Genomic DNA, 144,179 nt, shown 5'->3' on the forward strand with positions numbered 1-144,179 from the left:
ATTTTTTTCTTATTTAGATAACACTTTTTTCTCTCAATTCCCCTCTCCCCACTACACTAAGGGGATTTTCAACCTAATAAGAAACCCAACTAAAAACTTATACCTTGTCAAGTGGCCTTACTTAAGAAAGCCAAACACATATTGCTTATTAGGAATATCTTGGGACAACACTTCTCTTGTCTAAAAACACCCTCAACATAAGGAAAGCAATAGACAGATCCCCCGTATAGGAATACCAAACCTAACCTTAAGGCTTGGCATCTTATCCATGCATAATGATAAGAAGTCCCTACCCCTCACCTCAACAAGAAAGCAACAATTAGCATAGAAACAAGGAGATAGAGACACCTAGTACAAAGGGAGTAGTCATTGTAGGTTCCAAAGCTCCTTCAATTCAACCCAAGGGTTCCTACACACATATCTCAACAACATGACATATATCTTAACAACATCACATATCTCAATAGCAACACAAAAATTAGCAACACTTGGACTCAAGGAAATGATTGAAATGGCCATTTTGGCCTAACAACATAAAACATGTCACTACAAACATAGTATCATAGTGCTAAGATTTACCTCTCTGAGTCCCTAGGAACTAATGCTATGTTTGACCACTAGGCCAAAGGAAAAAATCCTTGTAGGTCCCTAATAAGATAACACAACACATACTACAGATAGCAATAAGGATCACTAACAATATATTCCTCATGCCCAATTCTAAAGTTGACCATACCAACTAGTCTCAAAGAGGATGGACCCCAATGGACCCTACACTAAACCTACACCATAAGGTCCTCCTATTGGACTTCTCTAGATGCAATACCTTAGACGCATTAAGGGAGTCACACACAAAAGAGTCTTACATGACCAAACATTTGGGCATGGACAATTGGATTTTTAGTCAAAATCCCTTAGACAGACACTCAACTTGGAATATTTCTTAGAAATGCAAGCCTCGACTTGCACATTAATATCCAGACTTTCCCTTTCAATTGAAAAATGTATCAAGGTTCCATAGTATCCTTTTCTCTAAGTTTATATCTTCTATGCCCAATAAGGTCAAGCCTAGGGAAATCGTGTTTAGCAATCTATATTCATCAATATTTTTAGGCTTATAATCTATAATATTGTGGCGTGGTATCACAATTGGGTCCACCCCTCTCTATACAAATGTGTTACAATTTTCTAGGCAAGGTTGGACTCCTATCTCCTATGCAATGATGCTTTGTTTTCCACTTTGACACTTTTATCACATGAATTCGGCAATTGAACTATCCTAGGTGTAACTAGTGGCTTTGGTAATTCACAATTAATGAATCTTACCACTTTTGTACTATCTACAACTTTGACCTCTTTCACAAAGACCTTATGTCTCTACATATACCTAGGACATACCTTCTTTTTAATGGTCAAAGTCATCCCTTGGTTATCCCCTACATTATCTCCCAAGGAGACTAGTTGAAGGCATGATATGTGCTAGAGCCTATATCTGTAGACAATCTCCTTGAAATTTGACTCTCTAGATTGTCAAAAGAAAAAATGCCATTAATTTTAATACCATGCATCCCATGTGCTTTCACCAAAGTTTCTTTTGAATTACCCATTGTAGGAACATGGTGTACACTATTATAAAGTGCATCCAATTGGGAAACATGTTGTCTTTTTACACGTGTACTCAAGCCATTTTTATGCCTACAAGGACATGAAGGTTTTGCAACCTCAGCATGTTGCCCACTAGAATTGTAATCCTTGCCATATTTCATAGGGTCAATTGACTCATAAAATGGATCTACATTATACAATCACTCTTCCTAGTAGCATGTCATTAAGACAATCATTGAAAGAAGCTATATAAGTCAATATCAATATAATCATGCCTCCTAAGAGCTAGCTAAGGGCTTCCCAAGCACTTAATCAATAGGTAAAATCATTTGGAATTGATCCAAAAATAGAGCTCACTCCATGCCTCACATTTAGACACCAAGCCCACTTGCCCCTACTATACCCATGAGTGATTGGGAAAAAATAGAGGAAATTGATCATGCATTTTTTGTGGTGATTATAGTTACCATGTCTGAAAATCCCTCAAAGAAGGAGCTTTCCTTGAACACAATGGTGAACACATCACCATGTCACGCATGCACAAGTCACCTCCTAGCAAGTAGATGATGCAACTAACCATAAGAGTTACTTACAATTTAAGGATAGATACCCATCGCCACTGTCTTTCATGTAAGTCAAAACATACATTCATTGTACTCCTCCTTTCTTAAATCCCCAATCTATGTAACATGTCACATAATGGATGAGTCATGCACAAACAAGTTTTTAAAAACCAAGAGCAAATATGCACAAGCATACTTATCTTTTTTCATGCATGCAACCTAACCCTTTGTGCAGTAACGATAAGCAAAGCAAAGGCATCAAGACAATAGACCTCGTCCTATCAATAGTTTATCATAAGCACACAAATTTCCTAATGATCCACAAGAATAACCAAAAAATAGAACTTCATGAAATTTTATTTTTAGAGGCACAAAGGTATGTCACACTTTAGAATCGCATAGAGCCTCATATTTAGACATAGAAGAATGTGGCCTTGAGACCACCTTCTTAGTTTAGATGTCTTTTTAGATGAAATATGGAGATGTTTCATGTGTATATTTAATTTTTCCTTTCTCTACATCCCATTCTCATGCTTTTATAAAACACATGCATCATGTACTTTGAACCACCACAATGGGCTGCACACTGAGGCCAACCTCATGCTATCACAACCGTTCGAACATCATGTTCAACAATAAGAACTAACAAGAAATAGTAAAGAAAATGCAATGAAATATGATCCTTAAACATTATACGTACATGCCCAAATTTTTCCTTATTTTTTATTTTCTTGAGTAATTATTTATGACTATTTAGGCATTTTTATCATTTTTCATGTATTTTTGGCTCAAAAATGACCATATTCATTGATTTTCCTTAAGCATGCATGAAATCAACAAGGAATTATCTTAAAATAACATATAAGAATAGAATATTCAAGTACTTTCATGAACCATTCATGGAAACTATCATTTACTTATGAGACTGCATAAGAACAAAGGGAAGACACAATTGGCACCTCCAAGGATGATGACATGCACCACTTCAACTCCAATCCACTTCTACTTGCCAATATTGGTCCATTGTCTCATCCCTCACACACTCTCTATACACTTTTGATGAAATGTGTAATACACACAAGAATAGCCCCCATGCAGGAGAAGACTATGGAGGAGAGAGACAAAGATAGGAGAGAGAAAAATTGATTTTCAAATATTAGCATTATATTGAACAAGAATTACTTCAATCCCCTCCCTTGATGTAGAGCTTAGAATATGCAAGTGCATCTTGAAGATTCTCATGATGATCATCATCATAAGGCCATCAGGATGGCACCATTTTCTTCATGTCCATGTTGTACCCTCTTCCTCATGATTTGCTTCATTTTTTGTGTCTCTTCATTCATTTGACTCTCCATTTTTCCTTATTTCATTTCATTCACTAAATAACACAATTTTTTTTCCCTTTTTGAGCTCCTCCACCTTCCTTTTCCAAGGCCATTTTGGCAAATCAAATGCACACAAATGTGGTGATTTTTGTCATGCTACAAATATCTTGACTACTTGCAAACCTAGTTCGAGCCTCATCTTTCCTTTTTGCTTTTAAATCTTCACAAATGATGCCATTTGGGTGCTTGAAAATGCAATGCCACCTTGAGACTTTTTGAGTACTTTGGGTTTTTTAATGTTGTGGTTGTTGTAAAAGTGTCTGAAAAATGTGGAAATGCCTTCCTTAAATCCAACTCTCACTATTAATGAGTGATACTTGCCTTCCTCAAACACGTCCCACTCCTTGAGATATGAAAAATCAAAAGAAAAGAGAGGAAAACAAAAAATAAGAGCAAAAGTTCCAAAAGTTAGTTAGATACATGCACAACTACTACACTTAGGGGTCCTAAAATTAGAGACACATGGCCTTGTCAATCCGCTCTACCTCTGACCCCCTACTCCACTTTCCACACATCACAATTTTATGAACATCAATAGTGGGACACCCCTAAGCTCACCTAGTAGACCTCTCATCTTGAATTATATAAGTAAAACCACCCCTTCCATCAATTGGGTCCTCAAAGTGTGGGACATACCTAAGATGCTTCAACTTTCCTACTATTGGACCCATCTTCTAATTGCATGTATACAAATCACCCATCACTAGCACAATTAGGTTAGGCACTACCATTAGGGAGACAACATGAGGTTTCCTTTTCAGGTATACCTCAAGGACACACCCATCCATCCCATCAACATCCATCTTGCTTCTTTCAATGGCTCCACACTACATCCTTACATCTTCATCAATGTCCCAAATACTACCATATTTGGTATACTATAACATGCTTCCTCAGAGTGACATGCCTCAAGATGGACACTCATCTAGAGATGGGGTAATGTTAACTCCAAACAAAGAACGTCATAAAAGGACAATAAAATTTTCAAAGTCAAAGGGATGCTCAAAGTAGTCAAAGTATGGTCATAAAAGTGAGCAAAAATCATTCAATGGACCTTGAGACAAGAATGACGTTGGTTGAAGCTCAATGTCCACCGAAAGTCATGACATCAAATTTTTTGGAAGATGTGTAAAATCTCATGCATCAAGAATCCACAAGTAAACATTTCTTTTAAAGGCCTAGATTTTCTTACATCGTAACATAATGTATGTTTGTAAAAAATTGAGAGTAGGCCTCACTCTAGAGCAAATACAAACATCTCCCAAAGTCACAATTACGTAGTTTCTAATTTCTACTCATATATGCAAAAATCATATAAATATATGGGGGCAAGCCCATCTGCCATGTCAAAGCTAGAAAATTATGAACATGTAAAAGAGAGGTGACTAGACTTGTGAGAGGTGAAGGATAGAGGCTACAAACGCTATGCATAAAATGAATAGAATATTTCGTTTTTGTGTATGCAAAATTTTGACTCTCACTTCCATCACCTATTTCTTACTTCCATGATAGCCAAAGCTTGTGTATGTAGGTATGTGTGTGTGTGTCACAACAAAGCATAAGCCATACATCCAAATAATAATAATTTTAAAGTGGATGTAAACTTTGCAAAGTATCAAAATTTTAACCAAGAAAGACATTTTTTCGATTACATTACCTCATGTCCTTTTCCAATTACATCACCTCACAATTAGAAATGACAACCATATACAAGAGCAAGAGTCAAGAGTCATTAGCTTCCAATATTGATTCACCATAGCTATTGAAAGAATAGAATATATGATCAAATATAGAGAGGGTATGCATGTTACTTGCATCCATTCAAAAGGAGAAGATCTGAACCTTGCAACTAATACATATTGCAGATATTAGAAGCACAACCTAGTTGTCATTCTTGCCACTATCTTGAATTAAATACCTTGTTCTAGTAGTTGAGGTGATATATTTTGTTTGACACAATCATTGTACCTTAACTGCATCATAAGTGGCTTAGCAAAGGTTATCCTCAAAGGTTGCTGAGAAAGGTTTATCCGAATCATATGGCATACATACTACATTGCCTGTGGTAATTCAAAGCAGGTGGTGATGGCACATTGGAGAGACACATGGAAGATGATATTGAGGTGGTAAAGCAAGAGAGAGCAAAATTCTTGGAAGCAAACGAGGGTGGATGCATGGAGCAGCAAAAGCCCAAGAAATGATGCTAGAAACGAGGTTCGTAGGGAGCATGGGATAGTCGTAGGGGTGGTAATAGCTAACAAGAACTATAGGCATCAAGGGTGGAAAGCTCTTGAGAGTATGTGGAGATGTGTAAGGAAAAGGATTTTGAGGAGGGATAGGACTATGGCAAAGAAAAATAAGGTGGAGTTGATGACTTTGGTGGGGGAAGGGGATGGGGAAGAGATAGTGAGGGAGCTTACCCACATATTGGTTGTAGCCCATCAATAAGCACTAACAACATGATCGTGCCTATTATTGGCACTTACTAGTCACACTTCCAAACATTAATAGCCATCTTATTAAGCTCATTACATTTTAAGTACTTAGTATTTTGGCACCTAGTTTTAGTCTCAATATGCTTGAGGTAATTTACTAAAGCATGAGTAACAACTAAGTAGGTGGACTCTTTGTCTAAGGTGTAATAGCCTATTGTTTACTCATAACCAACCAACTCACAATTATTATTACCAATGTGTTGCAGGGATTAGTTCCCATTGGAGTATTTTGGGAAAAGTTGTTATTGGGTTGTCTTGCAACTAGTTGCCATTCATTGGCTAGTACTTGTGTGTGGATTCATTTTTACATAGTCCAAAATGAGCATTGCAACACTAACCAACATATGGAAATAGCATCCTCTATGTGTGCATGCGTGCGTGCATGCATGCATGCATGTGCGTGTGTGTGTGTGTGTGTGTGTGTGTGTGTGTGTGTGTGTGTGTGTGTGTGTGTGTGTGTGTGTGTGTGTGTGTGTGTGTGTGTGTGTGTGTGTGTGTGTGTGTGTGTGTGTGTGTGTGTGTGTGTGTGTGTGTGTGTGTGTGTGTGTGTGTGTGTGTGTGTGTGTGTGTGTGTGTGTGTGTGTGTGTGTGTGTGTGTGTGAAGGCACAAAAGGGTGAAGCAGTGTTTTGCTTCTTGTCTCTTCTACTTCTCCTCCTCATCATTCTCATGCCATGTGGTATGGGAACCTTTCATTGTTGTTCCTACTTGAGAGAGAGAAAGTGAGAGACGAGAAGAAAAAGCTTCTTCTCCTCTATTTTTCCTCTTCTTTCTTAATGGCATTGGAGAGGAGTAGATTGGATTGTGGAATGGCAACTTGAGAGCTTGAGAGGGCCCCATTCACATCATGAGGCCATCAAGCTTCCTTTCAATAGCAAGTCTATAATAAGAAAGGTGACTTTTGTGAGTCTACTACAAACTTACAATCATTCGTGCTCTCTTTCATTCTTGGAGACTAAGTCGAGAGGCATAGATGATTAGGAGTTAGAGTACAAGCCAGCTATGTGAGATGTAGCACAAAGCCATTGAGAGAACGGGACTATTCAAAGAAGAAGAATATGTCAAAGTCACATCCATGAGCCATAAGCCTAGAGATATGGATCTTCCAATCTTACATATGTCAAAGCATAACGAAGTCACATAGCTTTTTATCAAGAAAAAGTGTATAATGGTTTAGTATTGTATCATAGTAATACAAGGGAGAATGTTACTAATGTTTTTACTGAAGTTTTAGGGAAAGAGGTCTTCTTGAAATGTGGAACAACTCTTTGTGTGATGCAACTTCCATAAAGGAAAGGTGTTTGAGGAGCAAAGAAGACTCATATGCAAGCTCAAACCATATATTCACTTAGGTTGTGAACAATACTTCTAGTTGAGCAAAGTCATAATTGATCGTACAATGGTAACATGTGTGAAAATTCATGCCTAAATTCACATATTTCACTTATGGATGCCCTTTTCATGGTACAAAACACATATTGTTAGTTCCTTAAAAAGTAAGTATCCTTCATGGAGTATATTTCTTGTTGTGGTCTATGTCAACAACAATTTTACAAAGTTAATATATCTCAATTTGACTAACATTTGGGACCCATAAAGATTTTCACCTCTTTATTTAGTACAACTTATCATTGGGATCTTCCAAACCTAATTTGTAGATTGTTTTATAGTCTCCAAAATGGCTAATTAACAAATTGCAATACTATGGATTGCACCAACCTACCTTGGGAACAAGATAAATGAAGCTACGATCCAACCTACCTTGGGAAGTGAATGGATAAAGCTACACCATTATCTTGTCATGGCATGTGAAGAATATTTTTTCATCTTTAGAATGTAGCATCTACCTACCAAAGCAATCATCGGGATTCAATCAACCTTCTGAGAGACATTAACTATCATAAATAATCGAATTGATTCCTAGACATATGCATTTACAAGATTCACTCAACATGTTGAGAGACATCAATTATTGTAAATAATTGATGGGTCCAAGACATATGCAATTCCATGACCATAGTGTATAACTAAAGCATTGAGAGTATAGGATGGTGTTGACTGTAGCAACACCCTTGTCATTGTTTGGGTTATCATGTGAAAGTTCATTGAAATTCCTAGCATTAGTTTTAGGTTTGGGGATTGGCCCATCATTTGCACTTGCTAGTCCTAGCTACCTTTCTCTATTGAATAAAGAGCACTATTACTTCCTCTATATTATGATTATCATGTTAGTTGTGAATGCGTCTCAATTTGTCTTCACAAAATTTTTTGATGATATAAGCTCATTTGAAATTATTATTAATATTATTGATGAAATAAATATAGTACAATAAACAGTAATTTGATTCAAAAGTATGGGTGTTATACAATTATAATTTAGGATATTTATAAGTAGTCACATTTTATGGTCTTTTTTTTGTAATTATATGTAAATTGTTATGTAATTACACATGAATTGTTTTATTGTTCCTTGCTATGTTTATATGTATCAATAACATAACCTAGATCAAGCCAATCTTATCTTCATTACTCATTAAAAATTCTATTTATCATGCATATATTGTTTGTCGCTTCAATACTATTTCTTTTTTCAAGAGAGTAGGACCATATTCATTAGGTGGTGATGGGCTTGTTTTCCATAAACAAAACCAACTAACATGTCAAGCTCTCATTCCATAAATTTTCTTTTCAAATGTTCTATTTTCCAAGCTTAAGCAAAAAAGTGGCATATAGTTAAAGTTTATTTTGACATCAATTATTTCTTCTTATTAACACTATTTATCAAACTAATATAATACATCAAAAAAATTTAGTTCGAACGTATGAGTGGTTTTAGATTATAATTTAGGATTGTCTATAATGAGTCACATGTGTATGGTCTTTTTCATTTTCAAATAACAAATTAAATGGGCATTTTCCACATTAAGATCCTTCAAAGAAAATATTGTGGATACTTACCAAAAATATTATTTACGTTCTACATGTAAATTGTTTTCTATTGGCACATACCATTGTTGGTTTTGTATACACATATTATACATTTTACTATTTGTTATATTTGCACAAATCAATAGTATAAAACTAGATTGAGCCAAGCCTACCTTGATTAAGTTTAGAAGAATTCTATTTATACCATGCATATGTGTATTGCTTATTTAAATACCATTTCTACTTACATAAGAGTAGGACTATATTCCTCTTATGATAGAGTTGTTTTTAAATCAACAAAACAAGCTAATACATCAAGCTCTCATCCCATAAATTTCATTTTCAAATGTTCTACTTCCCAAGCTTAAGCACAAGACAATATATAATTAAAATGTATTTGACTATCACCTTACTTTTGTTTACAACTGATACAATCAGACATGGAAAGAGAAAGTTTGTATTAAATATGATAATAAATAATTAAAACGTATTTGACTATCACCTTACTTTTGTTTACAAGTGATACAATTAGACACGGAAAGAGAAAGTTTGTATTAAATAATACCAAGTGTATTAAATAATACCAAGTAGATGCAAAATTAGGCCATTGTTAAGGCTTTGTGGAGTTTTTCAACTCCTCTAAGCCGGATGCCCGAGTTTTACAAGAAGTTTTCCAATACCAAAAGACTTTTAATACAATCTCACACCAAGAAATTGCCTATCTTCCCCAATAAAAGAAGCTAGATTCCTAGCCTCCCATAGTGAGAGGGAAGTGAATAACCTAAAGGAGTGGAAGAAGAGTGATTTGATATTTTACAAGTGATATACAATTATGATATTTATCAAGTGTCACAACTTACATCAAATCTCTATGTTCAAAGACACAGGAGTCATACGCTCCAAATTTGAGTTTGTTCTCTTTCATATCTCTTGGTTGATTACATTAGAAAAATGTGATAATGTCAATGTCTGAAGATACACTAGAACAACATCTCAGCATGTAATTGCAAGTTTTTGAGGAAGTATGACGCCACTTCAAACATCAAGCAGATCAACACTTCATCAAGAGATAATTGTCTACTAACCTAGGCTAGCTAGACAAACCAAATTTGCTTGCCAGCTATTGTAAATGATCATTAATATGTAAATGAAAATTCCTATGCATCCATCATAAGAGCTATCATGTTACTTATCAAACAATCGACATTTTTATGTACTATCCAATGGTGGACATCCTATCCTTATGCAATACAAGGTCATAGTTTGAAGAATAGAAAAATCTTCTTTTCATCCTAAAATTGGTGCAAAGCATATGAAGAATTCAGGCATGGAGCACCTACTTAGTCTTGAGTATAAGGTGTGCTAGTGAATTCTTTTTATATATATAGGTCTTTTTTGAATTTTTGTGTATCCCCTTTTTCATGGAATGTTTCTTCTTTGTAACATGTAGATTATTTTATGCCTTTTGAAGTAACATCGTGCTTGTCCACCTTATGTTCTAACTTCTCTACTCTTTATTCTCTTGTTCTTTGCAAATTTTCTTACACATGGACCAATTCAATATCTTTTCACTATACACGTTATCTTTTATCAAACAAAGATAAGGTGTAGCAATTAAAAGGGATGCTGAAAAAAACTCAATTTTGATGGTATCTTTTATGAGGTAGCTATTTTTCCTGTTTTTAGCCATTTTTCCCATCAAAACAAGGAAAAAAGTTTTGCATATACCACATGACATGTCTTGTTAAAGATTATGCTTGTTATTTTACACAAACATTATGTATAATGTACTTAGATTTCAATATAGTTTGAGACAATCCATATAGATGAAAGGTACTTCAATAAGCTTAGCTTTCCACATGAAATGTTGGGTGTCCCATTAAATTTAGGCCATGTTTATGGTGATATAGGGGTCTTCCTGTGGTGCATTTGGGAACTGTGTTTTTCCAAAACCATCAATTTTTATCCTTCACAACATGGATGTGAAGGGTTATTTATAAGGAAAGTTTCCAAGATTTTCATAGAATGAAAGTTATGTTTTAACAATTTCATAATTTGTTTGACCTTTCCATTTCATATGTTAAAAGCATTTTCACAAACATTTTCATTTTACTTTACCTTCCTTAATGATTATTCTATTTGAATCAACTCATAATTTTATTTTCACAAGGTCCTTTTCTTTTTCATGAAATTAATTTTCATGAGGATGTGCCTAAGGAGTTAATCAAGAACAACATAGTACTTTAAGCTAGCTAATCTAAACTACATATGGATTCTTGTAGGACTTTACACCACTATTCTCCTTATGCTTTGCACCAGTGTTCTCCTAGCACCTCATGCTAATGTTGTCTCGATGTTTTGCACTAAAGTTCAAAGCACTGGATACATAACCTTTTAGGAGGCTAACATGAAATACATCATGAACTTTCAAGTGTTTAGAAAGTTGTGCAAGCATTGAGTCCTAAACACTTGAGAATTTTGTATGGCCCATAATATCTTGGACTTAGCTTATTGAATTGCCCCAAGGATAAAGAACTCTTCTTAAGATAAATACAGATAAAAACCATGTTCCCTTCCTTGAAGATCTGTTCTTGTCTTCCTAGATCAACATACACTTTCTGCTGATCCTTGTGTGTTGTTAAGCCTGCAAAAAATACTAGGTTTCCAAAAATTTGGTAAGCCAACAAGACCAATAGGAGAAAATGTGCAAAATACATGTTTAGATACTCTAGTAAAACTAGTGAGACGCATCATAGACGGGGGGGGGGGGGGGGGGGGGGGGGGGGGGGGGGGGGGCGCTAAGAGTGCTACACATGGCACATAAAAGGATACTCTAGTCAAACTAGTAAAACACATCATCGAGGAACATGGAAGCACTTTACTTCGCCCAATTATTTGGTCGTTTTCGATATTAGCAAGCTAATTGCAATGGCTTAAACTTGTATATACCTTGCTCATAAAATTGCACAAACACAATTTTATTAGATGATATGTACTAATATGCCAATCCGTCAAGACTAGTTCAAACCTCCATGTAGCTTTATGGTGCAAACCTAGACGAAATCCACCCTATTAAGAGGATAAGGCTAATTGATACCACCTATCAAATCCAATACATCACAAATTTCAAGATTTGCCAAGCAGTAAGTTGTCCTATCTCCTATTCCAACTAATGAAGGAAGAAATGTCCAATATTATCTATGCTTTGTAGCATTGGCACCTTACAAGCACATTCATCCTCTCATCAAGACCTTACTAGAATCATTGAAGGACCTTGCTGCCCATGAATCCCTGACATACTTTTACAAAACATGTTTGTGAAAATTCAATCATACTCAAAGCGACAAATTTTAAAGAGAGGAGTTTATCATGTCCAATGGCATGCAAACTTTTCTCTTTTTGTGATGGTTTTTTGAGATTAAATCGTATGGCATGTATCTACTTGAACACCAACATGCAACATAACCCACCTACTTTTACTTTAGCCAAATATCCCAAGCAATCTTGAAGTTATAGTATAGAATTTGACCTTGATAAATTTGTACAAATAGGTTGCTTTCGCAAAAACATTTTGGATTTGGCAAAATTCACAAGTCTCATCTATCCAATAGGCCTAACGCAAACAAAAGCTCACGTGTCCCACATCATCACCAAGCAACTAAGAAATAATGCTCAAAATGTTTGGGCTACAAAGTGTGAGCCATCTGCCACATTACCCCATATGAGATTTATTATGGTGTCAAAAGTATTCAAATACACTAGTAACGGATGTGTAACAAGAGCATAGAATGGAACACTCCAAGGGCATCATGTCCTTTTAGTATTTGTTTAAAATCATACTAAGATCAATAAAATGACATTTTGCCAATCATTTTGTTTTCCCCACCTACATTTGTGGCATCTCAAGTGGAACAGAAAGATTTCAATTTTGTTTATCATCAAAGGGATGATCTCAATGCAAAATAAGCCCCATAAAAAGGCATTCCCATTAAGCCAATTACGTGTGTACCGGCGGAGACTTGTGACATATCCAGATGAAACCCCGTATCGATCATACATACTACAAAGTTCCATTACACCAGACCACAAGCTGTCATCCCAATTGTTATCGGTTTTTTTCTCCTTGGAATGAAATAATATTGCATTGGAGGGAAACATAAACGGAGCAAACCAGTCAGTCTATGCACTAGTAGCTTTAAAACAAGTTCACATGTCAAGCATTATTATAAAGAGCCACCATTTCTATTTTCGCAAGCTTGGTAAGCTCTTTTTTCAATTAATGTGGCAAGTAATCTACCATTAGCTGTCTACTGTGTAGAGTTTATCAACCATATCAAGGAGTTCGACTCAAGTGATGAAAAACCTTGAATGATGAACAAAGTTGACCTAAGAGTTGAGGATTGTGAGAAAGGATTGGAAGAGAAATCTGCAGGCTTTGTTAGTGTGGCTTTATAAACAACAGGACGCACATGATTTTGCTTGTATCAATGACCACTGTATTGATGCCTCAAGGTCAGCAAACATCCTTTTAAAATGTGTCTCGAAGCTGCAGTTTGCTTGATTGTCCAATGACCATCATGTGTCTACCACAGCCTGTATGGTTTACTGCTTGCAAATCCGATAATTTTTTATGAATTAGTAGACTGTTCATTGTCCCTATGTAGTATACGTCAGGGTGACACCAATCCTTAGATACTCTCTCCTTAGATACTCTCTGTGGTAGTGTTCTCTGCTGGCTGATTTCTCACAGAAACCCTGCATCTAGCTTGAGCACCTTTGAGAGCTAGATTTGCTTTTTCCACGTATCCTTTGTGATTTCAATTTTCGGGTTCGGTCAATGTGTAAGTATCATCTAACAGGTATAAGGTTAAAAAGCAGTGACACTGAAGGTGGTCTGATTTCCAGCACCCATAAATGTCCAGAATGCCCATAAGAAAGATCCTCCTAAACGTATAGCATGAGAGCCAAAACTATGAAGCAGCTGTTGCTTCAGATTATGTAGTATGGTTGTTGGACCTCTCCACTTGCTAAGATGATTGATTTTGTAACTCACAACAATATGCCATAGTATGAGAAATTGTTGCAAAGTTGAGATTTCAGCCTCAGACATTTAGTGCCACAACAGAGAGTTTTCGTGAAAGATCCAAGGTTATAAGTTCATGCTTACAGACACTACAGAAAACCACCATAACAAGGTATGCATCCCCAGAAAAATATATTTATAACTTATGTCAAAATTCTGTTAGTCTATAACAATTGCTAAAGCATTGAGCTACAGTAGTATGGTAGAGGTCTAAGCTTATCTGCTAACCTATAGCAGTGGAAAAAATAAAAACTTTAATTCTCTTGCAAGTTCCCAAGTCCATGGATGCACATCCCTCACACAAGTTATTCAACAATACAAACTGCATTTCTTTGGACTACAATAATGAATGGACGATCCACATTGGACTAAAATCCAACAAAGATCAATGCTTGGAAAAATATATATACGGTACTCATTTTACAAGTGGAAACTCCACCTTTCGCCACAACTACATGAACTTAGGATGATGGTCCATGTGCATCTGCAACCACTGTAGCAGTTACATTACTTGCTTCTTGCATCTCCTTTCGACAAGCCTCCCACAATTGATTTTCAATCCCTAACCTCCTGAGCTCAAGCAATCCTCGATCCACTGTTGTCAAAGCAGAGAAATAAGAAACAGGAGCAGCTTACAACAGCTTTTTGGCCTAAAAAAGTTACCAATCTGCAAATGTGACGTGTGGTTGAATCTATCTCTTTGTTGTTGTTTACAGCATGCTTTAAGCCAAAACCAGATCTAATCTTTCCTTATGAAAAAATATATTTTTTCGAAGTTCACTTCTCAACTAAAACCAGAAAGCTTTTTAATGCTGTTAGACACATCTGGCTGAAACTTGAAACCAAAAGTTTGCAAGTTAGAGCTTTGAGATAAGTGCAAATTTTCTCAAGGCCCTTTATTCTGTAGTCCAAAATCTGTTTATCTAATATCCACACAATTCACTGACATCTTTAGAAAGTATTCCGATTGAGGATGTGCTGTAGGATGATTTACATTAGCAGAAAGTCTTGGTCTATATTCTTGGTTGGAAGAGTGGTGCTGCCTAGCAACAAATACCACTTAAAATCTAGTTCTAACTTCTGCTTCATCTTACTCTCAGAAAACAAGGATTGCATCACTATATTACATACATTTCTGCTAGTTATGACATTACACTTCTAGCTTCTACTGATTTTGGACATCAAATCATGGCAACATGCACTGTTTGGAATACAAAGATGGTTTCAAAATTTCCGTAGTAACATTTCAAAATTTCACTAGTTTGATGTGTAGTGACATGTACTGATGATTCATGACAGGTTACAGAACAATGATTCAGGAATAGAGCTTGCTAACCATCAACAACATCCTGGAAGGTAGGGCTCTGACTGCTTCGACTGATCCAGTGATGTAACCGCTCATCTGCAATGTCTTCCTCAACCCCACTATTTTTTGCTCGCCGCCAGAAGTAAACAAGCCAGGCCTGAAATTTTAAAAGACAGACAATTTTCCCATAAAGACCACAGCAGTGCATATAGACAAATTTGACTCGAGGTTTGCAGGCCATAGTGCTAAGAGTTTACCTGTTTAAACTGTACATCTTCAACCTCTTCTCGACTGAGTTCTGTGGAGAGATCCATACACAAGGTCAAATATACGCACAGAATCACATTCTTTTTTTGAACATTGCAAAAGTGTTGTTCATAAATCAGACTGACATACCAAAAGAGTCTAGAAGTCTGGAAGTGTCCATGCCTTTCAGCGATGCAGAATCTGAGACACACCACAAGCACATGCACTCTATTTACAACTCTCCTTATAGAGGAGGAAGTTATATTTAACTTCTGCAGTATTCTAGATATCCAATGCTCAGCTGGCATATTTTTATTCCTACAATTGATACACACGTGCATTTCGCAATATTAAGTATCACTTCCCTGAGGGGACATCAGCCTGACAGTTTTGGCTTACAGTATTCTGCAGTCAAGAAACTGCCACCCACATTTAAAGACAAACTACTTCTAGACTAAGTGAGATACTTTCAAAACAATATTTATAATCATCAAAAGCAAAAACTTCTGCTATTGCAGTAGGGTGAGAACAAGAAGAAACATCTTAAATCATGGGATCCAAAAAAATATGTAATATTCAAATGCCACCTGCATACACATGACCAACTCGCACAGGACCTGGTCGTTTCTGCTGAACCATGGCAACCATGATGGCATCTTCAACCTTCAAAGGAGACACCGATAATTAGTACAATCTAAAAGTTGTATTCAAAATTGATAGCGGAAAATTTTACTACAATAGAAACCAAACAAGAACAACGCATGCATCATAGGCCTTCTGACCTTCAAGGATGCTAACTCACGGAGACCTTTTTCCACAGAGAGCATGCTTTCAATATTTCCTTCAGCAGTAATGTCTGTCAAATCTCTGATCGACTTTATCCTTCTCTCTGACTTAGCTCCAAGAGTACCTGCAGATCAAGTAGCTGTTCTTAAAAGGAGTTATACAAAAAAGCAAATAAACTACAATCAGATCTTTTTTGGCTGAGGTTTTGATTTTACTGCTTTGATAGATCTTGATTTACAGAATTAGTGATGCCAGAAAAGTTTTAGATTTCTTCAACTAACAGCATGGTGTTCTTTTTAGCTGTTATGGAGCTCTTCCTGAGGATCTTATGCATGCATACGAAGATCAAGAATTGAATCATCCCTTGGATTTAAATTACTCAAGGAAAACTTATATTGGCACATGAATCATTTTGTCTTGAAGATAGCAAGATGCGCAAACTTGCTTGCTCCTGGACCCACTCTTGCTTGTTCCTGGAATCAGGATTTTATTGTATTCCTTCTCAAATTCAAGAAGGCATATGACCATGTGGATTGGGAGTTCTTGGAGGGCATGATGCTGAGGATGGGATTCTGGAAACAAGGAGTCACAGGAGAAGCAGTTCTTTATTCCTCAACACATCAGATCGCGATCCATGGGGCCAGTGGAGAAAGATTCAACATCCAAAGATCCGTGAGACAAGGTTGTCCATTAGCCCCCTTCTTATTCTTATTTGTAATAGAAGCCATGACCTCCTCCTTGAGAGAAGGAAGTTCATGGGTATCATAGGTATCAAGTTATCCATCCTTGAGTTCAAGAAGCTTCTTAATGTGGAGTTTTCTAACACCATAGCAATTTATCTAGACAAGAATAAAAATTACTGTAGCAGCCAGGGAGATAGTGTACAGAGCAGCACGTGCCTTAATCTAGTTGGCACAAGTCATATGGATTCAGGGTATGGGACACTAGTCAATCAAAATGAAGACCGCACAAGGATTTAACTTGGCTTCCCCATGGGATCATAATTGCTTGGAGTTTCAAAAATTGCAAAACAGAAACACGTTTTGGAGTTGCGAAACAGAGTTTTGGCCCGAGGCCGAAATGGCGAAATGGATTTTACATCTATTTCTAGGAATATTTTAATATAAGACATGTATAAATGGGTAATACCATTTATAAGTTGAACATTACACCAAACCACTTAAATTCCTTAACAATATAGAATATACATGTAGCTTTAGAAGAGATTTAACAAGTATACATGATTCTACCAAAGATTTAATATAGTAAGATTGTAAAATCATAATCCATGAGTTTAAATAACTTTCAAGATCAAGATTTAGAAGTTAGAACTTAGAACCTAATATAAAAGACTGGAGTATGTGCAATAACATGGATTGGTTTGTGAAACCAATTCCATCTCCTGTTCCACACTACACGAATGTCTTGCACCCTATGGCATTTATGAAAGCTAACCCACATATTGATACAAATTATGAATCACAATAGATTATAGATATGATTAAAAAAGAGAATACACTTACTTATCTTGAGAGAAGAAGATGCTTCTATCTAGTGTCTCCACAATCTTATCCATATACTCGTATAAGAGACCTAGAGTGCTACCCTCCATGCAATGATCCTCAATACTCTGTAAATGGGAGTTAGATATTTCATCAATGCAACTGCATCTTGGTAATAAGCCTCATCCATGACATTTCTGATAAATGTGAAAGCCATCGGTTGATACCTCTCATCCCATGCAGCCCACTCCATAGAGAATACCATGCTCACATGAGGCCCTAATGGACTCTAACAAGTCTCTCCACAACAATAAACATGTAAACAAAATGAGTGGCCAATGGCTTCAAAAGATCCAAATCATTGTTTGCCCTAAATATAATGTGCACTTTAGGCCTCCTTGTGACAAAGTTTACCATGCTTCGACCTCTCTTGAAGAGGTCATGTATCCATCCAACCTTTTCCAAATCCTAGATGACTAGATCCAAAAAATGTGACACGCATGGAGTCTAGATGATCTTAGAGAACTCTCTCTCTAACAGAGTACCCATAGCCACAAAGTTACTACCATTGTCAGTGATAACATGCACTACATTTTCTACATCAATCTCCAAGATGGCAGCCTTGATATGCCTATAGATGTAATCACCTGTAATCATTGTCCTTGTTGCCGATGCTTCTAAGGCACACAAGAACATTGTTCCTTTGCAAGAGGACACCAAGATGCTATACACATTCCTCCTCCTCACATATCTCCATCCATTGCATAAGATAGTGTAGCCATATTTTTGCCAAGTCGTCTTCAAATGCTGCATCTCTAGCTCTATAGTTTGTCTCTCTCCAATAAGCTCATGTACACAAAGCCTAGTTGGGACCCTCCCAATTACATCCAATCTGACTAATGGCCTTGATGGTCCTTTTCCACCTCTTTATGCGTGCAACATGAAAATGGATGGTGCATTGTATAAATAATCTCATAACCTCACAAGTAGCCTCTGTCTTTGCTTGCCTTTGAAGGGCTGCTGTAATATTTGCCCTTTCCAATGATCCCCTTGCTGCCCCACTCTACGTGCACTTGTTGATGAGATACTACCACCCTGCGCACCCCTAGGATGTGGCAAAGGGATCCGTGAAGCAACTAGACCCTCAACACATGCACCTATACTTGCCTGAGCCGCCTTTGTATCTACATCCATAGAGATGTTGGCACTAATAGAAGCACTGCCATCTATGCATACTCTACCCCTCTTCGGGGCACAGCCACCTATGGTTGACGGTGGAACCATAAAACATGCACTTTGTCATGGAGTATCATCCTCATTTGCCACACTGACCACAAGGCGTTGGTGCCTCCAATGCTCTAAACTAGCAAACACATCATCAGGCACATCAAGGCAATTATCAATACCCTTATCACTAATAGGAGCAAAATGATCCTTCCCTCGTGTAACACTCCCCTTGTGTATGACATGGCAATAGTTGCATTCCCAGTGCTTCGAGCCACCGCTAGCTCCATAGTTGCTGATGATGCACGTGTGGCTTCAAAATGTATCCTTCACCATGGTTGTTCCTTGCTGGAAATAGAGGAAACCAGCAGCAAAGCTAGGGAAACCAGCTTGAACCAGTGTGGACAGCAAAGGACGAAGAGAGGAGAGGGATCGCTTGCTAGAAACACTAAAAAACAGCTCCAAAACTGAGGGAGAAGTGCTACAAATAGTGTGGAAAGGAAAGGAAAAGTATTGAGCAGCTAAGCAATGAGGGATATAGGGTTTCAAGGCTATAGACAACAGTAGATGTGAAAGGGGAGAAGCAAGCAGCACGTAGGGAAAGTGATCAGCTGAGAAAGATGGTGGAGAGAAGCAAGGCAAAATGAGCAGCCCGTCACGAAACTAGGGAGTTTACCCTACTTGTTTGAAATGGCTGTCCCGAAACGCGTTTTGGACCAAAACGTTTCGGGGCCGAATTGTTTCTATTTCAAGCAACCCAAAACAGCATTTCAAGCAACTATGCATGGGAGGACAATGGGATATCTTGGATGCCATGTGGGGATTGACATTACCTCAGAGCAACAGTTGGCACCTCTTCTTCTAAGCATTAGACAAAAGCTCCTTTACTAGAGCTAGGTGAGGCTTTCATCAGCAAGGAGAGTCATGGTTGCCAATCAAATTCGTCGTGCATCCATGCGGTACAATACTTCCTATTCAGCATTCTCCAGGTCATGCATTGGCGAGGTGAAGCACATCATCAAGAAATTTATTCAGCATCCTCCAGGTCATGCATTGGCAAGGTGAAGCACATCATCAAGAAATTTATTCAGCCAAGAGGAGATGGCAACCTTACTAGAGCGAAGGTGGCCTAGAATTTCATCATACAACTCAACTGTAGAGGAGGCTCGGGGATCATAGAACCAGATAGCCAGAGCAAAGCCTTATTGGCTAAGCTCAATTGTCAAGGGGTGTTCTTCCAAGCAAGAAGCCTTGGGATAAACTTTTGATAGGAAGACTTCAATCTATCACACCCACAATGGCAGCCCAACATTGAATGGATTTTTCAGAAAATTAGGACCAGAAACTTAAGAAGGAGCTTTGAGGTCATATTTGCAACTAGTATTATCAAATCACGGAGATCTATTTCATTTAGCACATCAGCTGCCACCGACCTAGCTATCCTAGGGAAGGTACTCTATACCAATCATTGCATCAATGGGAGACTAGTTCACATTTCGAGAGCTAGCCCAAGACATTCAAAGGAAAAGAATACAAGGACTTAGGGGAGCTAGAGCTATGATCAAGCATGTGACAAAGGAGTACCTTCTATTGGTGGATGGATAGAGACACTCCTCAAATATGTGTTGGTCTTTCTTCAAAGGACACATCATTCTAGCAATCATTGTGACTAGCAGAGACGAGGCATTCACTTTTATGGTTGAGGACAATGGCCGTCTAAGCAATAGGACTTGAACTAGAAAGACTTTACAAGATGCTCTAGACAAAGGATCAAAGTAGTGGCACTCTACGAGAGGAAGTGGTAAATTGACCTACACCCAACCACCTATCTATTAGATGGATGGAGATATTGGGCTTATCAAAGGTCTCTCTAGACATTACAATGAGATCCGTGAGAGAGGGTGTGGACAAATCCATCTCTTGATAGGCCATGTGACCTAACCTTCATCAACTACACTATTAGTGAAACCAACTTTCCTTCTCAAATGGGATAGTAGATGACCTGATTTAACACTTATTATAACAAGTAAATAATTCAAAAATCTGAAAAATAATCTTTACCACTATAATCTTGGACAATCAACACCCGATTGACCCCAAAACTGGCAACCCTTGTGGTATTTCTTTAACTTGAATTCCTATGAATCTATTGTACACTAAGATGTAGATTGATCTCTCTATAAATTTCGAATACTTTGGGTTGTCACCAATGACCAGTAGAATCATGATCCAATTTTCCCCTTGATTCTAACATAATTCATCCAAAAATTGAATCAAGATCATTTGCATGTGAGTCATTGATGACCAACAAATCAATGCAAATAAAGGCACCGAAACGTGCTCAACATGGAATGCAACTCAATTTTTATAATATCAAGAAAAAAAAAAGGAAGAGGCTTGTCGGGTGATTTGAGGAGGTGGGAGGTTGAGGTGGTTACACCCTCTCTCTTCCTTTATCTTCTTCTCTCACACTTCATTTCTCCCTCTTCCATTTTGGCACAACTCTCATCTTTCTTGTTCTTGCTCTTTTCTCTTGTGCTTCATTGTAAAATCTAATGGAGAGTAAGGAAGAGGAAGAGGGTGAGGATGGTTTGAATCTATCAATCTCTTGTGTGCCTCTTTCTTGTGTGTTTTGAGGTTATGGTTTCTTGGTGAAGAAGAAGGTTTCTTACAGGTTTTGGTGGCCAACAAGCATACTTGCAGCCTCTCTTGTCCGGTTCATGGTTCTCTTTGTGCCGTGGCAGTATGCTCTTCAGTCATGAAGTGACAGGTGCGCAATGGAGATGGGATGGTCAACAATCGTAATGGTTGAGAGAGAGAGAGAGAGAGAGAGAGAGAGAGAGAGAGCAACAGTAGAGAGTAGAGAGTGTGAGATGCATGATGTGTGGGTACAATAAGTTGTACATCTTTTAGGTTTTTGTGATAGATACATATAAAGTACGAGTGCTCACACCCGAACATGTATAAAAGGCATGGTATCTTTTTATTCCCAACAACTTCCCACCTAATGGCAACATGCCTTAAGGTTGAAGAAAAGAATCAGCTAAGTCTAAGTATGTACAAAGCTGAAATACATATACTATTTAACTCCCATTGTCTATCAACAATGAGCAAACTGCTCTGTTGGAAGACCCTTCATGAAAAGATCTACAAGGTTATCATCTGTATATACCTTGACAAGCTTAATGATCTTGTTGTCAAGTACATACCTGATAAAGTGATACTTCACATGTATAAGCTTTATCTTTGCGTGAAATACGAGGTTCCGTGCTAGCATGATAGCACTCTGACTATCACAATGGAGGACAAGGGTCTCGGTAATGCCAAGCTCTCCTACCATACGTAAAAGCCATAAAGCCTCCTTGCATGCCCCAATGGCAACCACATACTCTGCCTCTGTAGTAGACAATGCAGCACACTTTGTAGCCTAGAGATTCAAAAAATGGCTCCCCTTGTGAAGGTGAATACATACCCTCAAGTAGACTTTCTGTAATTAGCATGACCAATATAGTTTGTATCCATAAAGCCAACAACAAATACCTTCTGCTTTCCAAAGCAGATAAACAAGTTTTTTTTTCCCTTAAGATATCTCTTGATACCTTTCACTCCTTCCCAATGCTTTTACCAGGATGTACCATGTACCTACTAACCACACCCACCGCAAATGCTATGTCAAAACATGTAGCAACCATAGTATACATCAAGCTACCCACAGCTGAAGCATACGAAATCTTGGCCATTTCATCCTTTTCATCATTAGATGTAGGGCTGTCCTCTGCACTCAGATTCACATATGGAGGCAATGGTATGCCAATTGCTTTCCCCCCCTCCATATTAAAACACTACCAAATCTTGAATACATACTCTTGCTGTGAAAATAAAGAAGACCTTTTGATCTATTCCCGAGTATACGCATGCCAAGAATGTGATTTGCATTGCCAAGATCCTTCATATCAAAACTGTAGTGTAGGTTTTGCTTCAATGTGTCCAAAGCATAAACATCCCTACCACCAATCAACATGTCATCCACATGAAAAACCAACATAATAAGACTGTCATCTGTTGCCTTCTTGGTATACAAGCAGTGATTCACTCGACTCCTTTTGAATCCTTGAGATTGTATGAATATATCAAACTTATGATAATATTCATGCGCTGCTTATTTCAGCCCATACAAGCTTTTATTGAGTTTACATACCATCTTTTCCTGCTTGGCCACAAAACCTTCTGGCTATTGCATATATCCTCATGCAGATCACCATGTAAGAGAGCAATCTTTACATCCATCTGTATGAGTTTCATATTCTTACATGCAACCTAGTCCAATATGGTTTGCAAAGTAGTCATCTTGACTACAAGAGAAAATATCTCGTCAAAATCAATTCCATGTTCTTGCTTATACCCTTTTGCAACAAGTCGTGCTTTGTACTTTCGTGAGGAACCAAAAGTGATCTTCATCTTGTCAACCCATTTGCATGATAGGACTTTCTACCCCTTGGGCAAATGCACCAAATCCCAAGTACCATTTCTCTTTAGAGATTCCATCTCTGACAACATAGCTTTATGCCATTTCTTGTTGTCCTCTCTGTTCATTGCTTCCTTGAAGCATGACGGTTCACCAAAATCTGCCAACATGACATAATCAACAACATAATTTGCACTAGGAACAAGCCTATCTGGCTATTTGGTATTTCTAGTCAACGTACAAACCCAATGATCAGTGTTTATTGGCTGATCAGCCTGTAAACCTGCATTAACAGCTTGCTATCCAAATGATTCCACATGTTGTCCTGCCTATTCTAGTTGTTCTAATGGCACCTTTTCTTGCGGAAACTGTGGTATATCATGGGCAACTTCTTGCTAGTCAATTTCAGCATCATTCCCTACATTTATAGGGTCATTTACAACAGGTATTCGTTGTTGTATAGTGAGCACTCTTTGTTGTCCTACGGTATCTCTTCTCGAAACACAACCCTTCTGACTTTCTCAATCTTTTCAAGTTGTTTATGCATGAGATCGTCTCGAAAGATAAAGTTATTGCTACATACAATTTTCCTTTTCTCAGGATCCCATAATCTATATCCCATATTTCACCCTCGTTACAATATCCTAGGAAAATGCATTTACAAGACTTTGGCTTCAATCTGATGTGTTTTTCTTTGTGTATATGCACAAAAGCCTCGCAACCAAACACTCTCAAGTGTGCATACAAAGATGGCTTACCCGACCACACTTCTTGAGGGACTCTCCCCCCCCAAAGACCTATTTGGTGACCAATTTATCAAGTGTAGGATTGTCATAACAGCCTTTGCCCAAAATTCATGAAGTAATGCGACATAAGACAGCATAGTACGGACCTTCTCCTAACTAGTCCACTGTCTTATTCATATGCTCTACAACCCGTTTCCAGGCGGATTATAAGAGACGATGAGCTCCTTTTTTATCCCTTTGCTATCACAAAAGGCCTAAAAGATTCTTGATACATATTCCCCACCATTGTTAGAGTGAAGACACTTTAATATCTTGTTGGTCATATTTTCAACAAGTGCCAATAATTTCTTAACTTATTTAATGCCTCGTCTTTACAATGGATCAAATAAACCCATACTTTGTGTGTGGTATCATCAACAGATGTGATAAAATATTTCTTTCCTCCTAAAGACAACTTGAACATCTCACATACATCTGAATGTACCAACTCTAAGGGTGAAGATTTTAATGAGAGAGACTTTTTATGTGATATTTGAGCATGTTTACCAAATATGCAATCTTCACAATGAACAAAATCAATATACCTCAAACACGACAAATAACCCAAACAAGAAAGCACTTTCATTCCATTTTGACTTATGTGCCCCAACAAGGTATGCCACAAAGATACACTTGGATGCTCGATTATGGCGACAACATGATCACGCACACTACGTAAATGTAATGGATACATAGTGTCACTCTTAGAGCCTTTAGCAACAATCCTAGATCCCTTATATATCCTCCATTTGCCATCCCCAAAAGTGCTACCAAGGGTGAAATAGCAAATACTAACATTGTGTGCCGGAAAAATACATCTATTGATAGCCTGCAATGTCACATGCATAACCATCCCCCAAGTGGATAACACCATGTTTACCACCACTATAGTCGGAAAACCACTCTCAGTGTGGTGTCACATGAAATGAAACACTTGAATCAAGAATCCAAGTATGCATGTCATCATCACGATCTACAAACAATGACTATGCACTAAAAGCAAAAGTAAAGAGTACACATTGCCTAAGGGCAAGAAAGCTATTGGTTGTAAGTGGGTTTACAAAATCAAGCATAATACAAATGGTTCTGTTAGTAGGTATAAGGCTAGGCTGGTTGCAAAAGGCTATGCTCAAACATATGGCATAGATTATAAAGAGACATTCAATCCAATTGCTAGGATAGCAACTGTTAGATGCGTGATTGCTTTGGCCGCATCCAAAGATTGAAATTTGCAACAAATGGATGTCAAGAATACATTCTTACATGGTGAATTGCAAAAATAGGTGTATATAGAGCAGCTTCTGATGCAACCATCTCCTTATCCATTGTTGCATCCCAATGAGCATGACCAACAATATCCTCAAAGCAAGTAAACTCAACATCCTCAACCATAATTGCTTAACATCCTCAACCACCTTTACTATATAAGCATAATGGTGAGCTGTGTAACCTTCAAAACTGAATCTTTTAACAAGGTATCTGACCTTGCTAGACCTATGTACCATTGGATCACTTAGTGGAGCCTTTAGATTACTATGTGCTCTCTGTATACCTAGTGTCTTGATTTAAGGAATACCAAGCTCATCATCAAAACTATTTGAACCACCAGAATCTCCATCAATCCCAAATGACTAGTAGATACATCATTATCATCCAACACTTTCTTCTTTCCTTTGTCTTTAACTACAACACTCTTAGATGCATGTGAAGATGTAGGGCTACTCCTCAGTCTCCCAGACCAAGGGCTAATTATAGATGTACTACCAGATGATGTTTCCGGTCCACTAAGGCTCTGTGATTCTTGATTTTCTTTCTACACATAACTATCATCATCATCATCATCATCATCTAATGCATCACTACTAGATACATACTAACTGCTCATCTCATCAAAAATAACATTCCTGCTCACTCTGAACTCACTTGTGACAAGATTATAACAACGATCCTCTTTCTACTCTAAAGAGTATCCAATAAAAATACATTTTTCAGCCTTTGAGTCAAGATTCTTTCATATCTCATTTGGCACATGAATATATGTAATAGCCAAATACTCTCAAGTATGACACATCACGCTTATTGCCTATAAAACATTCTTCAAGGGTCATCCCATGAACTATAGCTATGGGAGTTCTGCTCATAAAATAAACAGCAATATAAACAACTTCAAACAAGTATTTTGGCATATTCTTTTCAACCATCACTGCCCGTACAACTTTTGCAATATGCCTATTTTCCCTTTCTGCAACCCCATTTTGTGATGGGCTATACCTGTAAGTAAACTCTCTTTATTCCATGAGACCTCGAAAAGTCACTAAACTCATTAGAGAAGTACTCTCCCCCTCCATCTGATCTCAAGCACTTAACTTTCAAGTCTATTTCTGTTTCAACAACAGCCTTGAAATTTTTGAAGTGCTCAAATACATCACTCTTTTCCTTCATGAAATATATCCATAACTTTCTCCAACAATCATCAATAAACGTCACAAAACTCTCTCAACAATGTGAAGAATATCATCTCGAGGTATGACCACAATGACCAAGACTCACATCTATACAAAAAGACTTTCGTAGGCAAAGCAATTAAATAGCTTTGCCCTCCTCAATGGTCGCAAGTGGCTCCTAGTCCATACATGCCCTGAACTTCAACACCATACACTTTCATATGTTATTGCACATCATAAAGTTACTATGTGACAGCAGTGGCTTGGATTCAAAATGCTGACTTGCTTTCAGCCCACTCGCTCTAACACAGTGGATTATGTACTAGGTTCCATTGAGACAATGCAACTAATTAGATCCTTCACCATCGCCCCTTGCCCGATCAAAGCAGATCATACCTACATGTCTCTCACCATATCTGCCTCTCCATGCCCACAAGTATCAACTATCGTCTCCACCTAGCCCACCACTCTCTATTTTACGCACGAGCTAGCTAGCACATACAGACATCATGTCTATGATAGGCTCACACAGTTTAAGCATACTGCCTCCCTAAGCACACTCGCCTCTCAACTTACCTCCATCATACACTCAACTACTCTCCAAAACTTCTCACATTCCACACATACTAGCAGACTAACAAAAGCTGAGACCATTCCCTAAAACACACAGCATGATGATGAGTGCAGTGAGCGATATATACACCTTGAAATCTAGAGACTGAGACGGAGACCCAAAGGCAAATGAGGACCGACCCTTGCTCTGTCGTAAGCAAAGCACATATGAGGAGGCACAGTATTGGGATCTATACCATTTATTTATGAGCTGAGACGTAGCCACAACATGGCATAGACTGCAAGAACTATACTGCCCCATACCCATCAATGACCCAAAGACATATAATCCCTACGCAAAGGGACTATATGATATACCAAAACCTCACCCCACCACATCCACCTTCACACATAATATGGTGAGGAGAGCAATAGTATGTCTGCAACATGGACAATTGATGGATACAGAGATATACAAGGTCAATACTTCATTTATACAGTGGACATTTTGGCTCCTCTCCTATCTTTTATGTTCAATAGAGTTCTAGTGGAAGGCTTCCCGAATGATTGGACCATACATACATCCCTATCCATAAGTCTAGCAATTCCCTAGATCCAAATAATTACAGTACTATCATGGTGGGCCACACATTGGCTAAGATATATGGAGCAATGATAGAGGCGGAGCTCAGAGCATAAACAAAGAAAGGGAGAATGAGAGCTCAGTAGCACACAACACAGAAGAATATGATGAGCTAGTGAAAGAGATCCAAAGCTAGTGCAAGAGGATGAATGAGGAAAGAAAAGCTACGCTCGCTAAGCTAGAAGCAAAAAAGGAGGCTTTTGCAACCTTTCGACTAGGAAAAACAAGGCAAATGATGATATACACCAAAGAGATGACAGCTCTAAAGGAGGCCTTGAAGGCAAGACAGGGAGAAGAAAATCTGAAAGATCTATACGAAGAGAAAAGGGAAAGTTGTATGGCTTTAGAGCAATCATGTGCCTTAAACTCCAAGAAAAATAAATGTCTAGAGTTAGAAAATAAGGAGTTGAAGAGACAGAGAGAGGAGTTGAAACATGAAGTGCATGTTAACCTTGAGGGGCATGATTGAGGAAGAAGAGACTCTATTGCTACTCTCTAGATTTTCGCAAAGCCTTTGATACAATTCCACAAGATAGACTACTACACAAGCTACAGACATTGGGGATCCCATGGAACATGATTTGGGGCATCTATCACTGTATGGGAGGGTGGTAGGCCAAATGAGATACTTAGGAGGACTTTCAGACATGGTCTCTAGCATCATTGGAGTGAAACAATGATGTCCCCTAGCCCATACACTATTTGGACTTTACATCGATGAGATAGAAGACCACATCGCATGAGGAGAAGGTGCTCGGATAGAGATAGGAAGTATATCGATCTCTATGATGCTTTATGCTCACAATATTATTCTAGTCTTTCAGACATGTGAGGATCTACAACACATCTCCATGCCCTTCATGACTTTTGCACATAGCGTGGATTGACGGTTAATCATGGGAAAACCAAGTTTCTGATCTTCCACACATCAGCACTAGTGACGAGATAAGTTTTCACACCTTGAGCAGGATAGGGGGGTTCTCAACTCATATGTCTACTTATGGGTCACATTCACTACATCTCCCAAGTGATTCACCATGGCACAAGCCTCTAGACAACTAGCTCATGCAGAACATGAGACTTCATGATATGCACAGGTTGAGTAGTGCCTCTCATGATGCGAGATTGACATGGACAACCTCTTCCCCTTTTAGTATGACCCTGACTCCCCCTTCATACACCTCTTCCACATTGAGAGAAATTTGGTCATGCGACCAACTGCACATACAATATGCATGGATTTTACCTTGGCAGTCCCTTTCACGAAGATGTACTACTACACAGACCACTTCATGAGAACTACAGCCAATGATTGCATTGAGAGACCTAGACACCCAGATGTATGCATGGCACATGAGACGCGAGTAGCCATTGGCTAGCTCAAGGTATCCTCTCATCAGCACATGACAGAGCTAAGGAATCGGTCAATATGCTACCCCCGTTCTATTTCATTAGGGATGTATAACATACTACACTTACCAATCTTGACTAGGTGGAACTAGATATCTTATGATAAATTCAGCTACACGACTAGACATGTCCTACTTGATCCTCCTATCGTATTCCTACATGAGCATTATTCCGTCTTGTGCATCAACTTAGCTTCTTTTCACAATATATCACTGATCATCTTTCAATGTCACACTTTGATGTCTAGTGATGATCAACACTATACATGGTTTTGCCTCATAGGCTGATTTTGGCCTCAAAAGATGTTACTATCTCCCTCTCTCCCTCCATCTCTCTTTGGGAGGAACAACAAGCAGGTGTGGCAAGTATTCTAGGAGCCCCAAGCCCATACATTGATTACTTCTCCACATTCATGGCATACATATGCCACTTCACTATATCATGTATCCAAAAAGCTCCCTTTGCCTCCACCATCAAAGAAAAGACCCACATCATCCATCTTCTTCAATACAAAGAGGGTTCGTGACACCATTGGCAAACTTCAAAACAGCCGAGGCCACGACCATGATAAATAAGTAGCAAAGCCCCTATCAAATACCAAAGATATACTCATGCCCCTTCTAGCCCACCTGTTCAACACAATCCTATATAAAGACTTCCTTGCCTGTTGGTCAAGTAATACTATAGTGTCAATCCCAAAAGCTGGAGACCCCATGGTTCCTATAAACTACCGAACAATCATGGTTGGCCACATACTAGCCAATCTTTCCGAATCTATACTGGAACATCAACTAAGCAAATGGATAAAGAAGCACCAATATCAAGTAGATGGATAAATAACACCTGAGAAAGGATACCCAATAGTCATGGTTGGGCACATCCTAGCCCAGCTTTCTAGATCTATATTAGAGCATGAGTTGAGAAAAAGAGCAAAGAACCACCGATATCAAGCAGGTGGGCAAGCAAGGCTCGGGAGAGGATACTCCACACTTGATCATATCCTCACACTCTGAGCTATCATTGAGCAGATTAGGGCACTAAGAGGGTGGATATGCCGCTACTTTGTGGATTTCTATAAGGCCTTTGACACGTATCCCATGCCAAGCTCATGCAAAGACTACGAGAGCTGGAGGTTCTTACTAAGATGAGATGGGGGGTACTTCTCACAAGGGGGTAAATTTTTATTGCTTTGCTTAGCATTTGATTAAAAATTAATCAAAAGTGCTAATGTGACTTATACATTGTGGAACCTAGGATCTCAAGATATCAATTGGTACCAAAGGCAAAAGTTGTAATAAGTTATACCTAGCAAGTACTAGGCGGTATCCAGTGTCAGATTTTGGTCTAGACCAGTTTATTGGCCACTAATGTCGGTAGTGACATAGAGACTAGGCATTAATTAATTAATTAATACCGCTCTAAAGGCTAATAATTGCTCACACATTCTTAGACCACAAATTGGCCTAGCCAATTTAATTATTGGCTGATGAAATTATTTTTTTAAGCATTAGAATACTTACTAAGTAAATTTTCAGAATTAATATTCTGAAAATTAATTTAATAAGCTGAAGAATGTTGAAAAATGGGATTAGAAAGCTGCCACTTAGTAAAACTTGGACATGCAAGTGGAAAAAATGTTTTTAGGGACTCATGCAAGTCTATTCTAGCCATTGTGGAAGAGGAGGTTGTTAGAGAGTAAGGAGAGACTGCTAATGTGACTTACAACCACAAGGATCGGTCCTGTAGCATGTGTCACCAATTTGGAGCCCTTCAGGAGCAAGTGAGAGCAACCCAAGATTCTTTTGGTACAAATGACAGCATATAAGAGAGGGCAACAGTCTTTCTAGTGGCCCTAAGCTGTAAATGACAGCTTCCCTGGTTGTTTAAGCAAGGTAACAATAGCTTTTCAATACTTCTCATGATGAAACTCTAAAATTTGTCTCTTTATAGCATTCTCTCTCATCCCCCAGCCATCTCTCAAGTTATCTCAGCATTTTCCACTGGCTTGAGCCATCAAAGAAAGGGATTTCGATCAATCTCTAATGTAAACCCTAATTTACAGCAAAAATTAGGGTTTTCACAACCGCCTCGAGACACGAGCTCAAAATTAAGGGCCTAGGACTTCAATTCCAATAGCTAAAATTGAGGAATTTTAGGGAGATTCAAGAGGCCAAACAATCAATATTAGATTTGGGGCTAAATTGGTCTTTCAAGGAGCAAGATGAAGGCCAATTCTCAAGCAGACGAAGAGGAAAATTAGTTTGGGGGCTTGCTAGTTAGTTTTGACAACAAGCTACACTTGGATTAGTGTAGGAGGTCAAAGAATGTACTCCATCCATTTGCAAAAAAAGTTAAAGAAATACCGCAAGGGGTGCCAATCTTGGAACCAACAAGCTGTCCAATGTCTAAGATTGTATGGTAAAGTGTGCATTTCAATTTTGTGAATTTGTTAATTGCTGTAAGTAAGTGCTTAATTAGGTTATTCACCACCCTACTAAAGAAGGAAGGCTGGATTCATGGTTCCATTGCCGAGATACCATCAATTTCCTAGAATGGGTGGGCCCGAGGTACTTGATTGAAGGTCAAAAGTTCTACTCTAGTACTGAAAATGTATTCAGTTGAGCATTACAGCAAGAATGTCTTCAAATAGTGAGATGGGATCAAGCAAGGATGATGCCGCTCAATCTGAATATTCACAAGCTGTTGGGGAAATGCAATGCCTGATCTTGGACAAGGTACAGACCATGGGCACCAAGCTGAGAATGAGGGAATTGAACAAGAGGTGGGTCCTTCTATGTCTCTTGAAGCTGATGACCAGCAAGAGAAAGAGAAATTTCATGAGCAATGTAAAGTTTAGCTAAGGACCAGCTAAAATGTTGATGCAATCGGCAAATGATGCTTACTTCATATGCTTTTTGGAGCCCTTAGAGGAGGGCAACAAAGCAAGAAGAGGAAATCATCTTCGAGAGCTTTAGGAAAGCAAGATGCACCAAAGGAAGAGCCAATACAGCAACATGATGTTCTAAATGTGGGTAGTGAGCATAAGCAAATGATGCTTGTGGGCCAATTGATGCATATGCAAGGCCGACTTGAAAGTGCCAATCCAATGCTTTTTGGACAGCAAGGCATGCATGCAATTATGGGGCAACTTGGTTACTTTGATGGTGACACTAGTTTCCATGCTATGGTGGGTCACGAACCGCATACCAGGATGTATAACACAACTCCTTATGGTATGTAGCAACCAATGTGTGGTGTACAAGGCCAAATGTATCCCGGTATGGCTAGTAATATGCATAACCCCATGTATAACAATGTTGGCATGATATTGGGACACAAAATGGCAAGTTTGGAGATGCATATATACATCTCACTGTGTTTGAAACTCATGGTATTAATGTTGGTCATGCAAATGCTTCGTATAGTGTTGGTTATGAGGAAAAATGCAAATACTAATGAATGCAATGTATGGGAAAATGAATCTTGGTATAGGTGGTAGTATGCAAATTCCTATGCACAGTCACATTGCAATGGTCCAAAGTACACAAACAAGAATGTTTCCTTATATATTTGGTAGTGCTAGCATGTCAAGTATAGATGAGTGGCTAGTCAACCGGATACAATGTTGCATATTAGTTAAGTTGGAATTGCAACAATGTGAAAGTAAAAACCATTGCAATGCTTAAGGGGGAAGAAAGGCCTACAAACTAGTGGAGGTTTGAGGCAAGTAAAGATAGAGGCAAAGTTTCCATATGCTTCTTGGTGAAGCTTTAGCATTGTTTCACCAATAGATGCAAAGTGGCTGGAAGAGGACTTGGCAGACTATCCTCAATTGTTGCAACTTTATCGAGATGCCTTTCACATAGAGCCGACTTTAGTTCACTCTCAGTCAATAGATTCAGCAGAGCACGGGTCTGAAGCATTGCCTGATGCTCAAGGGGAAGGTAGCACCTCCACTCCGCCAGTTATAAACAACTTTCGTATATAGTGGATCTGGGATGTATTCAACATGTATCCAAGGTACAGTCCTCACAATATGTTTGCCATGATGTCATTACTCAGTGTACTAGTCACCGTGAGATATATCCAAATGAGTATGAGTTTCACGGTTCACCGGGGCACTGAAACTATACTTTTGTATCAATTCATGATAAGTTCGGCATGAGTTTTTGCCTCAGTTTTGAGACAAGAATTCAAATCAATGTTTTATCAGTTTGAAAACCGCTTATGGTCACTTTTGGGATCAATTTTTTTGCATCAATTGCTGATCAATTTTTGCAATTGGTTTGTGATCAATTTGAGGTCACATTTGCAGCAGTTTATGATCAGTTCTCAGATCAGAAAATGATCAGTTTATGATCAGATTATGCTCAGTTTTCAATGGTTTACAACTGGTTCCATGAATAGCAACATGTAAGTAAATGCCATTGAGAGTTTCATCATGGTTTATGCTGAAAAGTTATTTTACTATGGTTTTGAAGTCAAAACAATTGAGAAACATGAGTTATAAATGTATCCAATGGGTTTCTAGCAACAATTTGGGACTATATTTCAATTTTACATTATGAATATGCTGGCTGGAAATTTTGAGCGGGTTTGGGGCATATGGCATGGCTGAACAATAGTGGCCAAATTTGTGATTGTGATGCCTTATGGAAATTCCAGTGCAATATGCTTTTGCTCTGGCACAATGTAGTCCAATCGAGGACGATTGCAAAGATTTCAAGGGGGTGGTCTATCACAAGGATGTGAAATTTTATTGTTGTGGTTAGCATTTGATTAAAAGTTAATCAAATGTGCTAATGTGACTTGCACATGTGAGATGAAAGTCAATTATTACACAATGTGGGACCTAGGACACCAAGATATCAACTGGTGCCAAAGGTAAAAGTTGTAATAAGTTATGCCTGGCAAATACTAGGTGATACTCGATGTTAGATTTTGGTCTCAACCAATTTATTGGCCACTAATGTCAATTGTGACATTAAAGACTAGGCATTAATTAATTAATTAATGCCGGTCTAAAGGCTAATAACTACTCGCATATTCTTAGAAGACAAATTGGCCTCGCCAATTAAATTATTGGCTAATGAAATTGATTTTTTAAGCACTAAAATAATTATTGAATACATTTTCAAAATTAATATTCTAAAAATTAATTTAATAAGTTAGATAATGTTAAAGAATGGGATTAAAAAGTTGCCACTTAGCAAAACTTGCCAAGGCAACTGAAAAAAACGTTTTTAGGGGCTGGTGGAAGTCTATTCTAGCCATTGTGGGAGAGAATGAGACTATTAGAGAGCAAGGAGAGGCTACTAATGTGATTTGTAGCCACCAGGGATCAATCCTAAACCATGTGACAGCAGTTTGGAGCCCTCTAGGAGCAGGCAACAACAATCCAAGGTCCTCCTACTGCAGATGACAGCATACAAGAGGGAGCAATAGTCTTTCTAATGGTCCTAAGCTGTAAATAACAGCTTCCATGGCTGTTTGAGTAGGATAACAGTAGCTTTTCAGCGTTTCTCACGATGAAACTCTAAAATTTGTCTCTCTACAGCATTCTCTCTCATCCCCCAGCCATCTCTCAAGTTATCTCAGCATTTTCCACCAGCTTGAGCCATCAAAGAAAGAGATTTCAATCAATCTCTGCTGTAAACCCTAATTTACAGCAAAAATTAGGATTTTCACAACTGCCTTGAGATGCGTGTTCAAAATTAAGAGCCTATGACTTCAATTCCAACAGCTAAAATTGAGAAATTTTAGGAAGATTCAAAAGGCCAACCAGCCAATATTAGATTTGGGGCTAAATTCGTCTTTCAATGAGCAAGGTGAAGGCCAATTCCCAAGCAAACCAAGGGAAAATTTAGTTTGGAGGCTTGCTAGTTAGTTTTGACAGCAAAAAGCACTTGGATCAGCAGACGAGGTCAAAGAATCTCAGTTGTACTCCATCCATTTGCAAAAAAGGTTAAAGAAATACTGCAAGGGACGCCAGTCTTGGGGCCCTTTGTCTTGGGACCAACAAGCTGTCCAATGTCTAAGATTGTATGGTAAAGTTTGTATTTCAATTTTGTGAATTTGTTAATTGCTGTAATTAAGTGCTTAATTAGGTTATTTACCACCCTACCAAAGAAGAAAGGCCGGTTTCAATACTAGCACTATATGAGGACAAGTACAAGCACCAAGAGTGTTGTCCCATCCAAGTATCTCTTGTTGTCATAAATAACCAATAAGCCTTCAAACCAATTTGCCCCTTAGTTTGCTTGGGGATTGGCCTTCATCTTGCTCCTTGAAAGGTAAATTAAGCCCCAAATCTAATATGGGATGGCTAGCCTCCTGAATCTCTCCGAAATTCTTTAATTTCACAACTAGAATTCAAGTCCTAGGCCTTCAATTCCAAGCATGTATCTCCATGTAACTATCACAACCCTAATTTCTACTGTAAGTTAAAGTTTAGAGGAGAGATTTTCCAATATCTCTATGTTTGATGACTCAAATGGCTAAATTTTGTTGAGATAACTTGAGAGGAAGTTGTGGCATAAGAGAGAATATAATAGAGAGAAATTTCAGAGTTTCATTGCAAGAAAAACTGAAAATATGCTATTGTCTTACTCAAACAATCATGGAAGTTGTTATTCACAACTTAGGACCACCAAAACGGCTGTTGTTTCCTCCTTTATTTTCTTACCTACGCCAAGATGACCTTGAGCTACTGTGACCTCTGCCTAGAGGGCTCCACACTACTGTCATCTGCACTAAGTTTCACATATGGAGGCAACGGTATACCAATGGCTTCCCCCCCCTCCATATTGAAATGTTGCAAAGTCTTAGTAATAAACTCCTGCTGTGTCAAATAGACAAGACCTTGCAATCTGTCCCTGAGTATACGCATGCCAAGAATATGATTGGCCTCACCAAGATCCTTCATATCAAAGCTACTATGTAGGCTTAATTTCAAGGAGTCCAAAGCATGAAGATCCCTGCATGGGCCCTCCAATCAGCATGTCATCCACATACAAAACCAAGAGAATAAGGCTGTCATCTATTGTCTTCTTGATGTATAAGCAGTGATCAACTTGAGATCTATGGAATCCCTAAGATTGCATAAATGTATCAAATTTATGATACCATTCTCATGGTGCTTGTTTCAGCCCTTTAAGTTTACATATCATGTACTCTTTCCCCTTGGCAACAAAACCCTCAAGCTGCTGCATATAGATCTCCTCATGCAAATCACCATGTAAGAAAGTTGTCTTTACATCTATTTGTATGAATTTTATATCTTCAAATGCAACCAAGCCCAAAATGATTCGCAAAGTATTCATTTTAACTACAAGAGAAAAAATTTCATCAAAATCAATTCCATATTCTTGCTTGTACCCTTCAGCAACCAGTCGTGCCTTGTACCTTAGCAAAGAGCAAAAAGTGACTTTCATTTTGTAAACCTATTTGCATGGTAGCACTTTTTGCCCTTTAGGCAAATGCATCAAATCCCAAGTGTTATTTTTCATGAGTGATTCCATCTCTGACAACATAGCCTTATACCATTTCTTGCTGCTTGTTTTGTCCATTGTTTCCTTGAAGCATAACGGCTCACCACAATCTGTCAACATGACATAATCAGCCATATAATTGACACCAAGAACAAATCTATCTGGATGTCTTTGCATTTTGGTCGACCTACGGACCCAATGATCAAGATTTGTTGGTTGTTTAACCTACAAATCTACATTAACAGCTTGTTGTTCTGCAGGTTCAACATGTTGTATAGCTGGTTTTGGTTGTTCCAAGGGCATCTGTTCTTGCTGCATTTATGATACATCATGGGCAATATCTTGCTGATCATTTTCAGTATTATTCCCTGCATTTTCAAGGGCGTTTAAAGCAAGTATTTGCTGCTGTCCAGTGGGCATTCTTTGTTGTCCTAATGGTACATCCTCTCAGAATACAACCCTTCTTACCTCCTCTATCTTTTTGAGCAGTTTGTGCATGCAATCTTCTTGGAAAATAACATCATTGCTACGTACTACTTTCCTTTTCTCGGGATCCCATAATCAATACCCCACTTCATCCTTGTCACCATATCCTAGGAAAATACATTTACAGGACTTTGGCTCAAGTTTGTTGTGTTCTTCCTTAAAATATACACAAATGCCTCACAGCCAAACACTCTCAAGTAAGCATACGAAGGTGGCTTGCCTGACCACGCTTCTTGAGAGACTCCCCCCAAAGACCTATTTGGTGACTGATTAATCAAGTGTACGATTGTCATAACAGCCTCTACCCAAAATCCATGAGGTAAAGCAACATGTGACAGCATTGTACAAACCTTGTCTTGAATGGTCTTGTTTATACACTAACACCATTTTGGGGATTGTAAGGGGCGGTGAGCTCCCTTTTAATCCCTTTGATGTCACAAAAGTCCTAAAAGGCTTTAGACACATATTTCCCGCCATTGTCAGAGTGAAGACACTTTAATGTCTTGTTGGTCTTATTTACATGAAGTGCCAAGAATTTTTTAAATTTATCCAAGGCCTCATCTTTACAACGGATTGGATAAACCCATACTTTGTGTGTGATATCATCAACAAAAGTAATGAAACACTTATTTTTCCCTAGAGATAACCCTGACACCTAACATACATCTAAATGAACCAACTCTAAGAGTGAAGACTTTGGAGGAAGAGATTTTTCATGTGACGTTTGAGCATGCTTACCATAAATACAATGATCACATTGTTCAAAATCAGCATAACTCAAAGACGGCAAATAATCCAAACGAGAAAGCACTTTCATTCAAGTTTGACTCGGTGCAAAGGATAAAAGGTATCACTTTTGGAGCCCTTGGCAACAATGCAAGAGCCCTTACAAATTTTCCATTTGCTATCCCCAAAGGTGGTGTAATAGCCTTCATCATCTAGTTGCCATATGCTTATCAAGCTCTTCTTGAGCTGGGGTACATGCCTCACATTATGCAAAACAAATACAAAGCCATGCTGAAATTTCAATTTCACACTACCAATACATGCAATTTTACAAGCATAGTTATCCCCCAAATGGACAATACCATGTGCACTATCATTGTAGTCAGAAAACCACTCATGATGTGGTGTAACATGAAAAGACGCACTTAAATCAAGTACCCAAGTGTACATGTCATCCTCAGAATCTGCAATCAATGCATGTCCACTCAAAGAAGAAGCAAGAAGTACATCACAGTCACTGTCATTCTCATGAGTGACCACATTTACCTCCTCTATCTTCACACTTCTCTTCTTTGCAAGCTAGCTATCCTTTTTCTTGTCTTCAATGTTTTTGTTTTTTCCTTTCTCTTTCTTCAATTGAAAACAGTCCTGTTTATAGTGCCCTTTCTTGCCACAATGATGATACTCCACATTTTTGCTACAAGACTTGCTGTATGTTCTATTTTCAAAACTGCCCTTTTGCTAAAATCTGCCCCTAGTGTGCAATGGATTAGAAGGCTTGTTTGCTTAATTATTTTGCATGTTGAGATCTTCCATCAGCAAAGAACTCTCCACCTCAGAATATAACAGCTGACCGTTTGAGTTACTCAAAGTTGTTCTAAAAGTATCCCAACTTTCAAGCAAAGTGCATAGCAAGAAAGTAGCCTTGAACTCATCATCAATATGAAAATCCAAAGCAATCAGTTGACTGAAAATTAAGTTGAACTCGTTCAAATGTACAGGCATGGCTATACCTTCCTTCATATAAAGGTCCATCAACTTTTTCAACCAATAAACCTTGCTGGCTGCACTTTTCTGAGCATACAATTCTTCAAGTCTTTGCCACATTGCATATGCAGAATTCAGCTTCTCAATGTTAAAGAGCAGATTGTCTGACACTGAGAGCTCTATGGTAGAGCATGCAAGCTCATCCAAATCATCCCATTCTTCTTGTTCCATACCTGCTGGTCTTATTCCCTTTGATTTGATGGGCTTCACCTGTTTCTTCTGCACCAAAACATTATAGCACTATTTTTGCCATATTGCAAAATTGTGTGCACCCTCAAGCTTCTTGATGTGCAAAAGATTACTACTGTCGCTGTTTCCACCCATGATTTGAAGCACTAAATTGACTCAAAGTCAGCAAATGTGAGCCAAATGTCACACAAATTACCACGGTACATTGCAAGTACCAACCAATAGTAAAAATCAAGAAATTGCAGAAATTTCAGATCTGCAAATCAAATTGATTTCCAGAATTAGAGAATGTTTGCTACTACACTCCACAAGCAGTTATAGCCACATTTATAGGCCAATGCACTAATTAGATGTGAAATCCCCGAAATTCGAATGCAATTTCTGCTCCAAAAGCATTCTCGAGCACAAATTTGACCATTGCAATCAAAAGCCCAAAATTTTCAGAGGCAAATCTGCCCAAATTGCATCAATACATGTACCCAAGTGCATATACCAAGCAATTCTTGCACTAATTGATGAAATTCTGCAAAAGCCCGATTTTCGTGGATCCAATGTGCACAAATTTCAATGAAATTGAAAATTTTTCACTAAAATATGAAAAGCCCCAAATTTCTTGGGCAAATGTGCACCGAATTTGCAATTTCTCAGTCAAATTGTCTTGTCTTGCATCGAAATCCCCAATTCCGGGAGAAGCCCCAATTTTCAAGTCAAATTTGCACACACTGTGTGGGCATCCAAACGCCTGTCAATGGGAAGGAATACATTGCAAGAAAAATGAAAAAAAAAAAAGATAAAAAAACGTTCGTCGAATCTGAGGCCTGATGCGTTGACCTCTCCTATCACCTTTGTCGCCTGCCCGCATGTGCCATCAGTTCGCGGCCCTATCAAGTAGCATTGAACTGTCGCAACTCTCGCAGCCCCTATTGACTGCTGATGACTGCGCCCAGTCGCTTCACTTGTCAACGGGCTGCTCGCCAGGCCCGCTTGGTCACAGCTAGCATGTCAACTGACCAGCCCATCAACTGTCAAGCTCACGTAAAACTTGCATCGAGAGGCGTGCACTTCTTGCACTCTAATACCAGTTTGTTGATGAGTGCACAAGGATTGAGATAGAGTGCAGCTCTGGAAGAGAGTGAGAGCATAACACTCAATGTGTGGGTACAATGACGAAGTGTACCACTTTAGGTTTTTGATAATATATATAAAGTACAAGTGTAAGGGTTCGTACACACCCAAACACCATAAAAGGCACGGTAATCCTTTATTCCCAACAAGTACTTTAAGCCATCAAGTTTGTCCTCCTGGCTTAGGACTCCAAGAATACTACTTTCATCATTATTTCTCTGATGTAACATACTGTCAATAATGAAAAAAAATTTGCAGCCAAATACTTAAGCACTAGCGTGTGTACTCCTCAAACTACCCAAAATCCCCACGGGATTAAGAAACAAGTACCGAACTGTCACCAAAATGCCAAAGTGTGCACAATGTCACGCAAATCAAAACTCAGCCAAGAAATAACAGCAATGCACTATTGTATATTGCTATACCACACCTTCCTCATAATGCGTGCCCACGAAAGTACAAATTACAGCAACTTAATGCCAATTCTCACCAAAATTTCTTGAATTTTCCCAACATTTTCTGCTCAATCTAACTATAGCAGCAATTAAATGTTGTACTACTTGATTCCTATCTTGGAGTGTATGTAGGGCAAAAGCCCCAACTTGAAGATTGTTGTACTACCTTGGAGTGCATGTAGGGTAGAAGCCCCAACTTAAAGATTGTTGTACTGCTTGTTTCCTACCTTGGAGTGCATGTAGGGCAGAAGCCCCAAATTTCTTTCTAAAATTTCTGCACCAATGTCACCTTGGGATGCATGCCAATAGGTTACAACAGCTGGAATCCACCGTGTGATGTGTGCGGAAGCCTTGGGAACAAAAAGACCCAAATTTCATGTACAAATTTCAAGGAAATTATGCAATGTCAGATCTTTGGGTGTCAAGACGCACATAGGATGCCAATTCAACAAAAAGCCCAAATTTTGGGTGATTTGGGACATGCACACAATGGTCGAGACCTTCCAGATTCGATGGCAGCTCATTTTTGCTAAGCACGTGGAGGCAGAGGCAATCAGTTGTGCCACTAGTGAAGAACACGCAGTGGCAGTGTTACAGGCTGGCGTGGCAGACAGAGAGGCGACGGCGTTGTTCAAACATAGGTGGTGGCTGCAAGGTGTTGGACAAGCAACGCAAGACAAGCACAAGCGGGCACCAGATAGAGGTACAGTAGTAGTGGCGGCACTAGTGACAAAGTGGCCCAAGACTAGGGTAGTGGCATGCGGTCAAAGCAAGCATTGGCAACGCCAGACAAGCTGCAAGCTATGCCAAATAGCATGCCCAATTGGCGCAACAATTGCGGCACCTGCTGAAACAAGGGCGTAGTTGGTGGGCGGCACATAAGAGTTGGTGGAGAGCTGGAGGTCGCACCCACAGGACGGCGCAACTGGCTGTGCACTGGCGAACACGAGGCAAACTAAGCACACAGCTAGCAACTCTTCTAGGCGGCATAGGCGGCTCGATGATAGACTGTGCACTATATGATAATTACAAGGACTGTCACTTTGCTTGAGGTCCTACATAGTATGGTACGATCAATAAGCTATGGTATGATATAGTACGTATTAGTACAATTTTGTATGAAAAATAGGGAATTTTTTGCCACACCTCCCCAACCTCCTTTTCTCAAGCATCAACCTTCCCCCCCCCCCCCCCAACTCTCTCTCTCTCTCTCTCGTAATGGGTAATTTATATTAATTACAAAAAAAAATACAAGCAAACAAGATTAATACAAGCAAACAAGATTACAAAGCGCAATGCGGCACAAGGCCATCATATAAGAAGCAAGTACAATGGATTCAACAAAACACAAAAAGACGAGTGTGCAAGAGGCACTCCGGGACTAGATAGACCCACATGCTCAAGAGTACTGACGAGATTTTCCTGCATGGGCCTAGGCCTTTGCTGCTAATGTCTCCAAAACACCATCTTCAAAGAAGTCTCCTAGCACCGCAATAGGGTTGGGCCTCTGAGGTGCAGCTCATGAGGACGAAGATCCAACTGCAAAGTGGAAAGTAGAACCTAGATACTTGCAGTCCCACGGAGTAATGATGCGACCAAAAACATCAAAAGCTAGCTAGCCTAGGGGGTCACGGGCATGTTGTTGCTGTTGCTACTGTTTCGGGGGGTGCGTATCCTTGGGGGTGGTAGGGACTCTAGCAGTCCGTGCATCCGATGATTTATCTTGACAACACGAATAAAAGCAAAGGAGGTGAAGCAATGAAGAAGGGTCTGCAAGAGCTGAAGACACAGGATTCTGCTTGGCTTTTCCTTCATTGTGGCGGGCTTCCATCCATCCTTGTGTCTCTAGATCTAAAGGAGGAGCCGAATGCTTGGGTGTAGACTAGATAGGTTGAGCCATCTATTGCTCAACAAGACGAGAGGGCACATTTTGATCTTGGTCCATCAAGGTACTCTTTCGACTAGGACATTCTGCCACCAAGAAGTGACCCAACTGATCAAAAAAAAAGTAATATCGAGCAAAAGTACCCCACTTGAGCTGAAATCAAAGAGGCCACATACCATTATAATTGAGGTGCAAAAAATTAGGCCTCTTTCTAGCTCTATTCCATAGCATACATAGGCAATTTCTATTGGCTGCCTTCAAACTAGGGGCCACCAACACATGACCCATTGTCACCATAGCATCCCTCAGGAGGGCCAAATAAACAATTGGGCAACTCTCCACTTCCACCCATACCGAATATGTTTGCCTCAACAAGCATTGGAAATCAGCCTATGGACGGTAGGAAACAATATGCACCAACTGTTTATCAAAAAAGAGGGGCTACCGATGAAGAAGGAAATCCTGCATAGAAGGAGAACGAAGCACAACCTCATAAAAGCCACGCTGACCAACAAAAATCTCATTTACACCATCAATTTAAAGAAGCGATGTCAACCACAGACGGATCTTAGATAGGATGGGGATCCGACCAATCAAGAGGATGACACCTCGCTCATGAAAGGCAAAGAAGGATCAAAGAACCTCTCAGTATTCACCTGTGTCTCCGAGATTTCTTCCTCCATGTAGACAAGCATGGCTTGATGATCATGCTCAAAATACTCCTCCAAGAGAGAGTTGGCAAACTCAAGAAACTGGTCCCAATTTGGCTCTTGCAAATCCTACAAGATAGAGGTCGCCTGGGCATATGAGTGTGGCAGAGTATCACACGAGTCAACGGCCTCAAGAACTACATAAAATTTTTCATGCTTGTTATGTTTAACCAAAGGTTGAACATCAGAGGGAGACAAAACCATCTCTTCAATACAAGGCACCATATCCTCCTCCATTGCACCATCTTCAACATCCACTACATCTTCTTTGACGTCCATGGGCACGTCTCCAGCCATGGGAGGCGAATTAGAGCTGTCCATAATCAAGCATCAGCTGGCCTGTCTCAAAGGCAGGGATTCGAAGTGACTTTTCTCTGGTTCATGCTACAAACAGGAACACAAAATTGTGCCTCTCTCTCTCTCTCTCTCTCTCTCTCTCTCTCTCTCTCTCTCTCTCATGAACAAAGCTCCTCACACCCCTCTATTTGTCTCTCCCAAGCCTACACTTCTCTTATTTGTATGATCATTTATGTATGATGTATCCAATCCTGTCTATGTACTTGTAACTTGTATGCTGTAGCGCATACTGTGCATGAAGCGTATGCCATAGAGGTGTTGGCATGTTACCCTTAAGTAATCATCTTGTATACTCTAATAGCATTGCTCTTTAGTCTTTACACACTTATTCTATCATCTTTAGTCCAAAATACCCAAGATGGTTTTTCTTTTTGTATTAATATTGTATCGTACCTTATAAAATCGTAAGGTACCAATTAGTACTGTATTTTATCGTACCATACAATATCATACCTTTCATGCCTAACAACTATAAAAATAAGACAGGTAGGTCATGTCATGTGGGCAAATTGACTATCACCAAGGATACACATGCACCAAACGCATGAGGCACTCCCTATGTTTGGGCTATTTGGACAAGGGAATCAAGGTGATGTAGGGGTATCTCCATCCTGATGCACCAAAGAGGAGTAAGAATTTGTAGGGGTGGCAGCAAGCGGGTTTGAAAGAATAGCAATTAAGAAAGGATTGGTGAGAGGGAGTGGTGGGAATGTAATTGTGTAAATGCACCAACAAGCAACTCATTGGATGCAACTCCTAGATGTGAACTTTTGATTTCTGGCTGTGAATCACTCTCACTATGCTGTGCCTTCAAAAGGTCTTGGGATATTCGTCTAAAACTTTGGGAAGGAGGCACAAGGAATATGGTGAGGAGCTGTCAGTGCAGAGCATGAAGTATACCACTCCCATAGAGCAGTAGCTTGATCTAGTTGTGCTTTTGCAAAAACTATCCCTCCGAGTGAGTAAGGTGTTTTATGCCACTAGCACTAATACCATGTGAGAAAACACTAGGCTTTGTGGAGAAAACGTAGGGTGTATGACAACATACAATAACAAAATGAACTCAGAGAATAGGATGAGTGAATAAAGAAGAGGAGAATTCAATGAACAAACCAATGCTATAGAGGTATGCAATACAATTGGACTGCTCAACAAGCAGAAGGATGTCCAATAGCCACCATCTCTGGGAGCAAGCTGAGGGATGCTAAAGCAGTCTGTCATCCTCCAGATTGGATCTCGAATGGAACAGATAACTGTCACTTGATGCCAGACATCAGGATGATGTCTTTGAGGCAGAGAGTGTTTGCACAAAACAGCAGTCCTTCAGATGATGGAGGGGTGAAACAGTGCAGCCAGTCAGCCGAATGAAAGCCACCAGCCCTGGAAGATGCAGGACAGTGAAACACAGTTGTCAAGGGCTGTCAGAGAGGTGTCAGCTCTAGCAGAAGGTCATCTAGACTGAAATTGTAGCCTCAGCAGGCTGATGGCATCGCCAATCTGAGGATGATGTCCCCAGCAGCAGTTGTCACCAGGCTGGAGAGGATGTTGCTGAGAGGAGTGAAGACCAGTGCTGAGATGGCCGGTGCAGCAGGGTGATGATGATGGCAGTAATGATGGCAATGATAACTAATGTCAAAAACCAGGGAGAGAAGGCATGATGATGTGTGAAATGGAGATGGAAAAACTAATCAGCCACTGACTCCCTTTTATATCGAGCCATTTGTCCTACTGAAAACTCTCATATTTCATGTTTAATTCAATTCGATTTGAAAAGTGTTTTCCTCCTCCATAATGTTGCAAGGTCACACACCTGCACAGATGCTCTCTCTTTTGAAACAGATGGAAGAGAGCTAGTTCGTATAACACATGACAAAGGAGCCAATAGTCAGGCTCTCAAGGGCATAGAGACATGGATCAATATATACCTGCTTACTTGAGAGAAATTTGTAACCCAATGATAACAACCAATTACACTGATATTCCCATCAGTGGAGGAAGAAAAGACATGGGAGACGAGTCATGCTGAAATGCAAAACTGTTTTTATTGCAAATGATCTCAAAGGAAGATAAAGGGGCAACCTTGGCACAGGAAGAAAAATAAAAATTTGAAGGCAAAACAATTAAGACATCCCCATTACTGCTTAGAAAAACAAGCTACAACAAGGCATAACATTTAAGAATGGTACCATTTTGCTGTGTTGAATCCTCCTTTTCTTTTTGACTAGCAGATAAAACATACTCCAATGGTATTGGAGCAAACGATGACCAATATTCATGCTTTGGACCAGCAATCTCTGCATGTATACCTAAATATAAACCACAAAGAATATTCAAAATATCACAATTCGTGCTCTGGAAAAGTGATATCAACACATATGGATATAAACCAGTACGTCTATTTCAACAACTATTAGCCATAACAAACAAACACATTCACTAACAAAGACGTGTAATGCACATGCACCTAAGCACTCTCTCTCTCTCTCTCTCTCTCTCTCTCTCTCTCTCTCTCTCTCTCTCTCTCTCTCTCTCTCTCTCTCTCTCTCTATATATATATATATATATATATATATATGTGTGTGTGTGTGTGTGTGTGTGTGTGTGTGTGTGTGTGTGTGTGTGTGTGTGTGTAGAAGCTTAAATTAAATGAGTAAAAGCATATACATCAGGCCTTCTAGTCAACCATAAAAATCCTAACAATGCACAAGTGAAGCCAAAAGGCTATCGAAGCCTAGCACACAAACATCATGCTAGCGGCACAAGAGGAGTAGAGTGAACTATATCCAACCAAGGAGCAGCCACATCAGGGAGGACTGGATCCGTTTAAACAATGGAAGAGATCTGCCATAACAGTAATCCTAGAACACAGGCCACATGACCATGAATACCCAAGGCTGAATCAAAAATGAAGGCATTATGGGTTGGCCAAATATGCCAGACAGCTGTCCATCTAAGAAAATGGAAGAGGCAAGGATGATCGGATTGCAAAGTGGATGAAGAAGGCATCTTGCCCAGGACCCAAGAACGGACCCAAGAATGGACAGGCGTCTACTGACTCCTCACCAAGGTCCACACATGGTAAACAAAGCTCCAAATCTGTCTCGCAAGAGGGCAGGAGATGAAGAGAGGAATCGGTGTCTCATCACATGTACTACAAAAAATACATGTACCACATGAGATCTTGCTGTTAGCAGAGTATTTGTCAGTTCATGTGTGAATCTGAGCTTGATCTGGGCTGGGCATCTTTATTAGGTATTTTAGGTTTTTTCTGGTGTGGCATTTTATGCCAGTGGAGCATTTTTATGCACCAGTCGGCCAGCATTAATGTTGTCCGACCAGCATTATTGCTCCTCACTTTTTCAGCCTATTTATACTCAGTGCTCCTCCTCAGTCATCATCATCATCATCATCTTCACCATCTGCAGACTCTGTGGAGAGAGGAGCCAGAGCCAGAGCCAGTGTCAGTGCCCACACAGCCAGTGACTCACTGTTGTATGAGACTGTCACGTGTTCAGATATATGGATTCCATTTCCCGTGCATACATCTGAGTTCTCATCTGTATCGTGTTCTTTTCTTTTCTCTTTTTGTCTTATGTTTCAGCAGTTTATTTCAGCACATGTTTATGCTTCCACCGCTGCTCCACTTCTGACATGGTATCAGTTTTCAAGATGTGTGTTTCTGCTGTGTTTTATTGCTAATTTCAGGACTGTTTTGTACCCCTGCTGATTAGACGCCTGCTGTCGCAGCCAGGCGACCTGTTTTGGGGCTGTTTTCAGCCTGCGTTTTTTGCAGTCTTACCATCGCCTGCTGTCTACGCACCCTCTACTGCCTGTGTTTTTTATCTGCAGCTACTGGCGACAGTTTTCTACCTGTTTTTCTGCAGTTTACAGCCTGCGTTTTTGCTGATTCAGCATCTTTCGTGGCTGGGTGACTATTAATTCAGGCCGTTTTTGCTGTTTTTGGCAGTTTTTGATTGATTTTTTGACTTTCTGCAACAGATTTTGTCTTCTATTGATCAGATTTTGGGTTATATTGCATGTGAACTTTCATTTTCTAAAGTCTGTGCTTGTGTTTTGGCTGCGTTTCCTCTCTAAATTCCATCTCTTCTCTACTTCTCTTCTTATCCTCTCCATATGGCTCCTCCGTGCACTTCCACTGATGATAAGTTACATGGACCTGATTATCTCACATGGAGTGCTATCATGAAAGCTTGGTTTGTGCAGAAGTGGTTATGGTACATCGTCTGTGGAGCTATTGCTCGACCTCTCCGTCCTTTTCCTCTTCCTGAAGACTTTGATAAGGACAACCATGAGGAAGCGGTGCTCACATGGGACTCGGACGATGCCCGTGCTTACTCAACGTTGCTTCGGTGTATTTCTAAAGCGGTCTTACCGGCGGTTACCTCCTGTAGGACATCTCCTGAAGTATGGCAGAAGTTGCAGCAGATGTACGAGGCACCTTCCACCATGCGAGCAGTCACACTTTATGGCCAGCTCCAGCAGATGAAGTTTAAGCCAAAAGATACTATTCAATTTTTTCTTCTTCGTGTTACGCAGGTACAGGACCAGCTTCGGCACATGCAATCTGCTCTTCCCGAGGCGCATCTCGTCGGGACGGTCCTCTACAAGCTCCCCCCGAAGTTTGATGGAGTGGCCAATGCTTTGCGGGTGCAGACATCATCGACTCCTGTCAGTTTTACACATATGACCTCCATTCTTCTCGAGCATGAGACATCCTTGAGATTACAGGGGCGGCTTCCGGCACATTATGGAGGCGAGGCTTATGTAGCTTCAGAGAGGGGTGACGGGAAGAAGAAGTCGAAGGCCCAGTGTTACCACTGTGGCAAGAAGGGACATTTGCGGAAGGACTGCAAGACGTTAGCGGCTTCCAGGAAGAAGGAGCAGAAGACGAAGTAGGATGTTGACTCTACCGATGAGTCCTCTCCTTCATCAGACTCCGACTCCGATCCTCCGACCAAGGTGAAGTCCAAGGCGTGGAAGGGATCCTCTTCTTCGGATCGCGGGAAGGGCTTGGTGGCCCCTTCCTCGACTGCTTTCTAGTGGTGGTGATAAGGTCATCCCTCACGACTCTCTTGTGCCAGAGAGGGAGTGTGAGCGGGTGTTCAGATGAGGCAGCCGCACCTCATCTATACTTTTATTCAGGTGTACAGGTTCCAAAGAGGGACGTCCCTGACGCATCGCCTTCAGTCTGGCGGAATCAAACCCTGGAGCTGGGATTGACATCCAGGTTCATGCTAAGCTGGTTATTTGACATAGAGCGGGAGGCTTTCGTCCAGAGCTCACATGAGGGGACACTTTGGTGGTCTGGCCAAAGGCAGGGAATTCATGGTCACCTATGTTCAGGGGCATTTTTGACAGGATGGTCTTGTATGCTACTGCGAGACATTGGTGATGGATACAGAGACATGCTATGATCTTCTCTATTTTCAGGTGTTTAATACGATCGACATCGACATCAAGTTCTCTCCGAGGCACCTTGGTGGTGGCTTGATCACCCACTGCTTGGGTATCCATGGTTCTACTTGGTGGTTCTATGTTGTATAGTTTCTGATCCCTTTTCACTGTACTATTGCATTGTATCAGATCACCCATGATCTGAGAGAGGGTGTTAGCAGAGTATTTGTCAGCTCATGTGTGAGTCTGAGCTTGATCTGGGTTGGGCATCTTTATTAGGTATTTTAGGTTTTTTCTGGTGTGGCATTTTATGCCAGTGGAGCATTTTTATGCACCAATCGGCTAGCATTAATGCTGTCCGACCAGCATTATTGCTCCCCACTTTTTCAGCCTATATACTCAGTGCTTCTCCTCAGTCATCATCATCATCTTCACCATCTGCAAACTCTGTGGAGAGAGGAGCCAGAGCCAGTGCCAGTGCCCACGCAGCCAGTGACTCACTGTTGTGTGCGACTGTCACGTGTTCAGATATATGGATTCCATTTCCCGTGTATACATCTGAGTTCTCATCTGTATCGTGTTCTTTTCTTTTCTCTTTTTGTCTTATGTTTCAGCAGTTTATTTCAGCACATGTTTATGCTTCCACCGCTGCTCCACTTCTGACACTTGCAAGCATGTAGCACATCCCCAATGGGAAGACCTCCGATAAGCAATCTCCATACAAAAAGTTTGCCTTGATAAGAAATATCAGACCTCCACAATTGAAGAAATTTGTCTCACCACTTCACTCAGCTGTCCTAAGCATACCAAACTTTATTAACTTTCTCACTAACCCATTGCTTATTCTCTACCATCTTATTGTAGATTTGATTAGCCAACCTTTACAAAAAATCATCATTTTTCACAAACATCCAATCATGCCAAGCAAAAGTAAACTAAAAAGTGGGCAATGGGTTACAATGCCGAAGCTGCTCCTACAAGGTTGACTAGATATGGCTATAAGTTTTAGGCACCCAAAAGTATTAGTGTATGTGATGGAAGGAATAAAGAAGGGACTGGCCAGGAACAACAGCATCACTCACCGTTTGCAGCCCCAATCAAGCCATCTCGTTAAATTTATCTCGTTGTAAATCTTGATCTAGCCAATCAAGCAACCTCGAAGAGGCTAGCACTTTTGCCTATAACGAATTAGCATCCTTTCGGAGATCTGGAGGGCACCAAACTATATAGTGAAAAAGCTCTTGCCAAGAGGCAATCACATGAGTAAGAAGAAATGACTACAAAGTTTTAAGAGGTTGTGTCGAATTCAACACATGCCACCAAGATGCTCGCATAACCATGCAACCATGGGAGATACCAGCCTCCTCAATAAAAAAATTTGCAGCTTCACTCCAAGGATGTCTTTGCACGCATAAGGCTTGCAAAAGTGCCATTCTCAAAGCTACCTTAAGAAGATTAACATCCAACAATGCAACTCCCCCTGACCATTTTGGAGTAGTGACATAATACCAAGATATCCACACCTGACCCAAATGATTGCCTTCACTTTTCCACAACATAAAGCAAATGGACTATACCAATTTCAAGAGAGACTTCTTAGTACAAGAAAGTAAGTCTAAAAAGTAAGAGATCATATTGATCATGATAGATGAGCCACTTTGAGCCCCACATGAAGAGGCCACCCCTGAGATTTCCAATACATAAACCTGTCATGAACTAGAGAGCACATCAAGTCAAGCAATGCTCTAGGAGGCACATCCACACCAATGGGATATCCCAAGTGCTGGCTAATATCACCTTTAGAAACAACAGTTCCCTGCCAGCCCAACGCTTGCAAATCAATCTCTATGCAAGAAATCAATGTAGATTTCTAAGCATTTACATGAAGGCCCACGGCTAAACCAAATAGATGCCAAATAGCCATCAGCCAATTCACGTTGGCTCGGTCAACCTTAAGAAACATAAAGGACTCATCTGCCAACAATTGACCAAAAAGTTGAGAACCACTCAAGAGAGACAAACCAACAATCTCCTCATCAACAACCATCAAAGAGAACATTGGGTGAGTGACCAATGCAAACAATAAGGGACTGAGAGCCTAGAGGGCATCCCCAACAATAGGGACGAGATAAAGCAATCACATCTGTGACTCCCCCATTAAGTGCAGCATGTGCCACTACATCCCGGCTAATAGCGTCAATAAGAGAACACATACATGGACCAAAGCCCATGGTATCCATCGACTGCCTCGTGAAAGACCAGCTAACATGATCAAACGCCTTTTCAATATTCAACAGGATCATGACAACCTGTTGACTAGAGACCTTGGCATAGTCAATCACCATCTAAACATTCAAAATATTATGCACAATGCCCTTAATGAAACCATACTGACATGGATGAATCAACTATGGGAATACTTTCTGCAATCTATTGGCAATAACTTTGGAAAAGATTTTATACAAGGAGCCCATAAGAGAAACAGGTCTCCACTGTTTCAAAGTACATGGGGAAGGAACCTTCAACAACAAATGAATAATTGCAATCTTCCAATCCAAAGGCATCAATTTAGATCTCCACACATGCTGGCAAAGGCGAGTCATTTAAGCTACTCCACATTGACCTAAAATAGCTCATTAGGAAGACCATCCCAACTCGGGATTTTCCTATGTAGTAAATGGGATAGCACTTCTTCTACTTATTCCTCAATAATATCCACTTCCATCAAGCCCACCCATTCGGGGTTAACCTGATTTCGAACTAGGTTACAAACGTATCGACGAGCAAAACAAAGAACATCAAAAAGGACTTCCTATGGACCCAACAAAGATCTATAGTATTTGAGGCACATTCGGAAAATAGATATCGGCTCAACAACCATATCACCCTACTCATTCATCAATCACACAATATTCTCCCGAGCATATTTTTGAAGTAGGCGAGCAAAGAAATGATGAGTCTGACAATCATTATCATACAAAACATCCAAACAAGCCAGCAATTTAACTTTACCACATTCGTCCTCTTGGAGAGCTTGGACTCTACATTTCAGCCATTTTGAGCATATGATCAAGTCATTAGAGGTATCCCCAAATTGTTGTGACCGAATGCTCCAATAAAGAGTACAAATACTACAATTCAGCACGAATAGCAAATGCATGCTGAATATTGTATTGTCAAGACAATGCAAATGCATTATCCCTAAAAGCAGGCCATGGATCAATACTCCCTAACAAAACCTACATACAAAACACAACAATCAATTGCTACATGTGCCCAAAAAACTGTTCGTTCAATAAGGATTGATTAAATTGTTAAGGCAAGCGAGCGATCAACGCCTTGAAGGCATGTGCCAGCCAATGAGTCATTTCCAAAACCAAGGGTTAACAATCAGAAAGGACATGATGCCTCTCCACCCACATGTCAATCACTGCTGGAAGAAAGGAATCACTCTGGGAAATGTACATACTATCCAACCTGGCCCAAGTGCCCGAATGTTGGAGAGATCGATATGTAAATCCTGACTCATAAGGATGCGTCCACGACCACGTACCCTGTTTCAGATCCAAAGCTACCATAGCATCCCATGCTTGACACGCTCAAGACCATCCATAACAAAGTGAGGCGACGTCGCCTAATCCATAGACACACAAACATTAAAGTCACCCATAATAAGCCCCTGGAAGACCATGCAAAGGGACTGCAAATCTTCCCAAAGCTAGTGGCGATCTCAAGCAGCATTAGGGGCATACACAGCCACCAACCACAAAACCTCCCCCTCATACATAGTCTCCACCACCAAGAATCTACCCCGAAAGTCCTAACAAAACAACGAAGGCTACAAAGAAGTTCAAACAACCAACATAACTCTAGATTTATGAGGAACCCGGATATTGAAGAACACCGTAAAATCCTTATAAACATAGGTGGAACCAACCGACAAATACTACTTATGCTCCACTATGCAAAAAACATCCCAATCACTAGTAAAAACAATCCTCCACAACCTATATTGCTTATTGTCCAACAAAACCCCTTTGATGTTTCAAAAATCAAGTCTCATGATGAACAAAGAGAGGAAGAACTAGTGGATCACTGCTTTCCCTTTTCCATCCACTAATTTTGCAGTTTGAAATCTCTCCATTTCACTACGAATCACATCTATCATATCCACCCTCTGCAAACCAACAATCGAAGCACGGGGAGGAAACTAGTGCTGCTGAGCACAGAATGCATCTCAAGAGGGCAATAGCCCACCATAAGTATTAAAACTCAAAGCAAAATCAAAAGCACCTTTACCAACCACTGCAGTTGCAAGCATAGGAGATGATTGAGATTGAGGTTCAGTGTAGAATCCTTTATCCCTGTGTTGAAAAGTCTGTGAGCTATTATCAAAATCCGTACGTGCAAGAATCGAATGAGCTTCTTGGTGGGCCGGGCATTTAACCAAAAAAATCCGAGCATCCTTAGATGTCTAACCTTGACAAGCAAAACATGATTCACTAGCAAGCCCAATCTTAAGTGAATCAATATTGGCCTTTCCATGCAAACAGAGAGGCATGGGGAAACAGATTGTCATAGCACAGCTTGAGGTTCACACTCCCGCACATCCGTCTCATGATCCAAACCACTCTATAAAACCTCATAAGCATGATCACATTTAGACACAAAATGACCCAACTGGCCACCTAGTGCCGTGTCCAAGATCAGCTATTGCATTTTCCCCAACACTTTGTGAATTTTCAAATCAAGAGACATCATCCCTACTTGATCCCATCTCACTATTTGAAGACATTCTTGTGATGCTCAACTAAATACAATTTCAGCACTAGAGCACAGCTTTTGACCTTCCATTAGGTGCCTCGGACCCATCAAATCAAGGAAATTGAGGGGTATCCCAACAATGAAACCTTGAAATCAATCTTCCTTCTCGAAGAGGGTGGTAAAACTTGATTAAGCACTTAATTATAGCAATTAACAAATTCACAAAACTGAAATGCACACTTTATCATACAATCTTGGACATTAGAGCATGTTGGCCCCAAAACTGGCGGTCCTTGCAGTATTTCTTTAACTGTTGTTGCAAATGGATGGAGTGTAGCAAAGATCCTCAGACCTCCGCTAATCCAACTGTCTCTTGCCGTCAAAACTGACCAGCAAGCCTCCAGACCAATTTGCCCCTTTGTGCTTGGAGATTGGCCTTCACCCTACTCCTTGAAAGACAAATTCAGCCCCAAATTTGATACTAGCTGACTAGCCTCTTGAATCTCTTTGAAATTCGTCCATTTCAACTCTTCGAATCTAAGTCTAGGCCCTCAATTCTAAGCACGCATCCTGAGGCGGCTGTCAAAAGCCTAATTTCTGCTGTAAATTACCATTTACAACAAAGATTGGCTGAAATCTCTTTCTCTGATGACTCAAGCAACTAGAAAATGTTCAAGTAACTTGAGAGATGGCTAGGAGATAAGAGAGAATGCCATAGGTAGAGAAATTTCAGAGTTTCATTGCAAGAAATGTTGAAAAGCTACTACTGCCCTACTCAAACAGCCATGGAAGCTATCACGTACAGCTTGGGACCACTAGAAAGACTGTTGCCCCCTCTTGTATACTTTCATGTACACCAGAAAGACGGCTCCAAGCTGCTATCACGTGCTGTAGGACTAATCCCTAGTGGCTACAAATCACATCAACTATCTCTCCTTGCTCTCTAATAGCCTCCTTCTCTCTCATAATGGCTGGAATAGACTTTCACCTACCCCTAAAAACGTTTTTCCCGCTTGCATGGGCAAGTTTTGCCAAGTGGCAGCCTTCTAATCCCATTTTCCAGCATTATCAAGCTTATTAAATTAATTTTCAGAATATTAATTTTTGAAAATTAATTTAATAATTATTCTAGTCCTCAAAAAATTAATTTCACTAGTCAAAAATTAAATGGCTAGGCCAATTTGTCTTCCAAGTATCCATAAGCAATTATTGTCCCTTAGACTGGCATTAATTAATTAGTTAATGCCTAGTCTCTAATGTCACCACTAACATTAGTGGCCAATAAATTGGTCTAGTCCCAAATCTGACACCGACTACTACCTAATACCTGTCAAGCATAACTTATTACAACTTTTACCTTTGATACCCACTACATCCTTGGGATTCTTGGCCTGTTACCATGAAATAACTGCCATATGCATCACATGTGCTAAACAACCTACCTAATACCCATCAAGCATAACTTATTACAACTTTTGCCTTTGACACCCACTGCATCCTCGAGATTCTTAGCCTGTTACCATGAAATAATTGCCATGTGCATCACATGTGCTAAACAACCTTGCACATTTTATTAATATCTTTATCAAATGTTATCACCAAGATTAGAGCATCTCAAATTTTCACATCCTCGTGACACTGAGTGAAAAGATCAACCTTCACAGTCGCACAATTGCAAAGTAAATGTATACTTGCATTGACAAAGACAAGATCACTAGTCTTCTACACACCAAGGCTGCTCCTCTTCTCTTGAAGTACTCCGACATTTACTTTGCTTACAACTTCTTGATGTTGGGTTGCTTGAGGAAGTAAATGCATGGCACAACTGAGGACATGGGATTTTGGGATGAGTTAAAGAGGGTTTGTGCCATGGTTCAACCTATTATATATTTATTGCATCTTGTAGATGCTATAAATCTGTGTATTGGAGGTTTACAAGGCCATGGACATGATGATTAAGAACCTATAAAAGTTGGTGCCGAATGAGGATGAGTATAATGTGATCCACATCTTATGTGTGATACAGTGGGATGTCTATGCATCTCCTTTGCATGTAGCTACATACATGTTGGACCCTAAGTTTTAAGGTTGTGGAGAGGAGAATGACAAGGAGGTCTATGATGGCTGGAGTTGCATCTTGAAGCACATGGTTCTTGATGTTGAGGTAAGGGGCTTAGTGAGGAACCCAACTTACAACCTACAGGGTTTTTGTGGTTCATCTGGTTGTGGTGATGCACATTCAAGAGGCTCGTTAGGGGGTTGCTTTGTACTAGATTAGATGGCTGTGAACCTCAAAGGTTAGTAGTTCACATTTTGAGCCAAGTTGTGAGCTCCTTTGTGGAGCAATTGTGGAGCTTTGATAGTCACACAGCTACTTCGAGAACTCATGGCGAACAAATTGATGGTTGAGCACAATGGTCACCATCTCACTGGCTCCAAAAATAGTTGACTCAACCCATAAAAGCTTGTCGATATTCTTAAGGAAATTATTCAAAGAAGTGTCCCGTGTAAAAACAAATTGTAATGTGGCAGTGATAGCCCTCAACTATAGCATCAACAACTCTATTTGCTAGCTCACCATTTACCATGAATGCCACCACTTTCTCTGGTCCAACCATCTCAACATTGTTTATCCACTCATAGCAAGTACATTTACACTCTTGCTTGTATCCAAAGGATTACGAGAGAAAACAAAATACATCTCACTACAAGAGTATACTATAAGCTCATGAATGGATCTCTTGCAACTATCGCTCCATCCATTTGCAATCAATGTGTGACATTAATGTGACAAGAAGTGATATTTAATGCGACATTAAGATCACAAACATTAATGTGACATTTAATGTGACATTAAGGTAAATCAAGGGGAATATGCACGAGGATGACCGTCCGGGCTCTTGGGCGCCTGAACGGGGTTTAGGGGAGCCTAGAACCAAAGAGAGTCCAAGAATAGGAGGACTCACCAAGGTTTGACGGCTGGCAATCGGATCACGATGGGTCTGGCCAGCAATAAACTAGGCAAGGCTAGGAGGTGAAAGGATCGCTCGTGCTCATTTCTTCTGACTGCTTTTCCTCTGGCTTTTATGGTCTTCTCAGAGCCGTCTGACACTGGTATCAGAGCCTATGGTTCAACGGACATAACCCGTCATTCGCCAGGTTGTTTGTCATTCGCCAGGTCGCCAGTCGATTAAGGTTGCGCGTCACCCGTCATAGGTTAGTACTGGCCGAAAAGGGACGCCATGAAAGCGTGACGGGCTGTGAGCCGTGAAAGCGTGACGGGCCGTGAAGGAAAGTGAAAGGCGTGAGGTGTGCCACGTCACGTAAGTGTGACACTTTGCGGACAGAGCCAGGCGTTAGGCGAAACGACCAGGTGTGAAGCGAAACGTGATCCGATGGTGGTCAATGGAGGCGAAACGTGAAAAAGGCGCCAAAAACGTGACACGACTGCTGTGCGTGAGGCGACTGCTGTGGGACGGGCAAAAAACGTCATGGGACGGACGGAAAAAAGCGTCAGATGATACACGATTGAAGTCAGGAAACTTCATTTCCAGCATCACTGCTTCACGGTTTTAGTCTGAGAAGACAAAATTTGTTCCTTACTCTTCAGGTTTATTTACAAACCAACAACAGCTACCTGCCATTAAAACTAGGGAAGTACTTTACTTTGTATGCAAATTTCTTATCTTTGCTTTCCAATTCCAGTGTATTATTGGTAAAAAAAAGGGAAAGAGGAAGTAATGAAAGGTTCTAGTTCTGGGGACCACCCTATGGTAGATCCCCATGAATCAAAGATGCAAGAAGAACAGTGGGAAGAATTTTTTGCTACACGAGAATAATTTGATGATCTTACTGCTCGTGTACAGGCTCAAGGGGTTCAAATGGAATTTTTAACTCAAACACTCACTGAAATAAAAGCTCAATTAACTTTATTGTTAGAAAGAGATAAAAATAAGATAGAAACCTCGGATGTCCCATCTTCATCGAAAGATTTAGATGTGACTATGCGAGATCCTAAGGAACCCCATCACAAGTTGAGGGATAATCCAGTTCTAAAGGATATGAAACCCCCTCAATTTCACGAGGAGGAAAAAGATAGAAATAAAGATACAATCTTTAATTTCCTCCAAAAATGGGAAGATTTACCTAAACTTAAAAATACTCCACCACATCTCCAAGCACTGGAGGCTAGTTTAACTTTGGGGCCCAAAGCATATAAGTAGTGGCGAACTTTAAAGGAGGCAAATAAAATACTTGAAACTTGGGCTCAATTTGAATCCGTCTTTTTAAAAGAATTCCTTCCTGAAAATGAAATGGAAAGAAATTGGGAAGATTGGGATTATGTCAGACAAAAGGGAAGATCCCTGCTGAGATAATCCTCAAATTGGAAGGAATAGATGAATTTCAAAAAACAAGAGGATTCATTAGGGGACTAGATAAAGCCTGTAAAAAGGAAGTAAAAAGGAGTTCACCTAAGACCCTGGAAGAGGCAATTAAATTTGCATTAATCAATGAAGATAGTATGCGTCCAGGTACACTCACTAGTCTCACTGATACGGAGCCCAAGTCTAAGGAATTGGAAACCTCAAAATTTGTGGGCAAATTTAAAAGAAAAATGCCATTTTTTAAGGGTAAAAAACAACCTTTTGAAAAGAAACAATATGTGAGGCCAAAGTTAAGTCCTAATGACTTTGATAAGGCCAAAAAAGAAAAGTTGTGTTTCAATTGCCTATCCCCTAACCATGCTGCTTGGAATTGCCCTCAAAAGAAAAAGGGGGAAGACAAAGGAAAGGAAAGGATAAGACCTTAGAATTAAAGGGGCATGAAAGGTATAAATCTTTAGAGGTCTTGCACATGGATGTACAACACAAGTGTTGTATGTCAACTTCTATGTGGCAACTTACTTTTAGGCCACATGATTTAGTTAGAGTACATGGATTGATAGCTGGAAAGAGAGTTAGAGTCATGATTGATGACTCTGCTACACATAATTTTATAAATTATGCACTTGTCAAAAAATTGAAACTTCCCTAACAAAAGAGTGGGCATCAATATGTTGTTCGTATGATGCAAGGCCAAGACAATAAAATATAGGATACAATGGTATCCAATTTGGAAATTGAGATTCAAGGATATAAAGATAAACTTGATTTCCAAATTATGAACATGGAAAGAGCTGATATTGCTCTAGGGAGGGAGTGGCTATGGGGATTGGAACCATCCTTAAAACGTAGTTACCATCATAATACACTGGAATTTGAAAGGGATGGTAAGACTTTTGTCATTCAAGGTGAACATGAAGTATCTGATAATCCTTTGCTGTGTTCTACTGAAGTTCAGAAGCTGATAAAGAAGGAAGGTTGTGAGGTATACATGTTATGGTCTCTTCCTGTACAAAACACTTTTACTTTCTGTAATATAAAGCAACAATTTTCTTATGTTTGTGAGTTGAATGTAAATAATGAATTAAGTAGTTTGTTAGATGATTTTAAAGATGTGTTTCCTTCTGATTTACCAAGTGGCCTTCCACCAGATAGGGGTGATATAAATCACCCAATTGACATAAATAAGGATACACACCCTATTTCTAAACCACCGTATAGGTTAAGTGAAACACAACATCAAGAAGTTGAAAGACAAATTAAGGATTACCTTGATAAAGGGTTTATACAACCCAGTAATTCACCTTGGGCTTCACCAATTTTATTAGTAAATAAAAAAGATGGTTCTATGCGACTTTGAGTTGACTATTAAGCACTTAATAAAATAACGGTGAAGAATAAATTCCCTATGCCCAGAATGGAAGATCTTTTTGATCAATTACAAGGGGCAAAATTCTTCACAAAGATAGATTTAAGATCAGGTTATCACCAAGTAAGAATTAAGGCACAAGATGTTCCCAAGACAGCATTTCGTACTAGATACGAGCATTATGATTTTTTGGTGATGCCTTTTGGCCTCACTAATGCACCAGTTACCTTTATGAAGCTAATGAATAGTGTTTTACGGCCCTATCTAAGACATTTTGTAATAGTCTTCTTAGACGATATCTTGATCTTTAGTAAATCAAGAGAAGAACATTTGGAACACTTACAATTAGTATTCCAACTGTTAAGAACACATTCCCTTTATGCGAAGAAAACTAAATGTGAATTCTTTGCACAAGAGGTCAAATATTTGGGGCATATTATCTCGAAAGAGGGAATCAACATGGATCCAGAAAAAGTAAGGGCAATTATTGAATGGCCATCTCCAAGAAATCTGGAAGAGCTGCAGATCTTCCTAGGTTTATCTGGATTTTATCGTAGATTCATTCGAGATTATGCCAAAATAGTTGTTCCAATGACAGACCAACTTAAAGGGAAAGGAAAGAGCTTCAATTGGGGAACAGACCAAAATGAAAGTTTTCAAAAACTTAAGATAGCTATTGCTACAGCTCCAGTACTATTAATTGTGGATCCCAATAAACCATTTGTGGTTGAAGCTGATGCCAGTGATAAGACGATAGGCGCGGTCTTATTACAAGAAGGTCGACCAGTTGCTTTTGAAAGCAAGAAATTAGACCGTGCAAAACAGAATTATTCTGTTTATGAGAGGGAGCTGTATGCAATAGTACATGCAATGAAGAAATGGAGGCACTATCTGTACGGTGCCAAACTTTTGATTTTATCGGATCATGAAAGCATTAAGTGGCTTAATGATCAACCGGATTTACACGGGCGTAAAGCCAAATGGGCCGAACTCCTCCAAGAGTTCGACTATGAGATAAGATATAGAAAAGGAAAGTATAATATAGTAGCTGATGCACTCAGCAGAATGCCCATCATTAATGAATTGAGTTTTACTCAGTTCACTTCTAACTTGCTTGAATCTTTAAAAGGGAAATGCCAGGTTGATCCGGCATATTCCAACATATGGGAAGCAATAAAAAATGGGGATCCAAATGAAAGTGCTTCTACTGAGGAAGAAATATCTGAGGATGTTCAACAAGGAAATGGAGCATCAGGGGTTGCTCAAACTGGATTTAAGTGGAAGAATTTTACCATTGATAATGGTTATTTACTCTACAAGGGTAGGGTATGTGTCCCGAAAGATACAGAAATAAGGTGCCAGATACTCTTTGAGTGTCATGATACCCCTAGCGCGGGACATCCAGGAGTTAATAAGACTTATAGTCTTATTAAAAGGCAGTTCTATTGGCCCGGAATGAATAAGGACGTCCTTGACTATGTGGTCAAATGTAATAAATGCCAGGTTAATAAAGCTAAAAGATTGAAAATGGGAGGACTTCTCCATCCACTAGAGATTCCTTCGGAAAAATGGGAGAGTATCTCCATGGACTTTATTGTTGCTTTACCCACAACACAGAGGGGGCACAACTCTGTGTGGGTGATTGTAGATAGGTTAACCAAAATGGCTAGGTTCATTCCAACTTCAACTGATGTTAAAACACCAGAATTGGCTAGATTGTTCGTAGAGAACATATACCGATTGTATGGCCTTCCGGCAAATATAGTTTCTGATCGGGATAAGAAATTTGATAGTCAATTTTGGCGTGCGGTATTTAGGAAGTTGGATACTAAACTTAGCATGAGTACGACGGATCATCCGCAAACTGATGGGCAAACTGAAAGGGTTAACCAAATCCTTGAAGATATGCTTAGGGCATACGTAAGTAAAAGGCAAACTAATTGGGAAGAGTATCTACCGATAGCAGAGTTTGCATATAATAGTGCCAAGCACTCTTCCACTGGATATAGTCCATTTATGTTAATGTATGGGTTTCAGCCCAGAGCTCAGGTTCAAGCAGCTAAAGATTTTTTGGAGGATATGAATAGTATGTTAAAATTTGCTCAAGAAAATATTAAAAAAAGCTCAAAATCGAGCTAGAGCATATGCAGATCCTCACCGAAGGGACATCTCCTTTAAAGAAGGAGAATTGGTCTAACTTAAGGTGCCTGAACAAACTAAAACTATGAAAAAGGGACAATGTCCAAAGCTTTCACCGAGGTATTGTAGTCCTTTCATAATACTTAAAAAGGTGGGAGAATTGGCTTACAAGCTCCAACTACCTGCTGGTAGTAAAATACATCCAGTTTTTCATGTAAGTAAATTAAGGAAGAAGCTGGGTGATTTGGATAATCTAATCTTAAATGATGATATTGAGGAGCTATTAAATGACCAATCTAATCCACATGAACCAGAAAGAATATTAAATGTTCGTAATAGACGAACAAGGAATACTATTTATCAAGAATGTTTGGTTAAGTGGAAAGATTGTTCAGAAGAAAGCTCAACCTGGGAGCGAGTAAGTACTTTAAAGAAAAGGTTTTCCAATTTACAGTTAGACCTTCCAAGTATCGTTTTCGAGGACGAAACCGATTATTAAGGGGAAGGAAATGTGACATTAAGTGATATTTAATGTGACATTAAGGTCACAAACATTAATGTGACATTAAAGTGACATTTAATATGACATTAAGGTAAATCAAGGGGAACATGCACAAGGATGACCGTCCGGGCTCTTGGGCACCCGAACGGGGTTTAGGGGAGCCTAGAACCAAAGAGAGTCCAAGAATAGTAGGACTCACCAAGGTTTGACGGTTGGCAATCGGATCACGATGGGTCTGGCCAGCAATAAACTAGGCAAGGTTGGGAGGTGAAAGGATCGCTCGTGCTCATTTCTTCTGACTGCTTTTCCTCTGGCTTTTATGGTCTTCTCAGAGCCGTCTGACACAATGTGACTCCATAGAGCGCTCTCTAGTGTCACCACGGACACTTATGGCTAATTAAAGTGGTTTGACACTAGAAGCCACCTAGGATCTAACAAATATAACTATTTACAACTCTTGTCTTTAGCCCTGGCTATATTTTGGAATCCTTGGTCCGCTATTGTGAAATAACTTGCTTGCACATCACATGTGCATCTCACATTTGCACATTTGATCCTTAAATTAATCAAAGGCTAAGCATAGCATTCAAATTTCATATCCATGTGACACTTGTCATCTATTTCTACCACCTATCCCATGCAACGATAGGATATCCTTGAGGTTTTGTTGGATTCACAAAGGAGGAGGAGATGGATGCGGCTATCATGCACTACTTCTACTTTGATCACATTGCATTTCTATTTTAGGTCGAATTTTGAAAACTAATAAATGTAAATCTATAAATGGATCGAATTTCAATGATGATTTGATCTTTGTATGCACATGTTACTTTTTATAACTTATTGTGTGCATGTGTGATGATGTGTAAAATTAGGGTAGAGTTTTTCAGAGCAATGCTAAAGAAGGTTACAGAATATGACGCCACATACACCACCATTATCAGAGACCTTGTGTACTACTCTATTGGTAAGGGAGAGATGCAAGATTGAGTCATGGCATCAATTAACTAATTAATGTCAGTCTAAGGCTAATAGCTGCTCCGAGAAAATTGGGGAAATTTTTGGCCTAGCCAAATTGTTGCTTGGTTAGATTATTTTTCTAAGCACAAAAATAATCATTAAATCAATTTTCAAAATTTATATTTTGAAAATAAATTTACTAGACTAGACTGTGTTCAAAATTTGATTTAGAAGGTGGCCACTTGGCAAGATGCTCCCTTTGCTGTTAGTGAATCCATTTGGGGCTGCAAAACCGGGTCAACAACTCAATTTTACCAAATTCTCAAGACAAATCTTTGAATTTTCTCTCTCTACAGCATTCTCGCTTTTTCTCCATCCATTTTCTAGCTTTGCTTCAAGTTTTACAGCAATCCAAACATTGGAGGTGGAGATTTTTGTGAATCTCTATTGTAAACCCTATTTTATAGCAAAAATTAGGGTTTGATAACTATCTCGAGACGTATGCCCGGATTTGAAGGCTTCGGACTTGAATTTTCAAAATTGAAATCAATGTATTTCCGAAGGATTCAAGAGGCCAACCAAGGAGCATTGAATTTGAGGCTAATTTATTTCCTAAGGAGCAGGGTGAAGGCCACTCCCTAGCAAGTCGAGAGGAAATTTGATTTGAAGGCTTGCTAAACCATAGCAAGAGGCAATTGGATTAGTGGAGGAGGTTGAAGAATCTCACTTCTACTCCCACAAGGGGCGCCAAGTTTTGTCCCCAATCAGGTGTCAACTATCCAAGATTAAGTGGTAAATTGTATATTTTATTTTATGTGAATTTGCTTCTTGCTGTAATTAATTGTTAATCAGGTCATTACCACCCTTTTGAAAAAAGAAGGCTAGTTTCAAGGTTCCATTGCAAGGATCCATCAAATCCTTTGAACATTTGCATGCCTGATTGGAGTAACAAGCTTTTTTCAAGTGCTAAAATTGTTCTCAGCTGAGCATTTGCAACAAGATGCCTTCATACAATGAGATGGGATCAAGCAATGGTGATACCTCTCAGTATGCACATTTACATAGGGAAATACAATGCCTCGTCTTAGACAAGGCACATAGCATGGACAGCAAGTTGAAAATGTTATTGAAGGTCAAGTTGCAAGGTCTTCAAGGCAAAAAGATACTGATGACTTGCAAGCGCAAGAGAAATTTGATGACAAGTTCAAGAATCGAATGAGGACAACCACAAATCTCTTTTCTAAATTGGCAAAAGATCCTTAGTTTAATCCATTTTTGAATGCTCCGAAGAAGCACAACAAGGGCACGAAAAGATAGTCGTCTTCTAAAGCTTCGAGCAACAAGATGCTCCCAAAGCTGCAGATGAGAAAAAGCAATCGGTGCCAACAGGGCAAGAAATGCAATTGCAAGGCCATCGTGGAAGTGCCAATCCCATGGATTTGGGGCAACAAGGCATGCATGCAATTATGAGACATCCAAGGTACATTAGTGGTGGCACCATATTTTATGCTATAGTGAGTCAAGAACCACATACGTGGATGTATGGTACAACTCCTTATGGTATACAACAACCAATGCATGGTGTGCAAGGCCCAATGCATCTAGGTATGGTTGTTAATATGAAGAATCCCATATATGGAAGCATTAGCATGATGTCTACGGCACAAAGTGGCATGTATGGTAATGCATCTGTACCCTCGAATGGGTGTTGGACATGCAATGCTTCATTTGGTGTTGGTCACGATGCAAATATAGCAAACACACCCTTTTTGCACTAGCTAGTGTATGATAACTTCACTCCCAAAGGTGCAGCAAAAGACTATGATGAGTGTGCAAACGGGGGGTGAAGTTTGAGTCCTTCAATGATGCTTAAGATAAGCTAAGAAGCTTTGACTTTTATTTAACAATTTGATGCAACCTATTCGAGAGACAACTTTACCGAATACTCAAAGATTTCAAAGGCAGCTACTTTCTTGAAGGAGACTACATTGCAATGTTGGTCCACACTTCTAATGCAAGGTAGAGCACTGTCCACATGGGTGCAATTCAAGCAATTGTTTGCATCAAATTGGTTGACTAGTACATTTGAGGTGGACATCATAACAATTTGGAATAAGCTTGACACAACGCAATGCAAGAATCTGGAACCATATAATAAGAAGTTTTGGGATGTCTTGATGCCGGTAACTTCTTATCATCCACTTCCTCTTTATGAGTAAGTGGAAAAGTATATATATGGTCTACCTAAAGGAATCAGAGATTTTTACATTATATCCACCATGTCTAGCATGACTCAACTCATAGAGACTACAACTACAACTGATGCTTCATTGCATAGGAAAGATTCAAGCTTCCAAGAGAGTGGTGAGAAGCCGAATAAAAAGTTTTCAAAGGCTGATAAAAAGGGCAGATCTGAAAATAGGGTTGAAAAGAGACAAAAACAGCAAGGTACGCCCTATAAAAGCAATGCAAATCATAGGGAACTCATGGTGGCAAATAAATATTTTACTTGTGAGCAAGAGGTGTGAAGGAAACTGCTAGGGTTTGCACTGAGGACACACAGAGTGTACGACCACGATAGAAACACAAAGACACAGACACAGACACAGAGGGCAAAACTCAAACCCTAAACGCAAAACTCAAAACTCAAACACAAAAACTCGAACACAAACAGAAGAAGGGAGAGAGAAAACACAACTCTGAAGTGAATGAATGTTGTAAATGAATGTAAGAGTGTACAGTGTGCTCAAGGGTAGAGCAATGTCGGAGTGTGACGTCCACCGAAGACGGATCCCAAGTCTGTGACCACCAGTCGAAGTGTAGGAGTGCTGAATAGTGAATGGCAGCAGGCTGGTCACCAAAACACAGCAGTCTAGAGACTGGAAACTGGTAAACGCAACAGTATTCCACCGATCGGAGGCTTGAAACTGTACACAGTCTGCTGTAAACAGCAGGCTGAAACAGTGTCTGAGAGTGTCAGGGCCTGCGATCGTGAAAACGCAGGCTGGCTGACTCTGGAGATGATGGACAGCAGGCTGAACAGCAGTTCGGGACAGTTTAGAGCAGTTGCCAGCAGCTAAGAGCTGTCGCCTACGGCAATGGACAGGCTGAAGATAATGTGGCTGCAGTTGATGATGGCTGGACAGCAGATGGAGGCGGGTTGTAGGCTAGAAACTGGGAGCCAACAGCACCAGAGGGTGTGTGGGCTAGTGTTACTTGCAAACAAGGATGATAGCTGAATGGGGGCAGCCTGTCTATTTATAGATGTGGAAGGGCACCCCAAAAATTAGGGTTTCCACTAAACTCTCTTGAACCGCTCCCCATTTTAGGGTTTTCATTGAACTCTCTTGAACCACTCCCCGTTTTAGAGTTTTACTCTAAAAGAGCATTTTTAGTGTGTTTTGGGGCTGTTTAAGAGGCTAATCAGCAAGTACTGCATATTTTAGCTCAACAAGAGGAACATGTGGCAAGGAGCTGAACTAATAAACAACAAGCAGATAGGGCTGAAATTAAGGAAGATGTAAAAGGGCAGAGACCAAAAACTTTAGCAAGTTTGGTGCATGATATGGTCAGTGATCAGCCCAATGATGATGCTACAAAGCTTTGTAGAGCATGGGGAAAAATCAAGAACCAGCATGCATTAATCTTCTTTGATGATGATGCAAGAGCTAATTTTATCTCCACATACTTGGCAGCCCATCTAAGCATTGGAGAGGATGAGATGAGACCCATGGGACAAATTGGAATGGCATGTAAAGGCCGTGCAAATGTGACTTAGCACTGCATCTACTTCCATCATAAATGCTTGATGAAGTGGTGGCAATAGAAACATAAGCCAAGAAAATATCACACCTTATGTACATCATGAAAATCAAGTCATTTTTGAATTATCTTCATCTTTTCAAGATCCATCTGAATACCTTGAAAAGAGATGACACGCCCAAGATAATTCATTTCATATATAAAAAATTCACTCTTTTTATCATTTATCAAGAGTTCATTTTGTTAGAGCACTTGTAGAATAATCTCCGTATTGACGGTGCTCTTCATTCTTGCTACAAACAAGAATATCATCAAAGAAAGTATCGACATATTATCGATGATCTCTAAAAATGTGCTCCATCATTCAATTGCAAGTGGGTAGTGCATTAGTTAATCCAAAAGGAACCACCAAGAATTCATAAAGACTAAATGAAGTTTGAAAAGAAATTTCATATACATCTTGTGCTATTAGCCTGATTTTATGATAACTACTCTTCAAATCAATACGGCTGAAAAACTTTGGGCCTCCTAGACGGTCAAAAATGTCATCCACTTTGGGAAAAGAAAATTGATTATTCACTGTGATTTTCTTGAGGACTTGATAATCAATGCATACTCTAAATATGACATCCTTGTTCTTAACAAGAAGAACTAGTGAACAAAATGGTAACCTACTTCGTCTAATTAGCCCACAACTAAGTAGATCTTCGACTTGCTGTATGATTCCTTCCTGCTAAGGGTGGCTGACACAATATGGTCCTATATTGCGAGAGCCGTCTCAAATAATATCAATATGGTGGCCTCCTTACCTTTCTAGGGGAAGCTGATAAGGAAGATCTTTTGAAAAGCAATCTCTATAGTTTTTTCAAGAGTCTAAGTTACTATTGATTTTCAAGATTCACGTTGAAACTAGCATTCCTTCTCAGATAGGGTGGTAAATAACATGATTACAACTTAGTTACAGTAGCAACATTTATTACAAAACTGAGAAATGCAAATTGACTCACAATCTTGGACAATGGACACCCTATTGGCCCCAAAACGGGCGTCCCTTTTAATATTTCTTTAACTTAATTCAAGAAAAAGTTGATATACAATGGGATTTTCCCAATCCCTTTCAATATTCCAACTCCCCTTGCTATCCAAAATGACCAACAAATCTGCAATCTGATTTACCCCTTAATTCAGACAGTCAATTGGCATTCACCCGCTTTGATGGAGATGGAAAATGCCCCAAATTCATTGACTTGCTGGTCCCTCCACTTGAATTTGACTAAAGACAGCTTCAGCCTTGTTAAATCCAAGTCTTGGAGCTTCCAATTTTTTGCATGCTTTTCGAGACTGCTGCTAAACTCTAATTTTTGTTGCAGATTAGGGTTTACAGTAGTAGAGAAATCTGAAATTTCTCAGCCTCTAGTGATCTCAATGTTGTAATCTTCAGAGCAAGGCTGTAGAAAGGCTAGGAGATGAGAGAGAATACTGAGGAGAGAGAAAATTCAGACTTTCTTCACGAAGAACTAAAGAAAATCAATCATTTACTACTGCTACCCTATCAAACAACCATGAAAGCTATCATCTACAACTTAGGACGACCAAACAAACTGCTGCCTCATCCTATATGCTATCATTTGCACCAGAAGGACCTTGGGCTGCTGTAACCTGCTCCTGGAGGGCTCCAAACTACTATCGCATGCTGTAGGACTAATCCCTGGTGGTTGCAAATCACATCAACAACCTCTCCTTGCTCTCTAACAGTCTCCTCTCTCACAATGGCTAGAATAGACTCCACCAGCTCCTAAAAACGTTATTCCCACTTGCATGGGCAAGTTTTGCCAAGTGGCAACTTTGTAACCCCATTTTTAGCATTATCCAACCTATTGAATATTCAATTTTTACATACTAAAAATTAATCTAATAATTATTTTGGTGCCCAAAAAATAATTTGACATGCCAATAATTAAATTGGCTAGGAAATTTTCATTCCTGACTGTCTTTGCATCATCTTTGACCATCAAATTGGCATTAGGTACCATTAGATATCACTTCTTTAGTATCACCAACTGACACTTATTGCCAAATGAATGACCTAGGCCAACTACTGGCACCAAATACCACCAAGTACCTGTGCAATATAACTTATAGCAACTTTTGCCTTTGACATCACGTGATTTCCTCGGGTCCCGAGCTCGTAAATTTACTCTAAACCCCAGTTACACCTCATATGTGTAACATTTACTTAACCATGTGATTAAAAATTAATCCACATATTGAGTGAGGTTTTTAAAAATACATGTCCTCATGACACACGTTATCTTTTATAATACTGACATAAAGCAAACAACATTGAATACAATCCTTAAATGCTCTAGAGACTTGCACATGGCTTACCATAGATATGGTGTCTCCAAATACACCAGCGTGAAGTTCTACCTTCTCTTGAGAGAAGATAGTTCAGCATCACAACCATCAAGATATGAGATACAGAAAGTATCTTCGTCATCATAGCCTTGGATGTGAAATTTGAGCTTGTCAATGTAGGGTACTATGGTTTTCAATGACAATGAAATTGTGCCACTTTCATTGACATTTAAAACTTGGCGAACTTCACCTAGAGTCTCTATATCTTCATTCTTTAATACAAGCTCTTTAGCCAACTCCAAGGAAACAAGATTTTCACTCGCTTTAAGGTCTATCAAAAATAGTGCCTACTTACCTTGCAACTATCCCTAAGCTTCTAATAGTTTATACAACTCTAAAGTGTGATTTGTATTTGCAACTATATCACTGATAGCATTAATTTGGAGTCTTAAGCTGTAGAGGAAAATGGTCCGACAAGGCATATTGCTGCAATACTTTCATTTCCAGCATCTCAGAAAGAAAAGCATCATCCTGCATGATGTACATGCGGTCCAACCGCGACCATGTAGTTGTATACTGCACAGAATGAAAAGTAAACCCTGTAGAAGAAGGGTGTAGCCATGACCAGAGATCTTGCTTAAGTACAGCAAGAGCAAACACATTCCACACACGACTTTCCGGAGCGTCCATCACCGAATGCTCTCATGTGGACTGTGAAGGATCAACACACATATTAAAATCCCCCATCAAAAAACCCCGTCTGCCAAGTGACAAGGAGGTCTGCAAAGTATTCCAAAGATCCTGGCAGGATAAAGGGTCATTTGGAGCATAGAGCCCAAGCAACCATAAGATCTCTCCTTCAAATAGAACTTCAATCACCACAAAACAACCATGTACATCATTTTTAATAAGAACAAGGTGATATTTCTCATGTACAATCATAAGCACACCAGAATAATGCATGGCATGTGTCCCTGCATAAAACAAGCAAAACCCATGGCAATCCACAACTTTTCCTGCTTCACCGTGACTCTTGTGCTGAACAGTATACAAGACATCCCACTGATTCTCATGCAATAAACTCCACATGGCATGTTGCTTATTGCGAGAACAAATGCCTCGCACATTCCACGTGGCTATCTTCATGTGTATTTTTTTTTTAAAATCAGGAACCAGGCAAAGCTTGCCTCAATTTAACCTTTTCTACTAGAATGTCAAGGACTCCCTCATCCAAAAAATCAACTAACATGGCAAAAGAGTTCTGACGGCCAGATTTAGAGGTAGAACGTGTATCCACTGTCTTGGGGATGAAACGGGGATAACGACAATCCCATGGGGTAATCACGTTACCTCTAGCATCAAAAGCCAACTTAGTACGTGGGCCCTTTGGACCATCCGTATATACTTTCCTAGTGGGCTAATTGCGAGGAGCAAAAGAAACCATAGCATGAGTAGTGTGCTCTGAAGACAACATATCTTTCCCGCGCATATAAGTACACAAGGAATCTTGTGAAGCATTAGGCACAGGATCCGCCACGCTAGCATCAAACCTTTTACCTTTTTTTACACGTACATCTACCCAATCATTGTCACTAGAATCCAAACCTGAAACATGTTGTTTACCTTTATCCAAAACTTTAGGTGGCTGGGTCGCATCCTACGACAGAGCATCAAGCACCATATCTTCCATGGGAGGCAAAACATGCTCAGCATCTAAAGTTGGTTGCTTCGCTGGACATTCGGCCATAAAATGCCCCAATTTTCCAAACGAAAAACAATGCCCTGCAAAGTTACCCCATTTCAAACGAAAGTGCAAAGGATGCATGTCAGAGCAATTAAGACGTAACCAAGCAAGCCTTTTCTGAGCAGTGTCCCATAACATACACAAACGGTTACGATTCGTGGCCCTTAGGCTCGGGGGAACCAAAATAGTGCCCACAACGGCCATAGCATCCTTTAACAGTGGCCAATAGACAACCGGACAGTTTTCCACTTCAATCCACACAGGGCATTCGTGTTGAAGCAAGCGCTGAAAATCTGCCATTGGGCGCCATGGCACAACATGGACCAAACGGCAATCAAAGAACAATGGCAGTTTAGTCAGCAGATCGGCACGACGCTTCTCGGATTTCAACAGCACCTCATAAAAGCCTTGGGGCCCAACAAAAATCTCTTCAACACACTCCCCTTATAGTAGACTTTGCAACCACTTGCGAATATAGGAAAGCACTGGGATCCTACCAGTGAAGAAGAGTATAACAACACGTTCATAAAACACTGAGAATGAGCACAAAACGTTTTTAGGATCCACAGTGGGTTCCAGAACATCTTCAGTTTCAGAGTCAGAAAACACTTCATGATTATGTTGAACATAATCACCAAGCAGAGTGTTAGCAAACATTTTTAGGATCCACAGTGGCTTCCAGAACATCTTCAGTTTCAAAGTCAGAAAACGCTTCATGATTATGTTGAACATAATCACCAAGCAGAGTGTTGGCAAACTCCAACAAATGCTCCCAGTCAACATCCTGAGAATCCACAGAATCAAAAGCAACCTGAGCATAAGAACGTTCCTGATCATCTTGATGATCCATTGTATCTTCCGAAGTATGCTTGGTGCGTTTGCCCACAGGCTGGAAGTCAAGAGCAGGTGGCATCTCCTCTATCCAAGGAACCAGATCCTGGATCCTCTGTTTCGGAATCAGGACCAAGGGCTGCCACCGTTTGGTCCCGTTTGGTCAATAAAGTCCATGTTTAGACCAACCATGTTGTATCACCACTTTAACAACTCTCTCTCTTTTTTTTTCAACTCTCTCTCTCTCTCTCTCTCTCTCTCTCTCTCTCTCTGTGGCACTCACGGACAGGGACCCGCAGACCTTATGCAGACTGCGAGAGGTGCTACAGGCAAGGGTTTGATCAGGTCAGTACAGAAGGACAGTGGCGCACACAGACAGGGACCCGCGGACCTTATGCAGACTGCATGAGGTGGTACAGGCAAGGATTTGATCAGGTTGGTGCAGAAGGACAGTCGCGACAGGTCACCATACTCTTTTTTTTTTTCGTAAAAGGTCACCATACTCTCTCTCTCTCTCTCTCTCTCTCTCTCTCTCTCTCTCTCTCTCTGTGTGCGCACGTGCAATGTGTTGCATATAATATATTAGGCCTCTGTGACATGAAATAAATGGAGGCTATTTTTGGACAATATACATAAAATGCTACCACACATTGACATGCACACAACAGATACAGCAAAATCTCTCTGCCATGCACGGTCGGGACAAGGAGCGCCAGTAAGGGTTTGGTGACTTAGTGCAAGGCTCAACTTGTTCAAGATTGGACACAACCACCAGCAACAGATGCAGGAAACTCAAAAGAGAACAGCAGTCCTTTGCTCAATACCATGGTCCATTTCAACTCACCTTAGCCTCTATGCCCTTCTCAATGGTAGGGTTCCAATGGTACTTCTATCTTTTTCAAGCCTCCTCTCACCATGACAAGAGTCTCAATAGCAACTGCACAAGGTCACTAGCATGCAGATTTTGGGTGTTTGGGCCATCCAGCAGCTTACTTTCATCATTTGCTGCAGCAATCATTACATGATTGCTGCTGCCATTTAGATGTTTAATATCTCTGTAATATGGATGTGTTTTACCAATTTTCTTGTTTATTGGGAAAAAAACTGTCATTAAGTCTTTTCTAAGGTAATGAACATTGATTTCATGATTCATCAAAATGTGTGCACACACACATGCAAGGACACGAGTACTTTGCATGCATGCACTTTGCAACCCAGCCTAGTCCAGACTATATGTACTAAAAATACTTCCTCCTATGAAATTATCAAGAAAATGGTAAGGAAACGCTTTTTTAAGCTAGCACAATTTTTTCTAATGTATTTAAGCCTCAAAAGAAAAATCAGTACCATATTGAACACATAAGCCCCAATATCGAGCAAGCCAGCATCGCTTCAAAACAACTTCTTCCTGCCCACAAGCATCAATATTAGCACTTACCTTTCCTTATGAACCAAACATACGATCTAATCTAGAAAATGGTACCCCACAAACTCTGCACAACTTTATCAATGAATTTACCATAGTTATTCTGTCCTTTATACTCAAACATAGTGTGTAAGCTTATAAACAGCTTTAATATCTGTGAATCTGCAAAGTATAAAACATACTAACCATTTCTTCTTGGGTCAGAATCATTCTTTGTGTCATAGTACGTAGTGACCGTGCCTCTCCTTCTGCATTACTTGCTTGTTCAACTGCAGATGCTGCTTCATCTCTCGCAGCCTGCAATGAAGAAAGAGAGAATATGACAAGTGAAGATGTCATTATTTCTTCACTTGCTCGTACCTACCACCTGGCCAGAAGGATTGGGTAAGGTTCTTACTACAATTATTCCACAATGTTAAAACTTACCTCAACCTCCAAGCGAAGGGCAGCAATTTCATCATCCTTTCCATCTTTTGACTGTTTTGCTGCCATAAGTGCAGCCTGAAAAGAAAAGGAAAACCTTTCAACCCTTCATTCATCAATCAATCCCTTCCTTCACTGGTTCATGCATTCTTAATTCCACCCCTCCCTCCTTTCTTCCTTACATGTTGATTGAGAACTCAGCCCCTTTTTGCTGCTTTACCTGATCCACACTGCCACATTGTATTCCTGAGTCCATATAATCCTCAGGTTGTTCTGAGTGAGTGCAGGATACCCTTTTCTTTACTGCCTCCCTAGCCTTCCTTTTTTATATCCATTTTGTTATTTTGAGATGCTATCAAGGTTCCTCTTAAGAACGTTTTCATACAAGCTTGAAATATGATAAGACATAAAAACAAATTAGCAGATTAAAAAACTGGATTCGTGTACCTCTCGCTGCTTGATAGCTGCTTCTTTTCTGCAGCATCACAAGAAGTCAAGTCAAATTAACAAAATGGACAGTTATTTGACTAAATTCATATCCTGAATCAAACCTGGTTAACAATCGTGCCTCTAAAGAAATGCCCTCCCCAAGAGATGCTACCTGAAACATGGTGCTTCAGAACAGCAATTTAGCACAAAATTACAAAACATCAAACCATACGCCAAGAGGAAAATCCTATCATTCTCTAATCAAGGACTGCATACCTGCTTCTCTAGCTCCTTTACTCTGGCTTCGGCTTCTTTCCATTTGTCTACCATAGCATGCAGCTGGAAGGTTTAAAAGCCCATTACAGGGTTTAAAAAAGCTGCTGAAATGATACTCAAATGTACTGCATAACACTACTAACCAAATGATCTCAATCTTGCATGCCATGCCCACCTGATCAATAAGCTCTTCCTTCTCTTCCTCAAGTTGGTCAATCTGTGGCAACAATCATGACTGACTTAGCTGTTTGCAACCTATCAAACAAGCAGAAATACAAATGCAAAACCTGGCATGAAATCAGCTAAAGAAGACAAAACTTCTTTTGGAATCTTGGAAATTTTCTGTGTAATAAGGTAAACCTCATAAACAAACATAAAGCTTTAGAGCCTTTTTTTGTTTTTCCACAATTCAGTTCATTAAGCCCCTTCAATATGCTTCTAAAACCATCTCCCCATGCTAATGCAAATTGAGTGGAAAATAACGCATGGTACCTTGTCATGCAGTGATGCAGTCTCTCTTTTGTCGTCATGTAAACTGCTAGATAACCTGTCCAACTTGCACATCAAGTAAATCGTTAAAAATATGGCCTTTGCTTAACTTTATAATTGTTAAAAATATGGCCTTTTCTTAATTGTATAAAGTACCCAAATCCCTGAAATTAGCTCAAGCTTACAACAAATAGACATGCTTGTGCATAGCAAGAGGGACATGCAGAGCAATGAAATAATCTGTTTTACATATGCATAGCAAAACAGAGCTGCATTCTGGAACACAGCAACTGTAGCTTCTTACAATAGTATCTACCTATTTAAAAAAGGAGAAACAGTGACAGCACAACTATACCTGTTGGAACTTGTTCTTGTAATAGTAGATTAAACTACCTATCCAACAAAGAAAAGACAGCCACAGAACACCTACACATTTTGGAACTTGTCCAATTTTAAACATCTAATAACAAGAGGTTTTACAGGTCCCAATGTGGTAATTCTTGAAAACCTTTTCAGACAGTGTACACCTTAGGAAGGATGGAAATACATATAAGGAAAAAATGTTACCTTCCAAATCTGGACACATCAATTTCAAGAGGGGACTGAGCCACAATCACAGGTGTTGGTACCCTAGACCTGCTGGAAGTAACAGCAGTTTGTGCCAAGGGTGTGGCAGGCGGCCTTGTTACAGATGGACGCCCAGTTGAGGTGGAGCGCAGTGCTCCTGCTATACTATCACTCGGGTTTCTTCCGAACTGAAATTCCAGAAACCAAAAAAGCATATTAAGAACTTGCAGAGACATTACCTACCATCTCATCAAGATCAATAAATCATTTTCCCAATAGACCACTGCAGCAAAGTTTTCATCAATACACTTTCAGGTAAAAGGAAGTGAGTATTGAAAGTCTTGCAGATGTGAAATCCCACCGATCCCACCCTTTCCTTCTGTTGCACCTTCATCCATGCATCCACCCCTAGCACAATTCACTACATTGAAACAAGCCTTGAGACTCTCATCCTTTACAACATTGTGCTTATGTGCAACTAGGTGGTGAAGATGCACTGGTTCTTTTTTTCATTTTTTCTTTTGTGTGTGTGTGTGTGTGTGTGCGTTGGTGGGGGGGGTCGGTTGGTGGGGGTGGTTGGCGGGTTTTGAGGCCCATTTCTAGTGGGCTATCAATCTATTACCAAGTACCTTAGCTTATGGTTGGACACGGGTGCTTTGTAAACGCCCCGAACAACGTAGTATGCTTAACAATTATGATATTCGCTTGTTTTCGAGATTTAATATAAAAGAGAATGAACACTTAAAGCTGAAAATGAAAATTACTCACAATTACAGCCATGAAAATGTAAAAGTAATGGACACAAGATTGAGGGTTGAAGATGGGCAACCGCGCCCCCCCCGAAGGAATGTATTTCTGCTCAACCCAAGTCCCTTAGGAAAGAGCTCAGTGACAATCAACCTAAGAGTGAGGAGAAGTAATTCTCACTCTCACAAGATCATGCAAAGATGTACAAACACACATGCATTATATATTATGCAATGATAAGAACTGATTTCTTTACAGTATGAGACAAGAAAGAGGGGAAATCAGCCTTTCTCCATCGTTGATCAGCAGTATATGGATAGGGCTTGCTTCTTGTTGCTAAAATGGAAGAAAGAGCTCGAGAAGGAGGTGCTGTAATGAATTTACAGGCTTGTTGTCCTGTAAAACAGCAATGATAAAATAGGGAATATGGAGGAATTTGATAATGGAGAAGTGGGGGATGATGATGGGGATGGATGGGGCCAGTTTCTGGCTATCTGTGGGTGCTGTACATGAGTTTACAGCAAAGAAAAATTATGCTGAATGAAGAAAAACGAGCTCTTATCTATAGGAGAGGGAAGAGCTAGTACAAAAGGGAAAAGTGGAGTAGCACAAGACAAGTGTCCAGTCACATGTCATGAGATGTGACAAGTGGTGGGACACTTGGAAACTTGTGTGACAAGTGTCTTGACACTTGTCTCTTCTCTATGGCCTTTCTTTTTGGGCTAAATACTATCAAGAATAGAAACAACCAAATTTAATAAGCACAGTCAGAGTACAGAATTTACTATTTTTAGAATGACATCCCTATTTTTTAGGACTAGCATTTTTAGGCTAATTCGAGGCTCCTAAAATTTAGGGACCTCCTAAATTTTAGGAACCATGCTGCTCCAAAATCATGGCGGTCCTTTGTTCTCATAATACAAAGCCAATTTCTTCCTATTCATTTCAAAAGAGATGTAAAAATGGAATGGGATCGGCTTTGGCAAAGGAAAAATGAGTCACTTGGTGACTATACCAAGAGATTTTGGGAGCTACTTTTGAAAGTCCAACATTTCAAGAAGATCAGCAGTTCGGAAAAGCTTAGGAAGTTTCAAGGAGGTTTGCATTTTAAACTTCGTACTGCTCTTAATCATTATCATTGTTCTAGTCTCAGGGAACTCATGGACCATGCTAAGACATGGGAAATGGAGCACAATGGCAACAAATCATTCCAAAAGAATTATAAGAAGAGAGTAGCTGATGATGAGGAGTATTCAACCCCAAATGAAGAACAAAAACAGCGGCAAAAGCAGCCATCAAATCAAAAGAAGATGAAGCCCTATGCACCTCCTAATGCTCCTCAATTTCGCTCCAATCTATACCCACAAGCAAAGTAACTTTCCGAAGAAGAAAAGCAACGCTTCATGAAAGAAGGGAAGTGCTTTAAATGTGGACAAACAGGCCACATAGCGAAGCAATGTCCAAACAAAGGACAAAGCAAGGTTTCTGACAACAAGTCTAAGTCGCCAGTGAAAATCAATACTATCAGTGATGTAGTTGCAAACACAACTCACACTCCAGAGATGAGCAAATTATTAAAAACTTGGGGACAGTTGCAAGGTAAGCAAGCACTATTCTTGATAGATCTTGGGGCGAATGAAAATGTCATTTCCTTGCAATTAGCTAAAGAGCTTGGATTAAATAATGAAGAGATGGACACTCCGACAGAAGTTCACCAAGCTTTAAATCCCGATGAAGGTGACACAGTGAAGACTGTGACACCACATTGGCAAGCTCAAGTTTCAAATTCAAGGCTACAGTGACGAAGATACCTTCTATATCGGAGACCTTGATGGTTGCGATGTGATTCTTAGCATGCCCTGGAATCATAGAGTAGATTCAACCATCTTCTCTCAGAAAAAGAAGGTAGAACTCACCAACAAAGGTAAGAAGTACGAGATCCAAGCTAGAGTTTTTGGGGACACCATACCTATGCGCGACTTCAACTCTTGAAAAAGTATAAAGATTGTTTTTCAGAAGATCTTCCTTATCAACTTCCCCCAGAAAGGCCAGAAGACCATCATATTGATATTATTCCGGGCAGTTCTCCTCCTAATATAGCACCATACCGTGTAAGCCGTCCTCAACAAGAAGAAATCAAAAAGCAAGTTGAAGACCTACTCAACCGTGGGCTAATCAAGCCAAGTAGCTCACCATTTTGTTCACCGGTTCTTCTTGTTCAAAAAAAAGATGGCACATTCAGGATGTGCATTGATTATCGAGCCCTCAACAAAATCACTTGGAGCATCATCAACACTTGGAGATTGTTCTACAATTACTTCAACAAAATCAACTCTTGGTAAATGGTAAAAAGAGTGAATTTTTCATGCATAAAATAAATTACCTTAGGCATGTCATCTCTTCTGAAGGGATTCACATGGATCCTGAAAAGATCAAGATAATCCAAGAACGGCCTTATCTTCATAATGTACATGAGGTGCGATCGTTTCTTGACTTATGCTCTTATTACCGCCGCTTCATCAAGCATTTTGCACAAATGGCTTCTCCACTTCATGACCTTACAAAGAAGAAAACCTCTTTCCAATGGAAAGAAAAATAGAAGGCAACCTTCACAAGGCTGAAAACAGCTCTTACTTCTGGACCTGTTCTTATCATTCCAAATTTGGTAAAATCATTTGTGGTGGAAGCAGATGCTTGCAGTGATTGTATTGGTGCAGTTCTAAATCAAGAAGGCCATGCCGTAGCCTTTGAAAGCCGCCGTCTAAATGATGTGGAGAAAAGGTATGACATTTATGAAAATGAGCTCTTAGCAGTGGTTCATGCTTTGAAGATATGGAAACATTGTCTTTTAGGCAATGAATTCCTTATTAAAACTGATCATCAGAGCTTGAAGTATTTCAAGACTCAAAAGCATTTGCAATAGAAACATGCAAGATGGGAAAATTTCTTGTCTATGTTTCATTTTTAGCTTTAAGTCTTCATTCTCTTTTATATTAAATCTCGAAAACAAGCGAATATCATAATTGTTAAGCATACTACGTTGTTCGGGGCATTTACATGCTTCCTCCTTCAGCATCACATAGTATTGCACTCTATTCCTGCCTTTCCACCTTAACCCTCTTATGTGCCACCTCAAAGTTCATACCCCACCTCAACCTCTACCAAGAATGCCTTCTCTGATAAGGCTTGTTTTAATGGGTCTAATTGTTGAGCTAAAACACACTTTATAGCTTATTACCATCTTTAAAACAGCCCCAAAACACACTTAATTAATGAAAAACGTAAATTTCGTGCACAGTTCAAGAGAGTTTTCAATGGTCCCCAAAAACCCTAATTTTTGGGGCACCCTTCAACATCTATAGATAGATGGGCTGCCCACCTTTTAGTCTCATCTCTTTATGCAGGTTTTTCACTCTTTCAGTGCAGATTTCAACCATCAGCCTTCACCCGCGTGGCAGTTTACCATTCACAAATGTTACAACTCCTCCATCAGCCCTTGCAAATGCCAGGCACCTTCCTCCCTCACCATCGTCAACTGTCTAGCACCCTCCTCCCTGCTGCGTTTGGACTATTCTGCCATTGCCAAACGCAGTTTGCCTCCTCCGGCTTGCATTTGGACACTCCACCAGGCAACGGTTGGTAGTCATCTCCCTATAAAGAAAAATACCCTAACACACAAGCATAAACAAAAACCGTACGACAAAGCACAGACTGATAAAAGAACACAGTTAGGGTTAGGGTAACTCAGAGACAATGAACGCAATGAATAAATGAAATAATATGACTGCTAGCAATATGATGCTCAGGCAGCAAACACACTATGCAGTGAATGAATACTGAACCTCAAACTCCTGTATCTCAAGGATCAAGGCAAGGTAATGAACTGGACAGTGTGTCATATTCTAAACAAATCCCGAATTGCAGCAAGGCAGCCTCCGGCTGTCGAACACCAGCAAATGCAGCAATGTGAGCTGAATCTGATGCAGATTGCAGTCTAGAGAGAGTATGCTGAAAACGCAGGCTATAGAGGGAGGTAGACAGCAAACGCAAGCCGTGTGGAGCCTGGTGACAGCTGAGGAGAGAGAAACTGTCAGGCGCAGCAGGTAGAGAGAGAAAACTGCCAAACACAGTTGTGAGGAGAGAGAAAACTACAGACGACAGCTGACAAGTGAGAGAAAAACTGCAGTGACTGCAGCAGGAGAGAGAAAACTGTCAGGGCGGCCGCTGGGGCCTGCAAACACAGCAATTTGCTGACGTGGCAGGCTGTACAATAGCAGTCAGTCGCCAAGCAAAAACAGCAGCAATCAGCGTGTGGAGGGCTGGAAATAGGCGCCTGACTATAGGGAACAGTGATGGACAGCAAGGGCTGAGATGCCTTCTGCGAACGGGGTGTGGGCAGCAAGCTGATAACAACTGAAACCTGCAAAAACGAGATTGAGGAAAGAGTGGAGGGCAGGCTGCCAATTTATAGAAAATTAGAGTTCTAGATCCTCTCCCACTTAACTCTCTTGATCCGCTCCCCGTTTTAGGGTTTTGGCTAAAATAAGCCTAAAATAAGCATGTTTTGGGGCTGTTTAAGTGGCTAACTGCATTTCTTAGCACAGCACCCCCTCTCAAGCCCAAAATAGTGAGAGAAGTAGGCCAGCCTAAATTTTGATTTACCCCAAGGCGTCCCACCCCAAAGCAGCCAGGGCATCGGACAAAGGGTGCACATCAACTGCCCAGTGGCCTACCAAGACTACAGAGGAAATGGTTATCTTACCAAGGAAGCCCAAGTGATCACCCCAGAGAGGCCAAGGCATCGGACCAAGGGTACTCGGTGGCTGCCCAAGGGCCTACCAAGTCCTACAAAGGCGGATGGAATCAATGGACTTGTTTGGTTTTTTTTTTTTTAAGTGTTTTGAAAATACATAAGTAATATAGAGGCAGCGGCCGATTAAGTGATAGATAGGAAAAGATAAAGAGAATTTTAAACCCCAAGGCATTCACAAAACTAGCAAGCCAATCCCTCGCACTGACTAGGATAAGTGCCTAAGGATGATAAAAGTGTGTGTATGTGCCAATCATGTGGTGAATATGTGGAGAGGCAAAAAAAAGGATGGTGGGCTTAGCAAGACAAGCAAAGCAAGCAAGCAAGGGTAGGAAAACTGCCTTTAGGAGAACGGCCGTGTATTATACTACGCATATGGTGGATCCTAGAGTCGACCACTGCAAAAGACCGAAAAGAGATAAATGCGCACAGATACATATTTGCATGAACAAAATACCAATGCATGGGGTAATGCAAAGGGAGATACAAGATATCATGCTCATGCAATATGCTATGCAACGGTGCCACTGGGACAGTGCCCTCGCAGGGGAATTGTTCACTTATCCAAGTGCCCTTTTACAATCAGGTCATCCTAACAGTGCGGATGAAGTTACAAATGCCCATAATACAATACAAAAGAATAAGTGAATGTAATGTCTAAAAACTATAAGCATCATCACTGTCACAATCAAGAGTAGAAGCCGCCCCCTCTCAAACTGGAAGGGAAAGCAAGAGGGAAGCACCCTCTCCCCGTCAAGCTGAAGAAGTAGGGGAGAGTGTACCCAAGCCGATCCTGGGTAGCAGGTACTAAAGAACCGGCCGGTTGATCGCTTTGGTCAAGATATCTGCAAAATTATCTGATGAAGGCACAAACTCTAGGCGAATAGTGCCTAGCTCAACTTGCTCTCTGAAAAAGTGAAAGTAGACTCCCACATGCCGTATCCGTGGTGTGATGATCGGATTGCTTGCAAGGGCAATGGCACTCTGGTTGTCGCAGTAGACAACTATGGGAGAGCCACATGGAAAATGAAGACCCGCCAGTAAACTCCTCAGATAGATGGCCTCGGTGGTGCCATTGAATAGAGCCCGATACTCAGCCTCGGCGGTGGAAGCCGCCACCGTCTCTTGCTTACGGCTGGACCAAGAAATGGGAGTCGTACCCAAGGTAAAGAGGTAGCCGCCATGGGAATGCCGAGTGTCAGAATATCCTGCCCAATCAAAATCAGTGTACCCCTACAAACATAAACCAGAACCATATGTCAAGCCATAGGAAAAAATACACCGCAAATAATGCAACACACGAAGACATGCAATCCAATGTGACATCCTAGGTGCTGTGAAATACTAACTGAGTACGCTAATTGAGTACGCTAATTGAGTAAGCTAAATCTGGCCTAATGTGAATTAACCAAAGAAGTTTTCCTACAACAGAACGATAGGTGAGTGCATCGAAGGGCTATCCTAGGGCATCCTTCGACAAGTGGACAATAGGATCAAGAGGCATGGCCACTGGCCGTGTCTGATCTGAAGTGTACTGTTCCACAAGCTGAAGTGCGTACTGCTATGACACAAAAATACATCCTCCAAAACAAACTACCTCCATCCCCAAAAAATAGGACAACAAACCAAGGTCTGTCATTTCAAATGTAGCTTTAAGCTTAGCCTTAATTTCCGCTATGGCAGCAGAATCGGAACTTGTGATGAGTAAGTCATCAACGTATAGCAGGATATAGCTAACCCCCTCTGGTGTGAATCGAACATATAAGTTTGGGTCACAAGGGGTAGAATGGTATCCATGAATCTGTAGAATACCTTATCTCTAGGGTTCCTTGAAGGAAAGCCCGATGGCTGCTCCACATAGACTTCCTCCTCCAAGTATCCGTTCAGAAAAACTCTTGACATCCATCTAATATATCGGCCAGCCGTCGTGAGCGGCAAGTGTGAGTAGCAACCGAAAGAAAGTCAACCGTGCAATAGGGGCAAAGGTCTCTTTATAATCAATGGCGTGCTTCTGTCGAAACCCTTGCACTACAAGGCGAGCCTTGTACTTATCTAAAGTCCCATCAGCTTTTAGCTTTGTCCTAAAAATCCACTTTGTCCCGATGACTTTCTTGTGGCTCGGACGATCTTGTGACGGGTCTCATAAAGAAGGCTTGGGAGCTGAAGAAACTACGGGAAAATCAGGAGCGGGAAGTAGACCATGCTCAGTAGACACGATCTCTGATGATGTGGAAGAAGGAAGCGGATCGAAATCCGGTGCAGAAAACTACACAATATCCCTCTCGTCAAAAACGACATCCTGCCTAACAACCACCTTGTTTCTCCAAGGATCGAACAAACGATAGGCTTTCGCTTCAGAGAAATATCCCACAAAAATAAGGAGATCAGCTCGAGGAGTAAGCTTTTCTATCTTGTCATCAAGCGTGTGTGTGTGTGTACGCACGACACCCGAAAACTTTGAAATGGGAAATAACAGGCCGAGAGCCAAAAAATGCATCATATGGGGTCTTCTAAGGAAGAGCCGCAGTCGGGCACCGGTTGAGGATGTACACTGAAGTGTTAACAACCTCGACCCAAAGGCGCTCAAGAAGCTCTGCTGCGAACAACATAGAGCGTGCCATTTCCATAACTGTGCGGTTCCTACGCTCTAAGACTCCATTCTAAGAGGGGGAGTTGGTAGAGGTGAGCTAGCAAGAAATGCCATGCTTCTATAGAAACTCGAAAAACTCATGGGAGATAAACTCACCACCGCTATCACTCCTCATGCACCCCACACAATGACCAATCTAGTTATGAACCAGCAGTACCTAAGCAGAAAAATATGTGAAAGCATCTGACTTATGCTTGAGGAAGTACATCCACATGTATCGAGAATGATCATCCACTATCAAAAAGAAGTACAACGCGTCGTTCAAAGCGACAGTGGATGTCGGCCTGCAAAGATCAATATGAATCAATCTAAGAGGCTCCTCAGCTCTATGTGTAGACTGATGAGGAAATGGGGTACAATGCTACTTCTTGAGCTGACAGGCTTTACAAATATCTCGAGCTAGCTTCAGGCATGGAAGGCCCTCAACTAGCTCACGGCGTGACAACTCATAAAGTGAATCATAACCAATATTCCCTAAGCGAAAATGCCAAAGACGCTCATTGTGCATAGGCTCCTGAGATGTGGCTAAGGCCTGGAAGCTATGGAAGACAGAGCCCTCGGCTGTCAGCTTGGTAAGAAAGTGAGTCATGCGGTATAGGCCATTAGGCTGTGCCTCACCGCGAGCAATCACTAGATCAATCTGAGAGTCAAGGACCTCGACTATGTTTGCTGTAAAGAAAACTGCTCGCCCCAACCAGCGAAGCTGCTGAACAAATAACAAGTTCACCCCAAGCTGAGAGACATGATATACATTGTCGAACGAAGCCTGATCGAGACCCTTGTCAATGGAAAAACTGACGCAACCTTGAGCCTGAATCTTGACCGAGAAGTTGTTTCCTACACGGACCCACCCGACTGCAGGGGCTCGGGTACGGAAAATGTCCTCTATAGAAGTCATGTGATTTGTAGCTCCACTGTCCACAATCCAAACTGGAGTTGAAGTGCTCGGTTGTGACGAGTGGGCCTCTGCAATAACCTCGTCGGGAGGCAACTCAGATGTGGACGAGACTCGCATCGGATGTCTCTACGGAGACGATGCGGGCCTCTGCAGACCAGTCAGATAAGCCCTCTAGAGTTGAGAACGTTGTTGACTGAGATGGCTATGCGGTGGCAGTGTGAGTCTAACCTTTAAATTGCCCCTTGCCATCACCCTACCTCCCCTGCTGGGGGTTGCCCGACTGAGGGACGAAGGTCTGAGACTTAGGTTTTTGTATTGTGCCTCGTGCCTTTGATCGACAATCATCATCAAAATGGCCAGCCTTTTGACAATGTTGACAATACCTATCCTTTTTGAGTACATTCTGCCACCCAGGTTTAAGTTGTGACTGGGAGTTTCCTTGAGAATCCTTGGATTGATTTAGCTTTTGAGTTTGATTTTGATTTTGAGTGGAGGTTTGGTTTGGTTTGCCCTTCCCTTGTTGCCCTTTCTAAGAATAAGTAACAAGAGCCTCCCCTGAAGAGGAATTCATATGAAACTAATCGAACAATTGTATGTAACGCAACAGCTGACACTCAAATTCATAGAATGTAGACATGGTAGGCTTTGAAACTATTTCTTCCACAAAATTAAAGTATTTCTTGGGGAATTTATTTAGGAACAATGTGACCTGATCATCAAAGGACTTGGGAGTCCCCGTAGTGGAGAATTCAGCAAGGAGATGCCGATATTCAACCAGCTTGACTTTCAAGTCATCTCCATCAATGATTTTGAAAAGCTGAAGCTCATGGTCAAGATTAATACGACAGATCCTATCCCGAGCCGCATAGCGGTCAGTCAAGTGTGCCCATCGCTCTGACGCTAAGTCAAAATGTTGAAGCTGAGAATGAAACTCAGACAATAAGCCTTGCATCAGCTCGACAATAGCAAATGCATTCTTAGCCTTCCATGAGCAGACGACCTCATATGGAACAAATGCGAGATCGGGTTGGGGTTCCAACCCCTGCACAAGATCTCATAGGTTCTGTAAGTCAAGGACATGTCTCATCAAATTCGACCAAGTAATAAAGTTTGACCCGTTAAAACGAATCTTGTCATTAAATGCATTCTTGGCAAAAGATGAGCTCGAACCATGAGGTATCGGATAGATGGTGTAAGATGATGGTGGAAAAGATGGTGGAGGTGGGTATGTCTGAGAAGAGAAAAAGGGAGAGGAAAGAGGTGGGTAGGCAAAAGTAGGCTGTGAGTGTCCAATGAGTGCCGATTGATGAGAACAATGGAACATGAACGTTTCCATAAGGTGTCAATGTAGGTGGAGACACTGGGACATGGTAGCCTTGTTCAAAGTGAGGCTGGGACACAGCAGTATGACTAAAAGATCCACTAGGCAATGCCATGGAGGCAAACTGTTGAGGCAACTGATCCACACTCGGGAGAGACTGAGTGGGATACCCAGGTTGCAATGATCCCAAAAGTGTGTATGAGATAGATGGAACACCACCTGGCTGAGGGAAGGATGAGGTCCTAAAAGATGTACCTATGTTTTCATAACTCCCCGGTGTGATGTACGGTGCGACATGAGATGTCTGAAATGGAAATGTAAATGGTGTAAATGGTTGTGGTGAAGCAGCGGAAGAATATGGTGGGATGGGTGGGTTTTGAAAGTGAAGTGTATGATGTGTAAATTCTTTTTGTTCATTTTTATCATTTAAAGACTGAAAATGAAACTGTGAAGATGATGATAGCGCCATGTAATAAAGTGAAAGGAACACCAAATTCATTCTGATTATGTGAAGTAGACGGAAAAGAAGGAAGGGCAAAAGAAGAGGTACCTGACTTTTTCTTATAATCCCCTCGACGTGTATTAACATATAAGAATTGGTCCTCAAGAGGACCTTTTCCATAGTCAATAGATTGGACTCTTTCTTCCACATGATCTCTACCAGTATATTGCAAAACAGAAGAGGTGGGTGTGTGTGTGTGTGTGTTGGAGAGGGAGGGTGGGTGGGTTTTGAGGCCCATTTCTAATTGGCTATCAATCTATTACCAAGTATCTTAGCCTATGGATGGACATGGGTTCCCGTGCTTTCTCCTTCAGCATCACATAGTATTGCACTCTATTCCTGCCTTTCCACCTTAACCCTCTTATGTGACACCTCAAAGTTCATACCCCACCTCAACCTCTACCAAGAATGCCTTCTTTGATAAGGCCCGTTTTAATGGGTCTAACTGTTGAGCTAAAACACACTTTATAGCTTATTACCATCTTTAAAACAGCCCCAAAACACACTTAATTAATTGAAAAACTTAAATTTGGTGCACAATTCAAGAGAGTTTTCAATGGTCCCCAAAAACCCTAAATTTTGGGGCACCCTTCAACATATATAGATAGATGGGCTGCCCACCTTTTAGTCTCATCTCTTTATGCAGGTTTTTCACTCTTTCAGTGCAGATTTCAACCATCAGCCTTCACCCGTGTGGCAGTTTACCATTCACAAATGTTACAACTCCTCCATCAGCCCTTGCAAATGCCAGGCACCTTCCTCCCTCACCATCGTCAACTGTCTAGCACCCTCCTCCCTGCTGCGTTTGGACTATTCTGCCATTGCCAAACGCAGTTTGCCTCCTCCAGCTTGCATTTGGACACTCCACCAAGCAACGGTTGGTAGTCATCTCCCTATAAAGAAAAATACCCTAACACACAAGCATAAACAAAAACCGTACGACAAAGCACAGACTGATAAAAGAACACAGTTAGGGTTAGGGTAACTCAGAGACAATGAACGCAATGAATAAATGAAATAATATGACTGCTAGCAATACGATGCTCAGGCAGCAAACACACTATGCAGTGAATGAATACTGAACCTCGAACCCCTGTATCTCAAGAATCAGGCCAAGGATAATGAGCTGGAGAGTGTGTTGTACCCTGAACGGATCCCGAATCGCAGCAAGGCAGCCTCCGGATGTTGAACACCAGCAAACGCAAAAATGTGAGCTAGATCTGATGCAAACCGCAGTCTAGAGAGTGTGCTGAAAACGCAAGCTGTAGAGGGAGGTAGACAGCAAACGCAGGTAGTGTGGAGGCTGGCGACAACTGAGGAGAGAGAAAAATTGTCAGGCGTAGCAAGTAGAGAGAAAACTGCCAAACGCAGCTATGAGGAGAGAGAACTACAGACGACAGCTGACAGGTGAGAGAAAAACTGCAGTGACTGCAGCAGGGGAGAGAAAACTGTCAGGGCAGCAGCTGGGGCCTGCAAACACAGCAATTTGGTGACGTGGCAGGCTGTACGACAGCAGTGCAGATGACCAGCAGTCAGTCGCCAAGCAGAAACAGCAGCAATCAACGTGTGGAGGGCTGGAAACAAGCGCCTTACTATAGGGAACAGTGATGGACAGCAAGGGCTGAGATATCCTCCACGAACGGGTGTGGGCAGCAAGCTGATAACACCTGAAACCTGCAAAAACGAGATTGAGGGGAGGGCTGGCTGCCAATTTATAGAAAATTAGGATTCTAGATCCTCTCCCACTTAACTCTCTCGATCCGTTCCCCATTTTAGGGTTTTGACTAAAATAAGCCTAAAATAAGCATGTTTTGGGGCTGTTTAAGTGGCTAAGTGCATTTCTTAGCACAACACTCCCACACCTTCCAACGACCTTCTACTTCTTGCGTTTGGCCCTCCTATCTACACGCGACAGCTAGTTGTGTTCTTCCTCCTCTAGCCAACCCTTCTACTACTACGTTTATAGCTTTCTGCCACCACCCTCATCATCAGCCATCATCCGAAGCTGTCATCTCAATTCCCTGACACTCTCGTGATCAAAGTTTGTGTTTTCTTGGACTTTTGCACTTCAATTGGTGGTCAGAGCACTTGGGATGCATCTCTGGTAGGCGTCACTCTCCGATACTGCATTGCTCTGGCCTTGGGCATTTTGTACACTCTTACATTCATTTACTGCATTCATTCACTTCAAAGTTTCTTCTTTCTATTTGCCTCTCTATTTGAGTTTTGATTTTTGTGTTTAGGGTTTGATTTTTGCTTATCTCTATCTGAGTCATTGTGTTGTTAGCCAATCATTTCCTGGACAGTCAATGCCACGTCAGCACAGTACGGTAGAAGAGGTGCCACGTCAGCAGTGTAGTCAAACTCCACAGTCGGCCAGTTTTCTGCTGTTGGCTGCATTTAATGCAGCCAACCTGATGCTGTTAGTTATTATTTCTTGGCTATTTATAGCCGTTTCTTGTGGCACACTTGATAATCATTCTTTAGTGATTTCAGATTCTGATCTTGAAGATCTATTGGTTGAGACAGACTGTGCTCGGGCTGACGGAGATCAAGGTCATCGAGTCGGAGACATACGCAGATATTTCCTCTGCCCCCTTGTCTATTTCTACACTCTTATACAGCATACTACACCGCAGATTTTCTGCATTTACACTGTCTCCTTTTCTCTCTCTCTCCTCTCTGTGTTCACTCTCTCTCAGTCTTTGTCCTATGCTTCCGCATCGTTGCACTCTGACATGGTATCAGAGCGGTGAAGATGGACTGACTGAGGGCTAAACCTATCTGAAGAGGAAATTTTAGCGCGACACAAGGCTGCGTTTCCAGGCTTCGAGGGCGAGCGGGGGGGCTGCGCATCGAATCAAGACTGAAGCGAGCGTGGGCGTGCGGGAAAGGAGTCTAATCAGTGAATTTGCTGCAGGTTATTGCTGTTTAAAGGGGAGGAAGGCTATGTTTGAGGCCTTCCATTGCAGATTTTACCTTTTCATTGCCTCTAACAGGCAAAGAAGGTTTGGGCAATGGAGAAATCAGTCCTAGAAGGCTGCGTTTACACAGTCAAAGGGGGCTGCTTTTTGCGTTTGTGCAGGTATTGCAGGTTAACATGTCTACAGAATGGTTGGTCAAGCCTCTCAGAAGAAGGGGAAGGACCAAAAGAAAAAGAAGGAGAACAACAAATCCAAGAAGGACAAGGAGAAGGAATCAACTTGCCATATTTGTGGAAAGACCGGTCACTGGAAGAAGGATTGCCCCGACAAAGACAAGAAGGATACCAAGAAGAAGGACACGAAGGACTCCGAAGAGGTGGCTGCATCCTCATCAACTGCTTTTCTACACTTAGCAATCATTGAGGACTCTATACCGACAACTTATGATGCTGCGATGATAGCTCCCCAGGCTCGAGAGTGGATTGTGGACAATGGTGCCTCACGGCACATGACACCTTCTTCCGTTGGTTTCCATTGGTGTTGCCCATTTGCGACCCTCGCGTGAGCAGATTCTCATTGGAGACAGCTCTTCTGAGTCTATTGCTGCGCGGGGTGAGATGCAACTTATTCCAAATGGACGTGGTGGTACCCACACCTCTGAGGTGTTGCATGTGCCAAGATTGGAGTATCATTTACTTTCAGTTCATAAGATTTGTGCTCTTGGCCTCTTGGTGGAGTTTGACAGTGATACTGTTCGAGTCCTTGATCATGGATTGAGAAAGGTTCTCTCTGCAAGGTATGAGGAGAATGGAGTCTACAAATTAAAGTCTTCTTCAGCTCTTACTTCTCTTCTTCTTACTTCTCAAACACAGTCCGAGCTATGGCATGCTCGGTTTGGCCACCTAAACTACGAGTACCTTCAGAAGGCGCCGCGAGGGTCCTTTGTCCGAGGCTTGCCAGACATAGTGGTGAGCCATCACCCATGTGTCTCCTGCATTCGTGGGAAACTACATCGGGATGTGATTCCCAACAAAGCTTCTAGGCGGTCTACTTCACCCATGGAGCTTGTATCTACGGATCTTTGTGGCCCGATGAGGACAGAGTCCCTGAAGGGGAGCTTGTACTTCATGTTGATCGTAGATGACTACAGCAGGATGACTTGGGCCTATTTCTTAACTTTGAAGTCGAAGGCTTTCTCTCATTTCAAGGATTGGCTTCTTTTTTAGGAGAACCATTCTAGCCGGCGACTGAAGACCTTGCGTTCAAACAAGGGAGGTGAATTTATGTCTAATGAGTTTACTCATTTTTGTACAGATAGGGGCATTCACCAGGAGTTTGCTGACACCAACACTCCCCAAGAGAATGGCATTTTGGAGCGGAAGAACCAAAGTGTGATCGAGATGGCACACACCATGATGGAGCACCGACAGACATCTCAGTTTCTGTGGGCCGAGACAGTGGCTACCGCAATTCACATCCTTAATCGATCTTCCACTTCGGCCGTTGACAGGATGACACCTTTTTAGGCTTACTTCGGGACTAAGCCTGATGTCTCTTATTTCAAGATCTTTGGGTGTGACGCTTATGTGCACATTCCAAAGACGCAGCGTGATAAGTTCGAGACGGCTTCCCGACAACAAGTTTTTGTTGGCTATAGCTCCCAATCCCAAGGTTATCGTTTGTTTGATCCTGTTAAGCGGGATGTCTACACGAGCCGAGATATGCAGTTCGTGGAAGTACCGGCCATAGAGGGGGGTGAGAAGCACCCTGTCCTTGGAGATCCAGGGGAGAGTTGGGCTCCCAATTTATTTGAAGCCAGAGCCTCTTAATGGAGATTCTTCTACAAATTCAGAGTCTTCTCTTCCACTCGCCACCCCCGAGGAGCTTCCGCCAGTGGATGTTCCTGAGTCTTTAGCAGATGGAGAGTGACGGGGAGAGGTTCGTCCTCCTCCTCGTTGAACTCGTGACACCCTCCGAGATTCAGGGATCGAGGGGGTCCCTGAGGAGTGGGAACCGCAGGATGGACCACGAGGGTCATGGAGGAACCAGGCACATTCTTCAGAGCTTGTTTGCTCCAACTATTGTTTGCTGACCCGTGTTATACAAGATCGAGAGCCCGCTTCAATGAAGGAGACTTTGCAGTCTGATCATTGGCGGAAGGCCATGGAAGCCAAGTTGGAGGCTATTGAGAGGAATGGCACTTAGTCTCTTATGCCTCGTCCCTCTCACAAGAAGGTGATTGGTGTCAAGTGGATCTTCAAGACCAAGTACCTTAGCAATGGTTCTTTGGACAAGCACAAGGCACGCCTTGTTACTAAAGGTTTTGCTCAGCGCCCAGGCATTGATTTCCATGATACTTTTGCTCCCATTGCTCGTATGGCGCCTATTCGAGCTGTTCTTGCCTTGGATGGCCATAGGAGATGGCCTGTTTATCAATTGGATGTGAAGTCGGCCTTTCTGAATCGTGACTTGCAGGAGGAGATCTATGTTGAGCAGCCTCCTGGCTTTGGATCCTCAGATGGGAAAGTTTACAGATTGAAGAAGGCCTTGTATGGCCTCAAGCAGGCTCCACGTGCATGGAACGAGAAGATTGACTCGTTTCTTCAGTTGAAGTTGGGATATCGGCGCTCCAAGGCCGATTCGCAGCTTTATGTGCACACTTCCAAGGTTGGTCGTGTGTTGTTTGTATTGTATGTTGATGATTTGATTTTGACAGAGGGTCATGCACAGAAGGTCTGAGAGACCAAGACAACATACATCAGGCATTCGCAATGATGGATTTGGGGCTTCTTCATTTCTTCTTGGGTCACGAGATTTATCAATCTTAGAGGGGGATTTTCATCTCTCAACAGAGGTACATTCAGGAGCTCTTGGTGACTTTTGAGATGGATACTTATCGGCCCATTACTACTCCTATGGATCCGAATTGGAAGGCCACTTCACACTCAGACTCTCCCTAATGGATGCTTCACGCTACCGTCAGTTGATTGGATCCTTGATTTGGCTTTTCAACACTCGTGTTGATCTTTGTTTTGCTATGGGTCTTTTGGCAGGGTTCATGACGGAACCCAAACAGGTGCATTGACAAGCTGCCCTGCGGATTCTTCGGTATTTGAGGGGGACCTCTGACTTAGGGATTTCTTATCCCGCAGGTACAAATGCTTCAGATCTGGTTCTTGCAGGTTGGAGTGACTCGGATTGGACTGGCGATATGGACCACCGACGGTCTACTACAAGCTACTGTTTTATCTTGGGTACAGGTATTATCTCTTGGAGTAGCAAAAAGCAGCCCACGGCAACCCTTTCTTCTACTGAGGCGGAGTATCGAGTTGTGTCTTCCACCACATGTGAGGTAGTGTGGCTTCAGAGATTGTTGGAGGAGCTTAGCTGCCCCCAGACTCGTCCTACTCTTCTACGGTGCAACAATGAGAGTTGCATTGCCTTGGTACAGAATCCAATATTCCATGCCCGGACGAAGCGCATTGAGATCCAATATCACTTCATTCGGGAGAAACTTCTGGATGGGACCATTGATGTGGAGTATTGCAAGATGGAGGATAATCTTGCAGATTTGTCTACGAAGGCGCTTCCTCAAGCTCTTCTTTGGCAGCATTTCAGATCCCTCACTCTTTTCACCCGTCCAAGATCTGAGAGGGGGTGTTAGCCAGTCATTTCCTAGACAGTCAATGCCACGTCAGCACAGTACGGCAGAGGAGGTGCCACGTCATCAGTGCCACATTAGTAGTGCAGTCGGACTGCACAGTCAGCCAGTTTTCTGCTGTCGGCTGCATTTAATGCAGCCGACCTGATGCTGTTATTTATTATTTCTTGGCTATTTATAGCCGGTTCTTGTGGCACACTTGATAATCATTCTTTAGTGATTTCAGATTCTAATCTTGAAGATTTGTTGGCTGAGACAAACTGTGCTCAAGCTGACGGAGATCGAGGTCATCAAGTCGGAGACATACGCAAATATTTCCTCTGCCCCCTTGTGTATTTCTGCACTCATACAGTATACTACACCGCAGATTTTCTACGTTTACACTGTCTCTTTATCTCTCTCTCTCTCTTCTCTCTGTGTTCACTCTCTCTCAATCTTTGTCCTACGCTTCCGCATCATTGCACTCTGGCATGTGTCTGTGTCTTGGTTATACATGCTATGTTTCCTCAGTGCAAACCCTAGCATATCTTCACACTAACTACACCACTTGGTTTAACTCAATGAGACACGTATTAGATTCTCAGAACCTGCCAAACCTATTTAGGGGCTAGAACCCCAACTAGACCCCTCATTGAGCTCCCCTGTTATCTACTCTTCAAAACTACGCAATGTGTCCACCGTTGTTAAGTTGATGCAAAGTCTCCCACAGAGACCTGCCCAACATGTCCTTGTGGCTATCAAGTCGTTCGGATAGTGAACAATGGAGACACACATCACATGATTCCGATAGAGAAGCTCTTCATCACTCGCAATTCAGCAACAAGGAATGTCTATGGTGCTGTCCTAACAATGGAAGCACAATACCAGTCTTCGATAAACCAAAGGACGCATGGTGGTGCATCAAGAGATCCCCAAACAATGGCTAGAAGTGCCTGTGGTGAAAAATCTGATGCGGTGAGGTTAGCAAACTACTCACGCAAACCTTTAGGAGTCCTATAAGGCTGGGCAAAGGGGAATGTCCATAGGCCACATGTACAGCAGTGCGCCATTGAGGTGGCTATGCACCAAAAGGAGCAAGATCTCTGCCACATCCACATTGTATTCGCACGAAATCAACCTCACTTGCTGAACTTGTCTACCACGACAAAGATGACATCATTCTCGAACTGCTTGCTCTTTGGAAGTGGGTAATGAAATCCATCAAAATCTCCTGCCAAGGCAAGTTTGGAATAGACAATGGTTGTACATTCCTTACTTCCTTGTTGTCCCATTTTGAGGTTTGTCAAAGCCTGGCATCTTCCCACATATTGATAAATGTGTTGTTTCATCCATGGCCAAAAGAAATGTCGTAAAAACTTCTCAAGAGTGGGACCTTCACTACGATGCCTGATTGAAGGTGCATCATGTGTCTCTTGTAGAATAATAGTTGGTGAAGCAACTAGAGGCGTACCCCCTTTCAACTGCCCAAGAGGGAGTACCATCTGTGGGTGCAATCTTGGTCTACTATAGATTCTTAGCTAGAGGACCTTGAGCCTTAGTAAGACACTCCTCATCTACAAGGCCCAAGCGCTAGCAGTGTGTGCAAAACCTATTCTTTTTAGGAGTTGTTGATGTCATGAGGACATGTGTTTTTGAAACCTCACTTAACATGTGGATTAATTTTTAATCACATGATTAAGTAAATGTTGCACATATGAGATGCAACTGGGGTCAAAGTAAATTTACAAGCCCGGACTCAAAGAAATCACAAGATGTCAAAGGCAAAGGTTGCTATAAGTTATGTCGCACAGGTACTTGGTAGTATCTGGTGCCATTTATTGGCCTTGGTCATTCATGTGGCCATAAGTGTCAGTTTGGTGACACTAGAGAAGTGGCGTTTAATGGTACCTATCGCCAACCTAATGGTAAAAGATGACACATAGACACTCAGGAATGAAAGTTGCCTAGCCAATTAAATTATTGGCCGGTCAGATTATTTTTCAAGGCACCAAAATAATTATTAGATTAATTTTTAATATTTAATGGCTGAAAATTAACATTTAATTATGAAAAATGCTAGAAAAAACATTTGGGAAGACTGCCACTTGTCAAAAATGCCCATGCAAGACTAAAAAACGTCTTTAGAGGTTGGAGAGAAGCATTTCTATAAATTCAACCTGCAAGAGAGAGGGAGAGAAGGCTGCTAGTCTGATTTGCAGCCATTTGAGGATCTTTTGAGGCAGCCAGGGGCATAAGAAGACCAATCAACACTAGGTGACAACATCTACAGGCTGTTGAGACAGGGCAGCAGCAGTAAATGACTGATTTCCTTCAATTCTTTGCATCTACATGCTGTTGTGGCACGGCAGCAGCTGCATTTGACTGATTTTCACTCATTCTTCGTGACAAAACTCTAAATTTTCTCTCTCTACAGCTTTCCCTCTCATCTCCCAGCCATTTCATAGCCTTACTTTGAAGATCTCAGCATTTGGACCCTTGGAGGCTGAGAAATTTCAGATTTCTCTGCTGTAAACCCTAATCTGCAGAACAACAGAAATTAAGGTTTAGCAGCAGCCTCGGGAAGTGTGCCAAAAATTGCAAGCTCCAAGACTTGGATTCAACTAGGCTGAAGCTGTTTTTAGCCTATTCAAGTGGAGGGACCAACAAATAATTGAATTTGGGGCGTTTTCCATCCCCATCAAAGCGGGTGAAGGCCAAATGATTGTCCGAATCAAGGGGCAAATCAGGTTAAAGACTTGCTAGTAATTTTGAATAGCAAGGGGAGTTGAAATACTGAAAGGGATTGGGAGAATCCCATTGTAAATCGACTTCTTTTTCATTAAAGCTAAAGAAATACCAAAAGGGGCACCAATTTTGGGGCCAATCAGGTATGCATTGTCCAAAATCAGTAAATAAATTTGTATTTTCAGATTTGCATTAATTGTTTGCTGCTGTAATTAAGTTGTAATTAGGGATTTACCACCCATCCACGGAAGAAAGGCTGGTTACATTGTTCCGTTGCCAGGACACCACTTAATCCCTTGATTTGGTGGGCCCAAGACATCTGATTGCAAGCCAAAGTTTTGTGCTAGTGCTGATTTTTACTCTCAGCTGAGAAATTGCAGCAATATGTCTTCATACAATGAGATGGATTCAAGAAATGATGATGCCTCTCAGTATGAACAGTCACATGGGAATGAAGAAAATGCAACGCCTGACCTTGGATAAGGCTCAGACCATGGACAGCAAGCTATTGGGCAAGATGCATGGCCTTCAGGGCATAAGGAGGCTGATGACCAGCAAAATGAAGAGGAATTTGATGACCGGTTCAAGAATCGGATGAGGACAGCAGCAAATCTCTTTGCTGAATTAGCAAAGGATCCTCAATTTACCCGATTTTTGAATGCTTCAAAGAAGGACAGCAAAGACAAGAAGAAGAAGACGTCTTCTACACCTTTGAGACAGCAAGATGCACCGAAGATAATGCCAGACCCTTCATTTGAAGCTCCTAAAGATGCTAATGAAATAAAACAATTGATACCTATGGGGCAAGGAATGCAAATGCAAGGCCATCACAAAAGTGTCAATCCAATGGATTTTGGATAGCCGGGCATGCATGCTATGATGGGGCAGCCAGGATATTTTGGTGGAGGCACGATTTTTCATGCTATGGTTAGACAAGGACCGCGCTTGGCACAAATCCCTATGGTATGCAGCAACCAATGCATGGTGTGCAAGGCCCAATGTATTCACGTATGGCTGGAAATATGCAAAGCCCTATGTATGGCAGCATTGGCTTGATGCCTGGGGCACAAAGTAGCATATTTGGTACTGCATCTGCACCCCCAAATACTTATGGGGCTCAAGGAATGAATGTTGGCCATGCAAATGCTTCGTTTGGCGTTGGTTTTGATATAAAATCAGCAAATGCACCCTTTTTGCAGCAGCCAGTGTATGACAACTTGACACCCAAAGGGGCAGCAAAAGACTATGATGAGGGTGGAAAAGGAGTGAAGTTTGAGTCCTTCAATGGTGTACAAGATAGGCTGAAAGCTTTGACTTTCATTCAGCAGTTTGATGCAGCCTATTCAGGGGGGAACTTCACAAAATCTTCAAAGATTCGAAAGGCAGCCACTTTCTTGAAAGGAAATGCATTACAATGGTGGTCCACTCTTTCGATGCAAGGTAGAGCGCCATCAATGTGGGTACAATTCAAACAAATGTTTGCATCAAATTGGTTGACAAGTACCTTTGAGGTGGACATCATAACAGCTTGGAATAAGCTAAATAAGGAATGTAAGAATAATAAGAAGTTTTGGGATGCATTGCGGCCTATTACTTCTTATCACCCCGTACCCCTTCATGAGCAAGTGGAAAAATATGTTTGTGGGCTGCCCAAAGGATTCAGGAATTTTTGCATTAAATCCACCGTGTCTAGCATGTCTCAACTTATAGAGACTGCTGATATAGCTGATGCTTTGCTGCGTGGGAAGGATTCGAGCTTCCTAGAGAGTGGAAAGAAGCCGAATAAAAAGTTGTTTAAGCCTAAGAAAAGGGGCAGATCTGAAAACAGCCTGAAAAGAGGCCAAAACAACAAAGAAAGAACTCGAAAACATTGCAGGAGGGTCACATTGCAAGGGACTGTCTCAATAGACAACAAGCTAGAAAATCAAAAAATCGGGGAGATTCAGAAGGAAAGAAGCCCAAAACATCAATGGGATTAGTGCCCGATGTTGTTAGTGATCAGCCAATGATGATGCTACTGAGTTGTGCAAAGCATGGGGCAAAATTAGGGATCAACATGCATTGATTTTCTTTGATAATGGTGCACGAGCCAACTTCACCTCTGTTGACATGGCCGCCCATCTAGGCATTAGAGAGGATGAGATGGGACCTATGGGGGAAGTTGGAATGACATGTAAAGGCCATGCAAAGCCCGTCACACCGCTCATTGGAAAGCTTCGATTGCATATACAAGGATATGTGGACAGTGGAGTTCTTCATTGCTCCACTTGAGGGTTGTGATGTATTGCTTGGTATACCATGGTGTCACCGTATACATGCAATGATTGATTCTTGTGCAAAAAACATCACTATTCGGCATAAGGGAAAGGTACTCACACTTGATGTAAAGTTGAAAGGTGAATCTGTCCTTGTTGTATCTGCAGCTACCATTTCTAAAGTAATGAAAAATCATCTTTCAGCATACTTGGTTTTTACTAAGAATAAAGATGATAGTGAGAATGTTGAGAACATGTCTAAGTTAGAGAAGGATCGCATGTCATTTCTGAAAATGTATGCTAATTGCTTCTCTCAGTCACTTCCATGGCAGCTACTGCCTGAAAGGCCAGAAGCTCATGGCATAGATCTTATCCCTAGAAGTAGCCCACTTAATAAGCCACCCTACAAAGTCCGTGTAGCCCAATAGGAGAAGATTATGACTCAGGTAAATGAGCTGTTAGAAAAAGGGTTGATTCAGCCCAACTCATCTCCTTTTTGTTTTCCAGTGCTTTTGGTGCAGAAAAAGGATGGTTCATGGCATATGTGCATTGATTATCGTGCTCTGAACAAGATCACAATAAACAATCGCTTTCCGACTTGGCTATATTTCATGCACTGTCTACATATAAACATTATTTGTTGGGGCTAATTTTATATTGCAGACAGACCATCAAACTTTGAGGTACTTTCTAACGCAGACAAAGTTGTCAGAGAAGCATATGAGATGTGCAAATTTTCTCTCTATGTTTCGTTTTCAAATTGTACATATTGATGGTAAAAAGAATGTTGTGGTTGATGCATTGTCCGTAAAGCCACAAATTTCAGCCGTCAGCATGGTTTATCACACTGAGTTGGATGCCATGAAAGAGAAATATGTTGCTAATTCAAACTTTGTTAATGTTTATGATTAGCTTTGCAATGGCCAAAGGCATGAACACTTTGTGCTAAAAGATGGATTTTTAATGATGCATGGATGACTGTGTGTCACAAAGCAGTGAAGGCCTAGAGTTAACTCTGAAAGTCATGTTCCTCCGTATGCAGAACACAAAGGTATTGATGCCACGGTCAAGGCAGTGGAGCATGTCTATTATTGGCCAGCTTTGAGACATGATGTAGAACAATTTGTTAAGACATGCATCGTATGCCAGAAGGTAAAGCATGATAGGCAAAAGATGTCGGGTTTGTTGCAGCCCTTGCCTATTCCGAATAGGTCTTGTCAGAGCATTGCAATAAACTTTAGTTTTTAGCTTCCTAAGACACCTACAGGGAATGATGAGATATGGACTATCGTTTGCAGGTTTAGCAAACAAGCCCATTTCATTCCAATGAGGAAGAAAATAAAGGTTGATCATATGGCACGATTGTTTTTGTAGCACATCTTTAAGTATCATGGTATGCCAAAGTCGATCATTAGTGATCGAGATCCCCAAATGACCAGTTTATTTTGAAAGGGCTTGTTTGAGAATATGGGTACCACACTAAAATTCTCATCATCCTTCCATCCGCACACAGATGGTCAGTCTGAGAAAGCAAATTCCACAGTGTTAGATCTTTTGAGGTGCTATGTTTCAGATCACAAGACACAGTGGGAGCAGTATTTTCCCTTGGTTGAGTTTGCTTACAACAACACAGTGCATAGTTCTACGAGCAAAGCTCCATTTGAGGTGGTTGAGGGTGGCAAGAAGGTACCACCTATTCTACAAACTAAGGATAAGATCTTTGAGGCTGATCGTTATGTGGAAAACTTGGATGTCGCCTATGCAAAGATAAAATATGCACTTCAGAGATCGCAAGAAAAACAAAAGAGGGCAGCTGATCGCCACAGACGTGCTTTCAATTTGCAGAGGGTGATTATATATTGCTGCGTTTTGAAAAGGCAAGGCTGAAAAAGATGAAAGGAAAAGAAAGATTGTATCCGAAGTTGAGTATGAGATACTATGGGCCCTTCCAGTGTTGGAGAAGATCAGCGATGTGGCATATCAGCTGAAATTACCTCCACATTGGCCAATACACAATGCCTTGTCAAAAGATGCCATACCAGCGAGACAGTAGGGTTGGCGGGAAGGAACACAGAGTGAACTTAGCAAACATGGAGAAGAGAAGAGAAGAGAGAAGAAACTTTGATGAATGGAATGATGAAGTTCCGAATCATGGAGTGAATGTGATACAAGGGAATAAGGGTGCCGTAGCACAAGGAAGATGATGAAGACAGCCACGAACCACAAACCGCAATGTCCTCTTGAAGGGGTGTGAGGGTAGTGGAGAGGCTGGAGAGAAGAGGTGATAGACTGAATGAATCAGCCGTGAGGAATGAATGAGAGAGTGGCCTATAAATAGGCACAATTAGTCTAGGATGGCGCCCCTTTTTGGGGCTGCAAACCCTAAACACAAACCCTAAATGCAAAACACAAAAACGCAAAAACGTAAACTACAGGTGAAGGGTGAAGGGTTTCTCAACACCCCCTCTCGGACCCAAAAAGGGAAACAAGAGAAGAGTGAGGTGGAGATGCAATGCTACATGCTAAAGAATGCTCATGCAGCAGGTGCCACTTGGACAGTGTCCCTTGTAGGAAAATTGTTCACTTGCCCAAGCGCCCTAGTACAAAGATTATGAAAACATGCAATGCAGAGGAGGAACGTCGGACTTTGTGTGGTGCCGAGAACCATAAGGATATGCCCGTACTCGATCTCGAGAGGTGGCTCCATGCTGACCAAGGAACGAAGTCAAGAAGAAGAGAAGGAAGAAGATGTAGAGGTCACGAACCATGTCAAAAGATGTAGAGGATCCCGAAGATCCAAGATTTCCACCAGAAAGGGAACCTGCAATAAAGAACAGTAGACAGAGTGAACTAGAGAACCCGAAACTCAACCTCGAGAGAGAAGCCACTAGCTCCGTGCATCCATGCTGGAAGGAATACGAAGGCCTCGTCACCAAGTCGTGGCTGAACCTTCAAGGTCTCGATCTAGGTGGCACCTGAAGATCCTAGGTATCAGTAGAAGAGATGAATGGTCGAAGACAACCGCTCCAAGAAAGTAGAGGATGAGTCAAGAACTTCATGTGGAGTAGGTTCCCCCTCTGAGGTAGGAGGTAAAGGGGCCCCCGTTGAAGTCAAAGAAGAAGGAGATGCCCCCTCTGAGGGCAAAGAAATAACATCCCCCTCTGAAGTAGATAGGGAACCCAAAAACTCATGGATCACGGACTCCGAAATGTCTGATGACAAATGGAAGTGTCATTGGTCGTGCCGAAGAAGGTATCTAGGGTGTCGAAGAGCTCCCAGAGGTAACCTCTCGAACCTGAGTAGTCGAGGGGGGGGAAGGATGGGGCTCAGAATGAGCAAGAAGTGGGCAACAGTCACTGTCTCTTAGTGGAGCAGACTGGATAGCCGAAGAAGAGGAAGGAGTCGAGCAGCCACTATCTCTCGAAGGAGTAGACTAACGAGGAGACGGTATCAAACAATCACTGTATCTTGATGGAGCGAACTGCAGATCCGTAGGTCGTGGAAGCCACTGTACCTGAAAATAGGTGGGAGAAGACTGCCGATGGCATTGCGATGATCTCCAAGAGGTCGTAGCACCAATCAATCCTCCATATGCTGGAAAGAACTTAGTGCGCATCGGATATGTCTTATTGCCTTGAGCATAGTACTCTGATAGCCGATGCAGAACGATCTCTGTGACCCAGAAAGGAGAAGTGGCATAAGGAGTGCCTGATGGAAGACGCATGTACTCTGGAGGGGTGGGGAGCAAAGGTCAATGTCGACAGTCTTCAATGGGATGACTCTTCGTACTACAGTAGGAACACCTAGTAGACTGGCAATTTGTTGATGGAGACGCCATGGTACCGGTGTGGCAAACTGAAGAAGGAAGAGATCAGCCACAAACCACAAGCCACAATGTCCGCCGCTCAAGGGGTGGAAGGACTAGGGAAGGGCTGGAAATGGGTTGAACCACTAATGGTCAGGAAGAACCACCAACAGTTAAGGTGCAGCCGCCGGTTGTGGGAAAAAAAAACCGTCAACTAAGAAACAACAGTACTGGTTGTGCCGCCAGCTGACTGGCTGAGCCACCAGCAGCAGCCTATGCAAACACAAGGAGATAGGGAGGAACCACCAGCTGGCTAGGCAAAACCGCCAGTCTGCAACTAGCGCCGCCAGTTGACTGAGTGGAATTGCCAGTCTGCAACCAACACCACCAGCAGCAGCCGCCTGAAAAACATAGGCAGATTGGGTGTAGCTACCGGCAACAGGAGCTGAGCCATTGGGGCAGACAGGAAACAACTGTCAGGATGCAGGGCGAAGCAGGCCAGTGGCAGAAGACAGCCGCCAAGAGCTAGGCGGAGCAGGCTAGTAGAAGAAAAACAGCCGCCAAGAGCTGGACGGAGAAGGCGGAGGTCAGCCAGTTGCAAACGCAAGCTGGGCTGAGCCTTGGGCTGGTTTGGCTGAGCTGCAAGCTGCAAACGCAGTTTAGAACAGCCGCCAAAAAATGTTGATGCAGCGGAAGAAGAAGTGGATGCCGAACCCGCCACCGATCTTTACCTTCACTAGAGTGGAGAATCTTTGCCATTATCTAAGCAGAACCGGCTCCGATACCATGTCAAAAGATGATGTACCAGCGAGACAGTAGGGTTGGCGAGCAAGAACACGGAGTGAACTCGGTAAACATGGAGAAGAGAAGAAAAGAGAGAAGAAACTTTGATGAATGGAATGATGAAGTTCCGAATCATGGAGTGAATGTGATACAAGGAAACAAGGGTGCCGTAGCACAAGGAAGATGATGAAGACAGCCACGAACCACGAACCGCAATGTCCTCTTGAAGGGGTGTGAGGGTAGTGGAGAGGCTGGAGAGAAGAGGTGACACACTAAATGAATCAGTTGTGACGAATGAATGTGAGAGTGGCCTAAAAATTGGCACAATTAGTCTAGGATGGCGCCCCTTTTTGGGGCTGCAAACCCTAAACACAAAACGCAAAAACGCAAATTGCTTCTCAACATGCCTTTCATGTCAGTTTATTGAAGCATTTTCACGGTGATGTGCCAGAGGGTATGTTTGCTAAAATTCAGCTTGAGGATGAGGAGCTAGATGAGATTTTGGTACCTAAGCAGATTTTGGCACACAAGGAAAAAAATGTCAAAGGTAAAGTTTCCAAGACATACTTGGTGAAATTTCAAAATTATTCACCAATGGATGCCAAATGGATGGAAGAGGATGACTTGGCAAACCATCCTCACTTGTTGCAGCTTTACCTAGATGCCTTTCAATTAGAGCCGACTTTAGTTCGAGCTCCGTTAGGTTCAGCAAAGCAAGGATCCGAAGTATTGCTTGATCCTCAAGGGGGAAGTAGCACTTCCTCTCCTCCAGTTATGGACAACTCTCGCATGTAGTGGATCTCGGATGTATTCAACATGCATCCAAGGTACTGTGCTAACAATATGTTTGCCATGAGATCACTACTTAGTGTACTAGTCACTATGAGATGTATGCAGATGAGTATGAGTTTCACCTGGGCACTGGAACTATACTTTTACATCAGCTTATGATCAATTTAGCATAAATTTTGCCTCAATTTTGAGACAAAAATTCTGATCAGTTTCAGCTCAGTTTTTTATCAGCTTGAGAACCGTTTATAGTCACTTTTTGGATCAGTGGTGCATCAATTTTTGCATTGATTACTAGTCAGTTTTTGCAATGAGTTTGTCATCAGTTTGGGGTCACATGTGCAGCAGTTTGTGATCAGTTCTCAGATCAGCAAGTGATCAATTTATGATCAGATTATGCTCAGTTTTTAATGGTTTACATCTAGTTCCATAGACAATAGCATATGTTATGATGCTATTGATGTTTTAGCCATGGTTTATGCTTGTTTTCGCTATACAATGGTTTGGTTTTGCCAGATGAGTTGAGCTCATGAGAAATGGACATGTCACATGATAATCTGGCAATGTTTTTTATATTCTTTGTGAGTCTTATGCTATGTTATGTTAGCTGGTAATTTTAAGCATATGTTGGGCATATGGAATGGTTGAACAGCAATGCGCAATGTTGTGTTGACTATGATGCCCTATGGAAACTCCACTGTAGTACTTTACTTTTAATGCATTTGGTAGTGCAATCGAGAACGATTGCAAGGATTTCAAGAGAAAGGGTTGTCATGAGGACATGTATTTTTGAAACCTCACTTGACATGTGGATTAATTTTTAATCACATGATTAGGTAAATGTTGCACATGTGAGGTGCAACTGGGATTAAAGTAAATTTACGAGCCCGAGGCCTAAAAAAATCACGAGATATCAAAGGTAAAGGTTACTATAAGTTATGTCGCACAGGTACTTGGTAGTATCTGGTGCTAGTTATTGGCCTAGGTCATTCATTTGGCCATAAGTGTCAGTTGGTGACACTAGAGAAGTGGCGTTTAATAGTACCTAGCGCCAATCTAATGGTCAAAGATGGCACAGAGACACTCAGAAATGGAAGTTGCCTAGCCAATTTAATTATTGGCCGGTCAGATTATTTTTCAAGGCACCAAAATAATTAATAGATTAATTTTCAATATTTAAATGCTGAAAATTAATATTTAATTATGAAAAATGCTAGAAAAACCATTTGGGAAGACTACCACTTGTCAAAAATGCCCATGCAAGACTGAAAAACGTCTTTAGAGGCTCGAGAGAAGCACTTCTATGAATTCAACCTGCAAGAGAGAGGGAGAGGAGACTGTTGGTCTGATTTGCAGTCATTAGAGAACCTTCTGAGGCAGCCAGGGGCATAAAAAGACCAATCAACACTAGGTGACAACATCTACAGGCTGTTGAGACAGGGCAGCAGCAGTAAATGACTCATTTCCTTCAATTCATTGCATCTACATGCTGTTGTGGCAGGGCAGCAGCTGCATTTGACTGATTTTCACTCATATTTCGTGACAAAACTCTAAATTTTCTCTCTCTACAGCTTTTCCTCTCATCTCCCAGCCATTTCATAGCCTTGCTTTGAAAATCTCAGCATTTGGACCCTTGGAGGCTGAGAAATTTCAGATTTCTCTGCTGTAATACCAAAAGGGACACCAATTTTGGGGCCAATCAGGTGTGCATTGTCCAAAATCAATAGGTAAATTTGTATTTTCATATTTGCATTAATTGTTTGCTGATGTAATTAAGTTGTAATCAGTGATTTACCACCCATCCACAAAAGGAAGGCTGACTAGAGCTGAAAACAACCTTCCCCCTCGGAGAGGATGGTAATAACCTATTTAATCAATAATTACAGCTAGTAATCGACGCACATCAACTAAAATGTGTAATTTACCACTTAAACTTAGACAATGGGCAATTTGTTAGCCCCAAAACTAGCACCCCTCGCCGTATGTCTTTATCTTTTATTGCAAATGGATGGAAAACACTACGATTCTAAAAATCTCTTCCACTAATCCAAGTGCATCTTGCTGTCATGAATGACCAACAAGCCTTCAAACCAATTTATCCCTTGGTCTACTTGGGGATTGGCCTTCATGTTAGAAGTATAGCATGGGAACCATAAGTAAGTAAGGGTGCATGAGGGAAGGCGAGGTGTGAATGAACTGAAGGGCAAGGGAAACTTACTAAGTAAGATTTCCTTCTTGTACTTAAGCTCTCTCTCCCTCTTGTACACACAGCTGTATGCTCTCACTCTAATCTTCCAACATGGTATCGAATCCATTTTTGATTAACTACACTTCCCCTAACACCATCCTAACCTAAGTACACTAGAAGACCTCATTCTTCTCACTTTATCTTCTTCTCCACCATAGCCAATTCTGACCACCAACCAGTGGAGAACCTGAGGAGAGGAAAGGAGGTAATATCTCTATCAAGTTTCTTCTACGAACTTTCTCCCCACCTCAAGGCATGGCAACATGGTGCATCAAAGGCCAACATTGGACGCACAAGAGCTCAGCATTGCGTGTTCTCCAAAAACAGTGCAGATCTGGACAGTGTGGAGTTTAGTCGATTGTTGCATGCTACAGGGGACACAATCATATGTGCCACCATGGGAACTTGTTAGCCCCCCAAGTGGCCTATCCAAACCTAAAAGGGTTTCTTGAAATTCCTTCTTAGCTGCTCATACAGAGCAAAACCCTAACTATGGATCTAGTTGGCAACCATAGCCAAAAAGCTTCAAGCTTTCCCACTCCAACTTTAATCACCCTAGAGGTTACTAATAGTGATTCTAATCACTGATTAATCTTCTCTAGAGTTTATTGCAGACCTAGAAGCTCCCTCTTCAGGCTGGACACACTTAATGGACATCAGTAAGTCCATCAAAAGACCTACATTTTACATCTCAAGTGAGGCGTAAATTTGAGATGAGTGCTTGCAAGCACTAATGCTCCATTTCTCGGTCATAATCTTGGTCTATGTCAATTATGGAATATATTTTATGTCTTCAAGAGATTAGGATTTTTCATCTAAAGCATATCCCCTAAATGCTCAACTCTCATCATCTCACTCCGGATCATTGTAAGGCTATGTGTTAGATATAAGGCTATATATCTGTTGTATCATCTTTTCATAAACATCCTTGTAGCCTATTTTATAAAGGCATTCCACTGATTCATTGAGGGAGGAGGGGGGGGAACCATTTACATGCTATGCAATCCAATGCCACCTTGGCATTGAGGGGGGGTGTTAGCCTAGAGGTCACTCTCAAGTGTAGAGACAGTATACCAATTGTACCTTGAGCAACTTACAAAGCAAGATCTCCTTCTTATACTTGAGCTCTCTCTCCCTCTTGTGCACACAACTTTATGCTCTCACTCTGATCTTCCAACACTTCATTTGTGCTCCTTGCATGACAAATTCAGCCCCAAATGTCTACTAGCTAAATGGCCACTTGAATCTCCTAAAATCCAATGATTGTTCAAGTATCCAGCCTTCATTTCTGATTATGCTGAAAATTGCTTCACAAACTCCACCTCCAATGGCTGATTATGCTGGAAATTGTTGAGGAAGAATGAGAATAGGCTTGGGATGAGAGAGCATGCTAAGGAGAGAAAATATTTTGATATTTCTAGAAGAAATGGAGGAAAATTGTTGCTGCCTTATCCAAACAACCTTTGCAATTGTTGCCAACTACCTGACGGCCCCTACAATGCCGATGCCTACAATTTACCACTATCACCTGGCTGTGAAGAGTCCCCCTCTAGTTGTCGCCTACTGCCTAGCTCATTTGGCTCGTCCAAATAGCCCTAACCTATCCGTGACTACAGCTAAAGAGAGTCTCTCATCCCCTTTCTCCACCTTCCAAATGGTCTCTCCCCCTCTCTTCTACCTCCCACCACCTTTTCCCACTTGAATGGTTAAGTTTTTTCATTGTCACAACCTTCTAAAAACAATTTCGAACATTATCCAACTGTATTAAATAACCTTTCAAAATACTATTTCTAAAAATTAATGTAATAATTATGTATGGCTCAAAGAAAAAAACTAACTAGCCAACAAGTAAATTGGCTAGGCCAATTTATCACCCAAGTAATCCTAAGTACTCATTAGCCTCGGAATTACCATTAATTAATTGATTAATGCGAATACCCTAGTGTCACCACTAACACTTATGGCTAATTAAATGTTCAAGTTCAATTTATGACACCAACTACCACTTAGTCTTGTCAAGTTTAACCTACTACAACTTTTGCCTTTGGCACATATTACACTATCGTGTTTCTCCTAAGTTCTAGTGCGATCACTCCTTTATTTCACGGGCACTTTTTACCTTCTTGTTGGAGAAGGGTTTTTTCCCTTTGTAAACGCCCATCAATGGGTGTGGTACTTAGTACCCTAGGGATTTTACTTTCTTACATTCTTACATAATGGATGTGACCTTCCAGTACTCTCTTCTCTCTTGTTCACTTGTTCATTGTGAGTACGTGTGAGTGTACACGTGTTGTTGAACCCTAACCTAACAATGGTATGAGAGCCATACCTCTCGGCCGCTGCCACTTTGCTCGCACACCACCATTACCACCGTTGAGTCCTATGCTTGGCTATTCTTCTTCTTCCTCATTATCACTACTTGACCACCATTGAGACCTGCACTTGGTTGCTCTTCTTCTTGCTCAACATCACTACTCGACTGCCTGTTGTATTCTCTGACCCACACTAGAAGCCTCAAAGTCAGGGTTGCTGCCCCAAAGATTTCTGTGGCCTACTTTTCCATTGCACTGCCCACTAGGAACCCGACAATCTATGTCCTTCCCCTATGCGTGTTTCCACCTTACAGTCTAATCAACGCTCAAACAACTAACAGTCTTGCCCGACACCTTGACACGCTACACTAATCTACCTTGTCCCGTCCATTTGTTGCATTGACCCGCCGCTAAGCCTTGTTCAATTCACGCCTGTCATTGTCACCTAATAGCAAAACAAGGTAGTTAATGCCCTGTCAAAAAGACCTCAGATTCATGTAGTGTCCATGATTCATCTACAAACTTCACTAGTATGAGGAACATGTATGCTTCTGATGAAGATTTTAAAATCATCAAGGAGAGTTAACTTAGTAAAAACGGTAAACTGAAAGTTATTAAAGATGGATTTCTTTTGATGAAGAATAAGTTATGTGTTACTAAAAATTCCAGGCCTAAAGTAATGGAAAAATGTCATGTGGCTCCTTATATGGCTCATCGCATTATTCTGGCCACAACCAAGGCACTTGAAATGTATTTCTTTTGGTCAAGTCTTCGATGAGACATTAAGCAATTTATCAAAGAATGTTTTGTGTGCCAAAAGATTAAGTTTGATCACCAAAAGCCTACAGGGCTTTTGCAACCATTACCAATTCCAAGCCAACCTTGGGAAAGCATTGCTATGGATTTTATTTTTAGCTTGGTAAAATCAACAAATGGCAATGATGGTATATTGACTATTATTGACAAGTTTAGCAAGCAGACTCATTTCATTCCAATCAAGAAGGCTATCAAGTCTGAACATATGGCTAGAATATTCGTTCAACAAATCTTTAAGTATCATAGGTTACCACAATCCATTATGGATAATAGAGATCCACGAACCACTAGTCTCTTTTGGTAAGCTCTTTTTGAAAATTTAGATACAAAGCTTACATTTTCTTCTCCTTATCATTCTCAAATAGATGATCAAAGTGAGATAGTCAATCTCACAATATTGAATATACTAAAGTGCTATTGCCATGAAGCCAACCAACAATGAGAAAAGTATTTACCTTTGGTAAAATACGCTTATAACAACACAGTTTGTACTTCTACAGGTAAAACACCATTTGAGATCATATATAAAAAACCACTCTTTTTACCTATTCTCAAAACAATTATACTTGGGTCATCATTGATAAGATAACCAAGAGAAATTAAAAGTTTAGTCGAGCAATCAAATTGACCAAAAAACTCTGATAACTAAGACTTTTATACTCAGATAGTCACATTGACTAGAAGCCCATATAATGAGTGGTTTCAAAAAGTGAAACCAAATGCTCATGATCAAATAAACAAACCATGAACAAGTGAACTTATATAATAAAACTCTCCAGAAACTAAAGTTGGCGACTCCTAAAATTTAAGAGGTTACTATTTTTAAAAGTTGCACAAATGGAAATTCTATTCGTACCAAAGGCTCCAAAATTTTCCAATGAACAATTTTGTCTTCAGCACCTATCTCGATTTCTTAACCATTTGAGAGATTTTTAGAGTATAAGGTTTGGAAGCTTATTTCTTTAGAAAAGTGACATGTGGCATCTAGAAGAGGAAATGTGCCATTTTGAAGAGACAAGTATTCCCGCACTTATCATTCTCAGCAAACACTTGTCAATTGTAGCCTCTACTTTCCACTTTTAAGCACCCAAGCCCCACACCTATATATTGGAGGTCTCTCTTTTCATTTGGAATAATCTCTCATACTAAAATTTCAGCCACAAGCTTTGTACTCTTTTATCTATCTCTCATCTAAGAAGCACTTTTTACTTAGTTTGATCTAATCCAAGCACTAAAAAAGAAAATCAACTTGTTTTCCGAAGTTTGCAAAAATTAGGATTTCAAATCCCTAATCTTCAAAATTGCAACAAATTAGCCCTTTTATACATAGTTTAAGCACTCGGTGCCCGTGGTTTGTTTCAATAAATTCTTGTTAAGAGGGAGGAGCTGGTTTCCCTCTAAACGTGGTGTTGACTCCTCTCTCTCTCTCTCTCTCTCTCTCTCTCTCTCTCTCTCTCTCTCTCTTCCCCCCCTAATTTTCATAGTAATAATTGATCAAGTTGGTTAAGTTCAAAGTATTATCATTCTCACGTTCTTCTCCACACTTACAACACAGGACAACTTGGCAGATGTGTTTACGAAAGCTCTCTCTGGAGAGAAGTTCGAAGCCTTTCGTAAGACTCAGTTTAATATTGTTTGAAGATTTATCTGTATATTCCCTGTATACATTCACATCATTCACTTGAGGGGGGTTTGTTACACTTATCATGCTCCTCCTAAGTTCTAGTGTAAACACTCTCTCATCTCATGGGCACTTTTACCTTCTAGCTAGATAAGGGTTTTCCCGTATAAACATCGGTCAATGGGTGTGGTCCTTAGTAGACACTTCAAACTAAACACGAGATTTTGGAGACTCAAAGATGAGTTGATATTGAACCTATGGATAGGGAGGTGAAGGAGATCATCATGGAGAGACCTCAACTAGGTCAGCTGATCCAAGGCATAGCCCATTCTCAAATTATTGTGGGCCCCATGCAAGAGATTAAAGACCCAATCTGAGCCTAGATTGTTCCATAATCAAGGGGCAAATTTTGCCCAAGAGGAGCTGGTTATTTATGATAGTCATTTGTATTGAAAATTAAAGGAGATTGGACTATATCCCAATGTACTTCAACCTTATAGCAATACCAGATTAAAAAATACTGCAAGGGGCACCAGCTGTCAAGGCCAATCTGGTGTTGGCTATCCAAGATCAAGTGGTAAATTGTGTATTTCCAGATCTGTATATTTAATGCTTGTTGTACTTTGGCTAAAATCGAGTTATTACCACCCTTACCAAGAAGGGAGGCTGATTTCACCCACACTGTATGGCCTGCCCAAACCTAGCGCAATTGCACAAAACGGATACCCAATGCATGACAATGCTGCATAGACTGCCCTAATTTGGTCTAACCATGCCTCTACCTGTCCTAGAGGTGACAAAATCTCTAATAGGAGTATGGTTGGATGAGTCTTAGTATGTGGCAAGAGAGCCACATGGTAGCAAGATCGCACAAGTCAAAATTGTGTGTGCAGCCACCAGCAAGCATGGTGACATAGATCACAGCAATCATGAGGCACTTTGTGCATTACTCAGCTATTGAAGACATTTTTCTCCGAGTCGTATTGCTCTCAATGTTTTCCAAGGTGGCATATTAAAAACGTCTTGGTGACATAGCACTTAATTAAGTCGAATAGTTTTTCTTCATTAAAAGTGACTGAACAATGTATCAAGCCTGATTTGCGAACAAGGAAACATTGTCAGCTATACAATTTTCCAAAAGGGATAAAAGCTCATCATGTTGACTACAACCTAATATCGTGGCTAGATCATGAACGACAAATGCATCTTCTTCTACCCTTTTGTTCATGCTTGCTACAAGAAGCAGTGTGAAGAGAAGTGTAATAGGCAAACTAGGGTGTTCGTGCGATCAATGATCCAAAGTGTTCACTGCAAATCATTGTTGAAGGTTGATTGAGGACAAGTGTGTGGCATGGAAGAGCTCTCTCAAATCAAACAATAAGGTAACTTCAAGAAATTGAAGTAAAGAGTAGCGATTCAAGATTAGGCTCTTGGAGCTGACACTCGTGCAGATCTCCAATAAGTGTTGTAGGCAAGTTTTGAGGATCTCTTCCATCTTTTTTGGGCTCCCTCATCTATTGTTGAGTTGTGCAATTAGGAATGTGAGTCTTACAACTTAAGGCTTTGATCCAATCGCCATGATACAAGCATTTGGCTAGATGTTCACCTATAGATTGTAATAACATATTTGTTTGGTTTTTCCAAGGTGGGGATGCTGATGCGACACTGTGGGATACTTTGTAGAAAAATGTCCAAATTTGTGACATGTGAAACATGCTCCTATAAATTCTTGTTCAAGCTTACTAATCTCTCTCTCCTTCACATCTTCTACATCTAGTGTAATGGAGGGAGGAGTGGACTTACACTACCAACCAAGAATGCAGCCTACCAAAAAGGTATACCATTTGTTTTCCATAAAACAAATAGAGAACTACAAGAGTTTTATTTATTTTGTGAAATGCACACCTCTTGCAAACCCCAAGATGCAAATATACACCTTATGATAAAGCATCTGCCCACAACACCGCCTTTATCCATGGTGCCATTGACTAGTAGATGAAAGCTTACTTGGAAAATTTTATTACCGCTCCTGTTTGAGATAGTTGTCCAATCAGCTTCTATAGTTCAAGACAATTTTCTCTGACATTTGATGGTTGGGAAAGATTTAACCTATACCATTAATCCTTATCTGAGTGTATCATAAGCGTGTTATCCACCCGGATTACCTTCATTCGTTCTTCAATCTAGCCATGCTTAAGTTCCACCAAGCATATTCTTCTACCAATGGTCTTTAGTGTTAATTGAGACTCCATGCTTTCACAACAAAGATGAAAAGAATAAGGAACGGTTGCTTGAAGAGTGTCCCTCTCTTCTCCTATCTCTCTAGTGCAGTCTCTCAGCAACGAAGGCTACATATATACATGCTTTCTTGCTACTAGCTTGTACCGTGGCATTGTTGAGATTTCACTTTCTTGCAAACTAGCCTGGTTTTGTGTCCTCGTTGAGAAATAGCACACACCTGTGGCGATGGAGCTCGAGCAGCACTGAGTCTACTCGGGAAAGCGAACTGGTTATTGTCATTGTCATCGTTGTCAATGTCCTCATCGTCCTCATCATCGAGCGTTTGTGACGCCATTGCCTGCGCAAGGCGCCTAGCAGCAGCTCTGGCAGGGGTGTTCTGAGGTCTGCGGACAGAGGTAACGCCTGTGGATCCGGAGCGGACATGGCGACCGGCGGCCGAATGGCTGGGGGACTCGGAACCCGGGGCGCTGTTGCTGCTGCGCTGTCTGGACATGTAAGGGCTGCCGTAGCGGTCTCGATCCATTGCCCTAGGGCAAAGGCGCAATCTGTGGCAAAAATGAGGATCGAGGGAGAGCAAACGGCGACCTGTTCAGAAGCTCCCAAATGAACGGCAAACCTGACAGATCACCATTAAAGAGCTTCACGAGAGAAGAAGCGTCCCGCTTCGTCAGTATGCGTTCGGCCACAGTTGATCCGGATCTGATTCGACAGGATCTATCGACATGGGTCATAGATGGGAAGGATCGATCGAGAAACAGCAGCCACCAGAGGTGGTGCATGAACCATCTCCAGCATTATTGTTAGGAAGAGCAAGCAACATACAAGATTTCAGAGCTACACCAAAAGCCTTTTCTCCACCCAATTGTTGAATTGAGTTGAGTGGAATTGAATTGCCTGGCATACACATTCAAATAGAGTTGAAATGAATATCAGGCGTTTTTCTTTTAACGCAGACTAAAGTTGACATTAGAAGGTAAACATGTGTACACAACCCATATCTAATTCCACAATTTGGAGGATTCCAAAGCCATGCCTCCTATATGAGTCGATAAAGCTTGTCTGCATCTTATTGTACTCTAAAACCCAACTTTGAACATCGTGAAATGCAATCTTCCAAAGCAAGACATTGGTGTGGCTTTGCAATGACATACTTGTAATGCCTCATCCAACTCTTTAAGGAGTCAAAAGGGAAATACTTATCCCAATTCTATTTGACCCTTTCAATAAACTTCGAATTAGGAAGGTAAAAATATATCCTCTTCTTCATCTTGGCAAGTCTCATCTTCTGGGGAAACGACCAACATGACAAAGGATTGCATCTAAGCATTGGCAAGGATGTAGGCCGTGACTCTTTCTTCGTTTGAAACACTCCATGTAGCCACTCTAATTATTTGCCAATAAGATGGAATTCCTCTCTAACTACCTCCCAAGGCTCTCGATCCATTTTACAAAATACCCTACACATCCAGCCAACACTAGATGCCTTTGCAAATAAACTTGACCACCAACCTAGACTTATCATCCAAAGGTATATGCTCTTCTTTGGGGGGTAGATGATTTCCAAATTGGATGCATCAAGCATGAATCACCCTTGTTACATCATTCCAACTGGCCTTGACAATTGTGCTTCTCTACTTGTCTACCAATGCTTTTATGGCATCTGAGCCTTAAATCACAAGCCCAATCTTAATATTGAAAAGTTAATCCTCCCAAGCTAGCTCCACGTTGGCCTTAAGTCCAAATCAACTTGGCTAATGAAGAACTTCATAATATATGGCCAATGCTTCCTCAAATCAATTCTCTACAGTAAAGAGAACACCAATCTCTTCATTTTATCAACCAATGCCTCCAAACCGAGTCCTCCTTCATAGAAGTCGTCTATTCCCATCTAATAGCCACCCACATTTTGGAGTCTTTAAAAGTCCATGAATAGACTATGAATAGAGTCTCAAGCTTCTTTTAGTTTGCTTTAGAGAATGGAAAAATATGCCTCGACTACATAATTTTTTGCAAGTTGGGAACCAACAACACCAAACAAAATCTGAGCAACTACATCGACTATTTTTGTAGTGTCCGAATGTTGTCTCCCCCTTTCATCTTCAATCACAACCACAATTTCACTTTTGTGTTTGCTATTAAGAGCTTTGAAAGAAAACTAGTGGGAGCTTATGCATCAATCTCCTATCTTGACTCGTAGCTGAATTAACTCTATCTTATTCTTGAGCACAAATGTAATGCTCAAGACACTTAAGGACCTAGCACACAATTTGATCAATAACATCAATATCAGAGCAAAAGAACAACACCTTTGGCCCTTGCAGCCAAATTAGAAGCCATTATTCTCCTACAAGCTTTATTTTGTGCATAGCCTTTTGAGAGGGTTGGAACCTATTCAAGAAACATTTGCAAATCCAAATCAAGATTGAGAGCATAAGAGGAAATTTTATCCCATGATCTTCTTATAGCATTGATGTAACAAGCGTCCTATAAGTAAGATACACTTAGTTTGAAGGACTCCATTGAGTTCGTAGCACGTACAACATTGTAGGAAAAGAGAGTGGGACTATGTTCTGAATATAATACATCCAAGGGCACTTTATAGCACTGATTGAGACCATGCCAGCATTCCCCTTAAGTAATAGAGATTCTATCAAGTTGAGTAGCTCTCCAAGTAGCACCTTGATGCATATTGTGCCACACATACAATGAAGGTATATCATCGTGGATTTCACTAAAAAAATCTCTTATGCTTCAAAAGATAATGTTTAGTTTTCATGTAGCTATGAAGGATCTATTCACATTAAGATCAAATAACTCATCTTCAACATATGACCTAAACATGCATCGATATTATGTTCCATTAGTGCCTTTTTTGTTGACTTCTTGAAATATATTTTGGTTTTATTAATACAATAACATCCATCCTTTGCCATTTTGTTTGTCTTAACATTATATTTGCCTCTCTAGTGATCTCTTTAGTCTTTCAAATTGCTTTGACCTTATCTTTGGTCACCAAAGACTTTGCCAATCATCCAAATAACACTATTTACATAGAGGCTACCTCAAGGTTAATAATAATAACTCTATGTTCACCAAAGGCTTCTTCAATCATCCAATAGACTATGTTTACATAGGGATCACCATTATAATGACAAGAACCCCTCCCATGCTTAGACTTGCAACAAATACCTCCAAGCTTGGAATATATTCCATAGCCTTAGAGGAATCTATATTAGCCCAATGGCCTTTACAATGCATATTTTCCTCCCAAGAAAGGTTAAGCCCTATGTAGGAAGAGTTGCGTACACTATTAGATATCATATAAATATTGACTACAGTTGACCTTCATCCATCATTCTCAATGTTGGAATATTAGAGTTGCAGCATGGAAGAGTGTGCACAAGAGGGAGAAGAAAGCTCACTAAGTACAAGAAGAAGATCTTGCTTATTCAATTGCTCATGAAGTATAATAGGTATACTCTCTCTTCTACACTGAGAGTGACCCTTATAGGGCTATTTATATAGCCAATGGATGAGCTAGGGTTATGGTTTCCCTATCCTCTAGTCCATTCACACTCCACCTTCCCTCATGCACCCTTGCTTACATAGGGCTCTCATGCTAGACCCTCCTCAATCAATCAATGGGATACCTTTATAAAGTCGGCTACAAGGATGTTTATGGAAAGATGATATAGATAATACCAAAAAAGGCAGTCATCATGGGCTTTGGAGACATAGTTGGCCTCCAAATCTTTTGGGCTACAAGGGAGTTAGGATATTTACTGGTGATATACCCTATTTTCTTACATTTGTTGCACTTCTTCTTGTTGGGATATTTTTTCCAGCAGTTGCTTGTGGGAAATGAATTTTCCCAATTCTTCTCCTTGCTTATATTCTAAGTTGAAGGACTCTATTTGGAGGAAGATTTTGGAGTTCTTCCTCTTGCACCATACAATTTCTCGAGCTAATCCCACTTCTCATTTGCAATTGCAAGTTGATCAATTTGGTGGATTAAGGATTCATTCGCGTGCAACATTGTTATAGCTTGGGCTCTTTCATCATCTTCTGCATCTATAGGGGTGGATGGGTCAATGGGCTTGGTCCCTTTGATAAAGGGCCAGTAACACCTCTCCATCATTTATATTTCATTAATACTTGCCATGGATGGAAGTCTCTCCCATCAAACTTGAGAATTTAAGGTTTTACATCAACATGGGCCATGATAGGAAGGTATTGCCAAGAGCACAAGTCAATTGCAGTGCCTAATCCTTTATAAAGCAAGCACTAAGAGTAGAACTAAATGAAATGATGATCAGATAGCGGACTAAAAATGACTTAGAACTAATATACAATTGGATGAAGGGATGAAATGGTCTACATGTTTATATTTGACACATAGCCTTACAATTGTCAAGAGAGAGATGATGATAGTTGCACACTTAATGAATACGGTTAATGTCTAAAAACCTTCAAATTGCTAAGAATAACTAGCAAACAATGATAAACAAATTGATCAGTAGTGTTTAAAAACACTAATATCCCAATGCTTATGTTAGAGTCGGATTGAATAACAAGCTTGAGAATCACCCCTGGGGCAAGAAGCTCTGAGTTTTGAGCCTCCAAATCTGCAATGAACTTGAATCTTACTGAGTTAGTAATTAGAATCATTGTTAATGACTTTAGTAAGAAGAAAACTAAAAAAATCAAGGTTCAAGTTTTTTTGGCTATGGCTGCCAGACAGGGTGAAAGTTAGGGTTTGGCCCATTGTGGCTAGGACAGAAGGAATTTTGGCAAACCCTTTTAGGTGGGGTTAGCCCACTTGGGGAGCTACCAAACCCCTATGGTGGTTGTCACAATTGTGCTTTGTGCAGAACCTACCCCAACTGATGAAATGAGATGCTATTAGAAACTGCGTCGTTTTAAGATAGGAGACAATGAACATTATACATGAAATTCACGCTATTATTGGGTGCAATCCACCATTCCATAAGATTGTAAGAAACTTGATCCAATCTAGTTGCTCTTCACATGGTGTCCTGTTGTTTAGTGTGCCAAGTGTATCTTGATTGATCCTACTCTGAGATAGACATAAAGCAATAGAAGCAAAGCAACAAAACTATTGTACACATTGTGAAATGAATAGAAGAATAAGTATAGATAAACTGAGAGACAATGAACTCGGAGTAGAAGAATAAGAATAGGTGAACTGAGAGACAATTAATTGTTTCTAACAACATACAATATCCAAATACTAATTGAAATTTGAGAGAGGACATATTGCATGAGAAAAGAGAAGTAGACAAGACATAGGTGTCACAAGATCATTGGATACAATCTTCCCCCATACATGGGTGAGCATATCCCCTATGCATGTATTTATGAATTGTAGTAAGCTTTTGTAATAAAATATAACACTGAAAAGCATCTCCTTTTTGGGCCTTCCCTTTTCTTGCATGAACACCATGCTTTTGCACTAATATTTCCAACTCCTATCAAATACACCTAAATTAAGGTTTATAAAATAATAATAACTAAACCTTCTAGGCATTACAAGATAGTAATATCCAAATAGATAAATTGCACATGAGGGCCTATGATTTCCTTGTGCTTAGAGGTGCAAAAAAAAAAGGATTTCACACTATGAAGCACTCAACCATAAGTGATTCCTAGACATCAAAATGCACTTTCACAAAATATTTATTCCATATAAATCCATTTAATAATCTACTCACCACAACATAAAGCACATTAGTATTTTTCCATCTATCTACGATGCATAATGCAACCAATGTCACATGCAACACTATGCATAACAAGTCACGGATCATGTGACAAATACACAAAATCCACACACAAATAAATGAAATAAAAATAATCTTAATGAGCTCCTACTTCATCTAAAGTGATAGCTAAATACGTTGCTTGTATTTGAACTACCTCTAAAGGTGGTGATGTACTTAACCACCATAGCAGTAGGATTGCATCACCTTTAGCGAACAACTCCCACTTCGGGAGTTCTTCCATCAGCTATGATTATGGAAGCAAAACTCTATCTTTATTAGAGCCTCCCATGAAAGATGTTGTGTCATGCTATGGATCGCACTATATTGAAGCGAGCTCCTATAGCACTATTGTGCCTTTCTCATGCCTTCTTTTGATTCATGAATGTCAAATAGACACATCATCAATGTTGGCTATGAAGGAAGCATGGATGCATCTTCTTCATGTATACATCCAGAAGCATGGTTGCCTATGTAGGAAGGTAGGTGTCATTCTATGGTTGGCTAAATTGACACTTAGTGTGCTCTAACATCATTGTTGTTCTTGATTCATGCATACTCTCAGATACACATATGTCAAGCAGATGCTACAACATGATTATTCACAACAAGCAGTAGCCCGCACTACTGCACTATGTATTAAAAACAACTATCCTACTTGGCTCATTATATTTGCATGATTGGTTGAATGTTTGATTGTTGATGTTGATCAGGTGGTGTGACCCTTCTACCATGAGCTATGGATGATATTGTTGTACATTGTATTGCTTACTAGATGCATATCCCATGAAGGATGATCGATGGATTTATCTATAGCAACAACTAACACTATGAGGATGAGCCAAATTCCCAAGTATATGTCGTCGAGTATTAATTCCCTACCTAGTTGATTTTGGTATATACAATCTGGACTTTCTAAACTCTTTAGCTCTAAACATGTGGCTCTAATGTTCTCTAATCACACTAGTGGGTTTAAGTTGAGGGGAAAGCATGCTTATTAACCTTTGTTATGAATGATTCCTTTGCTACAATTGTGTTGCCGAGCTTCAAGAGATGTTGCCATGATACCAATAGCTTGTTGGGGGGAACTTCCACTTTGATATGAAAATTGCTAGCAATACTACCTCAATGGTATGCAATTCAGATTAATCCATAAATGATGTAGTTAAGGTCCAAGGTCGAGTTGGCCAAATGTATCTCCTACATGACAAAAACACAGTATTTAATTGGTTATGGTGAAAGGGATGGCAACCAAGTTGTGTCCCTGACACTTGCAACACAGGTTTGTATGCTTTAGTTCTTACTAATCATCTGCTTGGCCAGTTTTGTAGGTATCATGCACACTAACAAAGCTTTCAAACGTAGGATTAAGTTTAGGTACCCTATGAATTAGACTTTGCACCCCACTTTGTTTTTTAGGGTCTTTGCCAAATTTTGGGCCTCCTATCCACTTTGTAGACTCTTGGCCAATACTCCCTTGATGCATCCTTCTATTTAGGCTAATTAGACCTAGACTACACTATTACAATTACATTTTCATGTGTGAAACCCACAATAATTGTGGATGCACAAAATATAAGCACAAGAGATAGTATAATGTGCATGGGAGTGAGCATGACTCTCAATAAATAAGAGCTCGGCTCTTAATGAATAATACAACAATAATAATGATGTGTCCATGAAAGAAGAATGCATAGAGAACATAGAAACATTACATAAGACAAAGGCAAAGATAAAGTCACTTGAGAGTTTCTTAGAAACAAATGAGATTGTGGGTGGAGCAATTGATATGTAGATACATGATTTCAAGGCTGGATGGGTTAAGGTTTCACTAGGGAGAAAGTTGCATCCTAGTGCTGGTTGAGGAGAAGTTAGAGGAATATGGCTTGACCCACTTGGGAATCTAGATGTAGCAATTACCTTGATAGTAGCCTTCTACTTTGAGAAGAGTATAAGAGACCCATTGGAAGGAAATATTGGGTTTACAAGAAACCTTCAAGTTTGGGCAACTTTTTGCACGATTGATTAGAAACTTGTAGAGCTTGGAAATAGGCTTATGATGAGACTTTTGGTTGCCTTTGGAAATGGGAAAGCTTCTCAGAGGAAATGGATTTCTTCAAATGACTAATTGGAAGGTTCTTTTGGCTCTGTTTGTGAAGTAGATCATGAAGTGTCATCATGGTGGGGAGAAGTAGATAGGGAAGGAGTGGAGATATTAGTCTAGATGTGCCTTATAGAGAGGTGCCCTTTACTGAAAGCAAAAATAGCTTGGGTGCCTAGAAACTATAGATGGATATGCTTGTTAACATAATTAATATTTTATGGAATCTAGTACTTAAAATTGCAACCCAAATGTAGTTCCTTCCTCATATCCTCTTGATTTAGGAGAGCATAAAAGAGAAGTGGAATGATCTCAATCTCCAAGAATACTAAGAAAGACTTATAGAACTTAAAATAATGATTCCATCAATACTAGGAAAACTACTTTTGGAACTTAAAGAGTAAGTTTAGGATTATAAGATAAAATGCTTCTAGAACTTAACTAGTATGTCTAGTATTACAAGAGGAGATACCAAAATAAAACCTAACCATATATGAAACAATTGTCTTAAATTCTCCAAGTAGTTTATTGATGAAGAATTTCTTTGTTGGATGCTTTGATTAATAATGATGCATAAATCTCTTCTTCATTGTTACTCTTGATGGACTAGTTCAAGATAGGTAGTTTTTATAGCCATCCCATTCTTCTAGCATGTGAAATTGATATTATCTTGGTCTCATGCTCTTAAAGTTGTAACTTTGACTCCATACTATCTTGAAAGATATTGTTGATAGTGTGATCCTTGTGGTGTACTTCTTGACCCCGAATATTATGCTAATCAAAGATTCCCCAAATATTACGTGTCTCGAGTTGTTGATGATGAGAATGCAAAAGAGGCAAAGGTGTGCTTACAAGAGCATGTGAGCATAAGGTTGAGAGGTTCAATGCGAATGGGGGACTAAGCAATGTAGTATTAAGGTTTTAATACCTAAATGAAATATAAGCTAACAAGCTTACGAAAGACAATCAGCACTAGTTTTCACATTGGTGGTAAAATCAGAGAGATGACATTGCTGATTGTGGGGATCATGCATATTGATTGCATCGATGATTAGGCTTTGCTTTGATGTGGATTGTTGGAAATAGGGCTGATGAGTAGCATCGAATTTGATGCTATTTGAACATTGCTAAATTTGAAACCGCTTGAAAATTGACGTTGATAATTATTGCTTTGTCAATACTGATGCATGAATGGAATGTTCCAAATCTGCCTGCCAATTTGATCATGTTGATGGAGCCCACAATATATATTGCTGTATTTTTCACCAATGTGCCATCAATGATGGCACAATGTTGATGCTCTAGATGGAAGCTGCTAGTGTGCTACCATAATGATTGCCAAGTTGGATTTAACATGTAGCGTTGGAACAAGAGCGGCTTAGGATAGATTTCAAGTGCCCTTCCTTGTCATGTAGTGGGAAGGGTGTAGTTTCCCACTTTACACATAGGTGCTCTGGGTCTGCATTAATTTGCTAGCGGTTGGAATTTCAGAGGTAGAAATTGCTAATAGAAATGACAAATGTTACTTTAGGAAATTATTTTGCAAAATAGATTTTTTAAAACGCGTGTTCTCTTTAGCATAGTGGTTAGTTACCATATAGATATAGCACAAGAGATACATGATTCAATACCCTTGGTTCTATTTTCAAATGATATCTCCCTTTTTAGAAGCAACATTCAGTTTATTTTTTTGTTAAAAGGTTTATCGCTTGTATACTATGTTCAACAACACTATGCATGTTCAATCATAAGGCACAAAGTCCAAAAAATTTTCCTTATAAGATCTCATCTTTGTGCATCAAACATTTCCATTACACGGTCTTATTTTAGATAGTAACATGCATAGGCAACACTAGGTATGGCTCCATATTATCTCTTACGGCTTATCCCAACTTCAATCCCATATCATGATCAATATTTAATCCTCTTATTCACATTCTATCTCCTCTTTCCCCATGGCAAAAGTTCTCATTTTCACACATATTTATGGGTCTGTGAAATCGCTATCTTTTTGCTACTTGAACTATTAACACATTGCTTCACCATCATTTATCACAAGTATTTATTCTTATCTAACAAGGTCCTATGAACACTGTTTCTATATTCCAACAACTCTTAGTGAGGCCTTCATATTTATCATAATATATATTTTCCAAAACATTGTATCTTTTAAGAATCATTACAAGCTCCTTAATTGATTTAAGATTAGGTAGTATTATTTGGTTCAAATAATGGTTTCTATAGTACAGATAATATATTATTATTCAGAGTTTTTTTGGAATAATAGTTAAATGTTTAAAAAAAAAGTTTTTTGACTGAAAGATATTATTTATAAGTATCAATTCAAAACCATTTCAACCATTCAAAAGCAATTCAATTTGCTGATTTCTTTCTCATGCCTCTCTCAATTGTCATCTCATAGTTACCTTTGACTTTCACATTAGAGGTAATTGTTTTAGTGTCTTCTAAAGCTGTTAATAATCATAATAATTTAATGTACTTTTAATTATTTTAAAATTTCAATTTTATTTTGAGTGTCTTTTGTTGTGTTAGAGTGTAACATGCCCGATTGAGGACCCCTTAAGTAACACAATTTAGTAGCCCATTGAAGGGCTCTTGCCACTAACCTTGGGGGAGGTTCAGTGCGTAATCAGAAATCTACCATGAGAGTACAAGAACTTTTGTACAAATACATAACCAAGCAATCAACCTACCATTGTCAACTAGAAAAACATTCCTTTTCCATGATATCAATCCAAATAATCACTTTGAGAATTCCATATGAATCAACTGACTTATCTTTGGTAAGGAAGGCATCTCTTTTTTATAACAATAAAATTGATCTTAAAGTAACCATTCCAAAAACCCAAGCAATATCCTTTAAAAAATTTGTAAAATAGATATGACATTCAATTTTCCTTAGGTTTGCTCTTTCCCTTGGGATTTCTCTAGGTTTCCAAGATATGAAAGATTTAAGACATAACGACAACTAAACAACCCCTTTGAGTACACCTCATGACATCTTTCTCCTAAAGGACACTGAATAGCTATTAACGCACAAGGATCGTCCAACAACACAAGTTCCTATTTGCAAATATATCTTAACTTCATGTGTTAGTTTCCCCTTTCCAATGATCTTCCAATACCATTGGTTTTAACTATTCTTATTTGATGCAAGTCAAGATGACTACCTCTAGGCTTTTTCTTACATCACAAACTTTCCTTTTTAATTATTTAAAAATTTATTATGCACAATCCTTTTTTTGTTTTATCAAGAGATGTCTACCTTTGTTTCTATCTTCCACCTAGGTCACTAAGATTCTCTACAACATAATGAATTTAAGTATTATTTAGCAATATAAGTTGCTACTTCACAAGGCAACTCCATGAACAACTCTTTGCATTTTAACTTCATGAATAACATTTATTTCTATGCAAAGCTATGATTTATGAGATAAGAGATTCTTAGACTAGGACCATATGATAATCATAATCTCAACTCAGCTTTATACCCAACTCAAAACAATGAAGAAGGAATATAGAGAAGCACATGTGGTCCTTGCAAGTCAAGGCCTTGAAGTGAACTCGCCTAGTGGATTAGTAAGGCCAAAACATTGTCCCAAAGTTGTCCTTTAGCTTTATCTCTTTCCAAGATTTGATTATGCTCCCACGTATCTTGAGCTTCCAAAGTTTCGAGTAGTTGTGTGAGTGTATGTGTATCTTGTCCTTCAAGCCTTCTCTCTCGTGATGATCGGGGTCAATGAAATTGACACAATCTATTTTTCCCTCTAATCTTCCCTTTCTTTCTCTTTACTCTCTCTCTCTCTCTCATCTTCTTTCTCTATTTTCTATTCTGTATCTCTTCTTCTCCTCCTCTCCTCACTATCCCTCCTCTTCTTCTCCTTGCTTTCTCTTCTCTCTTCTCCTCACACTTTGCCTCATTTTCTTCCCCTCTCCACTATCTTCTCTTCCTTCTACTATTTTCTCTTTTCCTCTTCCTCTATCTCTATCCCCCCCCCCTCTCTCTCTCTCTCTCTCTCTCTCTCTCTCTCTCTCTCTCTCTCTCTCTCTCTCTCTCTCTCTCTCTCTCTCTCTCTCTCTCTCTCTCTCTCTCTCTCTCTCTCTCTCTTCTTTTCTATCTTCCTCTCTTTCAATAGCTCTTTGTCTCCTTATCTTCTTCTTCTTCTTCTATTTCTTCTCTCTCTTCTTTTCCTCTCTCCTTCTCTTCTTCTTCTTCTTCTTCTTCTTCTTCTTCTTCTTCTTCTTATTCCCTGCCTCTTCGTCTCTTTTTCTTCTTCTCCCCCTCTTCCCTTCTTCTCCTTATCTTGTTCCCACTATTCTTCTGCTCCCTCCCTCCATCCCTTTGTCCCCCCCCCCCCTCTCTCTCTCTCTCTCTCAAAATTAGTATAGTGTCAGTTCAACAATGTAGGGTGAAAGCCTAATGCCTTGAGGCACTAAGATTTATATGATCTTAAGGGTGGGTTACCCTTCTCTCTCTTCTCTCGTTAAAGCCAAATGTTTGAGCACCTCTCTTCTTATTGAAAGGGAGCAACGGATCGAAGGTTGGACTCGAGAGCTATGGCGGGAGAGCAAGAGCAAGAAAGGAAGAGACTAGAAATGGGAACTCCAACAGTCACAATGTGTGACCGGGCCTTCCTTTATTCAAATTGTCACTAAAAGAATAAAGAATAAAGTGACGGTGATGGGTGCCCACCACCTACAGTGTGCAGTGGCGGTGACTGTCAGTGTAGTAACGGCGGCTAGGCAGAGGCGCCTTTACCCCCAACAACCTCCCACTTAAAGGTGAATCTGCCCCAGTGAGGAGTGAAAAGAAAAAGAAAAAAGATAGTACAACATGTACACATGTACAATAGGATGAGGAAAGATGTCATCTCATCCCACGCCCATCAACCTCCTGATGAAGGCAAAGCACTCTATAGAGAGGCTTTTCGTGAGCAGATCTGCAGGATTCTGGTCAGTCGAGATCTTGGCAAGATCAATAGACTTGTCCTCAACGACCCCACGTATGAAGTGATACCTCACCTCAATGTGTTTCGTCTTCACATGGAAGACCGAATTCTTGGCTAACTGAATAGCACTCATAGAAACCGAATGCAGTGTAGGGATAACATCAATACCAAGGTTAGCAACTAAACGACCCAACCAAATGGCCTCCTTGCAAGCCTTAGTGGCTGCAACATACTCGGCCTCTGTAGTAGAAAGGGCTGTGCATTTCCGCACCTTGGACATCCAAGAAACAGCAACTCCAGCATAGGTGAATATATAGCTGGAAGTGGACTTCCTACTATCTGTATGTCCTGCATAATCAGAGTCAACCAAGGAAAATGCATTTGAGACTCTTGGGATCCAGCTTACTTCTCTTGTCCCTGGGCACATGGCAAAATGCCTCACATCTAAAGACACGGATATGCGCATAAGAGGGAGGTTTTCCAGTCCATACCTCCTCTACAACCTGGAAATCCAAACCACTAGAGGGTGATCTGTTTATGACATGCATAGCTGTACTAACTGCCTCAGCCCAAAAGCTCTGTGGTAGGCATGCATGGCTAAGCATACTGCGTACACGCTCCTGGATGGTTCTATTCATCTGCTCAGTCAAACTATATTGGGGGGGGATGTAGGGGGCGGTCAACTGACGCTTAATACTCCTCTCATCACATAACTGCTCAAAAGCACGTGAGACATATTCACGCCCATTATCTATCCTTAGGCATTTTAGCCTATACCCAGACTGGTTCTCAACCAATGCAAGCCATCTCTGAAACACAGCCAAGACATCGGATTTCAGCTTAATGGGATAAGCCCAAACTTTCCGTGAAAAATCATCTATGAACGTAACAAAATACTTTGCACCACCCATAGACTGACAAGGCATGGGCCCACAGACATCCGAATGTACCAATGACAAGGGCTCACTCATGCGTGGCTAGCCAAACTTCTTATCCGTAGACCTAGTCTGCTTGCCATAAAGACAATGCTCACATGAATCAAAACATGCATAATCAAGGGGCAATAAGTACTGCAAACCAGAAAGCATTTTCATTCCCTTCAAAGACATATGGCCCAAACGGGCATGCCAAAGAGATACATGTGGGATAGAACCCATAGACAAAACATGATCAAGGGAAGAAGCTGATACAATCAAGGGGTAGAGACTGCCAGCCTTGGCACCTCTCGCAATCACAAGTGTGCCACGAGTGATCTTCTATGCAGTGTCTCCAAAACATGCACGATATCCTGCGTCATCAAGTTGTCCAGCTGACATGAGACTGCGTGTCAAAGCAGGTACATGATGTACATCCTGCATAACAAAAAAGCAGGTACATGATGTACATCCTGACATGAGACTGCGTGTCAAAGCAGGTACCTGAAACAGTACGGTACTGAGTCCAAGAGCCAACACTGTGCATACACAGAGTGTATCTCTATCATCTGCAAAGCACTAGAAGAAGCTGCTAGGATATAATCATCATCATCAACATTCTCAGGCTGCATAACATTGATCTCTTCAATTTTAACACTGGACTTTGTAGGTACTATGCTGCGATCAGAAGACTTATCCTGCACTGTCTTTCCCCTTATCTTTGCGCCTTTCATTGCGCAATTCATGGCATTGTGGCCTAATATGGCCCTTTTTCCCACAATGGTGACAAGTAACATCTACATTCCTGCCATGGGATTTGCTACGTGACTTCCCACGAGACTTGGACCGAGATTTCTGAGAATCCCGTCCACAGCCACTACCACTGCCATGCTTTCCATATCCATCATTCCTGCCTCTAACTGTCATAGCATGAGACACACGAGAGGCATCCAAATTCTTATGGTTAACCTCTTCTTGCAGAAGAGGACTCTCAACATCAGATAATTTCAAGGTAGCAGTAGAGGCACATAATGTAGTGCGGAATACATCCCATGACTCATTAAGAGTACCAAGCAAGAAAAGAGCAGTGACATCCTCTGCAAAAGTGATGTCCTACGAAGTCAAGTTCTTGAGTATAGCATGGAACTGCCTCAAGGGAGCAGACATAGCCACATTCTCCTTCATGCACAGATCCATAAGCTGCTTCAGCTAATACATCTGACTCGTTGGACTTTTCTTGTCATAGAGACTTTTGATCTTTTCCCACAACTGCCATGCACTCTGTTCTTCCTCAAAGACATTATAGTGAACCTGTTCTATGAGAGACAATACAATAGTGGACTTGCATAACTCATCAAGCTTAAGCCATTCCTCATCTGGCATAGTTGCAGGTGGATGCCCGCTTAACCTCAAAGGTTTGATTTGCGATTTTTGCAACAACACCTGCCAATTTTGGCTCTTCCAATAAGAGTAATTTGTACCATCAAGCTTAGTGATGTTGAAAATAGCATGATTAGTGGACGAACTCGCCATAATGCAAGCTAGAAGACTGTAGACAGTTCAAAACTGCTTGCTGTTTACTGCAGAAAATGACAAAAAAATCACAGAAATTGAGGAAAAATGGCGAAGAAAGTGGAACCAAAGCTGCTACCCACCAAGTACTAGTGAAAGTACACCATTTCAGGGTGTTTCAGCATGAAAAATCCATGTCAGTCCATACATATATGCTTGCTGTAATAAATTTCAGATTTCGGTAAAAGAGAGCTAACAGTGCCAAAATCAGATCCCAAGGCAATAAGATACTGCCAAGACCAAAGCCGGCATCATGCGGGCATAGGATAAGCATATAACGGTCGATAAGCATGAATCCAACACTCAAGTATGTCATACAAACATCTGCCAGTGAGTAGGCACACCCCCCAAGCAACGGGGCAAAGTGTTCCTGCCACTACCAAAACTTGACACAAGTAGGTGTCAGTTCACAAAGATACGGATCCAAAACTGAGACTTAGCTCATAAGCATACAGTGAACCAATACATATGATGTATCATCCCAAAAGGTAAGAAGTCCCAAAGTCTCAAGTGTCTGTAACTGCTCAATAGCATGCAACGGCTCAATGCATAAAAGTACCACCTGCTCAATGTCTGATAAGCATTCAAGAATTCTCCCACTGGCACAAAAGCTGTATGTACGAGCTCAAGAGATCAAGCCAAGGCAAGACATAGTGCCAATGATATAAGTCCAAGACAATACATCAATAGTACATCTTGAACATGTAGGTGGTAGAGCATCCGTATGTAGTATCCATAAGCATGTAAGACATCAAGTACATCCCAAGATACAACTCTGGCAAGCCAATAAATAGCTCAAGTAAGCTTCGAGAATCCAAGGTCAAGCCAAGACTGAGCTCTAGTAGCAATAGGCTCCAAACAATGTAACTAGCATGTAGTAATGGCATAGGCTAAGCATGTCAAGACCGATCAGACATAAGCAACATACATGCCATAAGTACATCCAAGACAGAGCATCCAAATTCTTTGCAAAGCAATCTCAAGCTCAACCAACAATCCTGAATCAAAACCAAGCTCTATGTCGAGAGCCCCAAGTGTCAATACATCACCATATATGTCCGAAACATAGCCCGAAAAGCATAGGCATAAGTATACATGAGTAAAATGACTTCAGCCCAACTGTGTACAGCAGTGATTTACTTTTCAAAATTGAGGATTTCAGCACCAAAATCAGCTCCAAATGGTTGCCAAACATTAAGCATACATTCCCCTAACATTCGGGCATCAAACGGGACCAACTGGGCATCAAATGACAATGCCAAACAAGGTGTAGCATCAAAAGTCCGTGTAACACTGTCATAAACTGCCGGTGGATTGTTATGGAAGTCCCAAAACAGTGTTAAATAAATCCAAATGCTATGCCAACACATCAACCATCAAAGCCAAGCATCAAAGCATGTTCATATGCTCGAAATGGAGCCTTTCCAAGTGCCAATGGAGGGGGAGAGGTGTTGTTGTGACTGTCAATGCTGAAGACACATATGGGAGGGCTTTGTGACTCCGCCAATTGTAAATGCTGGTCCTGGGGCTGCAAAAAATGGTGGCCAAGCTTCGGAGGGGTCCGATTAAAGCCAAGGAAGGCCTCAAACAAGCTCCAGCAAGTCTTGTTCAAAGGCAAGTGAGATATGAAGCAAGGGAGCTTCAATGGTGGCTGTCCCAATCTTGTTTACAGGATGTGAGACTTGAGAACTGAAGTAAACCCTAAAGAAAATGATCAAATACCTATGATGTAATGCCTTGAAGGTGCCCAACAATGCCGTGAAGGTGCTCGGGAAGCTGGGGAGTGACGGGAGCTCGAAGGAGTCAGATATGGCTGCCGGGAAGGAGACCCAATGCAAGTAGGGAGTCGATGGGATGCTGAGAATGCCACAAACCAAGCTCAAGAGTTGGAAAGCAAAGCTCTGATACCAGTTGAAAGGGAGTGACGGATCGAAGGTTGGACTCGAGAGCTATGGCAGGAGAGCAAGAGCAAGAAAGGGAGAGGCTAGAAATGGGAACTCCAACAGTCACAATGTGTGACTGGGCCTTCCTTTATTCAATCTGTTACTAAAAGAATAAAGAATAAAGTGACGGTGACGGGTGCCCGCCACCTACAGTGTGCAGTGGCGGTGACTGTCAGTGTAGTAATACACGGGCGGCTAGGCAGAGGCGCCTTTATCCCCAACGCTTGTTGTTGTCAAGTTGTGAATGTGTGGAAACACGGGATGAGCTAATCTTTGACACCTTGTGATGGAGGGTGAGCCAGTCGTGGCAAAGTTGCATGGTGGGAAGGGACTGTGGTGAGCTGTGATGAGTTCAATGGGTGGTAGCATGTTGGTAGTGACTAGACTGAAGAAAAATTTAAAGTTTTTAATCTTACTTTTTTTTCTTCCTAAATTTAATCTCCCCCAAGTCCCGCCATTCCTATGGGAGCCTCGAGCTATTACATCCTCTTCCTCTTAGAGGGATTGAGATGTCCTCATCTCAAAGTTAGGGGTATCATTCTTTTAGGGTAAGTTGGATTGTGGGATGACTTGTGGGTGAGGACCCACCAAGCTTTTGCTATGCTAATTTGGTTACATACAAGCATTGAATTTGCAAAGCGATCCAATGATTACAAAGACAAGGTACAATAGCCAGTGTATGATATTTTAATTGCAATTATATGGTATATTACATCTAATGAAGAGGGTTTCAGGCTTTTCATTATTCTCAAAGATTTGAGTGGGTTCTAGATGTTCATCACTATCCAAATTCTTGAGGAAAGCTAAATGCTAAACTTGCACGACTTTGTTTAGCTATTGGTTCTTTATCTTCTTGATCCAATTTTTTGCTATTGTCTTGAATATGTCCTAGTTCATTGTTGCAAAGGAAGCATCGATGATTGGAGTATTAGCCTATCTCATTGCACTCATGATACTTCTTTCTTTAGTCCTTTGAGTCATCATAGCCTTCTTCAATGTTTGCTAGGAAGTAGTCATATTTAAGTTGATATCCATTAGGCCTGATCAAAGCTTTGGCTCATATAAGAGCATCTTGTAAGTCAGTTGGCCTTAGGGATTCTAGATGACTGTCCAAGTGTTGATTAAATCCATGGCAAAATTTTGCTACTTGCTAGTTAATATCCATTGGCGGTGCATATTTCTAAAGTCTCATGAATCATGAATAATGAGCTTCTCTGAGAGGTCCATCTTATAGAACACCTAAGATACCACATGAGTTCAAAATAAAATGTATTATATTTAGTTAAATTTATAGGACTATATTTACAAAATGGGTTTTTAAATTGCAATTTGAAAAAAATGCAAGTTTAGTAAAGTAAAAAAGGGTCACTTTAAGGCCTTATAGCATGCAAAGAAAGGGTATTTCTTAATATCCTTTGAACACACATTATATAAAAGATTTCTTATAGGGTGGACTCTCTAGGTAAGCCTCTAAGCTTAATCCTAATTGGCATAAGGAAAAGAACTACTTTGTCTTGATGGTATGATAGGAAAGCAATAAGTATCTTTGTCTTGCAACCTTCTTAATATCCTTCTAATTTACAAGGGTTTCATTGATAGCATTGTCTCGACACCATTACTCCCACCATAAGCATGCCTCATCTATTAACTTCAGCTTGGTAATCACAACCTTCTTAGCTGCACTTATTTTTGTGACATCAAAATAATCTTTAAGGGTTTCAATCTAAACTTTAGCTTTAGTCTCAACAATTTATCCTTTTTCTATACACTCAAGTGTTTGAAGGTATCTAATAATCAAGATTGTATCATTTAGGCTATTTCTTTAGGATAGCTACAACTCTTTTGTTTTTGACTTGTAAGTCAAAACGTTAAGGTAGCACATGCACAGTTTATTGATAACTTTTTTTTTTTTGCTGTGATACCATGTGTAACATGCTTGGCCAAAGATGTCTTGATGACATGATAAAGTGGCCCACATTCATTATCCTAAGCATTAGTACTCCTTAGAATAATATGACGTTTGTCACGTAGGTTCTCTTGAGTCTACTACACAATGGGAGATTCCAATTGTAACCCATAAGAATTGACTTGAATCTAGATTCCTAATTCGACACTAAGGTCACTTATTAGCTTAATTAGTGTCAGTCCTTGAGCCACTACATTCACAAGTCAACTCAAAACTAAAGTAGATCAATCCGCACTTGGTTCAAAGAGAGTGAGAAATGAGGGGGACTGATATGCATCGACCCCACTATCCATAGGGTATAGTCTTGATTCTAGTCCACTAAAACAACATTGATCGGGATCTAAGATGACACATTAGGTAGTTAAGCATTTAGTATTTTCCTAGTTCTAACACCTTGAAGGAAAACTCTCGGCTTACTGAGAGACCACCCATTTGTAGGATGGACCCATTGCGAATCTCGCCCTCACGCTTTCCTTGGGCATGCATTTTAGCTATCTAATTATCCTAACATATTTATGTGTGACATGTAAAGATAGCTTCCTTAATTAACCCTTAACATTGGTTCCTTCACATAAATTGTTGTCACAGATACAAAGATAATGTCAAATAATCCTTTGAAAAAATTTGCAAAATAATATACTTTTATCTTGCACCTTTTGTAAGGTGCAATACCAACCTTGCATTCTATCCTTGATTCAAGACTTATGTGCAAATCTTAGGTACATGATTTGCCAATCTACCCTTATCTAGCATCATGTCCTTCTAGGAAGTCCATCCTGAGCTTGTAGAGGTTAGGCTAGTCCTTGACAGAGACCCAAGGGATTTATAGCTAGAGCCTTCTTGTCACCCTTGTCACCTCATACCCTAATGTTCTCCCAACAGAGAGACCTCTCATATCTTGGACTGGTCCTAACCTCTCGCGCAGTCAAACAACCCCTTGGCAAAGGGTTTCTACTGCTAACCTTGGGGAGGGTCTAGTGCATAATCAAAAATTTGCCACGAGGGTACAAGGACTTTTGTATAAATACACAACCAAGTAATCAATAGCCTATCATCATCAACTAGAAAAACATTCCAAACAATCACTTTGAGTATTCTATATGAATCAAACAACTTATATTTGGTAAAGGAAGCCATCTCTTGTCTATAGCAATAAACTTGATCTTAAAGTAACCATTCCAACAACCCAATCAATATTCTTAAAACAATTAGTAAAATAGATATGACATTCAATTTCCCTTGGGTTTGCTCTTCCCCTTGGGATTTCTCTAGGGTTTCCAAGATATGGAAGCTTTAAGACATAATGACATCTAAACAATCCATTTGAGTATTTCTCAAGGGATGGTACACCTCACAACATTCCCCTCCTCAAGGACATTGAATTCCATAGCTATTGATACATGAGGATCATCCAACCACACAAGTTTCTATTCGAAAATATACCTTAGCTTCATGTCTTAGTTTCCCCTTTCCAATGAACTTCCAATACCATTGGTTTAAACTATTCTTATTTGATACAAGTCAAGAAAATTGTTGCTTTAAACTATTCTTATTTGATACAAGTCCAAATAAACACCTCTAAGCTCTTTCTTACATCACAAACTTTCCTAATGATCTCTTGCAATTTATTATGCACAATCATTTTTCCACTTTATCAAGAGGCATCTACCTTTGTTTCTATCTTCCACCTCGATTACTTAGATTCTCTACCACGTGATAAATTTTAGTATTACTCAGCAATACGAGTTGGTACTTCACAAGGCAACTCCATGCACAACCTTTTGCAGTTCAACTCCATGAACATCATTTATTTCTATGCAATAGCAAAGTGGTCTAAACATTAAAGCTATGATTTATAAGATAAGAGATTCTTAGACTAGGACCATATGACAATCATAATCTCACCTCATCTTTATACCCAACTAAAAACGATGAAGAAAGAATATAGAGGGCCACTTGTGGTCCTTGCAATTTAAGGTCCTAAAGTGATTTCAACTAATGGATTAGTAAGGTCGAAATGTTGTCACAGAGTTGTTCTTTAGCTTTATCTCTTTCCAAGATTCAACAATGCTTCCACATGTGTGAGTATACATGTATCTTTTCCTTCAAGCCTTCCCTCTCATGATGATGAGGGTCAATGAAATTGACACTGCCTCTTTCTCCCTCTAATCTTTCCATTTCTCTCTCTCCCTCTTTCTCTTTCTACTACTTTTCTCTACTTCCTACTTTAGCTACCCTCTCTTTTCTCTCTCTTATTCTATAGTGTGGGATACTTAACACAATAGAATAATAAAAAATTGTAAAATTTTTGAGTTTATATTGAAGTGTGAAAAATTCTCTAATACAACAAAATGAACTTACAACTATTATAATCATTCTAAAGTGTGAAAATTTCTCTAATACATTAGAATAATCAATTTAATTATTATTATTATTTGATTATTCTACTATTTAACTAATTTTTCTAACTATTTGACTAATCTAATTGTATACTTAACTATTTGATAAACCTAGCTATTCAAGCTTATAAAATATGAAAAATCTAATTATTAAATGGTCAAATTACTATAGTTAATATACATATTTAAATGTTTAAACTAATTAAAAAGTTTATTACTTATTCAATAATCCAATTTTAAGTGTTCAATTTGCAAGCTTCTTACAAATTTAAGCTAGAAGTTCAAATACAAGTGCTTGCAAGAATAAAGAACAAGAGGTTTGGCAAGTATATAAATAAAGTTTTTCAATCAAAAAATGTTTGAAAGGAAAGACTTTTGATCAAAGTGTAAGCTCTATTTGACAGTTTCTTAAAATATTGACATGTCACTAAATAATATGGGCGAGTTTTTGTTGCCAACAATATAAAATTTGGTCATTATTTATCTAAAATTTGATTTTTGAATAATGCAAAATGGAAGCTAGTTTCAAAATTCAATTCGAGAAGGACTTTTGGGGTTTCTACTCCAACCAACTTTGAGAATATTACTTTTGGCCTCCATAAAAAATGCAACCTTTGTAACTTTAGGTGCTATTCGAGACATGGTGGCCATTTGAGTTATATATTCTTATTGTTCTTTCTATCCTAGCTTCATGGGAATATAACATATCTCAAAGCTTGTTTTTTATATTTACTATTCCTATTCTTAGTTCTATCTTTTGATATTTCTGTTCCTTTTGAATGAGAGCCCATACTTTTGATCCAAGGATTTATCTAATAGGGTTGAAATATGCTTCAGTGTCTCTTCAAACTGCTCATTAATATTATAAGCATAATACCCTACTTGATTTTTTCTTCTTTAAAGTTTTACTTTTACGACATTCCCAAATCTTTGCAAAGCAACTATAGTCCCTAACTCTAGGTGAGAGAATAATAAGCTTAATTTCTATTTTATATGATAATGATATTTTGACTATTTTTTAAAACAATTCAACTAAGTAACCATGCCCTTTAAATTCTCATATTATTTTTGTAGCTTTCATTAATTTGTAGTTACGTGACTTATTTCTTAGACTTTAATTTCCTTCATACATTAGCTAAAGCAAAAATAAAGGAAGAAAATCTTGGGTTTGAGAAATAATATTTGGGCTTTCATTAATGATGGATGAGGGCATGTCATGCTTATGTGTCTTTGTGACATCATGGGATTGAAAGATAGATAAGAAGAGATGGGGTGAGTTGTTTAGTCCTATGCAGGCTTTTATCTTCATCCTTCTCACTTTGCATCATAATTTCACTATCTTTTATCTTCTTTTCTTTCTCTCTCCCTCCTCCCTTCCCCCTCTCTCTTTATCTCTATCCTCAACCTCTTGACTTGTCATGGGATGCTCGAAAGGAGAGGAGGGCACGGCGCGCGCACGCGCGCGCACACACACACACACACACACACACACACACACACACACGATATATATATAGTTTCAATAATAATGGTTGGTGCCTTATTTACATGATATAGGAGGGGAAGGGCATGGTGTTGCCTACATAGTAAGCTATGAGAGGAGGAGGATTATGATCTTCATGTGGGGCAAGAAGGAAGACATCAATTTTGGACATGGGAAAGCACGATGATTTGGAGGTACATGCTGAGGTGGAGGAGAAAATGATTATGATGATAATGATGGGGGGTGAGAGGGGTGCTCTATTACAATGTCATTATTATGCTAGTTGCATTATCTCTTTATAGTAGTGGAATCATACATTCCAAGAATTTTTACATTTCCAAGCATTTATGGTAGCAAAATCACTGCTACTAATTAATTTTTCACTTAAACCTATTATACACGACACACTTGATTTGTTCAAGATAGATTTATAGTAATAATTTTTTATAGGCCAAAAGACTATCATGCACTTACTTTGATATTTTTTTTTTCAAATGAGGATAGAGTCTTATATTCATTCCCATGATGTAATTTGTATAAAAAGTTTAGATAGGGTTTAAAGTTTACATATCGAGTATCCATAATTAAGGGGATATTTAGAGTAGATATATAACAATAGCCATGGAACTGGCATATAGGCATAGTAAAATAAATTGAAGAATCACTCATGGTATCCAACCCTGAGTATTTTCTAGGCACATTGGAAAAATATTTGACCTTGTAGTTATTGATATAGGATAGATCATCCATGATTACTCAAATAGGTTGGATGACTCTAGTGACACGACAATAAACCCATTGGTTTACGGTCATCATTTTTTCTTCTCTATGCACCATTAGGGTTGTGTTTTTAAAATTAAATATAAAAAATTTTGCACAAGGTGAGTCTTTTTGTTCCATCGTAACCTCCATAAGTCATACTCTATGCTACTCATTAGGTTAGCATGGATGGAGTAGTAGGTAGGTGTCAAGCCCTAGCCTAAGTAATTAGACCAAGCACAAATTTAGGCAAATTCAAAAGTCAATGGACTGAAAATCAGCTCCATAGCATGAAATATCTCCTCTCTTAGGGTAAAGCTACATTGGGATATTCCCTAGTAGATGTAGAAAATAGTTTATGGAAATGCTGCACCTCTTTCTACAAACAACTAGGGAGAGTGAAAAAAATTGATTTTTCCTAACATGGTATTATCACTCATCCCTCACTTAATTCTCCAAAAGAAATCCATATCTATAATTCATGATTTAGTTCACTTATCATTATATCATTTTTGGGTATAGACCCTTTTCTTGGTCTATGGCTACCTTCTATTTTCATTTTCATTTCATTTTATTCTTCTTTTACCTTATGGTATTTTCCCTTTAGATCTTATTTCTACTAGATGATCACTTATTGTGTTTTTTCCCTTATGTATTTAAAGTCTAAATCTTTGTAAAGTAGTTGAAGGCATGAAGACATGAAGAAAGAGAAGAACATGGAAGCCTAATTTTTTTTGGAAATTATTATGCTTTGAGAAAATATATCATTATTTGTAAATAAGAGCCGAGCTCCTTCTTATGCAAGTTGTAATTAAAATTGGTAGCACTCAACATGGGAGTATGGATCCAAGTGCATGCAAGGGGAAAAAGACCAGTTTTTGGTCCAAAAGATGGGAAGAATGCCCAAGGGTATTGGAAAAACACTAACCCTACATTTTTATATAAAAAGGTTTAAAAAGAATGAATCTCTCTCTCTCTCTCTCTCTCTCTAACCTTCTTGCATTTGCATTGAGAGGAGAGAGAGTTCTCCTCTCAATGCAAATGCAAGAAGGTTAGAACTAACCTTCTTGCATTTGCATTGAGAGAGAGAGAGAGAGAGAGAGAGAGAGAGAGAGAGAGAGAGAGAGAGAGAGAGAGAGAGAGAGAGAGAGAGAGAGAGAGAGAGAGAGAGAGAGAGAGAGAGAGAGAGAGAGAGAGAGAGAGAGAGAGAGAGAGAGAGAGAGAGAGAGAGAGAGAGAGAGAGAGAAGTCTCTATCTCTTCTTGTGCTCTCTCATGCCTTACCATACTCTCTTCTAGCATGAGGAAAGCCATAGAGGGTTTGAGAATTTAGAGGTGCATCTTGGATTGTGAAGTGTGCTACGAGCATCTTTCATCCTTGAGGGTACGCTTTGTGCATTCACTACAAATAGATATCGTGTTCGTGGTGAGAGGCTACGTGAATGGTAGTTGTTGCTTAAGTGGTTGAAATACCTAAAATAATAGGAGTGTATCCAAACATCCCAAATACTTTGAGCACACGCTGCCCAACATTTTGGCTTCGTTGCTACCATAATAAAAAACACATTGACTATGAAGTCACTTGCATGGTTCATGGTTGTAGAATAGAAGAGGACACTCATAACAACTTCGAAGTGCCTCCAAGTAGTTAGATTTGTATTTCTATTTAGATGTACGTTTGGGTTTTATGATGGAGATTTGGAACTCATGAGTTATATGATTGGAATTATGGTAGGATGGCAGTTCACCAAATTTTGATTTCAATGTTGTGATTGGTAATCATCATTGTAATTAATCACATTTGAGAGCGGATTTTAAAGTCGGGATTCAAGTGCAAAAGAAGACCTTGAGACCTGTAAAAGAGGCATTTTTGGTGCAAAATGAAACGATTACGGATCAAGGAGCTGGAGTTTTCCTAGATGCATTTTGATGCCAAGAATCCAATGCAAGTGTGTGTTCATCAATCGGAGTTTGTTTGACCCCCCATTTAATGACCATAAGGTTTGACGTTATGAAGCAACTATTGGATCTGAAAGCTGAAAAGCATGTGATAGAGGCTAGGGTGATAGATTTCGATGCCAGAAGAGTTTCTCGTCCAGTTGGATCTCAATTTAGAGATTGTTCGTCCCCTCAACCGGGTTGGAACCACTTTGGTCAAGTGTGAAAATGCCAACTTTGAACTAGATAATTGAGTGGTTAATGGTTAATAGTAATTAGGAATAGCCAAAATACACAATTTTCAAATGATGGGGGGGCACATTTTTTTCCGTGTCTCCTCCATCTCCTAGAACATTAATTTTTTTTTGTTGTAGTTATTCTCCTCCAACTCTTTAGCATTAGATGATCTATCAATTCTTCACTCTCCATCTCTCTAATTCTTGCAAAAAATGGTGTAGTATTCAACAAGATAAAAAATTAATCTTTCTCTCTCTAGTTTCTCTCTCCTCCTTGGTTTTTCTTCATATGGCTGTTTATGAGAGAGAGAGAGGGAGGACTAATTTGATGAATTGGTGATGGACAATGGTTCTAAAGCATATTGGGAAGTAAATCGGGTGATTTGGATGCATTAAGAGCTCCATTTCCTCGAATTGTGAGATGTACATACGTGAATTTTCAAGTAAGTGATCGTTATTTAATTTTTATGATGAATAGTTAGTGTATATGATGAGAAAATGGTCATAAATGATTGAAACATGTTTCGTGATGTCTGGAATGTTAGAAAATCATTCATTTTCCTTTTTGTATATTAAAAACAATAAAGTTGCAAAACTCAAAAATTGGATTGTTTTTTGGATTTTGGGGCTCAAATAATATTCATATGGCATGAAATTGAATATGCTGATGGATCACACTTCTCATAAGTCATACAAACTAGAAAGCTCAGAAAAATTGATAATGTATGTTGAAATAAATAAAAAAATTCATGAAAAATAGTCAAAAGAATGAAAAAAAGTAGATTTTTTTTTTTTTGTGCGTAGAAATTTTTTAGAAATCGGAAGAATATTTGTGAACATATAATAAAGGTGAAGCATGAGGGTTTGCCTCAATTTTCCTTTGTTTATGTGTTAAAGTACATGTTTTAGAGCTTGTTTCTATGGAAAATTATCACGAAATCTCCCTACCAGTGTGGAAGCAATCTAAATCCAAATTGTAGAGGGTGCGGACCTGAAATGGAAATATATATGATGAAGTTGTTGATTTCTTTGCATATTATAGCCTCCTAGATCATTACGTTTATATTATGAGAGGACTCTGTTACGTTTGGGTTCTATGTGTAAGATGGCACATCTTGGGGCCAATGCCGAGGATGTAGAAGAGTCGTAGGAGCCACAACATTCTATTGGGATGAGCTCTTTATGTGTGTGAATCGAGGTGTTGATCATTTGTATGTTTGGACACTCCCTCTACGGAGTTGGGAGAAAAAACCATTAGACTACAATTTATACAAGCACGTTATTTATTTAAAGTAGTGTGTAGCCATCCGATGCTCCTGGTGGCCACAAGGTCATGAGGGTGGTTTGGTGAGTATAAGAGGCCTAGTTAGAGCATTAGATCCACTTTCGGGCCTGTTTTAGGTCTCCGATTGGTGGTGCATTTGTCAGAAGCTGCTAATAAGTGGTGGTTTTCGAATCTTGATTAATTAGGGACCAGTTAGTTAGTGTATGCCAAAGAACATTAAGATAGATTTGCTATTTACCGATAGAAAAATACCGTCAAGCCGAGATTCAATTGCAAGAAAGAACTGAAAGGGCTAGACAATGAGTTAAAATTATCAAGAGATATTCTCGTAAGCATAGTAGTCCAATATCACTAAGAAAGAGAGGTCTTATTGACCCAATCAATATCCTAGTCAATCTATTAGAGGGAGGAGGAAGCTGTAGTGTTCCACTTTCCCCAAAAAGTCAATCTACTTTGAGTGGGAGTATACCCACTGATGAAAACCCCTAGAGAAAACCCAATTGTCATGATGGCATAACCCATTGCAACACCTGCTTAGAAATGTCAGATTTGCTAGCCCTAGGTTTCTCTCTACCCATTTTTAATGGGTTAATAGAGGAAGATGCGGAGCTTTACATCAACGAGTTTTAAAAATTAATGTTCAATTGTCGAATTCAGGACACAAATGACATCTTATGATGTTCTTTCATATGACTTTGAAAGAAAGTGTTGTAATGTGGTATCAAGGCTTGGAAGCTGGGACCATAGCCACAATTGATTTATTCTTCGCAATCTTCCAAAGAGAGTTTTGCCCCCCCTGAGAGAGATGGACAGTATTGGTTGCATGTTTTGAATGTAACACAATAAGAGACTCATGAGAATGCTCGAGCTTATGCCAAGAAACTGAAAGAGGTGTTTCGTAAATTGCAAATATCTATTACTATTTCACTTGTTATCCAATTTTAGTACTTTTTGAATGGATTAGACTTCAATATCCAAGTGTAGATGAGTAATGTTGCTCTTGTTAATATAGACATCACTATTATATGAGCAGAGGAGGTAGAGTTGCACTTACAAGCAACCTATACACCTAGCGTAAACCTAAATTCGAGTCTAGGTCCCAAAAATAAATTGGCATTGATCAATGGAAGTCAATGTGTGACTAGTACATCTATGAGTAGTCTGAATGGAAGAGGAAGCATAATGTAGAATGTGCTCATGTTGTCGGCTTCTCTTAATTTTTCTATGCCAATGGCTAGCTAAATAGTTCCACTAAATAATGGAAGCCAAATGATGAATCCTAATGTTATGCCAATTAACTAGCCGGGTCGATCCCTAATCAGGTGGTTAGGCCAGCTAAATGGCAATCAAATGATCATTGTTATAAGTCTAGTGCATCAAAAGTTCTTGGCAAAGGCAAGGACATGATGAAGAATTATATTGATATGATAATGGAACATTACAGATAAATAGCTGTAGATGTTATTTTTCTCAAGAAGCAGCAAAACTTGATAGGAAATTGGTCTCAAAGAGGGTGGTTCATCAAGATTTAGTTGGAAGTGGTATGATGGTCAACACTTTCTGAAAAATTGCCCTAATGTCAATTATGACATATGTGGAAAGTTTGGCCATCTAGCCAGTACTTGTTGGAGTAAGATTAGCTGTCTTCAGCAAGGGGGTAAGTAGTAGCCAGGTCCAATTGGTCATTGAGCACAAGGGAATAACCTTCAAAAAGATAAATGATCAAATAAAATATTGCAAAGAGGAAAAGCTATGATAGAAGAGTTGCCTAGTTGTAGTGGAGTTAGCCTCATTAAAGCTATGCATGTCAACACCACTGAGGCTTCTAATTTATGAGCCATTACAAGAGGACAAAAGGTTAAAGAAGGCATTAGAGATAATGTAAAACCTATTAAGGCAAACCCTAAATAGGACGATAAGGTGATGCAAGTCCTTAACCCTGATGTGGAAGCTTGTCCTTTAAAAGCTGTTAGTGGCAAAGTTGACTCCAATAAGGAGTTGCCAAAGAAGAAGATAAAAGCCAAGAAAGAGGCACTTAAGCCTATTTAGCAACTGAGAGAAAGAATTTTTTGGTAGCAGAAGAAGAGAACTATTACTAATTATCATGAATTTGATTTAGTAAATTCTCTTTACGAGGTAAAGCCTGATGTGAATCTTCTATAGCTAATCAAGTTATCTCCATGAGTTTGTAAAGAGTTTAAGCAGATTCTTTGCATTAGGTATATCGTTGAACCCTTTGGAATAGCCCGAGTGGGAGATGATTGGTTTGAATATACTGAAGAGTATTGTCCAAGGGTAGCATCACATGTTGAGGTATATTAGTGGATCATGCCATTGCGGATACATGATCCTCTATTGTAGTGGCAAGCTCAAGCTCAACTGCCAAGACCCATGGACTGCGTATTCTTTCAAGCCTTTCAAGCAAACACATATGGCTATCTCTCACCTATCAGATGCACCTTCAATCCTATTGGGGTGTAGCGAGCTTACCTTGATGCCCAAACGAGTTGCCACCTCCTGCCCCAAGCACATCGGTAGCTCCACGATTCATGATGCGAGATCAAGCAATCTCAAGCCTCCACCTTCAAGCTCCATCCTCCATAGCCATGCCCAAGACAAGAGAAGAGAAGAAGAGAGGAGATGATGGAGAGCTTCTTCTCCTTGATCCCTCACCCTCACACACTCACTCTTCCTTTTTAACATGGCCGTTAGGCCCTCTTTCCCAAGCACCATGGTTGCAACACAACAACATATATGCACTAAAACCACCTCATAGGGCATTGATTATATTAAGTAGGTGGTGTAAGTTGGCAAGAGGGAACCCCCAACAACCCACATGTGACTCTATCTCCCTCTGATGGGGAGGGAGAGCATTGTAGAAAGAAGAAGAGACCCTTGATAGCCTATACACTATGCATGGAAGGTTATTAGATTCAATATGTACATCAATTAGGATCTAGTTACATGCACTAAAAAGGAAGGATTTAATGCATGAGCATCTACCCTAGTATGGTGCAATTATTGCTATCATGATTCTTTGTGTTGGAGGAATTTCTCTTTTAAATATTTTTTATGTTAACCAGGAAAATAATATCTTTTTTGTGCAAAGTGCTTGCTATGTGCATCCATATGCACCCAAGTGTGTTTGTGTGAGCATAGAACTCACCTTCTCATGCAATTAGCTATCCAATCTACTAGGAGGAAGGATTGTAGGAGTGGCAAGATAGGATGAAGCTCTAATGTACCATTGCTACATGTAGGTGCATGTGAGTATACATGCATCACATTGGTGTGTCTCAATCTCCATGTTAATGACAATACACAACACACTAAATACCTTATGCACACTAGTTGCATAGATGCACATGCAATGATACACCCTACATACTTTAAATGATGCACCCCATTGTGACACACACACACACACACACACACCCACACACACACGCACACACACACGCACACACACACACACACACACACACACACACACACACACACACACACACACACACACACACACACACACACACACACACACACACACACACACACACACACACACACACACACACACACACACACACACACACAATGTACATACTTTTCACCCACAAGTACATAAACACATATAGGCATCTCTCTCACTAGTGCACATCAATAACCCCTTCTCCTTCTCCACTAGCTAGATCCAACCTACTGGAAGGGAGCATAGTAGGAATTGAAAGAAGAATAGGGTTACCTTGGTGACACAATAGTGTGACAAGCATGCATCTGTGTGCATCCTTGTGTACATCCTCACTGCCTAGTGTGCCCATAGTAACACATAGTGCATCCATACCCACATAAGTCCACATATTAACACATGTACACACACATTACATAGCTCAACTGTAGTGCACTTTGCATTCAACCAAAATACCTTAGTGTGCCAACATACAGTTACACAATGCATCCACACTGAGCACTCATTGTTATTCACCCTCATAGTGCATCCAT

At 40.4% G+C, this 144,179-nt stretch overlaps 1 protein-coding gene across 1 annotated transcript; it reads right to left on the minus strand.

Moving 5' to 3' along the window:
• Nucleotides 1–14,297: 14,297 nt before the first annotated feature.
• On the minus strand, nt 14,298–113,733 carry LOC148035487 (coiled-coil domain-containing protein SCD2-like). The gene is made up of 17 exons (XM_087677450.1): nt 113,054–113,733; nt 75,730–75,917; nt 75,166–75,220; nt 74,849–74,890; nt 74,674–74,736; nt 74,520–74,569; nt 74,416–74,443; nt 73,972–74,046; nt 73,732–73,842; nt 73,467–73,527; nt 46,080–46,199; nt 16,395–16,522; nt 16,200–16,275; nt 15,763–15,813; nt 15,624–15,664; nt 15,397–15,523; nt 14,298–14,655 (listed from the first exon to the last, which is right to left on the minus strand). Exons 1-17 carry the CDS (start codon nt 113,357–113,359, stop codon nt 14,522–14,524), a joined length of 1,656 nt encoding a protein of 551 aa, XP_087533576.1. The 5' UTR covers nt 113,360–113,733; the 3' UTR covers nt 14,298–14,521.
• Between the last annotated feature and the right edge of the window lie 30,446 nt (nt 113,734–144,179).

The sequence above is a fragment of the Lygodium microphyllum genome, chromosome 5 (assembly GCF_053477565.2).
Source record: "Lygodium microphyllum isolate KBCC chromosome 5, Lygodium_microphyllum_v1.1.10, whole genome shotgun sequence".
Lineage (NCBI taxonomy): Eukaryota > Viridiplantae > Streptophyta > Polypodiopsida > Schizaeales > Lygodiaceae > Lygodium > Lygodium microphyllum.

What these genes read in the sequence shown, in the direction of transcription:
- LOC148035487 (XM_087677450.1), bottom strand. Translation starts at nt 113,359, where the DNA reads ATGGATCGAGACCGCTACGGCAGCCCTTACATGTCCAGACAGCGCAGC. An exon ending in GGGCTTATGTGTTCAATATG is followed by an intron (nt 46,200 to 73,466) that starts GTACTGATTTTT and finishes GTTTATATTTAG; the next exon opens with GTATACATGCAGAGATTGCT. An exon ending in AAGATGTACAGTTTAAACAG is followed by an intron (nt 15,524 to 15,623) that starts GTAAACTCTTAG and finishes TTAAAATTTCAG; the next exon opens with GCCTGGCTTGTTTACTTCTG.